This window comes from Scyliorhinus torazame, chromosome 7 (genome assembly GCF_047496885.1).
Source record: "Scyliorhinus torazame isolate Kashiwa2021f chromosome 7, sScyTor2.1, whole genome shotgun sequence".
Lineage (NCBI taxonomy): Eukaryota > Metazoa > Chordata > Chondrichthyes > Carcharhiniformes > Scyliorhinidae > Scyliorhinus > Scyliorhinus torazame.
Genome location: NC_092713.1, coordinates 319301342 through 319444935, shown reverse-complemented (window position 1 = coordinate 319444935; position 143594 = coordinate 319301342).

Here is a 143594-nt window from a genome sequence, read left to right as displayed (position 1 = left end):
GGTAAAGGTGATAGTCAGGGAGATTTCCTGTTGGACAGGGTGACACTCAGAGAGATTTCCTGTTGGTCAAGGTCACAGTCAGGGAGATTTTCTGTTGGTCAGGTTGACAGTCAGAGAGATTTCCTGTTGGTCAGGGAGATTTCCTGCTGGTCACGGTGACAGTCAGGGAGACTTCCTGTTGGTCAGGGTGACAGTCAGAGAGATTTCCTGTTGGTCAGGGTGACAGTCAGAGAGATTTCCTGTTGGTCAAGGTGACAGTCAGAGAGATTTCCAGATGATCAGGGTGACAGTCAGAGAGATTTCCTGTTGGTCAAGGTGACAGTCAGAGAGATTTCCAGTTGGTCAGGGTGACAGTCAGGGAGATTTCCTGTTGGTCAAGATGACAGTCAGAGAGATTTCCAGTTGGTCAGGGTGACAGTCAGAGAGATTTCCAGTTGGTCAGGGTGACAGTCAGGGAGATTTCCTGTTGGTCAAGGTGACAGTCAGAGAGATTTCCAGATGATCAGGGTGACAGTCAGAGAGATTTCCTGTTGGTCAAGGTGACAGTCAGAGAGATTTCCTATCGGTCAGGGTGACAGTCAGGGAGATTTCCTGTTGGTCAAGGTGACAGTCAGGGAGATTTCCTGTTGGACAGGGTGGCACTCAGAGAGATTTCCTGTTGGTCAAGGTCACAGTCAGGGAGATTTCCTGTTGGTCAGCATGACAGTCAGAGAGATTTCCTGTTGGACAGGGTGGCACTCAGAGAGATTTCCTGTTGGTCAAGGTCACAGTCAGGGAGATTTCCTGTTGGTCAGCATGACAGTCAGAGAGATTTCCTGTTGGTCAGGGTGACAGTCAGGGAGATTTCCTGTTGGTCAAGGTGACAGTCAGGGAGATTTTCTGTTGGTCAGGTTGACAGTCAGAGAGATTTCCTGTTGGTCAGGGAGATTTCCTGCTGGTCACGGTGACAGTCAGGGAGACTTCCTGTTGGTCAGGGTGACAGTCAGAGAGATTTCCTGTTGGTCAGGGTGACAGTCAGAGAGATTTCCTGTTGGTCAGGTTGAGAGTCAGAGAGATTTCCTGCTGGTCAGGGTGACAGTCAGAGAGATTTCCTGTTGGTCAGGGTGACAGTCAGGGAGATTTCCTGTTGGTCAGCATGACAGTCAGAGAGAGTTCCTGTTGGTCAGGGTGACACTCAGTGAGATTTCCTGCTGGTCAAGGTGACAGTCAGAGAGATTTCCTGCTGGTCAGGGTGACACTCAGGGAGATTTCCTGTTGGTCAGGGTGGCAGTCAGGGAGACTTCCTGTTGGTCAGGGTGACATCAGAGAGATTTCCTGTTGGTCATGGTGACAGTCAGAGAGATTTCCTGATGGTCAAGGTGATAGTCAGGGAGATTGCCTGCTGGTCAGGGTGGCAGTCAGAGAGATTTCCTGTTGGTCAGGGTGGCAGTCAGGGAGACTTCCTGTTGGTCAGGGTGACATCAGAGAGATTTCCTGTTGGTCATGGTGACAGTCAGAGAGATTTCCTGTTGGTCAAGGTGACACTCAGGAAGATTTCCTGTTGGTCAAGGCGGCAGTCAGGGAGACTTCCTGTTGGTCAGGGTGACATCAGAGAGATTTCCTGTTGGTCATGGTGACAGTCAGGGAGATTTCCTGATGGTCAAGGTGACAGTCAGGGAGATTGCCTGCTGGTCAGGGTGACAGTCAGAGAGATTTCCTGTTGGTCAGGGTGGCAGTCAGGGAGACTTCCTGTTGGTCAGGGTGACATCAGAGAGTTTTCCTGATGGTCAAGGTGACAGTCAGGGTGATTTTCTGCTGGGCAGGGTGACATTCAGAGAGAGTTCCTGTTGGTCAGGGTGACAGTAAGGGAGATTTCCTGTTGGTCAAGGTGGCAGTCAGAGAGATTTCCTGTTGGTCAGGGTGACAGTCAGGGAGATTTCCTGTTGGTCAAGGTGACAGTCAGAGAGATTTCCTGTTGGTCAGGGTGACAGTCAGAGAGATTTCCTGTTGGTCAAGGTGACAGTCAGGGTGATTTTCTGCTGGTCAGGGTGACATTCAGCAAGAGTTCCTGTTGGTCAGGGTGACAGTAAGGGAGATTTCCTGTTGGTCAAGGTGATACTCAGAGAGATTTCCTGTTGGTCAGGGTGACATCAGAGAGATTTCCCGTTGTTCAGGGTGACAGAGAGAAAGATTTCCTGTTGGTCAAGATGACAGTCAGGGAGATTTCCTGCTGGTCATGGTGACAGTCAGAGAGATTTCCTGTTGGTCAAGGTGACAGTCAGGGTGATTTTCTTCCGGTTGTCAGTGTGACATTCAGAGAGAGTTCCTGTTGGTCAGGGTGACAGTCAGGGAGATGTCGTATTGGTCAGGGTGGCAGTCAGAGAGATTTCCTGTTGGTCAAAGTGACAGTCAGGGAGATTTTCTGCTGGTCAGTGTGACATCAGAGAGATTTCCTGTTGGTCAGGGTGACCGTCAGAGAGATTTTCTGATGGTCAAGGTGACAGTCAGGGAGATTTCCTGTTGGTCAGGGTGACAGTCAGAGAGATTTCCTGTTGGTCAGGGTGACAGTCAGAGAGATTTCCTGATGGTCAAGGTGACAGTCAGAGAGATTTCCTGTTGGTCAAGGTGACAGGGTGATTTTCTGCTGGTCAGGGTGACATTGAGAGAGAGTTCCTGTTGGTCAGGGTGACAGTCAGAGAGATTTCCTGTTGGTCTGGGTGATAGTCAGGGAGATTTCCTGTTGGTCAAGGTGACAGTCAGAGAGATTTCCTGTTGGTCAGGGTGACAGGTAGGGAGATTTCCAGTTGGTCAAGCGGACAGTCAGAGAGATTTCCTGTTGGCCAGGGTGACAGTCAGGGAGATTTCCTGCTGGTCAGGGTGACAGTCAGGGTGATTTTCTGCTGGTCATGGTGACAGTCAGAGAGATTTCCTGTTGGTCAGGGTGGCAGTCTGGGAGACTTCCTGTTGGTCAGGGTGACATCAGAGAGATTTCCTGTTGGTCATGGTGACAGTCAGAGTGAGTTCCTGTTGGTCAAGGTGACACTCAGGAAGATTTCCTGTTGGTCAGGGTGGCAGTCAGGGAGACTTCCTGTTGGTCAGGGTGACATCAGAGAGATTTCCTGTTGGTCATGGTGACAGTCACGGAGATTTCCTGATGGTCAAGGTGACAGTCAGGGAGATTGCCTGCTGGTCAGGGTGACAGTCAGAGAGATTCCCTGTTGGTCAGGGTGGCAGTCAGGGAGACTTCCTGTTTATCAGGGTGACATCAGAGAGTTTTCCTGATGGTCATGGTGACAGTCAGGGAGATTGCCTGCTGGTCAGGGTGACAGTCAGAGAGATTTCCTGTTGGTCAGGGTGGCAGTCAGGGAGACTCCCTGTTGGTCAGGGTGACATCAGAGAGATTTCCTGTTGGTCATGGTGAAAGTCAGAGAGATTTCCTGATGGTCAAGGTGACAGTCATGGAGATTGCCTGCTGGTCATGGTGACAGTCAGAGAGATTTCCTGTTGGTCAAGGTGACAGTCAGGGTGATTTTCTGCTGGGCAGGGTGACATTCAGAGAGAGTTCCTGTTGGTCAGGGTGACAGCCAGAGAGATTTCCTGTTGGTCAGGGTGACAGTCAGGTAGATTTCCTGTTGGTCAAGGTGACAGTCAGAGAGATTTCCTGTTGGTCAGGGTGACAGTCAGGGAGATTTCCTGCTGGTCAGGGTGACAGTCAGAGAGATTTCCTGTTGGTCAAGGTGACATAAAGGGAGATGTTGTGTTGGTCAGGGTGACAGTCGGGGGACATCCTGTTGGTCAGGGTGACACTCCGAGATTTTTCCTGTTGGTCAGGGTGACACTTAGAGAGATTTCCTGTTGGTCAGGGTGGCAGTCAGGGAGACTTCCTGTTGGTCAGGGTGACATCAGAGAGATTTCCTGTTGGTCATGGTGACAGTCAGAGAGATTTCCTGTTGGTCAAGGTGACACACAGGAAGATTTCCTGTTGGTCAGGGCGGCAGTCAGGGAGACTTCCTGTTGGTCAGGGTGACATCAGAGAGATTTCCTGTTGGTCATGGTGACAGTCAGGGAGATTTCCTGATGGTCAAGGTGACAGTCAGGGAGATTGCCTGCTGGTCAGGGTGACAGTCAGAGAGATTTCCTGTTGGTCAGGGTGGCAGTCAGGGAGACTTCCTGTTGGTCAGGGTGACATCAGAGAGTTTTCCTGATGGTCAAGGTGACAGTCAGGGAGAGTGCCTGCTGGTCAGGGTGACAGTCAGAGAGATTTCCTGTTGGTCAGGGAGGCAGTCAGGGAGACTCCCTGTTGGTCAGGGTGACATCAGAGAGATTTCCTGTTGGTCATGGTGACAGTCAGAGAGATTTCCTGATGGTCAAGGTGACAGTCAGGGAGATTGCCTGCTGGTCATGGTGACAGTCAGAGAGATTTCCTGTTGGTCAAGGTGACAGTCAGGGTGATTTTCTGCTGGGCAGGGTGACATTCAGAGAGAGTTCCTGTTGGTCAGGGTGACAGTAAGGGAGATTTCCTGTTGGTCAAGGTGACAGTCAGAGAGATTTCCTGTTGGTCAGGGTGACAGTCAGGGAGATTTCATGTTGGTCAAGGTGACAGTCAGAGAGATTTCCTGTTGGTCAGGGTGACAGTCAGGGAGATTTCCTGCTGGTCAGGGTGACAGTCAGAGAGATTTCCTGTTGGTCAAGGTGACAGTCAGGGTGATTTTCTGCTGGTCAGGGTGACATTCAGCAAGAGTTCCTGTTGGTCAGGGTGACAGTAAGGGAGATTTCCTGTTGGTCAAGGTGGCAGTCAGAGAGATTTCCTGTTGGTCAGGGTGACAGTCAGGGAGATTTCCTGTTGGTCAAGGTGACAGTCAGAGAGATTTCCTGTTGGACAGGGTGACAGTCAGAGAGATTTCCTGTTGGTCAAGGTCACAGTCAGGGAGATTTTCTGTTGGTCAGGTTGACAGTCAGAGAGATTTCCTGTTGGTCAGGGTGACAGTCAGAGAGATTTCCTGTTGGTCAAGGTGACAGTCAGAGAGATTTCCAGATGATCAGGGTGACAGTCAGAGAGATTTCCTGTTGGTCAAGGTGACAGTCAGGGAGATTTCCTGTTGGTCAAGGTGACAGTCAGAGAGATTTCCTATCGGTCAGGGTGACAGTCAGGGAGATTTCCTGTTGGTCAAGGTGACAGTCAGGGAGATTTCCTGTTGGTCAAGGTGACAGTCAGAGAGATTTCCTATCGGTCAGGGTGACAGTCAGGGAGATTTCCTGTTGGTCAAGGTGACAGCCAGGGAGATTTCCTGTTGGTAAAGGTGATAGTCAGGGAGATTTCCTGTTGGACAGGGTGACACTCAGAGAGATTTCCTGTTGGTCAAGGTCACAGTCAGGGAGATTTTCTGTTGGTCAGGTTGACAGTAAGAGAGATTTCCTGTTGGTCAGGGTGACAGTCAGGGAGATTTCCTGTTGGTCAAGGTGACAGTCAGAGAGATTTCCAAGTTGGTCAGGGTGACAGTCAGGGAGATTTTCTGTTGGTCAGGTTGACAGTCAGAGAGATTTCCTGTTGTTCAGGGAGATTTCCTGCTGGTCACGGTGACAGTCAGGGAGACTTCCTGTTGGTCAGGGTGACAGTCAGAGAGATTTCCTGTTGGTCAGGGTGACAGTCAGAGAGATTTCCTGTTGGTCAAGGTGACAGTCAGAGAGATTTCCAGATGATCAGGGTGACAGTCAGAGAGATTTCCTGTTGGTCCAGGTGACAGTCAGAGAGATTTCCAGTTGGTCAGGGTGACAGTCAGGGAGATTTCCTGTTGGTCAAGATGACAGTCAGAGAGATTTCCAGTTGGTCAGGGTGACAGTCAGAGAGATTTCCAGTTGGTCAGGGTGACAGTCAGGGAGATTTCCTGTTGGTCAAGGTGACAGTCAGAGAGATTTCCAGATGATCAGGGTGACAGTCAGAGAGATTTCCTGTTGGTCAAGGTGACAGTCAGAGAGATTTCCTATCGGTCAGGGTGACAGTCAGGGAGATTTCCTGTTGGTCAAGGTGACAGTCAGGGAGATTTCCTGTTGGTAAAGGTGACAGTCAGGGAGATTTCCTGTTGGTCAGGGTGGCAGTCAGGGAGATTTTCTGTTGGTCAGGTTGACAGTCAGAGAGATTTCGTGTTGGTCAGGGAGATTTCCTGCTGGTCACGGTGACAGTCAGGGAGACTTCCTGTTGGTCAGGGTGACAGTCAGAGAGATTTCCTGTTGGTCAGGGTGACAGTCAGAGAGATTTCCTGTTGGTCAGGTTGAGAGTCAGAGAGATTTCCTGCTGGTCAGGGTGACAGTCAGAGAGATTTCCTGTTGGTCAGGGTGACAGTCCGGGACATTTCCTGTTGGTCAGCATGACAGTCAGAGAGAGTTCCTGTTGGTCAGGGTGACACTCAGTGAGATTTCCTGCTGGTCAAGGTGACAGTCAGAGAGATTTCCTGCTGGTCAGGGTGACACTCAGGGAGATTTCCTGTTGGTCAGGGTGGCAGTCAGGGAGACTTCCTGTTGGTCAGGGTGACATCAGAGAGATTTCCTGTTGGTCATGGTGACAGTCAGAGAGATTTCCTGATGGTCAAGGTGACAGTCAGGGAGATTGCCTGCTGGTCATGGTGACAGTCAGAGAGATTTCCTGTTGGTCAGGGTGGCAGTCAGGGAGACTTCCTGTTGGTCAGGGTGGCAGTCAGGGAGACTTCCTGTTGGTCAGGGTGACATCAGAGAGATTTCCTGTTGGTCATGGTGACAGTCAGAGAGATTTCCTGTTGGTCAAGGTGACACTCAGGAAGATTTCCTGTTGGTCAAGGCGGCAGTCAGGGAGACTTCCTGTTGGTCAGGGTGACATCAGAGAGATTTCCTGTTGGTCATGGTGACAGTCAGGGAGATTTCCTGATGGTCAAGGTGACAGTCAGGGAGATTGCCTGCTGGTCAGGGTGACAGTCAGAGAGATTTCCTGTTGGTCAGGGTGGCAGTCAGGGAGACTTCCTGTTGGTCAGGGTGGCAGTCAGGGAGACTTCCTGTTGGTCAGCGTGACATCAGAGAGTTTTCCTGATGGTCAAGGTGACAGTCAGGGTGATTTTCTGCTGGGCAGGGTGACATTCAGAGAGATTTCCTGTTGGTCAGGGTGACAGTCAGGGAGATTTCCTGTTGGTCAAGGTGACAGTCAGAGAGATTTCCTGTTGGTCTGGGTGACAGTCAGGGAGATTTCCTGCTGGTCAGGGTGACAGTCAGAGACATTTCCTGTTGGTCAAGGTGACACTCAGGGTGATTTTCTGCTGGTCAGGGTGACATTCAGCAAGAGTTCCTGTTGGTCAGGGTGACAGTAAGGGAGATTTCCTGTTGGTCAAGGTGATACTCAGAGAGATTTCCTGTTGGTAAGGGTGACAGTCAGAGAGATTTCCTGTTGGTCAGGGTGACATCAGAGAGATTTCCCGTTGTTCAGGGTGACAGAGAGAAAGATTTCCTGTTGGTCAAGATGACAGTCAGGGAGATTTCCTGCTGGTCATGGTGACATTCAGAGAGAGTTCCTGTTGGTCAGGGTGACAGTCAGGGAGATGTCGTATTGGTCAGGGTGGCAGTCAGAGAGATTTCCTGTTGGTCAAAGTGACAGTCAGGGAGATTTTCTGCTGGTCAGTGTGACATCAGAGAGATTTCCTGTTGGTCAGGGTGACCGTCAGAGAGATTTTCTGATGGTCAAGGTGACAGTCAGGGAGATTTCCTGCTGGTCAGGGTGACAGTCAGAGAGATTTCCTGTTGGTCAGGGTGACAGTCAGAGAGATTTCCTGTTGGTCAGGGTGACAGTCAGAGAGATTTCCTGATGGTCAAGGTGACAGTCAGAGAGATTTCCTGTTGGTCAAGGTGACAGGGAGATTTTCTGCTGGTCAGGGTGACATTGAGAGAGAGTTCCTGTTGGTCAGGGTGACAGTAAGGGAGATTTCCTGTTGGTCAAGGTGACAGTCAGAGAGATTTCCTGTTGGTCAGGGTGACAGGTAGGGAGATTTCCAGTTGGTCAAGCGGACAGTCAGAGAGATTTCCTGTTGGCCAGGGTGACAGTAAGGGAGATTTCCAGTTGGTCAAACGGACAGTCAGGGAGATTTCCTGCTGGTCAGGGTGACAGTCATGGTGATTTTCTGCTGGTCATGGTGACAGTCAGAGAGATTTCCTGTTGGTCAGGGTGGCAGTCTGGGAGACTTCCTGTTGGTCAGGGTGACATCAGAGAGATTTCCTGTTGGTCATGGTGACAGTCAGAGTGAGTTCCTGTTGGTCAAGGTGACACTCAGGAAGATTTCCTGTTGGTCAGGGTGGCAGTCAGGGAGACTTCCTGTTGGTCAGGGTGACATCAGAGAGATTTCCTGTTGGTCATGGTGACAGTCACGGAGATTTCCTGATGGTCAAGGTGACAGTCAGGGAGATTGCCTGCTGGTCAGGGTGACAGTCAGAGAGATTCCCTGTTGGTCAGGGTGGCAGTCAGGGAGACTTCCTGTTGGTCAGGGTGACATCAGAGAGTTTTCCTGATGGTCAAGCTGACAGTCAGGGAGATTGCCTGCTGGTCAGGGTGACAGTCAGAGAGATTTCCTGTTGGTCAGGGTGGCAGTCAGGGAGACTCCCTGTTGGTCAGGGTGACATCAGAGAGATTTCCTGTTGGTCATGGTGACAGTCAGAGAGATTTCCTGATGGTCAAGGTGACAGTCATGGAGATTGCCTGCTGGTCATGGTGACAGTCAGAGAGATTTCCTGTTGGTCAAGGTGACAGTCAGGGTGATTTTCTGCTGGGCAGGGTGACATTCAGAGAGAGTTCCTGTTGGTCAGGGTGACAGTAAGGGAGATTTCCTGTTGATCAAGGTGACAGCCAGAGAGATTTCCTGTTGGTCAGGGTGACAGTCAGGTAGATTTCCTGTTGGTCAAGGTGACAGTCAGAGAGATTTCCTGTTGGTCAGGGTGACAGTCAGGGAGATTTCCTGCTGGTCAGGGTGACAGTCAGAGAGATTTCCTGTTGGTCAAGGTGACATAAAGGGAGATGTCGTGTTGGTCAGGGTGACAGTCGGGGGACATCCTGTTGGTCAGGGTGACACTCCGAGATTTTTCCTGTTGGTCAGGGTGACACTTAGAGAGATTTCCTGGTGGTCAGGGTGGCAGTCAGGGAGACTTCCTGTTGGTCAGGGTGACATCAGAATGATTTCCTGTTGGTCATGGTGACAGTCAGAGAGATTTCCTGTTGGTCAAGGTGACACACAGGAAGATTTCCTGTTGGTCAGGGCGGCAGTCAGGGAGACTTCCGGTTGGTCAGGGTGACATCAGAGAGATTTCCTGTTGGTCAGGGTGACAGTCAGGGAGATTGCCTGCTGGTCAGGGTGACAGTCAGAGAGATTTCCTGTTGGTCAGGGTGGCAGTCAGGGTGACTTCCTGTTGGTCAGGGTGACATCAGAGAGTTTTCCTGATGGTCAAGGTGACAGTCAGGGAGAGTGCCTGCTGGTCAGGGTGACAGTCAGAGAGATTTCCTGTTGGTTAGGGTGGCAGTCAGGGAGACTCCCTGTTGGTCAGGGTGACATCAGAGAGATTTCCTGTTGGTCATGGTGACAGTCAGAGAGATTTCCTGATGGTCAAGGTGACAGTCAGGGAGATTGCCTGCTTGTCATGGTGACAGTCAGAGAGATTTCCTGTTGGTCAAGGTGACAGTCAGGGTGATTTTCTGCTGGGCAGGGTGACATTCAGAGAGAGTTCCTGTTGGTCAGGGTGACAGTAAGGGAGATTTCCTGTTGGTCAAGGTGACAGTCAGAGAGATTTCCTGTTGGTCAGGGTGACAGTCAGGGAGATTTCCTGTTGGTCAAGGTGACAGTCAGAGAGATTTCCTGTTGGTCAGGGTGACAGTCAGGGAGATTTCCTGCTGGTCAGGGTGACATCAGAGAGATTTCCCGTTGTTCAGGGTGACAGAGAGAAAGATTTCCTGTTGGTCAAGATGACAGTCAGGGAGATTTCCTGCTGGTCAGTGTGACAGTCAGAGAGATTTCCCGTTGGTCAAGGTGACAGTCAGGGTGATTTTCTGCTGGTCAGTGTGACATTCAGAGAGAGTTCCTGTTGGTCAGGGTGACAGTCAGGGAGATGTCGTATTGGTCAGGGTGACAGTCAGAGAGATTTCCTGTTGGTCAAAGTGACAGTCAGGGAGATTTTCTGCTGGTCAGTGTGACATCAGAGAGATTTCTTGTTGGTCAGGGTGACCGTCAGAGAGATTTCCTGATGGTCAAGGTGACAGTCAGGGAGATTTCCTGTTGGTCAGGGTGACATTCACCGAGAGTTCTTGTTGGTCAGGGTGACAGTAAGGGAGATTTCCTGTTGATCGAGGTGACACTTAGAGAGAGTTCCTGTTGGTCAGGGTGACACTCAGAGAGATTTCCTGTTGGTCAGGGTGACATCAGAGAGATTTCCTGTTGGTCAGGTTGAGAGTCAGAGAGAGTTCCTGTTGGTCAGGGTGACATTCAGAGAGATTTCCTGTTGGTCAGGGTGACAGGTAGGGAGATTTCCATTAGGTCAAGGTGACACTCATAGAGATTTCCTGTTGGTCAGGGTGACAGTCAGGGGGATTTCCTGTTGGTCAGGGTGACAGTCAGAGAGATGTCGTGTTGGTCAGGGTGGCAGTCAGAGAGATTTCCTGTTGGTCAATGTGACAGTCAGGGTGATATTCTGCTGGTCAGGGTGACAGTCAGGGAGGTTTCCTGTTGATCAGAGTGACATCAGAGAGATTTCCTGTTGGTCAGGGTGAGAGTCAGAGAGATTTCCTGTTGGTCAGTGTGAGAGTCAGAAAGATTTCCTGTTGGTCAGGGTGACATCAGAGAGATTTCCTGTTGGTCAGGGTGACAGTCAGAGAGAGTTCCTGTTGGTCAGGGTAACACTCAGAGAGATTTGCTGTTGGTCAGGGTGACATCAGAGAGATTTCCTGCTGGTCAGGGTGACAGTCAGAGGGATTTCCTGTTGGTCTGGGTGACAGTCAGGGAGATTTCCTGTTGGTCAAGGTGACAGTCAGAGAGATTTCCGGTTGGTCAGGGTGACAGTCAGGGAGATTTCCTGCTGGTCAGGGTGACAGTCAGAGAGATGTCGTGTTGGTCTGGGTGACAGTCAGGGAGATTTCCTGTTGGTCAGGGTGACAGTCAGAGAGATTTCCTGTTGGTCTGGGTGACAGTCAGGGAGATTTCCTGTTGGTCAGGGTGACAGTCAGATAGATTTCCTGTTGGTCTGGGTGACAGTCAGGGAGATTTCCTGTTGGTCAGGGTGACAGTCAGAGAGATTTCCTGTTTGTCTGGGTGACAGTCAGGGAGCTTTCCTGTTGGTCAAGGTGACACTCAGAGAGATTTACTGTTGGTCTGGGTGACAGTCAGGGAGATTTCCTGTTGGTCAGGGTGACAGTCAGAGAGATTTCCTGTTGGTCAGGGTGACATTCAGGGAGATGTCGTGTTGGTCAGGGTGACAGTCAGAGAGATTTCCTGTTGGTCTGGGTGACAGTCAGGGAGCTTTCCTGTTGGTCAAGGTGACAGTCAGAGAGATTTCCTGTTGGTCAGGTGACAGTCAGGGTGATTTCCTGCTGGTCTGGGTGACAGTCAGAGAGATTTCCTGTTGGTCAAGGTGACAGTCAGGGTGATTTTCTGCTGGTCAGGGTGACATTCAGAGAGAGTTCCTGTTGGCCAGAGTGACAGTAAGGGAGATTTCCTGTAGGTCAAGGTGACATTCAGAGAGATTTCCTGTTGGTCAGGTTGACAGTCAGGGAGATATCCTATCAGTCAGGGTGACAGTCAGAGAGATTTCCTGTTGGTCAAGTTGACAGTCAGGGAGATTTACTATCGGTCAGGGAGACAGTCGGAGAGATATCCTGTTGGTGAAGGTGACAGTCAGGGAGATTTTCTGCTTGTCTGGGTGACATTCAGAGAGAGTTCCTGTTGGTCAGTGTGAGAGTCAGAGAAATTTGCTGTTGGTCAGGGTGACATCTGAGAGATTTCCTGTTGGTCAGGGTGAGAGTCAGAGAGAGTTCCTGTTGGTCAGGGTAACACTCAGAGAGATTTGCTGTTGGTCAGGGTGACAGTCAGAGAAATTTTCTGTTGGTCAGGGTGACATTCAGCGAGAGTTCCTGTTGTTCAGTGTGACAGTAAGGGAGATTTCCTGTTGGTCAAGGTGACAATCAGAGAGATTTCCTGTTGGTCAGGTTGACAGTCAGGGAGATTTCCTATCTGTCAGGGTGACAATCAGAGAGATTTCCTGTTGGTCAGGTTGACAGTCAGAGAGATTTCCAATCGGTCAGGTTGACAGTCGGAGAGATATCCTGTTGGTGAAGGTGACAGTCAGGGAGATTTTCTGCTGGTCAGGGTGACAATCAGAGAGAGTTCCTGTTGGTCAGGATGACATTCAGGGAGATTTCCTGTTGGTCAGAGTGACATCAGAGAGATTTCCTGTTGGTCATGGTGAGAGTCAGAGAGATTTCCTGTTGGTCAGTGTGAGAGTCAGAGAGATTTCCTGTTGGTCAGGGTGACATCAGAGAGATTTCCTGTTTGTCAGGGTGAGAGTCAGAGAGAGTTCCTGTTGGTCAGGGTAACACTCAGAGAGAATTGCTGTTGGTCAGGGTGACATCAGAGAGATTTCCTGTTGGTCAGGGTGAGAGTCAGAGAGAGTTCCTGTTGGTCAGGGTAACACTCAGAGAGATTTGCTGTTGGTCAGGGTGACATCAGAGAGATTTCCTGTTGGTCAAGGTGACAGTCAGAGAGATTTCCTGTTGGTCTGGGTGACAGTCAGGGAGATTTCCTGCTGGTCAAGGTGACAGTCAGAGAGATTTCCTGTTGGTCAGGGTGACAGTCAGGGAGACTTCCTGCTGGTCAGGGTGACAGTCAGAGAGATTTCCTGTTGGTCAAGGTGACAGTCAGGGTGATTTTCTGCTGGTCACGGTGACATTCAGAGAGAGTTCCTGTTGGTCAGGGTGACAGTAAGGGAGATTTCCTGTAGGTCAAGGTGACACTCAGAGAGATTTCCTGTTGGTCAGGGTGACAGTCAGGGAGATTTCCTATCGGTCAGGGTGACAGTCAGAGAGATTTCCTGTTGGTCAGGGTGACAGTCAGGGAGATGTCGTGTTGGTCAGGGTGACAGTCGGTGGGACATCCTGTTGGTCAGGGTGACACTCAGAGAGAGTTCCTGTTGGTCAGGGTGACACTCAGAGAGATTTCCTGTTGGTAAGGATGACATCAGAGAGATTTCCTGTTGGTCAGGTTGAGAGTCAGAGAGAGTTCCTGTTGGTCAGGGTGACAGAAAGGGAGATTTCCATTAGGTCAAGGTGACACTCATAGAGATTTCCTGTTGGTCAGGGTGACAGTCAGGGAGATTTGCTGTTGGTCAGGGTGACGTCTGAGAGATTTCCTGTTGGTCAGGGTAACACTCAGAGAGATTTGCTGTTGGTCAGGGTGACAGTCAGAGAGATTTCCTGTTGGTCAAGGTGACATTCAGAGAGAGTTCCTGTTGGTCAGGATGACAGTCAGAGAGATTTCCTGTTGGTCAGGGTGACATTCAGGGAGATGTCGTGTTGGTCAAGGTGACAAACAGGGTGATTTTCTGCTGGTCAGGGTGACATTCAGCGAGAGTTCCTGTTGTTCAGTGTGACAGTAAGGGAGATTTCCTGTTGGTCAAGGTGACAATCAGAGAGATTTCCTGTTGGTCAGGTTGACAGTCAGGGAGATTTCCTATCTGTCAGCGTGACAGTCAGAGAGATTTCCTGTTGGTCAGGTTGACAGTCAGAGAGATTTCCAATCGGTCAGGTTGACAGTCGGAGAGATATCCTGTTGGTGAAGGTGACAGTCAGGGAGATTTTCTGCTGATCAGGGTGACAATCAGAGAGAGTTCCTGTTGGTCAGGATGACATTCAGGGAGATTTCCTGTTGGTCAGGGCTACAGTCAGGGGGACATCCTGTTGGTCAGGGTGACACTCAGAGAGAGTTCCTGTTGGTCAGAGTGACACTCAGAGAGAGTTCCTGTTGGTCATGGTGACACTCAGATAGATTTCCTGTTGGTCAGGGTGACATCAGAGAGATTTCCTGTTGGTCAGGTTGAGAGTCAGAGAGACTTCCAGTTGGTCAGGGTGACATCAGAGAGAGTTCCTGTTGGTCAGGTTGAGAGTCAGAGAGACTTCCTGTTGGTCAGGGTGACATTCAGAGAGATTTCCTGCTGGTCAGGGTGACAGTCAGAGAGATTTCCTGTTGGTCTGGGTGATAGTCAGAGAGAATTCCTGTTGGTCAGGGTGACATCAGAGAGATTTCCTGTTGGTCAGGGTGAGAGTCAGAGAGAGTTCCTGTTGGTCAGGGTGACAGTCAGAGAGATTTGCTGTTGGTCAGGGTGACATCAGAGAGATTTCCTGTTGGTCAGGGTGAGAGTCAGAGAGAATTCCTGTTGGTCAGGGTGAGAGTCAGAGAGTGTTCCTGTTGGTCAGGATAACACTCAGAGAGATTTGCTGTTGGTCAGGGTGACATCAGAGAGATTTCCTGCTGGTCAGGGTGACAGTCAGAGGGATTTCCTGTTGGTCTGGGTGACAGTCAGAGAGATTTCCGGTTGGTCAGGGTGACAGTCAGAGAGATTTCCTGTTGGTCAAGGTGACAGTCAGGGAGATTTCCTGCTGGTCAGGGTGACAGTCAGAGAGATGTCGTGTTGGTCTGGGTGACAGTCAGGGAGATTTCCTGTTGGTCAGGGTGACAGTCAGAGAGATTTCCTGTTGGTCTGGGTGACAGTCAGGGAGATTTCCTGTTGGTCAGGGTGACAGTCAGATAGATTTCCTGTTGGTCTGGGTGACAGTCAGGGAGATTTCCTGTTGGTCAGGGTGACAGTCAGAGAGATTTCCTGTTTGTCTGGGTGACAGTCAGGGAGCTTTCCTGTTGGTCAAGGTGACACTCAGAGAGATTTACTGTTGGTCTGGGTGACAGTCAGGGAGATTTCCTGTTGGTCAGGGTGACAGTCAGAGAGATTTCCTGTTGGTCAGGGTGACATTCAGGGAGATGTCGTGTTGGTCAGGGTGACAGTCAGAGAGATTTCCTGTTGGTCTGGGTGACAGTCAGGGAGCTTTCCTGTTGGTCAAGGTGACAGTCAGAGAGATTTCCTGTTGGTCAGGTGACAGTCAGGGTGATTTCCTGCTGGTCTGGGTGACAGTCAGAGAGATTTCCTGTTGGTCAAGGTGACAGTCAGGGTGATTTTCTGCTGGTCAGGGTGACATTCAGAGAGAGTTCCTGTTGGCCAGAGTGACAGTAAGGGAGATTTCCTGTAGGTCAAGGTGACATTCAGAGAGATTTCCTGTTCGTCAGGTTGACAGTCAGGGAGATTTCCTATCAGTCAGGGTGACAGTCAGAGAGATTTCCTGTTGGTCAAGTTGACAGTCAGGGAGATTTACTATCGGTCAGGGAGACAGTCGGAGAGATATCCTGTTGGTGAAGGTGACAGTCAGGGAGATTTTCTGCTTGTCTGGGTGACATTCAGAGAGAGTTCCTGTTGGTCAGTGTGAGAGTCAGAGAAATTTGCTGTTGGTCAGGGTGACATCTGAGAGATTTCCTGTTGGTCAGGGTGAGAGTCAGAGAGAGTTCCTGTTGGTCAGGGTAACACTCAGAGAGATTTGCTGTTGGTCAGGGTGACAGTCAGAGAGATTTTCTGTTGGTCAAGGTGACAGTCAGGGTGATTTTCTGCTGGTCAGGGTGACATTCAGCGAGAGTTCCTGTTGTTCAGTGTGACAGTAAGGGAGATTTCCTGTTGGTCAAGGTGACAATCAGAGAGATTTCCTGTTGGTCAGGTTGACAGTCAGGGAGATTTCCTATCTGTCAGGGTGACAGTCAGAGAGATTTCCTGTTGGTCAGGTTGACAGTCAGAGAGATTTCCAATCGGTCAGGTTGACAGTCGGAGAGATATCCTGTTGGTGAAGGTGACAGTCAGGGAGATTTTCTGCTGGTCAGGGTGACAATCAGAGAGAGTTCCTGTTGGTCAGGATGACATTCAGGGAGATTTCCTGTTGGTCAGAGTGACATCAGAGAGATTTCCTGTTGGTCATGGTGAGAGTCAGAGAGACTTCCTGTTGGTCAGTGTGAGAGTCAGAGAGATTTCCTGTTGGTCAGGGTGACATCAGAGAGATTTCCTGTTTGTCAGGGTGAGAGTCAGAGAGAGTTCCTGTTGGTCACGGTAACACTCAGAGAGAATTGCTGTTGGTCAGGGTGACATCAGAGAGATTTCCTGTTGGTCAGGGTGAGAGTCAGAGAGAGTTCCTGTTGGTCAGGGTAACACTCAGAGAGATTTGCTGTTGGTCAGGGTGACATCAGAGAGATTTCCTGTTGGTCAAGGTGACAGTCAGAGAGATTTCCTGTTGGTCTGGGTGACAGTCAGGGAGATTTCCTGCTGGTCAAGGTGACAGTCAGAGAGATTTCCTGTTGGTCAGGGTGACAGTCAGGGAGACTTCCTGCTGGTCAGGGTGACAGTCAGAGAGATTTCCTGTTGGTCAAGGTGACAGTCAGGGTGATTTTCTGCTGGTCACGGTGACATTCAGAGAGAGTTCCTGTTGGTCAGGGTGACAGTAAGGGAGATTTCCTGTAGGTCAAGGTGACACTCAGAGAGATTTCCTGTTGGTCAGGGTGACAGTCAGGGAGATTTCCTATCGGTCAGGGTGACAGTCAGAGAGATTTCCTGTTGGTCAGGGTGACAGTCAGGGAGATGTCGTGTTGGTCAGGGTGACAGTCGGTGGGACATCCTGTTGGTCAGGGTGACACTCAGAGAGAGTTCCTGTTGGTCAGGGTGACACTCAGAGAGATTTCCTGTTGGTAAGGATGACATCAGAGAGATTTCCTGTTGGTCAGGTTGAGAGTCAGAGAGAGTTCCTGTTGGCCAGGGTGACATTCAGAGAGAGTTCCTGTTGGTCAGGGTGACAGAAAGGGAGATTTCCATTAGGTCAAGGTGACACTCATAGAGATTTCCTGTTGGTCAGGGTGACAGTCAGGGAGATTTGCTGTTGGTCAGGGTGACGTCTGAGAGATTTCCTGTTGGTCAGGGTAACACTCAGAGAGATTTGCTGTTGGTCAGGGTGACAGTCAGGGTGATTTTCTGCTGGTCACGGTGACATTCAGAGAGAGTTCCTGTTGGTCAGGATGACAGTAAGGGAGATTTCCTGTAGGTCAAGGTGACACTCAGAGAGATTTCCTGTTGGTCAGGGTGACAGTCAGGGAGATTTCCTGTTGGTCAGGGTGACAGTCAGAGAGATTTCCTGTTGGTCAGGGTGACATTCAGGGAGATGTCGTGTTGGTCAAGGTGACAGACAGGGTGATTTTCTGCTGGTCAGGGTGACATTCAGCGAGAGTTCCTGTTGTTCAGTGTGACAGTAAGGGAGATTTCCTGTTGGTCAAGGTGACAACCAGAGAGATTTCCTGTTGGTCAGGTTGACAGTCAGGGAGATTTCCTATCTGTCAGCGTGACAGTCAGAGAGATTTCCTGTTGGTCAGGTTGACAGTCAGAGAGATTTCCAATCGGTCAGGTTGACAGTCGGAGAGATATCCTGTTGGTGAAGGTGACAGTCAGGGAGATTTTCTGCTGGTCAGGGTGACAATCAGAGAGAGTTCCTGTTGGTCAGGATGACATTCAGGGAGATTTCCTGTTGGTCAGGGTGCCACTCAGGGAGATTTCCTGTTGGTCAGGGCTACAGTCAGGGGGACATCCTGTTGGTCAGGGTGACACTCAGAGAGAGTTCCTGTTGGTCAGAGTGACACTCAGAGAGAGTTCCTGTTGGTCATGGTGACACTCAGATAGATTTCCTGTTGGTCAGGGTGACATCAGAGAGATTTCCTGTTGGTCAGGTTGAGAGTCAGAGAGACTTCCTGTTGGTCAGGGTGACATCAGAGAGATTTCCTGTTGGTCAGGTTGAGAGTCAGAGAGACTTCCTGTTGGTCAGGGTGACATTCAGAGAGATTTCCTGTTGGTCATGGTGACAGTCAGGGAGATTTCCTGTTGGTCAGGTTGACAGTCAGGGAGATTTCCTGCTGGTCAGGGTGACAGTCAGAGAGATTTCCTGTTGGTCTGGGTGATAGTCAGAGAGAATTCCTGTTGGTCTGGGTGATAGTCAGGGAGATTTCCTGTTGGTCAGGGTGACAGTCAGAGAGAATTCCTGTTGGTCTGGGTCATAGTCAGGGAGATTTCCTGTTGGTCAAGGTGACAGTCAGAGAGATTTCCTGTTGGTCAGGGTGACAGTCAGGGAGATTTCCTGCTGGTCAGGGTGACAGTCAGGGTGATTTTCTGCTGGCCAGGGTGAAATTCAGAGAGAGTTCCTGTTGGTCAGGGTGACAGTAAGGGAGATTTCCTGTTGGTCAAGGTGACAGTCAGAGAGATTTCCTGTTGGTCAGGGTGACAGTCAGGGAGATTTCCTGCTGGTCAGGGTGACAGTCAGGGTGATTTTCTGCTGGCCAGGGTGAAATTCAGAGAGAGTTCCTGTTGGTCAGGGTGACAGTAAGGGAGATTTCCTGTTGGTCAGGGTGACAGTCAGAGAGATTTCCTGTTGGTCAGGGTGACAGTCAGGGAGATTTCCTGTTGGTCAGGGTGACAGTCAGAGAGATTTCCTATTGGTCAGGGTGACATTCAGGGAGATGTTGTGTTGGTCAGGGTGACAGTCAGAGAGATTTCCTGTTGGTCTGGGTGACAGTCAGGGAGAATTCCTGTTGGTCAAGGTGACAGTCAGAGAGATTTCCTGTTGGTCAGGGTGACAGTCAGGGAGATTTCCTGCTGGTCTGGGTGACAGTCAGAGAGATTTCCTGTTGGTCAAGGTGACAGTCAGGGTGATTTTCTGCTGGTCAGGGTGACAATCAGAGAGAGTTCCTGTTGGTCAGGATGACATTCAGGGAGATTTCCTGTTGGTCAGGGTGCCACTCAGGGAGATTTCCTGTTGGTCAGGGCTACAGTCAGGGGGACATCCTGTTGGTCAGGGTGACACTCAGAGAGAGTTCCTGTTGGTCAGGGTCACACTCAGAGAGAGTTCCTGTTGGTCATGGTGACACTCAGATAGATTTCCTGTTGGTCAGGATGACATCAGAGAGATTTCCTGTTGGTCAGGTTGAGAGTCAGAGAGAGTTCCTGTTGGTCAGGGTGAAATTCAGAGAGATTTCCTGTTGGTCAAGGTGACAGTCAGGGTGATTTCCTGCTGGTCAGGGTGACATTCAGAGAGATTTTCTGTTGGTCAGGTTGACAGTCAGGGAGATTTCCTGCTGGTCAGGGTGACAGTCAGAGAGAATTCCTGTTGGTCTGGGTGATAGTCAGGGAGATTTCCTGTTGGTCAAGGTGACAGTCAGAGAGATTTCCTGTTGGTCAGGGTGACAGTCAGGGAGATTTCCTGCTGGTCAGGGTGACAGTCAGAGAGATTTCCTGTTGGTCATGGTGACAGTCAGGGTGATTTTCTGCTGGTCAGGGTGAAATTCAGAGAGAGTTCCTGTTGGTCAGGTTGACAGTAAGGGAGATTTCCTGTAGGTCAAGGTGACACTCAGAGAGATTTCCTGTTGGTCAGGGTGACAGTCAGGGAGATTTCCTGTTGGTCAGGGTGACAGTCAGAGAGATTTCCTGTTGGTCAGGGTGACATTCAGGGAGATGTCGTGTTGGTCAGGGTGACAGTCAGAGAGATTTCCTGTTGGTCTGGGTGACAGTCAGGGAGATTTCCTGTTGGTCAAGGTGACAGTCAGAGAGATTTCCTGTTGGTCTGGGTGACAGTCAGGGAGATTTCCTGCTGGTCTGGGTGACAGTCAGAGAGATTTCCTGTTGGTCAAGGTGACAGTCAGGGTGATTTTCTGCTGGTCAGGGTGACATTCAGAGAGAGTTCCTGTTCGCCAGGGTGACAGTAAGGGAGATTTCCTGTAGGTCAAGGTGACATTCAGAGAAATTTACTGTTGGTCAGGGTGACAGTCAGGGAGATTTCCGGTTGGTCAGTGTGACAGTCAGAGAGATTTCCTATTGGTCGAGGTGACATTCAGGGAGATGTCGTGTTGGTCAGGGTGACAGTCAGAGAGATTTCCTGTTGGTAAAGGTGACAGTCAGGGGGATTTTCTGCTGGTCAGGGTGACATTCAGCGAGAGTTCCTGTTGGTCAGGGTGACAGTAAGGGAGATTTCCTGTTGGTCAAGGTGACAATCAGAGAGATTTCCTGTTGGCCAGTTTGACAGTCAGGGAGATTTCCTATCGGTCAGGGTGACAGTCAGAGAGATTTCCTGTTGGTCAGGTTGACAGTCAGGGAGATTTCCTATCGCTCAGGGTGACAGTTGGAGAGATATCCTGTTGGTGAAGGTGACAGTCAGGGAGATTTTCTGCTGGTCAGGGTGACATTCAGAGAGAGTTCCTGTTGGTCAGGGTGACATTCAGGGAGATTTCCTGTTGGTCAGGGCTACAGTCAGGGGGTCATCCTGTTGGCCAGGTTGACACTCAGAGAGAGTTCCTGTTGGTCAGGGTGACACTCAGAGAGAGTTCTTGTTGGTCATGGAGACACTCAGATAGATTTCCTGTTGGTCAGGTTGAGAGTCAGAGAGAGTTCCTGTTGGTCAGGGTGACATTCAGTGAGATTTCCTGTTGGTCAAGGTGACAGTCAGGGAGATTTCCTGCTGGTCAGGGTGACAGTCAGAGAGATTTCCTGTTGGTCAGGGTGACAATCAGGGAGATTTCCTGCTGGTCAGGGTGACAGTCAGGGTGATTTTCTGCTGGTCAGGGTGACATTCAGCGAGAGTTCCTGTTGGTCAGAGTGAGAGTAAGGGAGATTTCCTGTTCGTCAAGGTAACAATCAGAGAGATTTCCTGTTGGTCCGGTTGACAGTCAGGGAGATTTCCTATCGGTCAGGTTGACAGTCAGATACATTTCCTGTTGGTCAGGGTGACAGACAGGGAGATATTGTGTTGGTCAGGGTGACAGTCGGAGAGATAACCTGTTGGTGAAGGTGACAGTCAGGGAGATTTTCTGCTGGTCAGGGTGACATTCAGAGAGAGTTCCTGTTGGTCAGGATGACAGTCATGGAGATTTCCTGATGGTCAGGGTGACACTCAGAGAGAGTTCCTGTTGGTCATGGTGACATCAGAGAGATTTCCTGTTTGTCAGGTTAGGAGTCAGAGAGAGTTCCTGTTCGTCAGGGTGACATTCAGAGAGATTACCTGTTGGTCAGGGTGACATCAGAGTGATTTCATGTTGGTCAGGGTGACAGTCAGAGAGAGTTCCTGTTGGTCATGGTGATACTCAGAGAGATTTCCTGTTGGTCAGGATGAGAGTCAGAGAGAGTTCCTGTTGGTCAGGGTGACATTCAGAGAGATTTCCTGTTGGTCAGGGTGACATCAGAGAGATTTCCTGTTGGTCAGGGTGACATCAGAGAGATTTCCTGTTGGTCAGGTTGAGAGTCAGAGAGAGTTCCTGTTGGTCAGGGTGACAGTCAGAGAGATTTTCTGCTGGTCAGGGTGACAGTCAGGGAGATTTTCTGCTGGTCAGAGTGACATTCGGCGAGAGTTCCTGTTGGTCAGGGTGACAGTAAGGGAGAATTCCTGTTGATCAAGGTGACACTCAGAGAGATTTCCTGTTGGTCAGGTTGACAGTCAGGGAGATTTCCTGTTGGTCAGGGTGACAGTCAGGGAGATGTTGTGTTGGTCAGGGTGACAGTCAGTGGGACATCCTGTTTGTCAGGATGACACTCAGAGAGAATTCCTGTTGGTCATGGTGACTCTCAGAGAGATTTCCTGTTGGTCAGGGTGACATCAGAGAGATTTCCATTTGGTCAGGTTGAGAGTCAGAAAGAGTTCCTGTTGGTCAGGATGACATTCAGAGAGAGTTCCTGTTGGTCAGGGTGACAGTCAGGGAGGTTTCCTGTTGGTCAGGGTGACATTCAGAGAGAGTTCCTGTTGGTCAGCGTGTCAGTCAGGGAGATTTCCTGTAGTTCAAGGTGACACTCAGAGAGATTTCCTGTTGGTCAGCGTGTCAGTCAGGGAGATTTCCTGTTGGTCAAGGTGACAGTCAGAGAGATTTCCTGTTTGTCAGGGTGACAGTCAGAGAGATTTTCTGTTGGTCAAGGTGACAGTCAGGGTGATTTTCTGCTGGTCACGGTGACAGTCAGAGAGATTTCCTGTTTGTCAGGGTGACATTCAGAGAGATTTCCTGTTGGTCAGGTTGACAGTCAGGGAGATTTACTGATGGTCAGGGTGACAGTCAGGGAGATGTCGTGTTGGTCAGGGTGACAGTCAGAGAGATTTCCTGTTGGTCAGGATGACATCAGAAAGATTTCCTGTTGGTCAGGGTGAGAGTCAGAGAGAGTTCCTGTTGGTCAGGGTGACATCAGAGTGATTTCATGTTGGTCAGGGTGACAGTCAGAGAGAGTTCCTGTTGGTCATGGTGATACTCAGAGAGATTTCCTGTTGGTCAGGATGAGAGTCAGAGAGTGTTCCTGTTGGTCAGGGTGACATTCAGAGAGATTTCCTGTTGGTCAGGGTGACATCAGAGAGATTTCCTGTTGGTCAGGGTGACATCAGAGAGATTTCCTGTTGGTCAGGTTGAGAGTCAGAAAGAGTTCCTGTTGGTCATGGTGACACTCAGAGTGATTTCCTGTTAGTCAGGGTGACATCAGAGAGATTTCCTGTTGGTCAGGGTGACAGTCAGAGAGATTTTCTGCTGGTCAGAGTGACATTCGGCGAGAGTTCCTGTTGGTCAGGGTGACAGTCAGGGAAATTTCCTGCTGGTCAGGGTGACAGTCAGAGAGATTTTCTGCTGGTCAGAGTGACATTCGGCGAGAGTTCCTGTTGGTCAGGGTGACAGTAAGGGAGAATTCCTGTTGATCAAGGTGACACTCAGAGAGATTTCCTGTTGGTCAGGTTGACAGTCAGGGAGATTTCCTGTTGGTCAGGGTGACAGTCAGGGAGATGTCGTGTTGGTCAGGGTGACAGTCAGGGGGACATCCTGTTGGTCAGGGTGACACTCAGAGAGAGTTCCTGTTTGTCAGGATGACACTCAGAGAGAATTCCTGTTGGTCATGGTGACTCTCAGAGAGATTTCCTGTTGGTCAGGGTGACATCAGAGAGATTTCCATTTGGTCAGGTTGAGAGTCAGAAAGAGTTCCTGTTGGTCAGGATGACATTCACAGAGAGTTCCTGTTGGTCAGGGTGACAGTCAGGGAGGTTTCCTGTTGGTCAGGGTGAGAGTCAGGGAGATTTCCTGCTGGTCAGGGTGACAGTCAGGCTGATTTTCTGCTGGTCAGGGTGACATTCAGAGAGAGTTCCTGTTGGTCAGCGTGTCAGTCAGGGAGATTTCCTGTAGTTCAAGGTGACACTCAGAGAGATTTACTGTTGGTCAGCGTGTCAGTCAGGAAGCTTTCCTGTTGGTCAAGGTGACAGTCAGAGAGATTTCCTGTTTGTCAGGGTGACAGTCAGAGAGATTTTCTGTTGGTCAAGGTGACAGTCAGGGTGATTTTCTGCTGGTCACGGTGACAGTCAGAGAGATTTCCTGTTTGTCAGGGTGACAGTCAGGGAGATTTCCTGCAGGTCAGGGTGACATTCAGAGAGATTTCCTGTTGGTCAGGTTGACAGTCAGGGAGATTTACTGATGGTCAGGGTGACAGTCAGGGAGATGTCGTGTTGGTCAGGGTGACAGTCAGAGAGATTTCCTGTTGGTCAGGATGACATCAGAAAGATTTCCTGTTGGTCAGGGTGAGAGTCAGAGAGAGTTCCTGTTGGTCAGGGTAACACTCAGAGAGATTTCCTGTTGGTCAAGGTGACAGTCAGAGAGATTTCCTGTTGGTCTGGGTGACAGTCAGGGAGATTTCCTGTTGGTCAAGGTCACAGTCAGAGAGATATCCTGTTGGTCAGGGTGACAGTCAGGGTCATTTTCTGCTGGTCAGGGTGACATTCAGAGAGAGTTCCTGTTGGTCAGGGTGACAGTATGGGAGATTTCCTGTAGGTCAAGGGGACACTCAGAGAGATTTCCTGTTGGTCAGGGTGACAGTCAGGGAGATTTCCTGTTGGTCAGAGTGACAGTCAGAGAGATTACCTGTTGGTCAGGGTGACAGTCAGGGAGACGTCGTGTTGGTCAGAGTGACAGTCAGAGAGGTTTCCTGTTGGTAAAGGTGACAGTCAGGGGGATTTTCTGCTGGTCAAGGTGACAGTCAGGGTGATTTTCTGCTGGTCAGGGTGACATTCAGCGAGAGTTCCTGTTGTTCAGGGTGACAGTAAGGGAGATTTCCTGTTGGTCAAGGTGACAATCAGAGAGGTTTCCTGTTAGTCAGGTTGACAGTCAGGGAGATTTCCTATCGGTCAGGGTGACAGTCGTAGAGATATCCTGTTGGTGAAGGTGACAGTCAGGGAGATTTTCTGCAGGTCAGGGTGACATTCAGAGAGAGTTCCAGTTGGTCAGGGTGATGGTAAGGGAGATTTCCTGTTGGTCAGGGTGGCAATCAGGGAGATTTCCTGTTGGTCAGGGCTACAGTCAGGGGGACATCCTGTTGGTCAGTGTGACACTCAGAGAGAGTTCCTGTTGGTCAGGGTGACACTCAGAGAGTGTTTCTGTTGGTCATGGTGACACTCAGATAGATTTCCTGTTGGTCAGGGTGACATAAGACAGATTTCCTGTTGGTCAGGTTGAGAGTCAGAGAGAGTTCCTGTTGGTCAGGGTGACATTCAGAGAGATTTCCTGTTCGTCAAGGTGACAGTCAGGGAGATTTCCTGCTGGTCAGGGTGACAGTCAGGGTGATTTTCCGCTGGTCAGGGTGACATTCAGAGAGAGTTCCTGTTGGTCAGAGTGACTGGAAGGGAGATTTCCTGTAGGTCAAGGTGACAGTCAGAGAGATTTCAAGTTGGTCAGGGTGACAGTCAGGGAGATGTCGTGTTGGTCATGGTGGCAGTCAGAGAGATTTCCTGTTGGTCAGGGTGACATTCAGAGAGAGTTCCTGTTGGTCAGGGTGACAGTTAGGGAGATGTCGTGTTGGTCATGGTGGCAGTCAGAGAGATTTCCTGTTGGTCAGGGCGACATTCAGAGATAGTTCCTGTTGGTCAGGGTGGCAGTCAGAGAGATTTCCTGTTGGTCAGGGTGACAGTCAGAGAGATTTCCTGTTGGTCAGGGTGACACTCAGAGAGATTTCCTGCTGGTCAGGGTGACATTCAGAGAGAGTTCCTGTTGGTCAGGGTGACAGTCACAGAGATTTCCTGTTGGTCAGGGTGACACTCAGAGAGATTTCCTGCTGGTCAGGGTGACATTCAAAGAGAGTTCCTGTTGGTCAGGGTGACACTCAGAGAGATTTCCTGCTGGTCAGGGTGACATTCAGAGAGAGTTCCTGTTGGTCAGGGTGACAGTCACAGAGATTTCCTGCTGGTCAGGGTGACAGTCAGAGAGATTTCCTGCTGGTCAGGGTGACATTCAAAGAGAGTTCCTGTTGGTCAGGGTGACATTCAGGGAGATTTCCTGTTTGTCAGGGTGACAGTCAGAGAGATTTCCTGTTGGTCAGGGTGACACTCAGAGAGATTTCCTGCTGGTCAGGGTGACATTCAAAGAGAGTTCCTGTTGGTCAGGGTGACATTCAGGGAGATTTCCTGTTTGTCAGGGTGACAGTCAGAGAGATTTCCTGTTGGTCAAGGTGACAGTCAGGGTGATTTTCTGCTGGTCAGGGTGACATTCAGCGAGAGTTCCTGTTGGTCAGGGTGACAGTAAGGGAGACTTCCTGTTGGTCAAGGTGACAATCAGAGAGATTTCCTGTTGGTCAGGTTGACAGTCAGGGAGATTTCCTATCGGTCAGGGTGACAGTCAGAGAGATTTCCTGTTGGTCACGTTGACAGTCAGGGAGATTTCCTATCGGTCAGGGTGACAGTCGTAGAGATATCCTGTTGGTGAAGGTGACAGTCAGGGAGATTTTCTGCTGGTCAGGGTGACACTCAGAGAGAGTTCCTGTTGATCAGGGTGACAGTAAGGGAGATTTCCGGTTGGTCAGGGTGACACTCAGGGAGATTTCCTGTTGGTCAGGGTGATATCAGACAGATTTCCTGCTGGTCAAGTTGACATTCAGAGAGAGTTCCTGTTGATCAGGGTGACAGTAAGGGAGATTTCCTGTTGGTCAGGGCTACAGTCAGTGGGACATCCTGTTGGTCAGGGTGACACTCAGAGAGAGTTCCTGTTGGTCAGGGTGACACTCAGAGAGTTCCTGTTGGTCATGTTGACACTCAGATATATTTCCTGTTGGTCAGGGTGACATTCAGAGAGATTTCCTGTTGGTCAAGGGGACAGTCAGGGAGATTTCCTGCTGGTCAAGGTGACAGTCAGGGAGATTTCCTGTTGGTCAGGGTGACAGTCAGAGAGATTTTCTGTTGGTCAGGGTGACAGTAAGGGAGATGTCATGTTGGTCAGGGTGGCAGTCAGAGAGACTTCCTGTTGGTCAGGGTGACATTCAGAGAGAGTTCCTGTTGGTCAGGGTGATAGTCAGGGAGATGTCGTGTTGGTCTGGGTGACAGTCAGAGAGATTTCCTGTTGGTCAGGGTGACATTCAGAGAGAGTTCCTGTTGGTCAGGGTGGCAGTCAGAGAGATTTCCTGTTGGTCAGGTTGACAGTCAGAGAGATTTCCTGTTGGTCAGGTTGACAGTCAGAGAGAGTTCCTGTTGGTCATGGTGGCAGTCAGAGAGATTTCCTGCTGGTCAGGGTGACATTCAGAGAGAGTTCCTGTTGGTCAGGGTGGCAGTCAGAGAGATTTCCTGTTGGTCAGGTTGACAGTCAGAGAGATTTCCTGTTGGTCAGGTTGACAGTCAGAGAGAGTTCCTGTTGGTCATGGTGGCAGTCAGAGAGATTTCCTGCTGGTCAGGGTGACATTCAGAGAGAGTTCCTGTTGGTCAGTGTGGCAGTCAGAGAGATTTCCTGTTGGTCAGGGTGACAGTCAGAGAGATTTCCTGTTGGTCATGGTGACACTCAGAGAGATTTCCTGCTGGTCAGGGTGACATTCAGAGAGATTTCCTGTTGGTCAGGGTGGCAGTCAGAGAGATTTCCTGTTGGTCAAGCTGACAGTCAGGGAGGTTTTCTGCTGGTCAGGGTGACATTCAGAGAGATATCCTGTTGGTCAGGGTGACAGTCAGGGAGATTTCCTGTTGGTCAGGGTGACAGTCAGAGAGATTTCCTGTTGGTCAGGGTGACAGTCAGGGAGATGTCGTGTTGGTCAGGGTGACAGTCAGAGAGATTTCCTGTTGGTAAATGTGACAGTCAGGGGGATTTTCTGCTGGTCAGGGTGACAGTCAGAGTGAGTTCCTGTTGGTCAGGGTGACAGTCAGAGAGAGTTCCTGTTGGTCAGGGTGACACTCAGAGAGAGTTCCTGTTAGTCAGGGTGACAGTCAGAGAGAGTTCCTGTTGGTCAGGGTGACACTCAGAGAGATTTCCTGTTGGTCAGGATGACACTCAGAGAAATTCCTGTTGGTCAGGGTGACAGTCAGAGAGATTTCCTGTTGGTCAGGGTGACACTCCGAGAGATTTCCTGTTGGTCAGGATGACACTCAGAGAGAGTTCCTGTTTGTCGGGGTGACAGTCAGAGAGATTTCCTGTTGGTCACGGTGACAGTCAGAGAGAGTTCCTGTTGGTCAGGGTGACAGTCAGAGAAAGTTCCTGGTGGTCAGGGTGACACTCAGAGGGTGTTCCTGTTGGTCAGGGTGACACTAAGTGAGATTTCCTGTTGGTTAGGGTGACAGTCAGAGAGATTTCCTGTTGGTCAGGGTGTCACTCAGAGAGAGTTCATGTTGGTCAGGGTGACAGTCAGAGAGATTTCCTGTTGGTCAGGGTGACACTCAGAGAGAGTTCCTGTTGTTCAGGATGACAGTCAAAGAGATTTCCTGTTGGTCAGGGAGACACTCAGAGATAGTTCCTGTTGGTCAGGGTGACACTCAGAGAGAGTTCCTGTTGTTCAGGATGACCATCAAAGAGATTTCCTGTTGGTCAGTGTGACAATCAGAGAGAGTTCCTGTTGGTCGGGGTTACAGTCAGGGAGATTTCCTGTTGGTCAGGGTGACACTCAGAGAGAGTTCCTGTTGGTCAGGATGACAGTCAGAGAGAGTTCCTGGTGGTCAGGGTGACAGTCAGAGACATTTCCTGTTGGTCAGGGTGACACTCAGAGAGATTTCCTGTTGGTTAGGGTGACACTCAAAGAGTTTTCCTGTTGGTCAGGGTGACAGTCAGAGTGATTTCCTGTTGGTCAGGGTGACAGTCAGAGAGATTTCCTGTTGGTCAGGGTGACAGTCAGAGAGATTTCCTGTTGGTGATCTGATCTCACCCGAGTGAATGGTTCTTGGCAGATCATGTTGCCATTTTCAATGGCATCCTCGATCTTTCACCATCAAGGCAGATGGGGTATCCAACCAAACTACCCCTGACCCAGGAATGACCCCCGATCTGAGCCCCTCCAGTCCAGCCCAAGCCCGCCCACGTGGCGCTATGGAGGCAAAATAGAGCGGGTAATCATCACCTTGCCCATCCTCGGAGTGCAAGGTATCAAGTTTGCATTGCCAAGGGGCGGGGCGTGAAGGGGTGTGTGGGGAGGGTGAAGGGGGCCTGCGGGGAGAGGGGGGAGCTGAAAGGGGGAACTGAGAGGGGGGTCAGAAAGGGGAGGCTGATGTAGGGCTGTTGCCATCGATTTAGGGAGGCGAGGGTAGGGGTGGGGGGTGTGGGGCGGGGGGAGTGTTGCTGCAACAGTATTTTGAGAATGGGATGCCATTTAAGAATGGTTCCCCGATCTCTGAGGAGTGGGCCCTGCCAGTGAGATTATACCCCACCCCTCTCAGGTTCAATTATTATGGGCCAGGGTTTAGAGAACCCCAAAGTGTATCATGGAGTTCACCTGACCCACAACTTTTAATAGATTGTGGAATGGGGAGCACACGGCCCACTGTACAGGTGTGATGCAACAGAGCTCTTTTACTTTTAAAGTACTTTTAAATTAAATCAATGTTTATTTCTGAAACAAGTTAACACTTTATAAACCCACAGTAAACATCTTAACAACTATCAACACCAATAAATCCCCCCAAAGAATACAGTACTCTACAAGTAACTCTTAATCTTTCCTTGCAACAGCCATAAGAGAGAAGAAAACATTTTACAGAAAGACATCAGGTTTAACTTCTCCAGAAACAAGTATTATTATTAAATCACCAAAGGATCTGGAGACAGTCTTTAGATTGCAGAGAGAGAGAGACGAATACACCTTCTGGCTGTTACTGCAGCTATCCGGCTCTCAAAACGATACTAAAATGCATCCTGTAGCTGCCAGCCCAAAGCGAAAGTAAAAGCAGACAGACAGCCCAGCTCCACCCACTCTCTGACATCACTGATAAACACCCATATCTTAAGGTACTCTCACATGACACAATGAAAATCCGGATGTGCCATTGAAAGCCACGAAAACCCCAGTCCTGGTGAACAAAGTGCCGCTGAATGGCATGTCAGTGTCGCTCCTGGTGTCAGATTTCCCACTGGCCAGGGCATTTCGTCTTCAAATGGAAGAATCGCGGTCTATCTCCCTGAAAGCAGCACAACCCATTGTGGTAACTCGATTTGTACATCGAAAATTCCTCCAAGCTTCAAATGAATAATCAGTGAGTTTGTGTTTGGCTGAGGAAGCCATGTTCTCCAGGACATTCTCTCATCTCTCTCACATTATGGGGGTTATTTTGATAAATATTCAGTTTCGAAGTCGGTGCAGTGTGAAGAAAACCCACTTGTTTTGGAAGTCTGGATTTACCTCCCAGTTTTCAGACTAATTATAATAAAATGAACTTGCCTATCGTCCTAAAACAAAAACCTTCAGGTTCGACAGATAGCTGCTGATTAGACACAAACGTTGTGAGATGGTTTGTGGAATTTCTCTCACCTACTTCCACTGGAGATGTGGGGTACTCTGGCACTGGAGATGTGGGGTACTCTGGCACTGGGGATGTGGGGTTTTCTGGCACTGGAGATGTGGGGTTCTCTGGCACTGGAGTTGTGGGGTACTCTGGCACTGGAGATGTGGGGTACTCTGGCACTGGAGATGTGGGGTACTCTGGCACTGGAGATGTGGGGTTCTCTGGCACTGGAGATGTGGGGTACTCTGGCACTGGAGTTGTGGGGTACTCTGGCACTGGAGATGTGGGGTTCTCTGGCACTGGAGATGTGGGGTACTCTGGCACTGGAGATGTGGGGTACTCTGGCACTGGAGATGTGGGGTACTCTGGCACTGGAGTTGTGGGGTACTCTGGCACTGGAGATGTGGGGTACTCTGGCATTGGAGATGTGGGGTACTCTGGCACTGGAGATGTGGGGCACTCTGGCACTGGAGATGTGGGGTGCTCGGCTGGCATACAGTGGTATGTTGCAGGACGGCTCAGGGTCTTGAGGTCCTCGTGGAGGAGGTCCAGAGGGCAAGGAGTCTGCCTCACCACCCCTGTCCTCCCTCCTATAGCAGGCGCCGTTGCTTTGCTCAACTTTACATTCTTCTCCTGTTGCTCTAGCAAACCAAGGAAAGCTTCTGAGAACAAAGATCAAAGAACAATACAGCACAGGCCCTTCGGCCCTCCAAGACTGTACCGGTCATGATACCAACCTTTGTCAATATCCTCAGCACTTCCTAGTGCCGTATCCCTCTATACCCGTCCTATCCATATGTTTGTCAAGATGCCTTTTGATCGCCGTTAATGTACCTGCTTCCACAACCTCCCCTGGCAACGCGTTCCAGGCACTTACCACCCTCTGTGTAAAAAACCTGCCTCGCACATCTCCTCTAAACTTTGCCCATGCACCTTAAATCTATGCCCCCTGGTGACTGACCCCTCCACCCTGGGAAAGAGTGCCTGCCCATCCACTCTATCCATGCCCCTCATAATCTTGTGGACCTCTATCAGGTCATCCCTCAACCTCTGTCGTTCTAATGAAAATAGTCCGAGTTTATTCAGCCTCTCTGCATAGCTAACACCCTCCAGACCAGGCAACATCCTGGTAAACCTCCTCTGCACCCTCTCCAAAGCCTCCACGTCCTTCTGGTAGTGTGGCGACCAGAATTTTGCGCAATATTCCAAGTGCGGTTTTACCAAGGATCTATACAACTGCGGCATGACTTGCCAGTTTTTATACTCTGGCAAGATGCTGATAATTAAACATTCCCTTAACCCCCGGTGACATCAATTGATATTCCAGTAAGGTGGACTCTTAATAGGTAAAATTGCTGGTATAAATGATGATGGATTATTAAGATATGAGCCTTATTAACACTGGGCCTGTTATTTTCACACACCAGCTGGGCACTCCTGTATCTTATTGGTGAAATATTCTGATACTCCAACCTGAGATAGCAGCCCAAAGGCAGGTTTGATTGGGCGAGGCAATAGTGTCTGGATGGAGTAAGACACAAAGTAGGAAATGGTATGATTGGGCAGTCTGAAGAAGGTCGATCAGGCAACAAAGAGTGGCTAAGAAAAGGTGTCCATCGAGCCAGTTCGATATGGGTCAATTGGGATGAGGTTGTTCACATGAGGTGGGGAAATGATCAGTGAAGTTGACAGGGATGCAGGATTGGGAAATGGGTGGGTGATCGTTACAGGGAAGAGTGACGGCGAACAGTCATCCAGGGTTCGAATCTGGAGATGCGATGAGCAATTATGCACAGCCCAGCTCCACACTGGAAGTATTTTTAACAAATATAGGGGGGGATTCTCGGCGAACCGGCGGGGTGGGCCACTCCAGCGCCGAGGAGCGGCGGGAACCACACCGGCATCGGGCCGCCCCGAAAGGGCGGAATCCTCCACACCTTCAGGGGCTAGGCTGGCGCCGGAGTGTTTGGCGCCCTGCCAGCCGGCGTGGTAGGGCTTGGCGCCGGCCAACATGAGTTGGCGAATGCACGGGCGTGCCAGCGTGTGCTGGTGTCATCCCAGCGCATGCGAAGGGGGGTTCTTCTCTGCACCAGCCATGGCGGAAGTTGACAGCAGCCGGTGCGGAGGGAAAGTGCCCCCACGGCACAGGCCCGCCAGCAGATCGGTGGGCCCTGATCACGGGCCAGGCCACCGGGGGGGGGCAACCCCCGGGGCCAGGTCCTCCTGCACCCTGTTGCTCTCTTTGGTGTTGTCTCTTAATTTGGTTCTGTTTAAATACATTTGCTCAAGAGTCGCCAGGTATCTTTTCACACCGCCACAAGGTTCAGAACCGAATACTGATCAATGACTCGATGTACCAGTTAGTAAGTTCAAAAGCAATGCTCATTTAGTTACACACAGTCAAATCTACTCATGCAGAAACTCTACAAACTAAACTACCACTATTACTAAAGCCTATACTTAGTTTCGGGTGCCCACTCCGTCCTATCCTATGCAACACAATTTTACCTAAACCATTTTAAATACATTCATTATCATGGAAACTCTACGGGGCGCTTTGCCATTAATACATGCATTACAGAAAAATAAAAAACTGGAACCTCTAACTATTCTCAATAAGCTATCCTCATTCAAACAATCCAAAAATACAAACAATCCAAAAATAATCTATACATCTTAAACTGTACAAAAAGCAGCACACAAAGTTATCTGGCCTGGCAGTCAGACACAGAGGTTTACATCTCTTTATTCCATAGAACACATAAAGAAAATGGATGCTCTTTAATCCGTTCCAGTGGGTTCGGGGGTCTGGTGAAATCCGAAAATGGGGGACCTAAACCTGTATACCGTGGTGCGAGAGCGATATGCTCCCTTTCGCCATTTCCTAACTCTAAACGTTTTCACGACACTGCAAAGTATCGAAAGCACTGAGAGTGCTTCGACTACATATGAGAGTGAGTACCAGGTGATAAACGTATCACACCAGGTCGGGGTATTGCTAGCTGTCGCTGGGCGAGTTATCTCGGTGTTCCGAGTATTGCAGGGGTGAGAATCATTTACGGTTTGTGTGGTAGGGGTCAGGGGGGTAGCGTCCGCGCGCAACTGAAGGGATCCCGCTAAGATCCATGTGAACACGAAGGCTGTCTTCATCTTTGTCGGACTTCTTCTTTCTCTTCCTCTGGGGTTCCTGGGTTTCTGGAGTTCTGTGAACACAAGCATAATTTCTGTTATTATCTTGCTTAAGATCTCGTATGTCTGTCTGTCTGTCCTTTACTGCCAATTTCCCTTTATAATTGGTCACCATCTGTGACTCCCTCATTTTAAAAAAAAAAACCGAATATTTGGACTAGACATCTAAGAAAAATACTGCCGTACTGCGAGCCGTCTCGCAGCCTGTGTGATTTACCATCCCAGCGTAAATAGCACAGGGAAGCAACCTAAGGGTTGCCAAAACCAAACAAAAGAATTTTGAACATAACGAGCCAAAATGGGGTGTGTATGGGCCGCGGCGGGTAAGAAATGGGTGGAATCCCCGGGTAGGACGGTGATCAATGTCGTATGTGCTCTACCTGAGCGTAGCTGACCAGAGGGGAGCCCTCAGGTAGGGCGGGGACCAATGCCATTTCTCCACTGCCTGAGCAACCGGCAAGAACGGGTAAGAATGTGGTCGTCGTGGGGGCTGCCTCTCGAATTAAGAGAGTAACTATGGGTCGGGTTCTGTCGACAAACTAGTTCCTCTGAACTATTGTCTGTGGAAAAACATGCTCCATTAACAGCCGAGGGGCGTTAAGGGAGTGGTGACGTGGGGCCGTGAAAACTTTTGAGTTTACAAACAACACTTAAGTTAACACTAACGAACAAACATACAACGAAAATTGTGCAGATTCCATCAGAAAGGACACCGTATCTCTCCAGCGGTTACTTTTTTTTTTCATCACCTGGACACCTCACTGCTCAATAGCGAACAGAGTCGCAAAGGGATTCGTTTGGTGGGAGTCAGACTCTAAATCATCTTCTCCCGGTTGCCAAACTCTTGTCTGTAGTAACCGTGCTAAAGCTGCTTGGGGAGAATTGGGGTCCATCTCATCATTCCGGGTGAGCCTGAACGAATTGTCTCGGTGCCAGAATCGTGTGTCGGGGTTAGAGCTACAATGCTTCAATCCGTAATCGCCGGCCGGTGGGTCTGGGTCAGGGGCTTTGATATATGTAATCTTGAAGGGGTCAGTGGAATCATGCTCGGATTCGCTGGGAGTGGGGCCTCGTACAGGGGTATAGTCGTAACGTGGTCTGCTGTGGCTATCGTCATCTTGATCGCTATCACTGTCGCTGTCTCTGCTGGTTGAGGGAAGGGAGAGGCGGAGTCGTGCCTCTGGGGGCGGAGCTGAAGTCGTGTCATAGGGCAGGCTGGAGTGGTTGGGGGAGGGTAGGACTACATCATCTGTGGGCGGGGCGTGATCGTCTGCTGCTGCGAGCAGGATGTGGTGTGTGTGGTTATTCTGAGCCGTAAGCCTTGAGCTGGTTTATATGAAACCACACAGACTTACCATTTGGAGAGGTTATTTTGTATACTGAGGGGCTGACTTTGTCCGAAATGGAGTACGGTCTGGAAAATTTTGGGGAAAGGAATGAACTGGGGTTGTAAAGGGAAAACATAACTTGTTGCCCGACTGTAAACTCAATGTCATGATATTCAAATAAACATCATAACACATACATAATGATAGACAGAGCAACGGACCAATTAGCACACATAACACGACAGCCAATCACAGACAAGAGCAGACACAGTATAAAACAAGAAACACGACACTTCCTGGGCAGTCCATCAGGAGACGGCACAGGGCCAGGACCTCAAAGCAAGACACTCACACAGTCACAACATGCTGAGTACCAAGTTTGTTGTATAAATAGTTTAATAGAATAAAACTGCGTTGTACCAATCGCAACCATGTTGGTTCGTCTGTACCTCAGAGCACCCAACACTTTATAGTACCAGAAGTGAATCGAAACCTACCGACAAATCTGCCATCCTGAGCCATGGAAACCCTCAACAAATCACAGCCATTGCAAGTCATGGGAACCTGGGCATAAATTGGACGCTCTTCAAGCAGCGCTTCGAACTCTTCATGCAAGCCAATGAAAAACAGGGCGCCTCGGACGAAACGAAGATTGCCATCCTCCTCACTACCGCAGGTCAGCACGCCATCGATGTATTCAACTCCTTGGTGTTCGCGGAAGGCGAGAACAAAGCTAAGTATGACACGGTCCTCCTCAAGCTCGACCAACACTTCAACGTTGAGGTCAACGAGAGCTTTTAGAGGTATGCCTTCCAGCAGCGCCTGCAAGGTAAGGATGAACTCTTTCAGTCCTTCCTAACGCACCACCGCATACTCGCGCAGTCCTGCGGTTACGACACCACCTCAGAGTCCATGATCCGGGACCAGATCGTTTTTGACGTTGCCTCCAGTGGCCTACGCCAGCAGCTTCTAAAAATAAAAGGCCTGACCTTAGCATCTGCAGTTGAAGCCTGTGTCCTGCATGAGAACGCGACCAGCCGCTATGCCCAATTTCAGGCGACCGAATCGGCACGGAGGGGGTCCCACGCGATCGAATCGGCAAGCCAGGCCGCCCACGAGGCCGAACACATCCAGGCAATCGAGTTTCTCCCGGCCCGTAGCCCGGACAAGGGTGGCCATTTCACGCGCTTTTCGAGGCATGTGCACGCCAAAACCTACGCCAACACTGAGGGACGTGCTGCGCAGGCGCGCCCGACGCAAGGCCGAACTGCGCATGCGCAGTGTCGTAACGAACGCCATGACGTCACGACGTGCGGCAACTGTGGGGCTGCACATTTAAAAGGGCAATGTCCTGCAAAAACCCGACAATGCCTACGCTGTGGCAAGATGGGCCACTACGCTGCCTACTGTCGAGCGGCTCAACCTGTTGATCTTCCACATCTCCGACAACCTCGCAGGAACGTGCGGACCATTCAGCCTCCACATCGGGACATCCAAACCGATGACACAGATGACCAAGACGCCTTCCGGGTTGCGGTCATTGATGGGAACCGGGACAACACCATCAATCCGGGCGATGAATGGTGTGCCACCCTGACGGTCAACCGATCGCCGATCACTTTCCGCCTGGACACAGACCACCAATCCGGCCATCCCAGTGCAAGATGGTCGACTACAAAGGGAACGTTATCCCGGCCATGGGATCCTGCCAGCTCCAGGTGACACACAACACACACATGGCCACACTCTCGTTCGAGATAGTCGGCTCATCGAACGACTCCCTGCTGGGCGCAGAGGCATGCAAGGCTCTCCACCTCGTGCAACGAGTCCACTCTCTCTCTCCTGACGGCACGTCTGACTTCCCGGATGCAGAGTTCAACGCACAGCTCCAATCGCTCCTCGCCCACAACCAGGAGGCATTCGAAGGCATGGGAACACTGCCATACACCTACCGAATTTGCCTCAAACCGGACGCCATCCCGGTCGTTCACGCACCTCGCAGGGTTCCTGCGCCACTTAAAGACCGCCTCAAGCAGCAGCTGCAGGATCTCCAGGACCAAGAGGCCCTATCCAGGGTCACGGGGCCCACGCCGTGGGTCAGCTCCATGGTGTGTGTCAAGAAGCCCTCCGGCGAGCTCCGGATCTGTATTGACCCCAAAGACCTCAATAATAATATCATGAGGGAACATTATCCCACACCCAGACGGGAGGAGATCACCAGTGAAATGGCCCAGGCAAAGATATTCACGAAACTGGATGCTTCTAAGGGGTTTTGGCAGATCCAACTGGATCAGTCCAGCCGAAAGCTATGCACCTTCAACACCCCTTTTGGCAGGTTCTGCTACAACCGGATGCCATTTGGCATCATCTCGGCATCCGAGGTCTTTCATAGAATCAGGGAGCAGATGATGGAAGGCATCGAAGGGGTGCGAGTATATGTGGACGACGTCATAATCTGGTCTACCACACTGCAGGAGCACATATATCGTCTCCAACGCGTTTTTGCCCGCATACGGGAAAACGGCCTGCGCCTCGACCGAGCCAAGTGTTCCTTTGGCCAGACCGAGTTGAAGTTCCTGGGGGACCATATCTCCCGGTCAGGGTTCCGTCCAGATGCAGACAAGGTGGGCGCCATCACAGCCATGCCGCAGCCGGCCGACAAGAAAGCTGTCCTACGCTTCCTAGGCATGGTCAACTTCCTGGGGAAGTTCATTCCCAACCTTGCCTCCCACACGACGACTCTGCGCCACCTCGTCAGAAAATCCACAGAGTTCCAGTGACAACACACGCACCAGCTGGAATGGGAGGAGCTCAAACTCAAACTCACCACGGCACCGGTGTTGGCGTTTTTTGACACGTCTCGTGCCACCAAAATCTCGATTGATGCCAGCCAGTCCGGCATTGGAGCAGTGCTCCTGCAGCGGGGTGACACGGCATCATGGGCCCCGGTTGCCTATGCATCGCGAGCCATGACCCCCACAGAGTAGCGCTACGCGCAGATCGAAAAAGAATGCCTGGGCTTGCTAACCGGTTTAGACAAGTTCCATGATTACGTATATGGTCTTCCCTGGTTCACTGTCGAAACTGACCACCGCCCCATGGTCAGCATAATAAGCAAGGACCTGAACGAGATGACCCCTCGCCTCCAGCGCATCCTACTTAAACTCAGGAGGTACGACTTCCAACTGGTCTACACTCCAGGGAAGGACCTCACCGTTGCGGATGCCCTATCCAGAGCAGTGAGCACGCCGCCAGATGCGGAGGGGTTCGTATGTCAGGTCGAGGCACAGGTGGCTTTCACATCGGCATATCTGCCGGCTGACGACTCCAGTCTGGCCCGTATTCGCCGAGAGACTGCGGCCGACCCCCTTCTGCAGCGAGTGATGCGCCACATGACGGGAGGGTGGCTCAAAGGGCAGTGCCCGCAGTTCTACAATGTCCGAGACGACCTAGCCGTCATTGATGGTGTCCTTCTGAAGCTGGACTGGATTGTGATTCCGCACAGCATGCGCCAGCTGGTTCTCGACCAACTACGCGAAGGCCACTTGGGGGTCGAGAAGTGCAGGCGGAAGGCCCGAGAGGCGGTATACTGGCCGGGCATCAGTGACGATATTGCCAACATGGTGCTCAACTGCACAACCTGCCAAAGGTTTCAGCCGGCGCAACCTCCTGAGACGCTTCTGCCCCATGAGCTGGTGACGTCCCCCTGGGCGAAGGTGGGTGTCGACCTATTTCACGCGCTCGGCATGGACTATGTCATCATAGTTGACTACTTCTCAAACTACCCTGAAGTCATACGCCTGCACGATTTGACGTCGTCTGCTGTCATCAGGGCCTGCAAAGACACCTTCGCTCGCCACGGCATTCCGATGACTGTCATGTCGGACAATGGGCCCTGTTTCGCCAGCCAGGAATGGTCGTCCTTTGCTGCTTCGTATGGCTTCACACACGTGACGTCCAGCCCTCTGCACCCCCAGTCCAATGGAAAGGCGGAGAAGGGCATTCACATTGCCAAGCGGCTCCTCTGCAAGGCTGCTGCTACCGGGTCGGACTTCTGCCTCGCCCTGCTGGCCTATCGCTCGGCCCCACTAGCCACTGGTCTCTCACCAGCACAGCTGCTGATGGGTCGCGCCCTCAGAACCACTGTGCCTTCCACCCTGGCACCAACAATAGACCATGCTCCGGTACTGCATAGGATGCAACTGCAGCGCGGTCGCCAGAAGACATTGTATGACAGATGGGCAACTGATCTTGCCTCCCTGGCCCCTGGAGACAGCGTCCGCATCCACCTACCAGAAGGTGGCTGGTCAGCACCTGCCGAAGTTCTCCGACGCGTGGCTCCCCGTTCGTTCCTGGTACGCATGCCTGATGGATCCGTGCGTAGGCGCAATCGCCGGGCTCTTCGCTTACTTCCACGCTCGCAACGGGACCTTACACAGACGTCGTGTCCTCCACTGGTTCCTGATAGCGACTTCGTGGAGCTGCCGTCTACCATGCCCCTTCTGTCGCCGCCCGTGGTCAGGCCTGCACCTCAGCCGGTGGTTCTCGACCCACCCTTGAGGCGGTCAACCCGAATTCGTCGCCCACCTACTAGACTGGACTTATGAGACTGTTCACACGTTGAACTGTTGCAACCACTGTTTTATAACCTGTCTATGTTTTTCTCGTTACAGGCATTCGTTTGATCGTTCCAAATTTCCACGTTGTTTTTCTTTTTGTTGTGGTACAACCTCGTTAGCATGTCACACCTTACATCGCCCCTTGTATATAGTTAAGCCCCATGTACATGATGTAAATATTACGCACACACACACATTTAGCTGCACGCAGGACACATTTATATTTATAACCACGTAGGCACATAATCTTGTAAAAAAGGGAGGATGTCATGATATTCAAATAAACATCAGAACACATACATAATGATAGACAGAGCAACGGACCAATTAGCACACATAACACGACAGCCAATCACAGACAAGAGCAGACACAGTATAAAACAAGAAACACGACACTTCCTGGGCAGTCCATCAGGAGACGGCACAGGGCCAGGACCTCAAAGCAAGGCACTCACACAGTCACAACGTGCTGAGTACCAAGTTTGTTGTATAAATAGTTTAATAGAATAAAACTGCGTTGTACCAATCGCAACCGTGTTGGTTCGTCTGTACCTCAGAGCACCCAACATTTCACTCAGTGGCGTGTACTGTTTTGTCGAAACAAGCCTTGCTCTGTTTCTTCCTGTTTCCAAGTCTCACTGCTGCGGCGAGTTGGGCTGCCTTTATGTTCTGTATCAGTTGTTTAACCGCATTTTCATGCGTGAGGGCTGTAACTGCGGGGCTGGCCAAATCCAATCCGAATAAATACTCAGTGCCTTTCATGGGGCGTCCGGTCATGAGGGTGTGGGGGGTGTGTCCTGTGGACGTGGATACCGTGTTTCTTAAAAACATTCAAGCAAATGGGAGTACTGAATCCCAGGTGCTGTTATTTTGCTGCACCATTTTCCTGAGGGTGGCCTTTAATGTCCTATTAATTCGTTCTACAATCCCACTTGACTGGGGGTGGTATGCGATATGGAACTTTTGTAGAATGCCGAAAATCGTGAGGACATTTTTCATTCCACGTCCTGTGAAATGGGAGCCTTGATCGGACTCTATACTGCGGGGGGAGGCCCCATCTTGTAAAGATGTTGTGTGTTAATATTTTAGCCGTTGTCTTGGCCGTATTAGTTTGTGATGGAAATGCTTCCACCCATTTTGTGAAGGTGTCTATGATCACCGACACATACTTGTAACCATTTCTGCACGGGGGTAGGGGTGCTATATAATCTATCTGGAGATTTATACAGGGTCCATTAACGGGGCGGGTATGGCTAAGTTGAGCCTTTTTAGCATATCTGTCCAGATTGTTCTGCGCACAGATTAAGCAATTCTCAATGCAGTGTGTTACGGCGGTTTTTAAATCAGGCCACCAACAAAGTAGTCTGAGGTGGGCTAGGGTGGGTTCAATACCTTGGTGTCATGGAAGTGACAAATGATCTGGTTCCTGTCCTGGCTGGGAACTATATAAATGCCATCCTTTAAAATCACACCGTCATGTGTGGTTATTGAGTTTCTGTATTGATCATACGGGGCTGGGAAGGTTCCCTTTAAAACTTCCTTGAGTTTCTCGTCCTCTTTCTAAACAAATCCTCTTGTTTCCCAGAGTGGTAGGAATTCTGTCAAACTATTACAGACATATAAGCTATCTGAATAGATGTCTGCTGGGGTCGGGAACGAGTCGGGGTGGTCTACAATATACGCAATTGCTGCCAGCTCTGTTGCCTGCGAGCCTAAGTGTCCTGGCAACTTTAAGGAAATTTCATCTATAGCGCGTCCCTGCGCGTCCTCTACATATATACCGCAACCGGTAATTCTCTCTCCGTTTAACACTGTGGAGGAGCTATCCACATAAATCTTCAGGGGTGCACATGTGTCTGTGGGCTGGGGTCTCTGGGGTGTTTTCTACCTGTTTTCCTGGGGGGGGGTTTGGGAATAAATGGGCCTGTGTTGTGTTTTGTGGTGATGATCTCAACTTCGTGAGGGGTGCCTGCATATTGCAAATTATCGGCAAGGAATGTGTGGGTTGTGGTTCTCTTTACCGTGATGTCCCATCCCTGTAAAAGAAGGGTCCAACGGGCTGCGCGGATTTGGCTGACTGTGCCATCTTTAAGTCAGCTGTCTAACAATAGCTGTGTCGGTGTGTGTTCTGTGAGGATGGTGATGGGGTTGAGTCCTGTAATGTAGGCAAAGTATTGCACTGCCCAGAAAACTGCGAGCAGGTGCCTTTCACAGGCAGAAAACCCTTTCTCCACAGGGTCTAACACGTGTGAGGCGTATGCTACAGGGCGTAATTGGTCGTGGCGTTCCTGAAGGAGCACGGCCGAAAGGGTTCGGTCGGTGCTTGCAACTTTGATAGCGTACGGGGAAAGTGGATCTGGGACCTGTAGTGCGGGGGCTGTGCTGAGTGCTCTTTTTAAAGCGTCCACGGCATCTGTATGCTGTGGAAGCCATTCCCAAGGTGCCTGCTTCTTGAGAAGGTCGGAAAGGGGCGCTGCTTTAGTGGCGAAACCTTCAGTATGGTTTCGGCAGTAGCCAACCAGTCCTAAAAATGACCGGTGGGCTGAGACATTGTGGGGAAGGGGCAATTTGACGATCAAGTCAATTCTCTTGTGCTCGATCTCGCATATACCATGAGTGATCACGGTACCTAAGTAAATCACTTTTTCTTTCAAAATCTGGGCCTTCTTGGTGTTGACTTTACAACCAATTTCGGCGAGAAGCGAAATGTGCTCTCCCTTTGTGTCTGTCTGTAGTAACAATTCGTCTATGTGCTGGACCAGACAATCGCTTCACTTGCTCCTTTTTGTCCAGGCTGTACATGGTAGCCTGTTGTTTGACTTTTGCGAAAAATTGGTGGGTGTCTGATGTGGGAAGGAACGGTGTAATTTTTCCACACGCGTCCCGTAATTGGGTCACGGTTAACGGGGTTGTATAAAGGAAGTCTGCTTCTCCTTCGGCCCTGCGGTGTGTGGTTACAGGATTCATGGGGGGGTGTTCTGCCTGTTCGGTTGGGGGTTGGGACGCTTTCCTTTCCTGGGGTTTTTCCTGCGTATATGTCCCATGTACATATCTATGGGCAGTCTCGTTCAATTCCTGCCAATCGGGGCCATTTTATTGATCTAATTGTGGTCCAAATGTACTTTGAAATCCACTTTGAACGGAAAGCAGAGATTGCAATTCTACAATTTGCTTCCGGCACTTTGCGTGGTCTACGGAGCTCTGCCTTTGTTCCGTCGTGGAAGTATGGAGTGCTCGTAGGGCTGCTTTTAAATCATTGCACTGTTTCTGCAATTTCTCAACTTGCTGTTCTGTCTCTTGTCTTACCAAGACCGCACGTTGCTTGTCCTGGTAGGTCTTATCGTATTGCGTCTGAAAACTGTTCAAATGCGTCAGACAAGACTGATGTGCCTTCTTGGCATCATCCACCTCGCTGTCCCTTGCTACTAACTGCTCTTTTAAATCTCGATTCTCTTTCTCTACCTCACTCACGTCTACCTCATTGATTCTGTCTCCCTCCTCTATCTCTCTGCGGAGCGTCCTAACGACCTCCTCTGTGCCTTGCAATTGTGCCAAACAGGACACAATTGCCATCGGCTTGCGAGCTTTTCCTAAGCTCTTCTTGTGGATCTCTGACATTCTCCCACCAAGTATGTCCTCTACTCCCGGGTCCTGTTTCCTCATTATCACAGAATTCACTGCAAAGGGGCCATCCTTTCCCTTTGAGATATTTCCTGATCTCGGGCGAAATTCTCCCCAAACGGCGCGATGTCCGCCGACTGGCGCCCAAAACGGCAGTTTCCCGCGCATGCGCAGTGGAGGGAGTCTCTTCCGCCTCCGCCATGGTGGAGACCGTGGCGGAGGCAGAAGGGAAAGAGTGCCCCCACGGCACAGGCCCGCCCGCGGATCGGTGGGCCCTGATCGCGGGCCAGGCCACCGTGGGGGCACCCCCCGGGGCCAGATCGCCCCGCGCCCCCCCCCCCAGGACCCCAGAGCCCGCCCACGCTGCCTTGTCCCGCCGTTCAAAAGGTGGTTTAATCCATGCCGGCGGGATAGGCAATTTATCAGCGGGACTTCGGCCCATCCGTGCCGGAGAATCCAGCAGGGGGGCCCGCCAACAGGCGCGACCCGATTCCCGCCTCCGCCGAATATCCGGTACCGGAGACTTCGGCAACCGGCGGGGGCGGGATTCACGGCAGCCCCCGCCGATTCTCCAACCCGGCGGGGGGTCGGAGAATGACGCCCCTGATCTTCCCAAACGGGACACTGTCCTACTCTACTGGTCGCTGCGACCTCGAATTCCTGGGGGTTCACAAGGCGTTCCATTGCCTTCATTGCCATTTTCTCTATCTAGGTTCTCTACTGAATTTGGAACAGGGGGTGATAAAGCGGTGATGTAAACACGGGTACGGCTTACGCTAATTTCCGGCCTACAAAACTCCCGACAGTTTTTCGCAACAAGATCTCTCAGGTTTACCTTATATCCCTGTTAGTACGCATGCATTAACACACTTCCGAATCTCGGAGGTTTGATCAGTACTGTTTTGACGCTTGTGGTTTTCCTGTTTCCAATTGGATTCTCAAGTCAAATTTTAGGTTCTCTCGGAGTGGTTAGGCCACTTCTAAGTCGAGTCCCGGCGGAGTCGCCAGTAAATGTTGCTCTCTTTGGTTGGCTCTTAATTTGGCTCTGTTTAATTATGTTTGCTCAAGAGTCGCCAGGTATCTTTCGAAACCACCACAAGGTTCAGAACCAAATACTGATCAATGACTCGATACACCAGTTAGTAAGTTCAAAAGCAATGCTCATTTATTTATACACAGTCAAATCTACTCATGCATACACTCTACAAACGAAACTACTACTATTACTAAAGCCTATACTTAGCTTCGGGTGCCCACTCAATCAGAGGAACAATGGCCTTTGCTCGGTTCTGAGGCTGCTGGGTTAAGCTGTTTACAGGGTAGCAACTAGGAGCATCTATCTCGTAGCGTGCGTTGACTTGGAACTTCCTTGGTCTGCTGTAGCTACTAGGCTGGTCTCTCTCTTCAGTGAGAGCCAAAGCCAAAGGAGGGCGTTCTCCCTTGGGGAATATCTTTTATACTAAAAAGGGTTTTGCGCGCTTTTGGGCGGGCCTTGAACTTGGCCTCAAGTAATTGGGTCTTTCCCAATCATCGGTATCGATTTTCCTCCAATAGAGGGGTGGTTCCCTGATCGCTGGGCGTGTCCTGGTGACTGTCAGTCTGCTTTGTCTTAGCCTCTTCCGGCGCCGGGGAGTCTGTCCTAACATTGTGTATCTAAATGTTTCCCTTTTGTCCCCGGAGATGGCTCATTAGTATGTAAATCGTTTGGTATTTTCTGTCCTGTCTGAGAATTTAAGGTTCGAATCAACAGACAGAGCTTGAACCTGTTTCTTAGCATTATCCAATTTTCCCTGCATCCTTTGCAAGTGTCCATTTTGTAATCGGGACGTGGCCATCCCAGATGGCTACAGCCCCCCCGAAGGCTCTGCAGGCCGCTCGTGGAGCCAGGTCCCGCCGGTAAGGACCTGTTATGGTTTACGCCGGTGGGCCCCCCCCGAAAACGGGCGGCCACTCGGCCCATCACGGGCCGGAGAATTGCCGGGGGGGGGGGGGGGCGCCACTAGCGGCCACTGACTGGCACGGCGCGATTCCCGCCCCTGCCAAATCCCCGGTGCCGGAGAAATCGGCAGCTGGTGGGGGCAGGATTCACACCGCCCCCCACCAATTCTCCGTCCCGGCGGGGGGTTGGAGAATCCTTCCCATAGTCTCCTGAATGAGGCCTCCAGCAGCCCCTTCCTGTACCTGCCGGTTTGGCAGTATGTTGACAACGTTTACATCAATCTCTGACACCAGCTGAATTCAGGACATACACATTTTCTAAAAGGGGACTCAACTTATTGTGGCATCAAAAAAGGAGTGTTTAATTTTTCATTTACTTTGATAACTTTCACATTAAAATTGTAAACTTATTGGAAAAACGGCAGTTTGACATTACCCAGTATCGCCCAATCACTGGTTTAGCACAGCGGGCTGAACAGCTGGCTTGTAATGCAGAACAATGCCAGCAGCGCGGGTTCAATTCCCGTACCAGCCTCCCTGAACAGGCGCCGGAATATGGAGACTAGGGGCTTTTCACAGTAACTTACTTGAAGTCTATTTGTGACAAAAAGTGATTATTATTATCAGGAGCAGGGGGCTGGATTTTCCGATTCTGAGGCTATGTCCCCATGCCGGCGTGGGAACGGTGATAGAAAACTGGTGCAAAACGGCCACCAATTCCCCGTCTTGCTGGGGGCTAGCAGGACGGCAGCGTAGAGCACCCTGCTCTAGCTGCCGATACGGTCCGGAGAATTTCCGGGACCATGGCCACGCAGCGCACAGCGGCGGCCTGTAGCGACTGCACTGTGCAACATGGAATAGTCCCCCCCTTTAGCCAGCTTGCACGCCTCGGACCATGCCCCACCGTGACCCTGGGCCCGAATAATGTCCCCCCCCCTTCCACCGGATCAGCCCTCCCCCGACTGTGGCGGCGCTGAACTGAGTCCGCAGCCGCCACACCAAGTTCCCGACGGGTAAGACCATGAGGGACCCACGACGTCAGGAACTCGGCCGGTCGGAGGCAGAGAATCGGGGGGCGGGGCCTCAGGCAATGTCCTGAGGGCGTCGATATTTGACGCCGCCCCTGACTTTGTCGGAAATTTGGATTCTCCGGCTAAACACTGAATGCGACCGGGGAATCCAGTCTCAGATGTTTGTTTGTGTTCCAATGGAATTCTATAGCAGAAGATGGAAAAAGATGGGACGCTCCAAGAATGGACTTTTGAGGTGACCAAAGTGAGGGTCAGGACGCTGAAGGCAGGAGGTCACATGAGGTGAATCCTCTAGGAAAATGTCTAAACAACATGGGCCGCATTCCCCTGATGTTGGTTCTTTGAAATAACTATCCAATTAGTCCCAATCACCTGGGCTTGAGAATTATGGCCTCGGTCCTCCATTACAAATAATACAGAGCAGGTTAGGACGGAGTTCAAAATCTAAAATCAGTTTACAATTGGATGAGCAATTCTTACAGGACCTGAGATGAACGTTTTTCAGAACGTGGGAATTTATGCTATTCTATAGCAGAATCAGGACACAATTTCTATGAACTGGATAAGCATAAACGTATCAAATTTTATTCACTCCCTCACGGGTCACAGGAAGAGAAGAAAAACTAATTTGTAGTGAGCAAACTTTCTGTCCAGAATTTTACTTTGATCAGAAAGCAATTTCCTTTCGCGTCATTCAAAGCCGCCTGTAATTTTGAGATTGGAGCAGCAATTCACTATTTACAAAGCAGTCCAAAATGTTTACACCTGACAGAGCTGAACACAAAATTTTCATTCATGACACAAAGGAGAATGGCACAGACACCAACAGTTTGAAGAGGTGGACAAAATCATGTCAGGGAGATTAACTGCTGGGGAGGTGGGGGGAAGGTGGCGAGGTCACCAGACAAGACACAGCTGGGGATAGTGGAGTACAGTTTACACATAATGCCTTATCATAATTATATAATGAACACCAATCGCTCTTAAAGGATTGGCTGAACACATTGTGGGGTCAGTTATTAAGATTCGGTACATGAGAGCAGTTGTGCACAGTTTTAAAGCTTGAAGACATCAGAGCTGTGTGTGCTGTGCTCTGTTCAAAGCAAAAGCAAAACTAAAACTGGACCACATGACATATTTGCCTTTTAGTGATGTCATGCGGATATCCCTTCAAGGCACATTGAAACATATGGAGCCAGTGTCACGCCAGAAGATGGCCCAGTTCACGACTAAGTGGCTGCTGAAGGTTACAGGGGTGCAAGACTCTGGTGAAATTTGTAAACATGGAGAAGGTCTTGGGTAATTTGGAGCAAATTGTGAGGAGGACAGGAGCAGGCCTCTGGGTGACATGGACAGTACGGTGACCTGGGTAGACACACGGCCGATAGAGTTTAAAACAAAGCAGTGTGAAATTATATATTTTGGAGGAATGAATGAAGACAGGCAATCAAGCTAAATGGTACAAATTTAAAGAAATTGCAGAAACAGAGTAATTTGAGTACGTGCATACAAAAATCTTAGAAGCTGATAAGACACATTGAAAAAGCCCCCAGGAGTTAATTGTGAGGTTCGAAACTTCATTAAAATACTTAAAAGTAAGTTACTCACCCACCCTCCAAACCATCTCTGCTAAAACCTAAAGTGAAGGATTTGGGGGTCAGGTTTCATTTTTAATCCCGTCCACCTCCACTCATCCTTGGGGGTTTTAAATGCCCCTCTATGATTCCAGGCCAGTCACGATTATACCCTCAAGGTGCAGGGTGAGGCTTAGCCAATCAGTTTCCAGCTTAAAACTCTGCGTGTAGTCAACTGAACCAAGTTAATGTCAGAAATGAAGGTTGAGCTGAATTTAGAGCAGCAAGCTTGCAACTCTAGCTCTGACTGGTCACCAAATCTCTGAAGGATCAACTTGGCTGTCTCGAAGTGAATTCCAGTATTTTACCAATCACCTAAGGACTACTTTACCCCGAGGCAGCAAAATCTGATTTCTGGAGCTCTGACTGATGAAATAATTGGAGCGCAAGAGGAGGAACAGACGGGGACAAAATTAACTACCATGAAATACAGGCTTTTTATTTGAACATATTCTTCTTTGGTATTGTTATTTTCCATTTTCATTATTTACAGCCTCCCCAATATTTCTAGGCATTTTAAACGATAGGTTTGACGTGTCCAGTGAGAGGCGGCAGTCACATTAGTGCACGATAAAGACAGTAGTTGAAAACTTACACGTTAGCATAGCATTCCTCATCCATTACCTCAACGGAGACATGGAGACATTCAAGAAAACAGGTTAATGCTTGCATTTAAATTGTGGATAAAAGATTGTCAGAAAATATATTGAGTGTTTGGTCACTAATATCAGCAACAGTCTTAGATTTATTATTTGTCTGATTATTTGATTTAATTTTTCGTAGAAGCTTTGAGATAATTTATGCTTCAGAAGGGAGAGAGAGCCCAGGGTGAGATTTGTCAGAAACCTGGATTTCATTTTTGTTCTATTCCTAGATTTACATTTTGTCAGAGGGAGGAGGAGGTGAAGGTAAGGTTAGAAATGTTACGCTGGTGGATGCATCAATGTCATGCTAGTGTGTTATACATTCATTAGCAAGAGGCATTTCTCAGGCTTAGTGTCCAATCCTTAACGAGGGCAAACATCCCTCTGGTTTCTTGGTTTGACAACACGTATTGCAATCTGATTACCACCCACACAAACCTGAGGCACCATCAGCAACCAATAACCAAATAGGTAAAGTAGGACAAATCTATTTTTTTGAAGTCCAGCATTTTAAGGCAATTGTTTAAAATGTCTCAATATCCATCACTTTCTCATGGATTGTGATAGAACATAGAATGATACAGAGCAGTACAGGTCCTTCGGCCCACGATGTTGCACCGAAACAAAAGCCATCTAACCTACACTATGCCATTATCATCCATATGCTTATCCAATAAACTTTTAAATGCCCCCAATGTTGGCGAGTTCACTACTGTAGCAGGTAGGGCATTCCACGGCCTCACTACTCTTTGCGTAAAGAACCTACCTCTGACCTCTGTCCTATATCTATTACCCCTCAGTTTAAGGCTATGTCCCCTCGTGCTAGCCATTTCCATCCGCGGGAGAAGGCTCTCACTGTCCACCCTATCTAACTCGCTGATCATTTTGTATGCCTCTATTAAGTCTCCCCTTAACCTTCTTCTCTCCAACGAAAACAACCTCAAGTCCATCAGCCTTTCCTCATAAGATTTTCCCTCCATACCAGGCAACATCCTGGTAAATCTCCTCTGCACCCGCTCCAAAGTCTCCACGTCCTTCCTATAATGCGGTGACCAGAACTGTACGCAATACTCCAAATGCGGCCGTACCAGAGTTCTGTACAGCTGCAACATGACCTCCCGACTCCGGAACTCAATCCCTCTACCAATAAAGGCCAACACTCCATAGGCCTTCTTCACAACCCTATCAACCTGGGTGACCCAAGCCGGGAATTGGGGGTGAAATTCTCCGTTATCGGCGCAAAGTCCGCCGATCGGCGCAAAGTCCGCCAATCGGTGCAAAAAACGGCGCAAATCCGACCTGAGTCACGCCGCAAAAATCTTCGCGAAGTCTCCAGCCCGAAATGGGCTAGCAGCGACGTGACGGGATCCGCGCTTGCTTACGTGGTTCACGCCGTGCAGCGTCAGACACGCCGCACGGCGTGACGGCTCATAAGGCCGCGCTTCTCCCCCCACCCGACCGGAACACCCGACCGGATGGCCGGCCGCCGCTCAGCCCCGAGGTTCCAGTCACGGGATGTGGAGGCGCACCTGGACGCAGTGGAGCAGAGGAGGGAGGCCCTGTATCCCGGGCACAGCCGCAGAGTTGCCCCACGCCACAGCCGGCGTCTGTGGAGGGAAGTGGCAGAGGCCGTCACCGCTGTTGCCCTGACACCACGGACAGGCACCCAGTGCCACAAGAAGGTGAACAACCTCGTCAGAGCAGGCAGGGTGAGCCTCCCCCCCCTGCCCAATATACATATCCCCCATCCCACATAGCCCCCCTCCCCATATCCCCCTCCCCCATATTCCCCATATCCCCCCCCATATCCCCCATATCCGCCCACCCCATATCCCCCTCCCCCATATCCCCCCTCCCCCATATCCCCCATATCCCCTCTCCCCATATCCCCCTCCCCCATATCCCCCTCCCCATAACCCCCCTCCCCCATATCCCCCTCCCCCATATCCCCCATATCCCCCTCCCACATATCCCCCCTCCCCCATATCCCCCCCTCCCCATATCCCCAATATCCCCCCTCCCCCATATCCCCCCTCCCCCACATCCCCCATATCCCCCATATCCCCCTCCCCCATATCCCCCCTCCCCCATATCCCCCCTCCCCCATATCCCCCCTCCCGCATATCCCCCATGTCCCCCTCCCCCATATCCCCCATGTCCCCCTCCCCCATATCCCCCCTCCCCCATATCCCCCTCCCCATATCCCCCATATCCACCTCCCCATATCCCCCTCACCCATATCCCCCTCCCCCATATCCCCCCTCCCCCATATCCCCCATGTCCCCTCCCCATATCCCCCATATCCCCCCACCCCATATCCCCCTCCCCCATATCCCCCATATCCCCTCCCCATATACCCCATATCCCCTCTCCCCATATCCCCCTCCCCCATATCCTCCTCCCCCATATCTCCCCTCCCCCATATCCCCCCTCCCCCATATCCCCCCTCCCCACATCCCCCATATCCCCCCTCCCCATATCCCCAAATCCCCCCTCCCCCATATCCCCCATATCCCCCCTCCCCCATATCCCCCTCCCCCATAATCCCCCATGTCCCCCCTCCCCCATATCCCCCCTCCCCCATATCCCCCCTCCACCATATCCCCCATATCCCCCTCCCCATATCCCCCATATCCCACATATCCCCCCTCCCCCATATCCCCCCTCCCCCATATCCCCCCTCCCCCTTATCCCCCCTCCCCCATATCCCCCCTCCCCCATATCCCCCCTCCCCCAATCCCCCCTCCCCATATCCCCCATATCCCCCTCCCCCATATCCCCCTCCCCCATAATCCCCCATGTCCCCCCTCCCCCATATCCCCCCTCCCCCATATCCCCCCTCCACCATATCCCCCATATCCCCCTCCCCATATCCCCCATATCCCACATATCCCCCCTCCCCCATATCCCCCCTCCCCCATATCCCCCCTCCCCCATATCCCCCCTCCCCCATATCCCCCCTCCCCCATATCCCCCCTCCACCATATCCCCCATATCCCCCTCCCCATATCCCCCATATCCCACATATCCCCCCTCCCCCATATCCCCCCTCCCCCATATCCCCCCTCCCCCTTATCCCCCCTCCCCCATATCCCCCCTCCCCCATATCCCCCCTCCCCCAATCCCCCCTCCCCATATCCCCCATATCCCCCTCCCCCATATCCCCCCTCCCCCATATCCCCCTCCCCATATCCCCCATATACCCCCCTCCCCCATATCCCCCATAACCCCAAGTGAATCCAGCCCTAACCTTAACCTCTGCAATACACGCGCAACCGATGGCGTGCATTCATATCCCTGTCTAACACTGTTGCCACCTGGGGGTGTACTAGCAAGAGAGCCACCGACAGCCCGTCCCCATATCCCCCCTCACCTATATCTCCCTCCCCCATATCACCTGATCACTGCCTGCGTGTCTCCCCATGCATGCTTCATTGTGTATCGCAGGAGCAAACGTCGAGGCACCCATCCCCGCAGATGCAGACCGCCCGCAGGATGCCCCTCGGAGGCCACGGGAGGCGGAGAGACCCGGACCCTCCGGCATGCGACGCCCACAGGATGCCCCTCGCACACCACGGGAGACGGAGAGACCCGGCCCCTCCGGCATGCGACGCCTGCAGGATGTCCCTTGGAGACCACGGGAGACGGAGAGACCTGGAGCAACAGGGAGACGACTCCCCCGTCATGTGCGGGTGCGACGACGCAGGCGTGTGCCACCCAGCGATGAGAGGGGCAGCCACAGGCCACCGTCACAGCCGAGCCAGGACACCACTACCCAGGACACCACTACCCAGGACACCCCTACCCGGGACACCCCTACCCGGGACAGCACTACCCAGGAAGGCGAAATACCGGACAGTGACTCAGAGTGGATGGGTGGAGACGAACCCCCACCCCAAAGTGCCATGGACTCAGAGTGGGACGAAGAGCACGACACAACGCCACTGCTGTCACCAACACCCTCCACCATCGCAGAAACACTCACCTCGGTTGGGCACTTTAGTGATGAGGCGTCTGGTACACTCACTGGTGCGCACAACACAGCCGTCCCGGTACAGCAGGTGAAGGTAGGAGCAGCAGGGGGGGCCGGGCGGTCGGAGGGCAGCCCAGCCCAAGTGAACATCTGCCGCCCAGATGGAACCCGGGTTCCTGGAGTTACCACACCAACCCATAGATCCGATGCAACCACTGACACGGAGACGAGCGAATAGGGTGACGGGTGGCTTGCGGCGGCTGCAGTCGCAGGTGGAGGAGTCCACCCGCGTCCAGGAGCTGGGAGTGGTGCCGGTCATGCGTGCCACCCAGGCTGACACCCCACGGGTGGCGTCCGCGGTGGAGGCAATGGGTGCGACGGTGTCAGACATGGGGAACGGTTTGCGAGGCCTGGCGCTTTCCGTGCAGGCGGCGCCTGTGGCCCAGGACATGGCTGCCCTCTCACAGGAGGCCATGAGCCAGTGCCAGCGCCAGATGGCAGAGGCGCTCAACGCCATGGCCCAGTCTCAGCAGGCCATAGCCCAGTCTCAGCAGGCCATGGCCCAGTCTCAGCAGGCCATAGCCCAGTCTCTACAGACCATGGCCCAGTCTCTGCAGGCCATAGCCCAGTCTCAGCAGGCTATGGCCCAGTCTCTGCAGGCCATGGCCCAGTCTCTGCAGGCCATGGCCCAGTCTCTGCAGGCCATGGCCCAGTCTCAGCAGGCCATAGCCCAGTCTCAGCAGGCCATGGCCCAGTCTCTGCAGGCCATCGCTGAGGGCATCGGCGCCAGTGGCCATGTGCGAGCCGGCGTCGCACTGTCACAGACAGGGTTTGCCAACCCCCTGGGCTCCATGGCTGCAAACCTGCAGACCCCTGTCGATACCAGCACGGGCCTCCAGGACTGGCAGCGCCAGATGTCGGGGGAGGGTCGGATGGCCAGTCCGTTCGCATCCCCCACCCATGTAGAGGCCTGGGGGCCATCGGGCACCCCGAGGGAGGAGGAGGTGCTGTGGTCCGTCCCGGGTCCCCCTGTAGGGGAGGTCCCGGAACACCTCAGACTCCCCCCCCTTCCGGCCCAGGTGCATCGGGTGGGCAACGGGCAGGACAGGCTGACAGCTCGCCATCCCAGTCGCCCGGGCCGCAGCCTGGCCCATCTAGGCCAGGACGCCCCAGGAAACGGCCGCCAAAGGGATCCCGTGTCAGAGGGCAGGAATCACAGGAGTCCACCTCCAGTTCTGCTGTACCGTCTGGGGAACCACGGAGACGTAGTCAAAGGGCCGTAAGGCCAAACAATTAGACACTGAGTAAGTTGGCATGGGTGCAGGGCACTGATGAGCTTTAGGGGCTAGGGCACGTGCATGAACTCCTTTGGTTATTAAAGTCAATGTTACACCGACAGAAGCTGCCTTTGTGCTCTGTCCAAAGCGTGCGGGGGTGTCATGTACATTGAGCGCAAGTGTGTGTGTGTGAGGGGTGGTCTTACCTCAGCCCCAGGTGAGTCTGCCCCTTCCCCCTGGGCCGCCATCAACATCCCCCCGGGCAGAGGCCGGGACCGTGCGCTGCAGTGTCACAGCCGCATGCAGGGATGGTCCGGGTGGATGGTGGTACTGTGGCCATGGGTCAGACATAGTCCAACGATGTGGAGCCAGGAGCTCATCGCAGGGCGGGTTGTCATCATCCTCCATGGCCTGCAATAGACACGCGTCCACCGGCAACTGTGTGAGCCCGGCCCGTTGTGCCGCAGGTGGATCGGCAATGGGGGGGTGGTGTGCATGCGGGTGGGGTGGGTGGGGTTGGGGATGGGTGAGGGTGCTGGGTGGGTGGATGGGTGGGAGGTGTGGGTGGTCGGCTGTTGCCATGGTGTGCGGTCTGTGGCCATACTACCCGATTCCCACGCCCATCCAGTCAGTGAAGCGGGCGGCTATCAGCCTGTCCCGTGCCCGCTGGGCCAGCCGGTAACGGTGGACAGCCACCCGCCTGTGTCTAGCCCGTCTGCCCTGACCATTGCCCCCATCTCCCTCATCTGGGGAGGACTGCGCCTCTTCCTGCTGCTCCTCCACTCCGCCCTCCTCTGCCTGCGGCACATCGCCCCTCTGCTGGGCTATGTTGTGCAGGACGCAACACACCACAATGATGCGGCCGACCCTATCTGACCAATACTGGAGGGCGCCCCAGAGAGGTCCAGGCACCTGAAACGCATCTTCAGCACGCCAAAGCATCTCTCTATCACTCCCCTTGTCGCTACATGGGCATCATTGTAGTGGTTCGCCGCCTCATTGCGTGGCCTCCGTATAGGCGTCATCAGCCACGATCGCAATGGGTAGCCCCTGTCGCCCAGCAACCAGCCCCTCGGCCGGGGATGGCGTCCCTCGTACATGCCGGTGATGGATGACCGCAAAAACACGTATGAGTCGTGTACACTGCACGGGTAACGGACGCAGACGTGCAGGATCATCATGCGGTGGTCGCAGACCACCTGTATGTTCATCGAATAGTTCCCCTTCCTATTGGTGAACACGGCCCTGTTATCTGCAGGTGGCCGCACGGCGACGTGCATCCCATCAACCGCGCCCTGGACCATGGGGAACCCAGCCACGGCAGAGAAGCCCACGGCCCGGGCATCTTAGCTGGCCCGGTCCACAGGGAAGCGGATGTAGCTGTGCGCCATGGCATATAGGGCGTCTGTCACTGCCCGGATGCACCGATGCACTGATGTCTGCGATATGCCGGACAGGTCCACACTCGGTGCCTGGAATGACCCCGTTGCATAAAAGTTCAGGGCCACCGTAACCTTGACGGACACGGGGAGAGGGTGTCCCCCGCCAGTGCCACGCGGTGACAGGTGTGCCAGCAGGTGGCAGATGTGTGCCACGGTTTCCCGCCTCATCCGGAGTCTCCTCCTGCATTCCCGGTCTGTGAGGTCCTGGTATGACTGCCGGGGCCGGTACACACGGGGCACCCTCGGGTGCCTCCGTTGCCGTGGGGCCGCGACGTCCTCCTCCCCCTCCTCTCCCTGTCGGTCAGGTGTCTCTCCAGCCTGGGCAGCTGCCGCCTGCCCCTCTGCGGCAGCCTGCGCCGCCTCTCTGGCACGCTCCTCCTCCTCCTCCTCATCCAGGGCAACATAAACATTAGCGGCTGCCGCCACGGCGGCCAACATCGCTGGATGATCGGAAAACATGATGGCCTGGTTGGGGGGGGGGGGGGGGGGGGGGGGGCGGGGGGGAGGGGGGGAACGACGACATGTCATCATTGCCCATACCCCCTCCTCCCCCCAGCCAGGTGGCATGGACCGCATGGGTCCAACTGTTGGAGGCTGGCACCTGGCCAGGTGGACCAACTCACTTGCCCTCGCACCCCCCCTCCCCGGCACGGCCCCCCCCATCTTCCTCCCCGGCACGGACCCCCCATCCTCCTCCCCGGCACGGACCCCATCCTCCTCCCCGGCACGGACCCCCACCCCCCCGGCACGGACCCCATCCTCCTCCCCGGCACGGACCCCCCCCATTCTCCTCCCCGGCACGGACCCCCCCATCCTCGTCCCCAGCATGGACCCCCATCCTCCTCCCCGGCACGGACCCCCCCCCATCCCCATCCCCGGCACAGACCCCATCCTCCTCCCCGGCATGGCCCCCCCCCCCCATCCCCATCCCCGGCACTGACCCCCCCTCCCGGCACTCCCCCGGAGCCCAGCCCACTCTAACCACCCCCCCCGCCGCACACACACACACACAACCCTAGACACACAGCTCTCCCCACACAGTCAGACTGCGGCCACGCCATCGCCTGCCCAGCGGCCAACCCCCCAGGCCGTCACTCACCTCCACGCTGGTCGGCGTGAACCTGGAGCACAGGTTGACGCCGATGAAAAGGAGGTTTGATTTACGTCGACGTGACCCGTCATCACGTCGACGGGACTTCGGCCCATCCGGACGGGAGAATATCGGCAGGCCCAAAATCGGCTGCCTTGCGCCCACCCGTGCCATTCTCCGATGTCTGCCGCGCCATTAACTCCCTGCCGACTTTTCTCCCTTCGGAGACTTCGGCAACCGGCGGGGGCGGGATTCACGGCGGCCAACGGCCGTTCTCCGACCCGCTGAGGGGTCGGAGAATGACGCCCCGGATCTGCGACTCTGGAGCTGTGAAGCAACTGTGCTAACCACTGTGCTACCATGCTGCCCTAATTCTAATCTGACTTTCCAGCACTAGCCCCATAACCTTGTCTGCTCTGGGATCGCAAGTGCGCATCTTTTATTAAATAATATTTATTGTCACAAGTAGGCTTACATTTACACTGCAATTAAGTTTCTGTTAAAAGCCCCTACTCGCCACATTCCGGCGCCTGTTCGGGTACACAGAGGGAGAATTCAGAATGTCTAATTCACCTAATAGCACGTCTTTAGGGGCTTGTGGGAGGAAACTGGAGCACCCGGAGGAAACCCACACAGACACGGGGAGAACGTGCAGACTCCGCATAGACAGTGACCCAAGCTGGGAATTGAACCTGGGATCTGGCACTGTGAAGAAACAGTGCTAACCACTGTGCTCCACAGTCCAAAGATGTGCAGGTTAGGTGGATTGTCCATAATAAATTGCCCTTAGTGTCCACAACATGTAGGTTGGGTTACTGGGTTACAGGAATAGGGTGGAGGCATGGGCTGAAGTAAGGTACTCTTTCCAAGAGCTGGTGCAGACTCGATGGGCCGAATCGCCTCCTTCTGCTCCGTAAATTCTACAATTTTCTGATTCTATGAATTTCCCATTAAACAGCAAGTAAATATACACACATAGCTCTCAACCCAGCTCAAACAGGCAAGAGTGATACATGCATTACAAATCAGATTCTGGCTCTTATGAAAACCCTTTCTTACTCTATCTGAATGTCTTCAAATGGCAGCTTCACCTGATATGTTTCAGCTTTTCCCGTGTCTCCAGACAAGGCCGCTCTGCCTTTAAAATGGTGTCACTTTGGAAACTATCTTAGTTGGAATAGAACTTGGCGTTAGGCAGATGGGAACTCAGCTTCTCTCAAAGCTTCTCCAAACTCACTGCCGCTCTGCCTTTATCTGTGATCTCAAGACAAACGCGGATTGCCGGATCAGACATCAGGGGTGAAATTCTCCCGAAATGGCGCCAATCAGACGGGCATCGCGCCGCCCCACAGGTGCGGAAGGCTCCGCATCTTTGGGGGCCGAGCCCCAACATTGAGGGGCTAGGCCGACGCCGGAGGAATTTCCGCCCCGCCAGCTGGTGGAAACGGCCTTTGTTGCCCCGCCAGCTGGCGCGGAAATGACATCTCCGGGCGGCGCATGCGCGGGAGCGTTAGCGACCGCTGACAGTTTCCCGCGCATGCGCAGTGGAGAGCGTCTCTTCCGCCTCCGCCATGATGGAGCCCGTGGCGGAGGAGGAAGGGAAAGAGTGCCCCTACGGCACAGGCCCGCCCGTGGATCGGTGGGCCCCGATCGCGGGCCAGGCCACCGTGGGGGCACCCCCCGGGGTCAGATCGCCCCGCGCCCCCGCCAGGATCCCGGAGCCCGCCCACGCCGCCTTGTCCCGCCGGTAAGGTAGGTGATTTAATTTACGCCGGCAGGACAGGCAATTTATCGGCGGGACTTCGGCCCATCCGGGCCGGAGAATCGAGCGGGGGGGCCCGCCAACCGGCGCGGCACGATTCCCGCCCCCGCCGAATATCTGGTGCCGGAGACTTCGGCAACCGGCGGGGGCGGGATTCACGCCAGCCCCCGGCGATTCTCCGACCCAGCGGGGGGGTCGGAGAATGTCGCCCCAGACTTCACTTCTGAAAGCCTTTCTCCAAAACCCTGGGCGAAATTCTCCCCCAACGGCATGATGTCTGGCGACTGGCGCCAAAAACGGCGCCAATCAGACGGGCATCGCGTCGGCCCAAAGGTGCGGAATGCTCCGCATCTTTGGGGGCCGAGCCCCAACATTGAGGGGCTAGGCCGGCGCCGGAGGGACTTCCGCCCCGCCAGCTGGCGCGGAAATGCGGCGCATGCGCAGGAGCGGGCCAGGCCACCGTGGGGGCACCCCCCGGGGTCAGATCGCCCCGCGCCCCCCCCCAGGACCCCGGAGCCTGCCCACGCCGCCTGGCCCCGCCGGTAAATACCAGCTTTGATTTACGCCGGCGGGACAGGCACTTTCTGGGCGGGACTTCGGGAGAATTGAGCGGGGGGTCCCGCCAACCGGCGCGGCCCGATTCTCGCCCCCGCCCAATCTCCGGTACCGGAGACTTCGGCGGGGGCGGGATTCACGGCGGCCAACGGCCATTCTCCGACCCGGCGGGGGGTCGGAGAGTGGCGCCCCCTGTCTCTCTCTCTCTGGGAATTTTCTCCCAATTGTCTCTCTCCACAGCTTCTCACCAAATGGCCCTCTGTCTCTCTGAGCTCCGCCCAGCACTGACCGTACCTCTTCAGGGTAATAAAAAGCATATCCCTGCAGAGAGGTCGCAAAATCATTCATCACTGATCGCAGGGACTTCCCCCAGTCAAACTACACTAACCCCAGGCTTTTAACCCTTAAATTACCCACTACATTTATAATCTAAGTTCCTAAAATCTTCCAATCGTCACAGCAGACAGGATGGGCTGAATGGCCTCTTGCTCTGCCGTAACATTTCTGTGTTTCTGAGAACAAAGCAGAGCCAACAGGCCCCCGGAGGAAACAACAGCGCAGGATGGCACAATGATTAGCACTTCTGCCTCACAGTGCCACAGACCCAGGTTCTGTGCTGAGTCTGCACATCCTCCCCGTGTGTGCGTGGGTTTCCTCCGGGTGCTCCGGTTTCCTCCCACAGTCCAAAGATGTGCATCTTAGGTGGATTGGCCATGATAAATTGCCCCTAATTGGGGTTAGGGGGATACAGTGGTGGATTGGGCCTAGGTAGGGTGCTCTTTCAGAGGGTCGGTGCAGACTCAATGGGCCAAATAGCCTCCTTCTGCACTGATTCTGTGATTTACAGCATGTATTCATGGGTTGGATAACTGTATTCAAAAGTTAATTTTGATCTGAGGTGGGTTCTGCCTGAGTGGAGAAGAAAGCTGGCAGTTATGAGTTAGTGTTTCATTGTCTTTATTAAGCATTGTTTAACGGGTAATTGTAAGCTATTCTCTTGTATGACATTAAAATTAGTAATGCTGTGTTACGAATAAAGTTTGTTTCAATATACCATATCCCTATTTCTTTGTGGAATCACTCCTGGAGTGAAGTATCCTTTCGTTACAGTCTTGTAAATCAAATAAAATATTGGGGTTTCTGTCCAGAATCTTCGCCACAGTTGGGAGTTGGTCAGGGCTGGTAATACATTAACAAGGGTGTTGAGATATGGGGAGAGATCCCCCGGCCATGCTGTGCTGGAAAAGCAGCTCGCAGCAATGCGGCGTGGCCGGCTGCTCCCAGGATCCACCCAGCTCGCAACGCCTCGTGCAATTCAACACAATCTCGCGAGACCTTGCAAGGAGAATCCCGCTCATTTTAGGCAAATCTGCATATTAGAGCGAGGCAGTAAACCTGACTCTAATGGGCAGATTTCCAAAGAACCTGAGGCTTTGAGATTCAATGCCTTCGCCTCGGGAACCTCAGACGAGCGCCGTTTGGTACTGCTCTCCTGAAATGGGAACCAGATGGAACGGCACTCGTGGAAGTCTCCAAGGAGATCGGAGACCCCCAGCTGCATGCCCTTTGGGCAGGGGGGTGACCTGACACTGCTGGGTCCCCTGGCTGGGGCACAGACATGGTGCCAAGCTGGCATTTTTTGCGTGTGCGCGATCGGCCCGGGGTGTCATAATATACACCAGTATATCATGGTGCAGACACACACTGATGGACACACAGTGGGACCAATCAACACACACAACACAGCAGCCAATCACCAGTGAGAGCACACGCACTATAAAGACAGGGGGCATCAGAGTTCCCACTCATTCGAGCTGCAGCTTCCTAGTAGGACAGAGCTCACAGCCTGCAGCACAGACATTCACCATGTGCTGAGTGCATCGACTGGTTAGGACAAGGCAAAGGTCTTTAGTTAAAGCTAATATCGTGTTAACCCACAGTGAGAGTATGTTAAACAGCTAATGACTCAATAAAATAGTATTGCACTATTTCAAGTGCTGGTGACCTGTATGTGTTCCACGGATCCAGAGTGCCCAACACAACATGGGGTTCCCACCGTGGGGGTTGGGGGGTGCAAGGAGGGTCTGGGGGACCCTCCCATGTTGCTTCGGGCTGGGGGGAGGTCTGGGTTTTTTTTTTCTGGGCCTCGGAAATCGGGATACCATTTATAAATGGCATCTCGGTCTCTCGCTACAACAGGCAGTTCCAGCGAGTAAAGCTCCCTGTTGTAAAAAACGGGGCTATGTGCGGACTCGGCCGCATGTTTCCCGTTCAGGCCACTTATTCAGCAGGAGTAGCATTGAATAGCCCCGTGTTTCTCGACACTGCGAGTGTCAGGAAACATGCGGCCAAACGCGGTCGCTAGGGAACTTTGTTCCCTTTTGGGAAGATTGCGCCCTTGGTGTACAAGTTCTTCCAAAAGTGCCACATAATTGACTTACCTCCAGAAACCCACGGAATAAAAGGGACAGGGGCAGCATTGATGCAAAGTTGGATGAGTGACAGAAAACAAAGAAAATATTGAAGGTTGTTTGTCAGACTGCAGGAAGGAAGAAGGCATCCCAGATACAAAAGTACTTGTGAATTTACAGCTCCTGTGGTCTGGAAATGTATAGAAATTCAAATATAATGCTCCCCAGACTGAGTTTGTGAACCCAAAACTTAAAAGAAAGGTATGGAAAAACAGGTTTCCCACCAACAGGTATGCACAGTCACCATTCGTTCCCCAAAGGCTTCTAACTTCAAACAATTTGTATGGAAAATAGAAATATTTAGCACAAACGAAACTGACTTCAAATAACAGAATTTGTTATCCCTAAGACTAGCCAGGGGCAAATCAGTCTGGAGCAAGACACAAGAGAAGCTACCTTCCAGCGAGAAGGCAGAGCCGTGACAATCAGTCACCTGAGGCAGAGAGAGAGGGGCTCATTTGTTCCAATCGGCAACAAAGGTACATCTCCCGTTCCACAGAGGTATGGCTGCAACTTCATCTGAAATCCCAGAGACTTTCAATTTCTATTCAACGCCAAAGAAGCAGGGGCGAAATTCTCCCCCAACGGCGGGATGCCCGCCGACTGGCGCCAAAGCTGGCACCAATCAGACGGGCATCGCGCCGGCCCAAAGGTGCGGAATGCTCCGCATCTTTGGCGGCCTAGCCCCAACATTGAGGGGCTAGGCCGACGCCGGAGGGATTTCCGCCCCGCCAGCTGGCGGAAATGGCGTTTGTTTCCTCGCCAGCTGGCGCGGAAATGCGGCGCATGCGCAGGAGCGTCAGCGGCCGCTGACAGTTTCCCGGCGCATGCGCGGGAGCGACAGCGGGCGCCGACAGTTTCCCGCGCATGCGCAATGGGGAGAGTCTCTTCCGCCTCCGCCATGGTGGAGGCCGTAGCGGAGGCGGAAGGGAACGAGTGCCCCCACGGCACAGGCCCGCCCGCGGATCGGTGGGCCCCGATCGCGGGCCAGGCCACCGTGGGGGCAACCCCCGGGGTCAGATCGCCCCGCGCCCCCCCCCCCCCCCCCCAGGACCCCGGAGCCCGCCCACGCCGCCTGGTCCCGACGGTAAATACCAGGTTTAATTTACGCTGGCGGGACAGGCAATTCTTGGGCGGGACTTCGGCCCATCCGGGCCGGAGAATCCAGCGGGGGGTCCCGCCAACCGGCGCGGCCGGATTCCCGCCCCCGCCCAATCTCCGGGAGCGGAGACTTCGGCGGGGGCGGGGGCGGGATTCACGGCAGCCAACGGCCATTCTCCGACCCGGCGGGGGGTCGGAGAATGACGCCCCAGAAGAGCGGACACCATCCAGGCCAACAACGAGCGGAAAGATGTGCAGGTTAGGTGGATTGGCCATGCTAAATTGCCCCTTTAGTGTCAAAAGGTTAGGTGGCGTTACGGGGATAAGGCAGGGGAGTGGGTCTGGGTAGAGTGTCCTTTCAGAGGGTCAGCGCAGACTCGATGAGTCGATTAGCCTCCTTCTGCACTGGAGGGATTCCACGATCTTAAAGGACCAATTTAAACATGACTTGTTTCCTTGTCATTCTGTTAATTACCTAAGTGCATGCGCCACCTTGAAATGGTATCCTTTCTTGTGTGTATTTGCCTGTGTGTCTGAGGGAGTGTGTGTTTCACTGTGATCACGTTTTGGGTGATATGTGGATAAACATTTATCTTTTCTTCTGATTTAAACTTACCCCACTGGGGGTAAAATCCCAGCGAGCAAGGACGGACATTATGCTGTTGTGATGGCACCAGTTTTATACCCTTTTACCACCCCCCCCCATCAGTCACTCTGCCCCTCGGGGAGCTTACAATTCCAGCTTATGATTCATCAACAGATTGACGTAGTTTACCAACTCCTCTGAAGTGAAGGCCAAGGTCAGTATCGGGAGCTCTTCCGGCATCACTAATCAGGCACAGTCACTCTGCCAACAAGCTGGCATGTCCAAATTTCTGAGCTCCCACTTCAAAAAAATCCCTTTTTATTGAAAATATCCATGATTCCACAATCCAGATGCTCGCAGTTGTCTGCCACAAACAAATGCTTGTTTCTGTGGACTTCGACCTGCACACATTCCTTTTGAAATATCCCTATCCCTCTTCATGTGTACTTCTCTTGTGTTGTCACGCTGCCCAGATTCCACTTATACCAATTACTGTCAACCTGTGACCAGAGCCAAGCCCATTAGCTCGCGGTGAGCTGGAATCGAATGAACACAGTGACTTGGAGCTGAACATGATGCTAGATTGTCATATGTTTGGGAAATCTGTCTGGGAGACTGCCACACGCTGGACTTGCCATCTGATGTGAGGTCTCCGTGTTGGAGCGTACGGGGAGAAGATTATACAGGCACCAACATGTAAGATGAGCCAAGCAAATGTGTGGACTAAAGTGAGTCAGGAGGAAACACATTCTAGAAATGCCTTCCAAAACTCTGCAAGGGATACGAGATTACATTGAGGCCTTTAAATGATGCCATTTAATATTAGCAGGTGAATGCTTAACCTATTCTGCTGAGATTCATCTTTCAGCCATTTTAGAAGAATGTTAACACAATTATTTAAAATGGATTAATGCATTCACTAAAACAGAACTGAGGGGAATTTCAGATTATCCTAAATGATGCAGTGCCCCATAGCATCATTTCAAAAGCTTTATTATTTTAAGGAGTGTTACCTGTCACAGCCCATAAACCTGATCACTTACAAATGTTGAACACTGATCTTGACACTGCTACAAACTTGTACTAAATCATCAGGGAATAGAAAAATGCATTACCCATTATTAGATTGTCGAGGAACTGATATAATTCCTCAGCTTCCGTGCATTAAGTGCACAAGTCCACTAATTGGAATTGATGCAGCATCCAGAATAAGGATCCTGAAAACCTCCTCTCCTCACATGGAAACACACTTTATTGACAATACATGGTAAAAATCTGAGTCATTCAGAGTAGGAAGGTTTGAGATGTCCTGATTTTTTATCTGGATGGGGGTGATTTCATTGTTGCTGGTACCCCGGAGGTGGAGGGTGAGTGAGCTTAGCTGCTGCTCTTGATCATTAAAGCAGTGATTAGTACCAAGAGGTGGTTATAAGTGAAAAGCAGATGAGGTCTACTGGGTCCTTCTTGAAGGAAAGTGCACCTACCGAGTGCAGTCGTACTTTCTGAGTGGCGGAATTTAGCGCAGTGAGGGGAAAACTGCTGTTCTGGAGTAGTAAAAAAAAGGAGCTCTCTGAGAGAGCGAGAATCACGAGACCAAAGAACTGAGGTTAAAGGGCATTGATTAGGTGAGCGGTTGGGTGATTGGTCGGTGGGTTCTATGTTTTTTATTCATTCTAAACTAGGGCAGTATTTAAACTAAGGCCAGGAGAGATAAGTACCTGTTGCATTGATAATTTAATCAGTTAACCTACTTAATATAGCCAGAAATAATCATTGAGTAATATTTCAAAACTTCAAGAACGGATTGAGTTAAATAAAATACAGTAAAAATGGCAAGGCAGGGGCTGTGTTGCAGCTGTCGTATGTGGGAGTGGGTGAACACCTGTGTAATCTACAACTGCAGTGAGTGTCTGCAGTTCAAGAAACATCGGCTCAAAGTTGACGAGCTGGAGCCTGAATTTCAGACACTGTGATGCATCAGGGAGGGAGAAAGTTATTTGGACAATTAATTCCAGGAGGCAGTCACACCTAAGTCCAGGTATTTCAGATTTGGTTCATGGTGAGGGACAGGAATGAAAAAATGAAAAATGAAAATTGCTTATTGTCACAAGTAGGCTTCAAATGAAGTTACTGTGAAAAGCCCCTAGTCGCCACATTCCGGCGTCTGTTCGGGGAGGCTGTTACAGGAATCGAAACGTGCTGCTGGCCTGCTTGGTCTGCTTTCAAAGCCAGCAATTTAGCCCTGTGCTAAACAGCCCCTGGGTGGGAGTGTGAGTGAAGCAGGTATGGGAGTCCAGGAGCTCCCACTCGAGCAGCTTCAGCTCTTGTGATTGTCCAACAGATCTGAAGTTTTAGTCATGTGTGTGGATGAGAGCAGGGACTTCAGGGAGGATGAGCAAAATGACCATAAGACATCGGAGCAGAATTAGGCCACTCGGCCCATCGAGTCTGCTCCACCATTCAATCATGGCTGATATTTTTCTCATCGCAGTCTCCTGTCTTCTCCCCATAACCCCTGATCCCCTTATTAATCAAGAAGCTATCTGTCTCTGCATTAAAGACACTCAGTGATTTGGCCTCCACAGCCTTCTGCAGCAAAGATTTCCACAGATTCACCACCCACTAGCTGAAGAAATTCCTCCTCATCTCAGTTTTAAAGGATCATCCCTTTAGTCTGAGATGGTGTCCTCTGGTTCTAGATTTTCCTACAAGTGGACACATCCTCTCCACGTCCACTCTATCCAGGCATCACAGTATCCTGTAAGTTTCAATAAGATCCTCCCCTCATCCTTCTAAACTCCAACGAGTACAGACCCAGAGTCCTCAACCGTTCCTCATACAACAAGCTCTTCATTCCAGGGATCAATCTTGTGAACCTCCTCTGGACCCTTTCCAAGGCCAGCACATCCTTCCTTAGATACGGGGCCCAAAACTGCTCACAATACTCCAAATCGGTTTGACCAGTCTCTTATACAGCCTCAGAAGTACATCCCTGGTCTTGTATTCTAGCCCTCTTGACATGAATGTTAACATTGCATTTGACTTCTGTTGCTCTATTAATAACATTGGTGAACCACAAGCCTTCCCTTATATCGATCAAATGACCACACAACCAGTTAGTTAGTTCAAAAGATGGTTTATTTACATACACAAGAGTTACCTCGATATGCAAACACAATATCTACTACGAGTTAAACTACACCTATCAGCTACAATAACCTATACTTAACTTCAGGGCGACTGGCACAGTGCAAATGGATAAGGCCTTTATCTGGATTCCACTTTGCTGGTTCGAAGAAAGTATCTCTGTCTCTGCTGGGCTCATCCGTCAGGTAGGCATCGTTGGTCTTGAAGTTGGCTGGCTGTTCCTGCTACGATTGGGTTGGCACAGGCCGGATCCAAAAGAGGCAGAACACATGGCTGTGTCCTCTTTTATCCCTCCGGGATTTTGCGCTCTTTGGGGCGGTCCTTAACCTTGGACCCAATAGTTCGATTTCGGACAATAAAGGGGCGGGTGCCTTGGTGGCTGGGCGGGTCCTTAGCGGTCATTGACCTTGGCAGTTGGGCTTTCTGAGTAAAGGGAGTGGCGCTGATCAGTCTGTGGCTGTACCGGTTGCTCTATTGTCCCGGGACAATGGGCCATTGAAATGCAAACTAGCGGGGGTTTCGATCAGGCCTGGTTACCTGTGTTTCAGATACACATACGCTCTGTATCTGTCTGAGTCCTGGGTTAGCCATAATTCCCATGGTCCTTTGCAGGTGGCCATCTTAGATGGCTACACTTCTTAACTGCCGACTGAACCTGCACATTAACCTTAAGAGAATCGTGAACAAGGACTCTCAAGTCCCTTTGTGCTTCAGGTTTCATAAGCATGTCCCCATTTAGAAAATAGTCTATGCCTAAATTCCTCCTTCCATAGTCCATAACTTCACACTTTTCCACATTGTATTTCATTTGCCACTTCATTGCCCACTCTCCGAGCTTGTCCAAATCCTTCTGCAGCCCCCTTGCTTCCTCAATACTACCTGTCCCTCTACAGATTTTTGTATCATCTGCAAACGTAGCAACAGTGCCTTCAGTTCCTTCTTCCAGATCATTAATGTATGTTGTGAAAAGTTGTGGTCCCAGCACAGACCCCTGAGGCACACCAATAGTCACCAGCTGTCATCCTGAAAAAGACCCCTTTATCCCCACTCTCTGCCTCCTGCCAATCAGCCAAACCTCTATCCTTGCCAGGATCTTACCCTTAACACTCTGGGCTTTTAACTTTTTTAACAGTCTCCTGTGCGGCACCTTGTCAAAGGCCTTCTGGAAACCTAACTCAATCATTTCCACTGGTTCTCCTTTGTCTAACTTCCTTGTTACCTTCTCAAAGAACTAGAACAGATTCTTCAGACACAACCTCCCTTTGACAAAGCCGTGCTGACTTAGTTCTATTTTATCGTGCACTTCCTAGTACTCCATGATCTCATCTTTAATAACAGACTCTAAAATCTTACCAATAGAACATAGAACATAGAACATTACAGCGCAGTACAGGCCCTTCGGCCCTCGATGTTGCGCCGACCTGTGAAACCACTCTAAAGCCCATCTACACTATTCCCTTATCGTCCATATGTCTATCCAATGACCATTTGAATACCCTTAGTGTTGGCGAGTCCACTACTGTTGCAGGCAGGGCATTCCACACCCTTACTACTCTCTGAGTAAAGAACCTACCTCTGACATCTGTCCTATATCTATCACCCCTCAATTTAAAGCTATGTCCCCTCGTGCTAGACATCACCATCCGAGGAAAAAGGCTCTTACTGTCCACCCTATCCAATCCTCTGATCATCTTGTATGCCTCAATTAAGTCACCTCTTAACCTTCTTCTCCCTAACGAAAACAGCCTCAACATCCTTCCGCACTGTCCACAACTCCACCGACTTTAGTGTCATCTGCAAATTTACTCACCCATCCTTCTATGCCCTCCTCCAGGTCATTTATAAAAATGACAAACAGCAGTGGCCCCAAAACAGATCCTTGTGGTACACCACTAGTAACTGGACTCCAGTCTGAACACTTCCCATCAACCACCACCCTTTTTCTTCTTCCAGCTAGCCAATTTCTGATCCAAACTGCTAAATCACCCTGAATCCCATGCCTCCGTATTTTCTGAAGTAGCCTACCGTAGGGAACCTTATCAAACGCTTTACTGAAATCCATATACACCACATCAACTGCTTTACTCTCATCCACCTGTTTGGTCACCTTCTCAAAGAACTCAATAAGGTTTGTGAGGCATGACCGACCCTTCACAAAACCGTGTTGACTTTCTCTAATCAAATTATTCCTTTCCAGATGACTATACATCCTGGGCGGGATTCTCCGTAATCGGCGCAATGTCTGCTGACCGGCGCCAAAAACGGCGTGAATCAGTCTGGCATCGTGCCGCCCCAAAGGTGCGGAATTCTCCCCATCTTGAGGTGCCGAGCCCTCACCATGAGGGGCTAGGCCCGCGCCGGACTGATTTCCGCCCCGCCAGCTGGCGGGAAAAGCCTTTGGTGCCCCGCCAGCTGGCACGGAAATGACATTGCCGTGCGCCGCATGCGCGGGAGCGTCAGCGACCGCTCACGGCATTCCCACGCATGCGCAGTGGAGGGGGTCTCTTCTGCCTCGCCATAGTGGAGACCATGGCGAAGGCGGAAGGAAAGAAGTGCCCCCACGGCACAGGCCCGCCCGCGGATCAGTGGGCCCCGATCGCGGGCCAGGACTCCGTGGGGGCGCCCCCCCCCCCCAGGACACCGGAGCCCGCCCGCGCCGCCTTGTCCCACCGTTCAAAAGGTGGTTGAATCCATGCCGGCTGGACAGGCATTCCAGCAGTGGGATTTCGGACCATCGCGGGCCGGAGAATCGCCGGGGGGGGGGGCCTGCCACCGGCGCGGCGTGATTCCCACCCCCACCGAATATCCGGTGCCGGAGAATTCGGCAAACTGGCAGGGGCGGGACTCACGCCAGCCCCCGGTGATTCTCCGACCCGGCGGGGGGTCGGAGAATCCCGCCCCCTATCTCTTATAAGCCTTTCCAAGATTTTGCCCACAACAGAAGTAAGGCTCACTGGTCTAGAGTTACCGGGGTTGTCTCTACTCCCCTTCTTGAACAAGGGGACAACATTTGCTATCCTCCAGTCTTCTGGCACTATTCCTGCAGACAAAGATGACTTAAAGGTCAAAGCCAAAGGCTCAGCAATCTCCTCCCTAGCTTCCCAGAGAATCCTAGGATAAATCCCATCCATCCCAGGGGACTTATCTATTTTCACACTTTCCAGAATTGCTAACACCTCCTCCTTATGAACCTCAAGCCCTTCTAGTCTAGTAGCCTGTATCTCAGTATTCTCCTCAGCAACATTGTCCTTTTCCTGTGTGAATACTGACAAAAAATATTCGTTTAGCACCTCTCCTATCTCCTTGGACTCCAAGCACAACTTCCCACTACTGTCCTTGACTGGCCCTACTCTTACCCTAGTGATTCGTTTATTCCTGACATATCTACAGAAAGCTTTCGGGTTATCCTTGATCCTACCTGCCAAAGATTTCTCATGTCCCCTCCTGGCTCTTCTTAGCTCTCTCTTTAGGTCCTTCCTAGTTAACTTGTAACTCTCGAGCGCCCTAACTGAACCTTCACGTCTCATCTTTACATAAGCCTCCTTCTTCCTCTTGACAAGTGTTTCGACTGCTTTAGTAAACCACGGTTCCCTTGCTCGACCACTTCCTCCCTGCCTGACAGGTATATACTTATTAAGGACACGCAGTAGCTGTTCCTTGAACAACCTCCACATTTCCATTGTGCCCATCCCCTGCAGTTTTCCTCTCCATCCGATGCATCCTAAGTCTTGCCTCATCGCATCATAATTGCCTTTCCCCCAGAGATAACTCTTGCCCTGCAGTATATACCTATCCCTTTCCATCACTTAAGTAAACTTAATCGAATTGTGGTCACGATCACCAAAGTGCTCACCTACCTCCAAATCTAACACCTGTCCTGGTTCATTACCCAGTACCAAATCCAACATGGCCTCGTCTCTCGTTGGCCTATCTACATACTGTGTCAGGAAACCCTCCTGCACACATTGGACAAAAACAGACCCATCTAAAATACTCAAACTATAGCATTTCCAGTCAATATTTGGAAAGTTAAAGTCCCCCATAACAACTACCCTGTTGCTTTCGCTCCTATCCAGAATCATCTTTGCAATCTCTCTAACTTCAACAATGGCCGAAGTCAGGCTAACCAGCCTATAATTTCCCATCTTCTGCCTCCCTCCCTTCTTAACATTCGCCACTTTTCAGACCTCTGGGACCCTTCCTGCCTCCAGTGATTCCTGAAAGATCACCAATGCCTCCCCAATTTCCTTAGCTATCTCTTTTAGGATCCTGGGTATGGTCCATCCGGTCTAGGTGACGTATTCACCTTCAGACCTTCCAGTTTCCCTCGAACCTTATCCTTAGTAATGATCACTGCACTCACCTCTACCCCCTGATTCTCCTGGAGCTCTGGCATCCCACTGGTGTCTTCCACCGTGACCACAGGACTGTGATACAATGGGCCATTCAAGTTGGTGGGGGGGGGGGGGTGGGGTAAAAGGAGAACACCAGTTCTTGGTAGTGCGATCCAGGCATTTTCATTCCTGAGCAACACGCGCTTTAGTGATTGGAATGCACTTACCTCTCTTTGATATGGTCAATGCTTGTAAACATTGGGGTTTCACCACTTAAAGTCACTGACCCATGAAGGGAGATAAAAGAATCAAGGCTGCAGTTGGTTTGTGGAAGCTGTCAATCACAGACCACTACTAGAAAGATGTGAATGGTTTGCAGCTAATAGATTTAAACACAGGTCACAGTTGTTCTCCTTCAAGGAATGGACACGAGGAGCTTCCAGGTAAGTGTTACAGCTGCAATTGTTTTCACTACCCCTATCTAGACTGCTCTAGCTTCCAGGCAGGGGTCTCTTTTCTGGGGGGGAGGGGGGTGTCTGTAGCAGGGATCTGTGGGGGTGTCCCTTTAGTTAGGGGTCTGACATGGGAGCGTACCTTTGAGAAAGCTTTTTGTCTTATCACGTGGCTTGAGTGATGTCATTGTGTGGGTGGAGATGGTCTGTGGCTGCGATTTGTTTTGGGTTTTTCTTTCACTTTTGGCTGCTGTGGACTCAGACATGGAACAGAGATTTTTTTGACCTGCCTCTCTATCTATATTTTCAAAGATGTTTCCAGACTGCTTGGCAACTTAAAAGAGATAATTGCTTTCTGGAAGGAATCCAAACCTGCTGTTTGAAAAGGGGACAGAGTATCAATAACAAGTCTTATACCAGTGAGAATGCCGTGTGCTGGGGCACACCTTTGAAAAGGGGTTTCTGTTTTTACTTGAATTTTGTTATTGAATTGGAACAGTTAAGGGGGAATTCATTAAGGGTTATACATAGATTACTGAAGCTGTGTGGGGATTTTATGTTTGTAATTGATAAAAATTCTTGCTGTGTCCGTTTCTACAAATGTTAACTAAAATCTTAGAATAAAAGCGCCTAAGATGTCCATTTAATGGCACCTGAAAGGCAGGCTCTTGTGCCCATCCTAGCCATATTCAACAAAAAGTTATGGGTCAGGTGAACTCTATAATATACTATGGAGTTTTTAAAACCCTGACTCATAACAGGTCTCTGTGGGGTTCCCCTTAATCAGGCGGTCTCTGTGGGGGTGGGGGGGCGGGGGGGGGGTCTTTTTAGCTAGCAGTCCTGGGTGGGGGTGGGGGGGTCCCTATTAAGGGGTCTTGGGCCACCTGATCAAAATGGTGGCCCAATAGTGGGATTCCCTTGGGAATCCCTCGTATTCGCATAAATTTGAATTGTAAGGGATGCAGAATTACTTCCTGATTTGCACTCCCAGGGGAAATGCAAATTGGTTCCAATTCTCCTCCGGCGGGAGAACACAGGGCAGGATTCTCTTGCCATGTTGCGCTCAAGCGAGAAAACAACGTGGCTGGAGCATCTCGGAGAGGTCTCCAGCGAGCCTCCCGACAGCTTCCGCGCCTCGCGAGATTCAGCAAAGTCCCGCAAGACGGCGGAGTCGGAGCTCTGCCCAAAATGGGCGGCACCAAATGACACTCGAGGAAGTAGGTTGTAAACCTACTTACGACCTACCCATCCCAGATCCACCGGCTTCTGTCGATTTTCTGGCCTCCCCAGGGAGGCTGAAACCGGGCGCCAATCAATGCTGGTCCACACCAAACATGGACCAGGCGGAATGGCACCCAGGAGGGGGGTGGGGGTGTCCTGGGCCATTGGAGACCCCTGGGTGGTCAGGATAAGTGTAGGGTGGCTCCCTGGCGCCTCCCCCTGGAAGGGGGCACCTTGACACTGCCCATCTGGCACCTTGGCACTGCCAAACCGATTGGAGCATTGCCTGGGTGCCAGGGTGGCAGTGCATTGGTGCCCAGGTGCCAGGGTGGCACTGCCAGGGACCATTTGGTGAGGGGGGCAATGCCGATGAAAGGAGAGTGGATCGCTGAATCCAGCTGCCCCGTGCTGAAAAAAATTCGAAGTGTGGGCTAAACTGGTGAAAAACTCCACAGGACCTAACAAAGTGATTCAGGGTGTGATTCTCCAGCCTCGTTACGCTCTTGCGCAAGCGGAATGGGGACGGTGAATAGCAGCAGAGGCCAAAAATGAGATCCACGCCAGGTGCAAACACTTAATGATGCAACCGGCCCTCTCCCATCGGCAAAATCGGGATCTCTCCCTGGCGAGCATTGAGGTGGCAAGGCCAGCACCCGTCGCCTTGTTGCCTGTGAACAAAGATGGCTGCTTTCTCGGCTCCCCACCGAAGCCCTTGCACCAGATTCACGTTTGTCAACAGGAGTACTAATCGGCGCCAGCGTGACCACTTGCTGGGGAGGCCGCTGAATGACGGGAGGCGGTTGGCTGACGGGGGGCGCCCGTTAATTGCACGGAAATGGGGCTTAAGTGGTGATAATTGGTTTCTCGCCACGTTACGGCAAGATTCCGAATTCGCTTACGGGAGCGGGACGGTTGCATCAGAAATTGTTTGCCGCTTGGCGAGGTTCCCGTCTTTGGCCTCTCCCGCTATTCACCGACCTTGTTATGCTTGAGCGCGAGTATAGCGAGGCCGGAAGATTGCGGCCATATTCTCCCTGAGACGAATCTCTGCCAGCGTTGGGATTTATTGCAAGTGGAATTAAATGTAAAAGAAGGAATGTTTTACTGCAGCTTTACAGGGCCTTAGCAATCTGGAACACTGTGTATAACACTGGAACATCTGGAACACTGTGTATAGCTTTCAAAACTTTATTCAGGAGGGAGATACTTGGATTTGAAGCAGTTCAGATAAGGTTCAGGAGGCTGATTCCTGGGATGTGGGGGTTGTTTTATGAGGAAAGGTTCAGCAGGTGAGGTGTAACTCAGAGACCCAGGGTAATGTGCTGGGGTCCCGGATTCCAATCCCACCATGGGAGAGGGTGAAATTTGAAATCTGGAATTAAAAGTCAAATGATGACCATGAAACCATTACCGATTGTTGTAAAAATTCAACTGGTTCGCTAATGCTCTTCAGGGAAGGAAATCTGCCGTCCTTACCTGGTCTGGCCTACATGTGACTCCACACAAAGATGCCCCCAACTGAAATGGTCGAGCAAGCCACACAGTTTTCGGGCAATGAGGGATGGGTAACAAATGCTGGCCCAGCCAACAATGTCCACATCCCAAGAACGGATGAAAAAGGTGGACCAATACATTTTGGAGTTGAAAAGAATGAGAACTTATTGAAACATTAGATTCTGAGGGAGCTCGATAGCGTAGATGATGTGAGGAAGTTTCTCTACCCCAGAGAGCAATGGAAGCGGGGTAATTGAATATGCTCAACCTGAGGTGGACAGATGTTTGAGCTAAAAAGGTTCCGGAGGGCTGACAGGCAATTGGAGATGAAGCCATGGCCAGACCAGCCATGATCCAATTGGATGTCCGATCAGGTCACAGGGCTAAATAACCTAGTCTTGTTCCGAATTCCAATCTTACCAAGCTTGGTTTTGATACCGTATATTAAAATTGCTTTCATGAACAGGAAAATTGTGTAACATCAGTCGCAACCTTCACCCATCTCATTAAGGACAACCATCAACCACCAGTCACCATTGTGGAAAGTGTATCCGTGGAAACAAAATTCCATCCCACGCACTGAGTGAATAGCCCCATCGTGGAATATGATAGGCGGGTTCATGCATACTTGATTGTTATTATTACAGGGTCGGGTTGTTACATAAGAAAAAACAACATGGTCTGGGTGATGCAGTGGGACTCTGGAATTCGCCGCCCGAGGTGGTGGTGGAGGCAGAGACCCTGAACACTTTTAAAAGGTACCTGGGTCTGCACCTTCAGTGTTGTAAGCTACAGGGTGATGCAGCGGGTGCAGGAAATGGGTGCCCTCAGGCTGGCACGGACAAGGCGGGCTGAATGCCCCCTCTGTGCTGTAACTTTTCTTTCTACGATTCTGTGATGATTTGCTGCCTCACATTTGTTCCTGATTAAAACTGAGCCCTCAAGACATTTCATTGATAATTTTGTTGACAATTTGTTTCCTGGACAACGTGACAAATTGACGGTGATTTTTTCATTCGAACAAGCGCTCCCAATTTTAATTCAGCCGAATCGACACATTTACAAATCCCATATGAATATATTTCTACCAGTCCAAACTTAACTTCAGCCCAGATCTCTCTAACTTCAACAAAGATAAACAGCCAATTTATCATAAAGCAGATGACTAAACAAGAATAAATTCTTGGCCAAACCCACAAAAGATACTTCATTGGCTGGTTTATTCCAACCATTTATTTACCTCAGTGGTTGGTCAGTGTCACAAGACCCAGAGACAGCTAGGCATTTTCTCAGAGGACTCTTTGATATAATGGACAATAATAGGTGCCTCCTGGTAAATTATAAAACATGAAACATATGCGCAGAAGGAGGCCATTCGGCCCATCGAGTCTGCACCGACCCACATTAAGCCCTCACCTCAACCCTATACCCGTAACACAATAACCCCTCCTAACCTTTTTGGTCACTAAGGGCAATTTATCATGGCCAATCCACCCAACCTGCACGTCTTTGGACTGTGGGAGGAAACCGGAGCACCCGGAGGAAACCCACGCAGACACGGGGAGAACGTGCAGACTCCACACAGACAGTGACCCAGCGGGGAATCGAACCTGGGACCCTGGCACTGTTAGGCCACAGTGTCAGCGTCATCATAAAACCTTGGCTGATGATATCAAACTCTAATGGTGAAGCTTGGGTGTTAGGGAATGGAACTTGAATCCAAAATGTGAAACAGATAATTTAAGTTAATTTGAAGGATTTTATCATCATGACAAATAGAAACATAGGAAGATCATAGGTTAGTGGATTTCCATTTGAAATTACTGCCGTTCATGAAATGAAAATGAATGAAAATCGCTTATTGTCACAAGTAGGCTTCAAATAAAGTTACTGTGAAAAGCCCCTAGTCGCCACATTCCGGCGCTTGTTCGGGGAGGCTGGTGCGGGAATTGAACCCACGCTGCTGGCCTGCTTTAAAAGCCCTGTGCTAAACCAGCCCCTGCTTTAATTGTTAAATCGGGTAACTTTCCAATGCCCTTTGGAGATCAGAATGTTTCTACACTGCATAGAACAAAGAATATTAATAATCTTGCAGTACAGGATTTTACGGTATATTGAATTTCTGAGGCTATGACTCGGAGGTTTATTAAATTACTCAGCAGAGCCCCTATTATTGCCAAACCATTTCCAGCCCCCCTGATGTCTCTGATTAACTCGATCCAGAGTGGGAATTTCCATGGAGTCTTTCCTATCCTGCAAAAGAGCCAAGTCAATTCGAGGATCGCAGAATGAGCAGCCCAGACCATCGGCTTCTCACGGCTCGTCTACTGAAGGTGAGGTCAAGGAGGACAGCGGAGTTATCTAAATTTGACAGGTCTCTGATCACCAATGAGGGGATAATCTGAAAATTAGAACCTGACCATTGAGGAGGGAAACGTTTGTTCACACAACGGGCAGGAGAAACCTTGAACTCTCTCCCAATAGGTTAGCAGGATCAATGAAACTTTGACAGCGGAGATCGAGGGATTTATTTGAGGCCTGGTTATTGGAGGTTGCAAAACTGTCTATTTCACCACTTAGCCAGTCTAACTAAGAAGGGGGCATTGCTCCATCTGCTGCTGGGGAATGAGGTGGGTCAAGTGGATCAAGTGGCATTTGGAGGACATTTAGGGGACATAAGGGGCGAAATTCTCTTACCCGCCCCGCCACGTTTCTGCCCCGACCGGCCGGCGGGAGTCTCCGTAACACCGGCCGGTCAATGGGGTTTCCCATTGTGGGGCAGCCCCACGCCGTCGGGAAACCCCCGGGCGCCGGCAAAACAGAGACTCCCGCCGGCGGAGAATGACGCCCAAGGTTAGTAATGGAAATGGATAAAATCAATAATATAAACCATTAATAGCGTAAGGGTCAACTGTGTCTGATCCAAGTAAACTGGCAATTGCTGTCTGTTGTTCTGGTTGTCTAAGTAAGAAGTCTTACAACACCAGGTTAAAGTCCAACAGGTTTGTTTCAAATCACTAGCTTTCGGAGCACTGCTCCTTCCTCAGGTGAATGAAGAGGTAGGTTCCAGAAAGATGTATATAGACAAAGTCAAATGCAAGACAATAATTTGAATACGAGTCTTTGCAGGTAATTAAACCTTTACAGGTCCAGGTGGAGCAGCTGGAGAGAGGGTTAATCCCAGGTTAAAGAGGTGTGAATTGTCTCAAGCCAGGACAGTTGGTAGGATTTCGCAAGCCCAGGCCAGATGGTGTGGGGGTGAATGTAATGCAACATGAATCCAAGGTCCCGGTTGAGGCCGCACTCATGTGTGCGAAACTTGGCTATAAGTTTCTGCTCGGCGATTCTGTGTTGTCTCGCGTCCTGAAGGCCGCCTTGGAGAACGCTTACCCGAAGATCAGAGGCTTATTGTAGAACATAACTGTTCACAGATATACAAGGCTTATTTAGTCCAAGCCATGATTGCGGCCCATTCCACCCACTACCAGACTATTATGGGTCACATTGCTCCATTCACATCATCATGTGGATTGTTCCCCACATTAACCCATTCATTCCTGAACACCAAAATGCTAAAGTAAAGGAATGGGATAATGGGTTGTCTTTAAACAGGAGGTAATTTGGTGTGAATCGCTGGCTTTGAAAGCAGACCAAGGCAGGCCAGCAGCACGGTTCAATTCCCGTACCAGCCTCCCTAAATAGGCGACGGAATGTGGCGACTAGGGGCTTTTCACAGTAACTTCATTTGAAGCCTACTTGTGTCAAAAAGTGATTTTCATTTCATTTTCATTTCAAGAAGTGAATCTGAGAAGAGACTGGCAATTAACATAAAAGGGAACCCAAACATTTTGTATTGGCATATAAAATATAAAAGTAAATAAAAGAGGATTTATACATGGAGACATGTGGCAAGTCTCACATGTCTTTTCCCCACGCTCCTTTATTCGCCCCGCTCTCAGTCTTCCTCCACCCGCCTCGATGTCCTTTATCTTCACAGTTCACCGCTCATTCTACCCCTTTCCCGTTTTCATTGGCCCTCCCGGCTCCGCTCTCAGTCTCGCTCTTTCTCACTCTCTGTTATCCTCCCGGCTCCGCTCTCAGTCTCACTCTTTCTCACTCTCTGTTATCACCCCGACTCCGCTCTCAGTGTCAATCTTTCTCACTCTCTGTTATCCTTCCGGCTCCGCTCTCAGTCTCACTCTTTCTCACTCTCTGTTATCACCCCGACTCCGCTCTCAGTGTCAATCTTTCTCACTCTCTGTTATCCTTCCGGCTCCGCTCTCAGTCTCACTCTTTCTCACTCTCTGTTATCCTCCCGGCTCCGCTCTCAGTCTCACTCTCTCTCACTCTCTGTTATCCCCCCGGCTCCGCTCTCAGTCTCACTCTTTCTCACTCTCTGTTATCCCCCCGGCTCCGCTCTCAGTCTCACTCTCTCTCACTCTCTGTTATCACCCCGGCTCTGCTCTCAGTCTCACTCTCTCTCACTCTCTGTTATCACCCCGGCTCCGCTCTCAGTCTCACTCTTTCTCACTCTCTGTTATCGCCCCGGCTCTGCTCACTGCCTCTCTCTTTGTCACTCTCTGTTATCCTCCCGGCTCCGCTCTCAGTCTCACTTTTTCTCACTCTCTGTTATCGCTCCGGCTCCGCGCTCTGTCTCTCTCTTTCTCACTCTCTGTTATCGCCCCGGCTCCGCTCTCAGTCTCGCGCTTTCTAACTCTCTGTTATCCTCCCGGCTCCGCTCTCAGTCTCACTCTTTCTCACTCTCTGTTATCCTCCCGGCTCCGCTCTCAGTCTCACTTTTTCTCACTCTCTGTTATCGCCCCGGCTCCGCGCTCTGTCTCTCTCTTTCTCACTCTCTGTTATCCCCCCGGCTCCGCTCTCAGTCTCACTCTTTCTCACTCTCTGTTATCCTCCCGGCTCTGCTCTCAATCTCAGCATGGGCAGCACGGTAGCATCGCGGTTAGCGCAATTGCTTCACAGCTCCAGGGTCCCAGGTTTGATTCACTGCTGGGTCACTGTCTGTGCGGAGTCTGCACGTTCTCCCCCTGTGTGCGTGGGTTTCCTCCGGGTGTTCCGGTTTCCTCCCACAGTCCAAAGATGTGCAGGTTAGGTGGATTGGCCATGCTAAATTGCCCTTAGTGTCGAAAATTGCCCTTAGTGTTGGTTGAGTGGGGTTACTGGGTTATGGGGATAGGGTGCTGTGGGGTTGGGGAGGATGCTCTTTCCAAGAGCCGGTGCAGACTCGATGGGCAGAATGGCCTCCTTCTGCACTGTAAATTCTATGAAATTCACTCTTTCTCACTCTCTGTTATCCTCCCGGCTCCGCTCTCAGTCTCACTCTTTCTCACTCTCTGTTATCCTCCCGGCTCCGCTCTCAGTCTCACTCTCTCTCACTCTCTGTTATCACCCCGGCTCCGCTCTCAGTCTCACTCTCTCTCACTCTCTGTTATCACCCCGGCCCCCCACTCAGGCTCACTCTTTCTCACTCTCTGTTATCCCCCCGGCTCCGCTCTCAGTCTCACTCTCTCTCACTCTCTGTTATCACCCCGGCCCCGCACTCAGATTCACTCTTTCTCACTCTCTGTTATCACCCCGGCCCCGCACTCAGTCTCACTCTCTCTCACTCTCTGTTATCACCCCGGCTCCGCTCTCAGTCTCACTCTCTCTCACTCTCTGTTATCCCCCCGGCTCCGCTCTCAGTCTCACTCTCTCTCACTCTCTGTTATCCCCCCGGCTCTGCTCTCAGTCTCACTCTTTCTCACTCTCTGTTATCACCCCGGCTCCGCTCTCAGTCTCACTCTTTCTCACTCACTGTTATCGCCCCGGCTCTGCTCTCTGCCTCTCTCTTTCTCACTCTCTGTTATCCTCCCGGCTCCGCTCTCAGTCTCACTCTCTCTCACTCTCTGTTATCCTCCCGGCTCCGCTCTCAGTCTCACTCTCTCTCACTCTCTGTTATCACCCCGGCTCTGCTCTCAGTCTCACTCTCTCTCACTCTCTGTTATCACCCCGGCTCCGCTCTCAGTCTCACTCTCTCTCACTCTCTGTTATCACCCCGTCCCTGCTCTCTGCCTCTCTCTTTCTCACTCTCTGTTATCCTCCCGGTTCCGCTCTCAGTCTCACTCTTTCTCACTCTCTGTTATCGCTCCGGCTCCGCGCTCTGTCTCTCTCTTTCTCACTCTCTGTTATCGCCCCGGCTCCGCTCTCAGTCTCGCGCTTTCTCACTCTCTGTTATCCTCCCGGCTCCGCTCTCAGTCTCACTCTTTCTCACTCTCTGTTATCCTCCCGGCTCCGCTCTCAGTCTCACTTTTTCTCACTCTCTGTTACCTCCCGGCTCCGCTCTCAGTCTCACTCTCTCTCACTCTCTGTTAACCCCCGGCTCTGCTCTCTGCCTCTCTCTTTCTCACTCTCTGTTATCCTCCCGGCTCCGCTCTCAGTCTCACTATTTCTCACTTTCTGTTATCGCCCCGGCTCCGCGCTCTGTCTCTCTCTTTCTCACTCTCTGTTATCCTCCCGGCTCCGCTCTCAGTCTCACTCTTTCTCACTCTCTGTTATCCTCCCGGCTCTGCTCTCAATCTCAGCATGGGCAGCACGGTAGCATAGCGGTTAGCGCAATTGCTTCACAGCTCCAGGGTCCCAGGTTTGATTCACTGCTGGGTCACTGTCTGTGCGGAGTCTGCACGTTCTCCCCCTGTGTGCGTGGCTTTCCTCCGGGTGTTCCGGTTTCCTCCCACAGTCCAAAGATGTGCAGGTTAGGTGGATTGGCCATGCTAAATTGCCCTTAGTGTCGAAAATTGCCCTTAGTGTTGGTTGAGTGGGGTTACTGGGTTATGGGGATAGGGTGGTGTGGGGTTGGGGAGGGTGCTCTTTCCAAGAGCCGGTGCAGACTCGATGGGCCGAATGGCCTCCTTCTGCACTGTAAATTCTATGAAATTCACTCTTTCTCACTCTCTGTTATCCTCCCGGCTCCGCTCTCAGTCTCACTCTTTCTCACTCTCTGTTATCCTCCCGGCTCCGCTCTCAGTCTCACTTTTTCTCACTCTCTGTTACCTCCCGGCTCCGCTCTCAGTCTCACTCTCTCTCACTCTCTGTTAACCCCCGGCTCTGCTCTCTGCCTCTCTCTTTCTCACTCTCTGTTATCCTCCCGGCTCCGCTCTCAGTCTCACTATTTCTCACTTTCTGTTATCGCCCCGGCTCCGCGCTCTGTCTCTCTCTTTCTCACTCTCTGTTATCCTCCCGGTTCCGCTCTCAGTCTCACTCTTTCTCACTCTCTGTTATCCTCCCGGCTCCGCTCTCAGTCTCACTCTCTCTCACTCTCTGTTATCACCCCGGCTCCGCTCTCAGTCTCACTCTCTCTCACTCTCTGTTATCACCCCGGCCCCGCACTCAGTCTCACTCTTTCTCACTCTCTGTTATCACCCCGGCCCCGCACTCAGATTCACTCTCTCTCACTCTCTGTTATCCCCCCGGCTCCGCTCTCAGTCTCGCGCTTTCTCACTCTCTGTTATCCCCCCGGCTCTGCTCTCAGTCTCACTCTCTCTCACTCTCTGTTATCCCCCCGGCTCTGCTCTCAGTCTCACTCTCTCTCACTCTCTGTTATCACCCCGGCTCTGCTCTCAGTCTCACTCTCTCTCACTCTCTGTTATCACCCCGGCTCCGCTCTCAGTCTCACTCTCTCTCACTCTCTGTTATCCCCCCGGCTCTGCTCTCAGTCTCACTCTCTGTTATCACCCCGGCTCCGCTCTCAGTCTCACTCTTTCTCACTCACTGTTATCGCCCCGACTCTGCTCTCTGCTTCTCTCTTTCTCACTCTCTGTTATCCTCCAGGCTCCGCTCTCAGTCTCACTCTCTCTCACTCTCTGTTATCCTCCCGGCTCCGCTCTCAGTCTCACTCTCTCTCACTCTCTGTTATCACCCCGGCTCTGCTCTCAGTCTCACTCTCTCTCACTCTCTGTTATCACCCCGTCCCTGCTCTCTGCCTCTCTCTTTCTCACTCTCTGTTATCCTCCCGGTTCCGCTCTCAGTCTCACTTTTTCTCACTCTCTGTTATCGCCCCGGCTCCGCGCTCTGTCTCTCTCTTTCTCACTCTCTGTTATCCTCCCGGCTCCGCTCTCAGTCTCACTCTCTCTCACTCTCTGTTACCTCCCGGCTCCGCTCTCAGTCTCTCTCTCTCTCACTCTCTGTTACCCACCCGGCTCCGCTCTCAGTCTCACTCTTTCTCACTCTCTGTTAACCCCCTGGCTCTGCTCTCAGTCTCACTCTCTCTCACTCTCTGTTATCCCCCCCGGCTCCGCTCTCAGTCTCACTCTTTCTCACTCTCTGTTACCACCCCCCGGCTCCACTCTCAGTCTCACTCTTTCTCACTCTCTGTTATCCCCCCGGCTCCGCTCTCTGTCTCTCTCTTTCTCACTCTCTGTTATCCCCCCGGCTCCGCTCTCAGTGTCACTTTTTCTCACTCTCTGTTATCGCCCCGGCTCTGCTCTCTGCCTCTCTCTTTCTCACTCTCTGTTCTCCTCCCGGCTCCGCTCTCAGTCTCACTCTTGCTCACTCTCTGTTATAACCCGGCTCCGCTCTCAGTCTCACTCTTTCTCACTCTCTGTTATCCCCCCCGGCTCCGCTCTCTGTCTCTCTCTTTCTCACTCTCTGTTATCCCCCCCGGCTCCGCTCTCAGTCTCACTCTTTCTCACTCTCTGTTATCGCCCCGGCTCCGCTCTCAGTCTCACTCTCTCTCACTCTCTGTTACCTCCCGGCTCCGCTCTCAGTCTCTCTCTCTCTCACTCTCTGTTACCCCCCCGGCTCCGCTCTCAGTCTCTCTCTCTCTCACTCTCTGTTACCCCCCCGGCTCCGCTCTCAGTCTCACTCTTTCTCACTCTCTGTTATAACCCGGCTCCGCTCTCAGTCTCACTCTTTCTCACTCTCTGTTATCCCCCCCGGCTCCGCTCTCTGTCTCTCTCTTTCTCACTCTCTGTTACCGCCCCGGCTCCGCTCTCAGTCTCACTCTTTCTCACTCTCTGTTATCCCCCCGGCTCCGCTCTCAGTCTCACTCTTTCTCACTCTCTGTTATCACCCCGGCTCCGCTCTCAGTCTCACTCTCTCTCACTCTCTGTTATCCTCCCGGCTCCGCTCTCAGTCTCACTCTTTCTCACTCTCTGTTATCACCCCGGCCCCGCACTCAGATTCACTCTCTCTCACTCTCTGTTATCCCCCCGGCCCCGCTCTCAGTCTCACTCTCTCTCACTCTCTGTTATCACCCCGGCTCTGCTCTCAGTCTCACTCTCTCTCACTCTCTGTTATCACCCCGGCTCCGCTCTCAGTCTCACTCTCTCTCACTCTCTGTTATCCCCCCGGCTCTGCTCTCAGTCTCACTCTCTGTTATCACCCCGGCTCCGCTCTCAGTCTCACTCTTTCTCACACACTGTTATCGCCCCGGCTCTGCTCTCTGCCTCTCTCTTTCTCACTCTCTGTTATCCTCCCGGCTCCGCTCTCAGTCTCACTCTCTCTCACTCTCTGTTATCCTCCCGGCTCCGCTCTCAGTCTCATTCTCTCTCACTCTCTGTTATCACCCCGGCTCTGCTCTCAGTCTCACTCTCTCTCACTCTCTGTTATCACCCCGGCTCCGCTCTCAGTCTCACTCTCTCTCACTCTCTGTTATCACCCCGTCTCTGCTCTCTGCCTCTCTCTTTCTCACTCTCTGTTATCCTCCCGGTTCCGCTCTCAGTCTCACTTTTTCTCACTCTCTGTTATCGCCCCGGCTCCGCGCTCTGTCTCTCTCTTTCTCACTCTCTGTTACCTCCCGGCTCCGCTCTCAGTCTCTCTCTCTCTCACTCTCTGTTACCCACCCGGCTCCGCTCTCAGTCTCACTCTTTCTCACTCTCTGTTAACCCCCCGGCTCTGCTCTCAGTCTCACTCTCTCTCACTCTCTGTTATCCCCCCGGCTCCGCTCTCAGTCTCACTCTCTCTCACTCTCTGTTATCCTCCCGGCTCCGCTCTCAATCTCACTCTTTCTCACTCTCTGTTATCCTCCCGGCTCTGCTCTCAGTCTCACTCTCTCTCACTCTCTGTTACCCCCCCCGGCTCCGCTCTCAGTCTCACTCTTTCTCACTCTCTGTTAACCCCCCGGCTCTGCTCTCAGTCTCACTCTCTCTCACTCTCTGTTATCCCCCCGGCTCCGCTCTCAGTCTCACTCTCTCTCACTCTCTGTTATCCTCCCGGCTCCGCTCTCAATCTCACTCTTTCTCACTCTCTGTTATCACCCCGGCTCTGCTCTCAGTCTCGCTCTTTCTCACTCTCTGTTATCCTCCCGGCTCCGCTCTCAGTCTCACTCTTTCTCACTCTCTGTTACCCCCCCCGGCTCCACTCTCAGTCTCACTCTTTCTCACTCTCTGTTATCCCCCCCCGGCTCCGCTCTCAGTCTCGCTCTTTCTCACTCTCTGTTACCCTCCCGACTCCACTCTCAGTCTCACTCTTTCTCACTCTCTGTTATCCCCCCGGCTCCGCTCTCAGTCTCACTCTCTGTTATCCCCCCCGGCTCCGCTCTCAGTCTCGCTCTTTCTCACTCTCTGTTATCCTCCCGGCTCCGCTCTCTGTCTCTCTCTTTCTCACTCTCTGTTATCCTCACGGCTCCGCTCTCAGTGTCACTTTTTCTCACTCTCTGTTATCGCCCCGGCTCTGCTCTCTGCCTCTCTCTTTCTCACTCTCTGTTATCCTCCCGGCTCCGCTCTCAGTCTCACTCTTTCTCACTCTCTGTTATAACCCGGCTCCGCTCTCAGTCTCACTCTTTCTCACTCTCTGTTATCCCCCCCGGCTCCGCTCTCTGTCTCTCTCATTCTCACTCTCTGTTATCCTCCCGGCTCCGCTCTCAGTCTCACTCTCTCTCACTCTCTGTTACCTCCCGGCTCCGCTCTCAGTCTCTCTCTCTCTCACTCTCTGTTACCCCCCCGGCTCCGCTCTCAGTCTCTCTCTCTCTCACTCTCTGTTACCCCCCCGGCTCCGCTCTCGGTCTCACTCTTTCTCACTCTCTGTTATAACCCGGCTCCGCTCTCAGTCTCACTCTTTCTCACTCTCTGTTATCCCCCCCGGCTCCGCTCTCTGTCTCTCTCTTTCTCACTCTCTGTTATCCCCCCGGCTCCGCTCTCAGTCTCACTCTTTCTCACTCTCTGTTATCACCCCGGCTCCGCTCTCAGTCTCACTCTTTCTCACTCTCTGTTATCACCCTGGCCCCGCACTCAGATTCACTCTCTCTCACTCTCTGTTATCCTCCCGGCTCCGATCTCAGTCTCACTCTCTCTCACTCTCTGTTATCACCCCGGCTGCGCTCTCAGTCTCACTCTCTCTCACTCTCTGTTATCACCCCGGCTCCGCTCTCAGTCTCACTCTCTCTCACTCTCTGTTATCCCCCCGGCTGCTCTCAGTCTCACTCTCTGTTATCCCCCCGGCTCCGCTCTCAGTCTCACTCTTTCTCACACACTGTTGTCGCCCCGGCTCTGCTCTCTGCCTCTCTCTCTCTCACTCTCTGTTATCCTCCCGGCTCCGCTCTCAGTCTCATTCTCTCTCACTCTCTGTTATCCCCCCGGCTCCGCTCTCAGTCTCACTCTCTCTCACTCTCTGTTATCCTCCCGGCTCCGCTCTCAGTCTCACTCTCTCTCACTCTCTGTTATCACCCCGTCTCTGCTCTCTGCCTCTCTCTTTCTCACTCTCTGTTATCCTCCCGGTTCCGCTCGCAGTCTCACGTTTTCTCACTCTCTGTTATCGCCCCGGCTCCGCGCTCTGTCTCTCTCTTCCTCACTCTCTGTTATCCTCCCGGCTCCGCTCTCAGTCTCACTCTCTCTCACTCTCTGTTACCCCCCCGGCTCTGCTCTCAGTCTCACTCTCTCTCACTCTCTGTTACCCCCCCGGCTCCGCTCTCAGTCTCACTCTTTCTCACTCTCTGTTAACCCCCCGGCTCTGCTCTCAGTCTCACTCTCTCTCACTCTCTGTTATCCCCCCGGCTCCGCTCTCAGTCTCACTCTCTCTCACTCTCTGTTATCCTCCCGGCTCCGCTCTCAGTCTCATTCTCTCTCACTCTCTGTTATCACCCCGGCTCTGCTCTCAGTCTCACTCTCTCTCACTCTCTGTTATCACCCCGGCTCCGCTCTCAGTCTCACTCTCTCTCACTCTCTGTTATCACCCCGTCTCTGCTCTCTGCCTCTCTCTTTCTCACTCTCTGTTATCCTCCCGGTTCCGCTCTCAGTCTCACTTTTTCTCACTCTCTGTTATCGCCCCGGCTCCGCGCTCTGTCTCTCTCTTTCTCACTCTCTGTTATCCTCCCGGCTCCGCTCTCAGTCTCACTCTTTCTCACTCTCTGTTAACCCCCCGGCTCTGCTCTCAGTCTCACTCTCTCTCACTCTCTGTTATCCTCCCGGCTCTGCTCTCAATCTCACTCTTTCTCACTCTCTGTTATCCTCCCGGCTCCGCTCTCAGTCTCACTCTTTCTCACTCTCTGTTACCCCCCCCCGGCTCCAATCTCAGTCTCACTCTATCTCACTCTCTGTTATCCTCCCGGCTCCGCTCTCAGTGTCCCTTTTTACACACTCTGTTATCGCCCCGGCTCTGCTCTCTGCCTCTCTCTTTCTCACTCTCTGTTATCCTCCCGGCTCCGCTCTCAGTCTCACTCTTTCTCACTCTCTGTTATAACCCGGCTCCGCTCTCAGTCTCACTCTTTCTCACTCTCTGTTATCCCCCCCGGCTCCGCTCTCTGTCTCTCTCTTTCTCACTCTCTGTTATCCTCCCGGCTCCGCTCTCAGTCTCACTCTCTCTCACTCTCTGTTACCTCCCGGCTCCGCTCTCAGTCTCTCTCTCTCTCACTCTCTGTTACCCCCCCGGCTCCGCTCTCAGTCTCACTCTTTCTCACTCTCTGTTATCACCCCGGCTCCGCTCTCAGTCTCACTCTCTCTCACTCTCTGTTATCCCCCCGGCTCCGCTCTCAGTCTCACTCTTTCTCACTCTCTGTTATCACCCCGGCTCCGCTCTCAGTCTCTCTCTCTCTCACTCTCTGTTACCCCCCCGGCTCCGCTCTCAGTCTCACTCTTTCTCACTCTCTGTTATCACCCCGGCTCCGCTCTCAGTCTCTCTCTCTCTCACTCTCTGTTACCCCCCCGGCTCCGCTCTCAGTCTCACTCTTTCTCACTCTCTGTTACCCCCCCGGCTCCGCTCTCAGTCTCACTCTTTCTCACTCTCTGTTATCCTCCCGGCTCCGCTCTCAGTCTCACTCTTTCTCACTCTCTGTTATCCTCCCGGCTCTACTCTCAGTCTCGCTCTCTCTCACTCTCTGTTATCCCCCCGGCTCTGCTCTCAGTCTCACTCTCTCTCACTCTCTGTTATCCCCCCGGCTCCGCTCTCAGTCTCTCTCTCTCTCACTCTCTGTTATCCCCCCGGCTCCGCTCTCAGTCTCTCTCTTTCTCACTCTCTGTTATCCTCCCGGCTCTGCTCTCAGTCTCACTTTTTCTCACTCTCTGTTATCCCCCCGGCTCCGCTCTCAGTCTCACTCTCTCTCACTCTCTGTTATCCTCCCGGCTCCGCTCTCAGTCTCACTCTCTCTCACTCTCTGTTATCCCCCCGGCTCCGCTCTCAGTCTCTCTCTTTCTCACTCTCTGTTATCCTCCCGGCTCCGCTCTCAGTCTCACTCTTTCTCACTCTCTGTTATCCTCCCGGCTCCGCTCTCAGTCTCACTCTTTCTCACTCTCTGTTATCCCCCCGGCTCCGCTCTCAGTCTCTCTCTTTCTCACTCTCTGTTATCACCCCGGCACCGCTCTCAGTCTCACTCTTTCTCACTCTCTGTTATCCCCCCGGCTCCGCTCTCAGTCTCACTCTTTCTCACTCTCTGTTATCCCACCCCTGCTCCGCTCTCTGTCTCTCTCTTTCTCACTCTCTGTTATCCCCCCGGCTCTGCTCTCAGTGTCACTCTCTCTCACTCTCTGTTATCCCCCCGGCTCTGCTCTCAGTCTCACTCTCTCTCACTCTCTGTTATCCCCCCGGCTCTGCTCTCAGTCTCACTCTTTCTCACTCTCTGTTACCCACCCGGCTCCGCTCTCAGTCTCGCTCTTTCTCACTCTCTGTTACCCTCCCGGCTCCGCTCTCAGTCTCACTCTTTCTCACTCTCTGTTATCCTCCCGGCTCCGCTCTCAGTCTCACTCTTTCTCACTCTCTGTTATCCCCCCGGCTCCGCTCTCAGTCTCTCTCTTTCTCACTCTCTGTTATCACCCCGGCTCCGCTCTCAGTCTCACTCTTTCTCACTCTCTGTTATCCCCCCGGCTCCGCTCTCAGTCTCACTCTTTCTCACTCTCTGTTATCCCACCCCTGTTCCGCTCTCTGTCTCTCTCTTTCTCACTCTCTGTTATCCCCCCGGCTCTGCTCTCAGTGTCACTCTCTCTCACTCTCTGTTATCCCCCCGGCTCTGCTCTCAGTCTCACTCTCTCTCACTCTCTGTTATCCCCCCGGCTCTGCTCTCAGTCTCACTCTTTCTCACTCTCTGTTATCCCCCCGGCTCTGCTCTCAGTCTCACTCTTTCTCACTCTCTGTTATCCTCCCGGCTCCGCTCTCAGTCTCACTCTTTCTCACTCTCTGTTATCCCCCCGGCTCTGCTCTCAGTCTCACTCTCTCTCACTCTCTGTTACCTCCCGGCTCCGCTCTCAGTCTCTCTCTCTCTCACTCTCTGTTACCCCCCCCAGCTCCGCTCTCAGTCTCACTCTTTCTCACTCTTTGTTATCCCCCCGGCTCTGCTCTCAGTCTCACTCTTTCTCACCCTCTGTTACCCTCCCGGCTCCGCTCTCAGTCTCACTCTTTCTCACTCTCTGTTATCCTCCCGGCTCTGCTCTCAGTCTCACTTTTTCTCACTCTCTGTTATCCCCCCGGCTCCGCTCTCAGTCTCACTCTCTCTCACTCTCTGTTATCCTCCCGGCTCCGCTCTCAGTCTCACTCTCTCTCACTCTCTGTTATCCCCCCGGCTCCGCTCTCAGTCTCTCTCTTTCTCACTCTCTGTTATCCTCCCGGCTCCGCTCTCAGTCTCACTCTTTCTCACTCTCTGTTATCCTCCCGGCTCCGCTCTCAGTCTCACTCTTTCTCACTCTCTGTTATCCCCCCGGCTCCGCTCTCAGTCTCTCTCTTTCTCACTCTCTGTTATCACCCCGGCTCCGCTCTCAGTCTCACTCTTTCTCACTCTCTGTTATCCCCCCGGCTCCGCTCTCAGTCTCACTCTTTCTCACTCTCTGTTATCCCACCCCTGCTCCGCTCTCTGTCTCTCTCTTTCTCACTCTCTGTTATCCCCCCGGCTCTGCTCTCAGTGTCACTCTCTCTCACTCTCTGTTATCCCCCCGGCTCTGCTCTCAGTCTCACTCTCTCTCACTCTCTGTTATCCCCCCGGCTCTGCTCTCAGTCTCACTCTTTCTCACTCTCTGTTATCCCCCCGGCTCTGCTCTCAGTCTCACTCTTTCTCACTCTCTGTTACCCACCCGGCTCCGCTCTCAGTCTCGCTCTTTCTCACTCTCTGTTATCCTCCCGGCTCCGCTCTCAGTCTCACTCTTTCTCACTCTCTGTTATCCTCCCGGCTCCGCTCTCAGTCTCACTCTTTCTCACTCTCTGTTATCCCCCCGGCTCCGCTCTCAGTCTCTCTCTTTCTCACTCTCTGTTATCACCCCGGCTCCGCTCTCAGTCTCACTCTTTCTCACTCTCTGTTATCCCCCCGGCTCCGCTCTCAGTCTCACTCTTTCTCACTCTCTGTTATCCCACCCCTGCTCCGCTCTCTGTCTCTCTCTTTCTCACTCTCTGTTATCCCCCCGGCTCTGCTCTCAGTGTCACTCTCTCTCACTCTCTGTTATCCCCCCGGCTCTGCTCTCAGTCTCACTCTCTCTCACTCTCTGTTATCCCCCCGGCTCTGCTCTCAGTCTCACTCTTTCTCACTCTCTGTTATCCCCCCGGCTCTGCTCTCAGTCTCACTCTTTCTCACTCTCTGTTATCCTCCCGGCTCCGCTCTCAGTCTCACTCTTTCTCACTCTCTGTTATCCCCCCGGCTCTGCTCTCAGTCTCACTCTCTCTCACTCTCTGTTACCTCCCGGCTCCGCTCTCAGTCTCTCTCTCTCTAACTCTCTGTTAACCCCCCCAGCTCCGCTCTCAGTCTCACTCTTTCTCACTCTCTGTTATCCCCCCGGCTCTGCTCTCAGTCTCACTCTTTCTCACTCTCTGTTATCCTCCCGGCTCCGCTCTCAGTCTCACTCTTTCTCACTCTCTGTTACCCCCCCGGCTCCGCTCTCAGTCTCTCTCTCTCTCACTCTCTGTTACCCCCCCGGCTCCGCTCTCAGTCTCACTCTTTCTCACTCTCTGTTATAACCCGGCTCCGCTCTCAGTCTCACTCTTTCTCACTCTCTGTTATCCCCCCCGGCTCCGCTCTCTGTCTCTCTCTTTCTCACTCTCTGTTACCGCCCCGGCTCCGCTCTCAGTCTCACTCTTTCTCACTCTCTGTTATCCCCCCGGCTCCGCTCTCAGTCTCACTCTTTCTCACTCTCTGTTATCACCCCGGCTCCGCTCTCAGTCTCACTCTCTCTCACTCTCTGTTATCCTCCCGGCTCCGCTCTCAGTCTCACTCTTTCTCACTCTCTGTTATCACCCCGGCCCCGCACTCAGATTCACTCTCTCTCACTCTCTGTTATCCCCCCGGCCCCGCTCTCAGTCTCACTCTCTCTCACTCTCTGTTATCACCCCGGCTCTGCTCTCAGTCTCACTCTCTCTCACTCTCTGTTATCACCCCGGCTCCGCTCTCAGTCTCACTCTCTCTCACTCTCTGTTATCCCCCCGGCTCTGCTCTCAGTCTCACTCTCTGTTATCACCCCGGCTCCGCTCTCAGTCTCACTCTTTCTCACACACTGTTATCGCCCCGGCTCTGCTCTCTGCCTCTCTCTTTCTCACTCTCTGTTATCCTCCCGGCTCCGCTCTCAGTCTCACTCTCTCTCACTCTCTGTTATCCTCCCGGCTCCGCTCTCAGTCTCATTCTCTCTCACTCTCTGTTATCACCCCGGCTCTGCTCTCAGTCTCACTCTCTCTCACTCTCTGTTATCACCCCGGCTCCGCTCTCAGTCTCACTCTCTCTCACTCTCTGTTATCACCCCGTCTCTGCTCTCTGCCTCTCTCTTTCTCACTCTCTGTTATCCTCCCGGTTCCGCTCTCAGTCTCACTTTTTCTCACTCTCTGTTATCGCCCCGGCTCCGCGCTCTGTCTCTCTCTTTCTCACTCTCTGTTACCTCCCGGCTCCGCTCTCAGTCTCTCTCTCTCTCACTCTCTGTTACCCACCCGGCTCCGCTCTCAGTCTCACTCTTTCTCACTCTCTGTTAACCCCCCGGCTCTGCTCTCAGTCTCACTCTCTCTCACTCTCTGTTATCCCCCCGGCTCCGCTCTCAGTCTCACTCTCTCTCACTCTCTGTTATCCTCCCGGCTCCGCTCTCAATCTCACTCTTTCTCACTCTCTGTTATCCTCCCGGCTCTGCTCTCAGTCTCACTCTCTCTCACTCTCTGTTACCCCCCCCGGCTCCGCTCTCAGTCTCACTCTTTCTCACTCTCTGTTAACCCCCCGGCTCTGCTCTCAGTCTCACTCTCTCTCACTCTCTGTTATCCCCCCGGCTCCGCTCTCAGTCTCACTCTCTCTCACTCTCTGTTATCCTCCCGGCTCCGCTCTCAATCTCACTCTTTCTCACTCTCTGTTATCACCCCGGCTCTGCTCTCAGTCTCGCTCTTTCTCACTCTCTGTTATCCTCCCGGCTCCGCTCTCAGTCTCACTCTTTCTCACTCTCTGTTACCCCCCCCGGCTCCACTCTCAGTCTCACTCTTTCTCACTCTCTGTTATCCCCCCCCGGCTCCGCTCTCAGTCTCGCTCTTTCTCACTCTCTGTTACCCTCCCGACTCCACTCTCAGTCTCACTCTTTCTCACTCTCTGTTATCCCCCCGGCTCCGCTCTCAGTCTCACTCTCTGTTATCCCCCCCGGCTCCGCTCTCAGTCTCGCTCTTTCTCACTCTCTGTTATCCTCCCGGCTCCGCTCTCTGTCTCTCTCTTTCTCACTCTCTGTTATCCTCACGGCTCCGCTCTCAGTGTCACTTTTTCTCACTCTCTGTTATCGCCCCGGCTCTGCTCTCTGCCTCTCTCTTTCTCACTCTCTGTTATCCTCCCGGCTCCGCTCTCAGTCTCACTCTTTCTCACTCTCTGTTATAACCCGGCTCCGCTCTCAGTCTCACTCTTTCTCACTCTCTGTTATCCCCCCCGGCTCCGCTCTCTGTCTCTCTCATTCTCACTCTCTGTTATCCTCCCGGCTCCGCTCTCAGTCTCACTCTCTCTCACTCTCTGTTACCTCCCGGCTCCGCTCTCAGTCTCTCTCTCTCTCACTCTCTGTTACCCCCCCGGCTCCGCTCTCAGTCTCTCTCTCTCTCACTCTCTGTTACCCCCCCGGCTCCGCTCTCAGTCTCACTCTTTCTCACTCTCTGTTATAACCCGGCTCCGCTCTCAGTCTCACTCTTTCTCACTCTCTGTTATCCCCCCCGGCTCCGCTCTCTGTCTCTCTCTTTCTCACTCTCTGTTATCCCCCCGGCTCCGCTCTCAGTCTCACTCTTTCTCACTCTCTGTTATCACCCCGGCTCCGCTCTCAGTCTCACTCTTTCTCACTCTCTGTTATCACCCTGGCCCCGCACTCAGATTCACTCTCTCTCACTCTCTGTTATCCTCCCGGCTCCGATCTCAGTCTCACTCTCTCTCACTCTCTGTTATCACCCCGGCTGCGCTCTCAGTCTCACTCTCTCTCACTCTCTGTTATCACCCCGGCTCCGCTCTCAGTCTCACTCTCTCTCACTCTCTGTTATCCCCCCGGCTGCTCTCAGTCTCACTCTCTGTTATCCCCCCGGCTCCGCTCTCAGTCTCACTCTTTCTCACACACTGTTGTCGCCCCGGCTCTGCTCTCTGCCTCTCTCTCTCTCACTCTCTGTTATCCTCCCGGCTCCGCTCTCAGTCTCATTCTCTCTCACTCTCTGTTATCCCCCCGGCTCCGCTCTCAGTCTCACTCTCTCTCACTCTCTGTTATCCTCCCGGCTCCGCTCTCAGTCTCACTCTCTCTCACTCTCTGTTATCACCCCGTCTCTGCTCTCTGCCTCTCTCTTTCTCACTCTCTGTTATCCTCCCGGTTCCGCTCGCAGTCTCACGTTTTCTCACTCTCTGTTATCGCCCCGGCTCCGCGCTCTGTCTCTCTCTTCCTCACTCTCTGTTATCCTCCCGGCTCCGCTCTCAGTCTCACTCTCTCTCACTCTCTGTTACCCCCCCGGCTCTGCTCTCAGTCTCACTCTCTCTCACTCTCTGTTACCCCCCCGGCTCCGCTCTCAGTCTCACTCTTTCTCACTCTCTGTTAACCCCCCGGCTCTGCTCTCAGTCTCACTCTCTCTCACTCTCTGTTATCCCCCCGGCTCCGCTCTCAGTCTCACTCTCTCTCACTCTCTGTTATCCTCCCGGCTCCGCTCTCAGTCTCATTCTCTCTCACTCTCTGTTATCACCCCGGCTCTGCTCTCAGTCTCACTCTCTCTCACTCTCTGTTATCACCCCGGCTCCGCTCTCAGTCTCACTCTCTCTCACTCTCTGTTATCACCCCGTCTCTGCTCTCTGCCTCTCTCTTTCTCACTCTCTGTTATCCTCCCGGTTCCGCTCTCAGTCTCACTTTTTCTCACTCTCTGTTATCGCCCCGGCTCCGCGCTCTGTCTCTCTCTTTCTCACTCTCTGTTATCCTCCCGGCTCCGCTCTCAGTCTCACTCTTTCTCACTCTCTGTTAACCCCCCGGCTCTGCTCTCAGTCTCACTCTCTCTCACTCTCTGTTATCCTCCCGGCTCTGCTCTCAATCTCACTCTTTCTCACTCTCTGTTATCCTCCCGGCTCCGCTCTCAGTCTCACTCTTTCTCACTCTCTGTTACCCACCCCGGCTCCAATCTCAGTCTCACTCTATCTCACTCTCTGTTATCCTCCCGGCTCCGCTCTCAGTGTCCCTTTTTACACACTCTGTTATCGCCCCGGCTCTGCTCTCTGCCTCTCTCTTTCTCACTCTCTGTTATCCTCCCGGCTCCGCTCTCAGTCTCACTCTTTCTCACTCTCTGTTATAACCCGGCTCCGCTCTCAGTCTCACTCTTTCTCACTCTCTGTTATCCCCCCCGGCTCCGCTCTCTGTCTCTCTCTTTCTCACTCTCTGTTATCCTCCCGGCTCCGCTCTCAGTCTCACTCTCTCTCACTCTCTGTTACCTCCCGGCTCCGCTCTCAGTCTCTCTCTCTCTCACTCTCTGTTACCCCCCCCGGCTCCGCTCTCAGTCTCACTCTTTCTCACTCTCTGTTATCACCCCGGCTCCGCTCTCAGTCTCACTCTCTCTCACTCTCTGTTATCCCCCCGGCTCCGCTCTCAGTCTCACTCTTTCTCACTCTCTGTTATCACCCCGGCTCCGCTCTCAGTCTCTCTCTCTCTCACTCTCTGTTACCCCCCCGGCTCCGCTCTCAGTCTCACTCTTTCTCACTCTCTGTTATCACCCCGGCTCCGCTCTCAGTCTCTCTCTCTCTCACTCTCTGTTACCCCCCCGGCTCCGCTCTCAGTCTCACTCTTTCTCACTCTCTGTTACCCCCCCGGCTCCGCTCTCAGTCTCACTCTTTCTCACTCTCTGTTATCCTCCCGGCTCCGCTCTCAGTCTCACTCTTTCTCACTCTCTGTTATCCTCCCGGCTCTACTCTCAGTCTCGCTCTCTCTCACTCTCTGTTATCCCCCCGGCTCTGCTCTCAGTCTCACTCTCTCTCACTCTCTGTTATCCCCCCGGCTCCGCTCTCAGTCTCTCTCTCTCTCACTCTCTGTTATCCCCCCGGCTCCGCTCTCAGTCTCTCTCTTTCTCACTCTCTGTTATCCTCCCGGCTCTGCTCTCAGTCTCACTTTTTCTCACTCTCTGTTATCCCCCCGGCTCCGCTCTCAGTCTCACTCTCTCTCACTCTCTGTTATCCTCCCGGCTCCGCTCTCAGTCTCACTCTCTCTCACTCTCTGTTATCCCCCCGGCTCCGCTCTCAGTCTCTCTCTTTCTCACTCTCTGTTATCCTCCCGGCTCCGCTCTCAGTCTCACTCTTTCTCACTCTCTGTTATCCTCCCGGCTCCGCTCTCAGTCTCACTCTTTCTCACTCTCTGTTATCCCCCCGGCTCCGCTCTCAGTCTCTCTCTTTCTCACTCTCTGTTATCACCCCGGCACCGCTCTCAGTCTCACTCTTTCTCACTCTCTGTTATCCCCCCGGCTCCGCTCTCAGTCTCACTCTTTCTCACTCTCTGTTATCCCACCCCTGCTCCGCTCTCTGTCTCTCTCTTTCTCACTCTCTGTTATCCCCCCGGCTCTGCTCTCAGTGTCACTCTCTCTCACTCTCTGTTATCCCCCCGGCTCTGCTCTCAGTCTCACTCTCTCTCACTCTCTGTTATCCCCCCGGCTCTGCTCTCAGTCTCACTCTTTCTCACTCTCTGTTACCCACCCGGCTCCGCTCTCAGTCTCGCTCTTTCTCACTCTCTGTTACCCTCCCGGCTCCGCTCTCAGTCTCACTCTTTCTCACTCTCTGTTATCCTCCCGGCTCCGCTCTCAGTCTCACTCTTTCTCACTCTCTGTTATCCCCCCGGCTCCGCTCTCAGTCTCTCTCTTTCTCACTCTCTGTTATCACCCCGGCTCCGCTCTCAGTCTCACTCTTTCTCACTCTCTGTTATCCCCCCGGCTCCGCTCTCAGTCTCACTCTTTCTCACTCTCTGTTATCCCACCCCTGTTCCGCTCTCTGTCTCTCTCTTTCTCACTCTCTGTTATCCCCCCGGCTCTGCTCTCAGTGTCACTCTCTCTCACTCTCTGTTATCCCCCCGGCTCTGCTCTCAGTCTCACTCTCTCTCACTCTCTGTTATCCCCCCGGCTCTGCTCTCAGTCTCACTCTTTCTCACTCTCTGTTATCCCCCCGGCTCTGCTCTCAGTCTCACTCTTTCTCACTCTCTGTTATCCTCCCGGCTCCGCTCTCAGTCTCACTCTTTCTCACTCTCTGTTATCCCCCCGGCTCTGCTCTCAGTCTCACTCTCTCTCACTCTCTGTTACCTCCCGGCTCCGCTCTCAGTCTCTCTCTCTCTCACTCTCTGTTACCCCCCCCAGCTCCGCTCTCAGTCTCACTCTTTCTCACTCTCTGTTATCCCCCCGGCTCTGCTCTCAGTCTCACTCTTTCTCACCCTCTGTTACCCTCCCGGCTCCGCTCTCAGTCTCACTCTTTCTCACTCTCTGTTATCCTCCCGGCTCTGCTCTCAGTCTCACTTTTTCTCACTCTCTGTTATCCCCCCGGCTCCGCTCTCAGTCTCACTCTCTCTCACTCTCTGTTATCCTCCCGGCTCCGCTCTCAGTCTCACTCTCTCTCACTCTCTGTTATCCCCCCGGCTCCGCTCTCAGTCTCTCTCTTTCTCACTCTCTGTTATCCTCCCGGCTCCGCTCTCAGTCTCACTCTTTCTCACTCTCTGTTATCCTCCCGGCTCCGCTCTCAGTCTCACTCTTTCTCACTCTCTGTTATCCCCCCGGCTCCGCTCTCAGTCTCTCTCTTTCTCACTCTCTGTTATCACCCCGGCTCCGCTCTCAGTCTCACTCTTTCTCACTCTCTGTTATCCCCCCGGCTCCGCTCTCAGTCTCACTCTTTCTCACTCTCTGTTATCCCACCCCTGCTCCGCTCTCTGTCTCTCTCTTTCTCACTCTCTGTTATCCCCCCGGCTCTGCTCTCAGTGTCACTCTCTCTCACTCTCTGTTATCCCCCCGGCTCTGCTCTCAGTCTCACTCTCTCTCACTCTCTGTTATCCCCCCGGCTCTGCTCTCAGTCTCACTCTTTCTCACTCTCTGTTATCCCCCCGGCTCTGCTCTCAGTCTCACTCTTTCTCACTCTCTGTTACCCACCCGGCTCCGCTCTCAGTCTCGCTCTTTCTCACTCTCTGTTATCCTCCCGGCTCCGCTCTCAGTCTCACTCTTTCTCACTCTCTGTTATCCTCCCGGCTCCGCTCTCAGTCTCACTCTTTCTCACTCTCTGTTATCCCCCCGGCTCCGCTCTCAGTCTCTCTCTTTCTCACTCTCTGTTATCACCCCGGCTCCGCTCTCAGTCTCACTCTTTCTCACTCTCTGTTATCCCCCCGGCTCCGCTCTCAGTCTCACTCTTTCTCACTCTCTGTTATCCCACCCCTGCTCCGCTCTCTGTCTCTCTCTTTCTCACTCTCTGTTATCCCCCCGGCTCTGCTCTCAGTGTCACTCTCTCTCACTCTCTGTTATCCCCCCGGCTCTGCTCTCAGTCTCACTCTCTCTCACTCTCTGTTATCCCCCCGGCTCTGCTCTCAGTCTCACTCTTTCTCACTCTCTGTTATCCCCCCGGCTCTGCTCTCAGTCTCACTCTTTCTCACTCTCTGTTATCCTCCCGGCTCCGCTCTCAGTCTCACTCTTTCTCACTCTCTGTTATCCCCCCGGCTCTGCTCTCAGTCTCACTCTCTCTCACTCTCTGTTACCTCCCGGCTCCGCTCTCAGTCTCTCTCTCTCTAACTCTCTGTTACCCCCCCCAGCTCCGCTCTCAGTCTCACTCTTTCTCACTCTCTGTTATCCCCCCGGCTCTGCTCTCAGTCTCACTCTTTCTCACCCTCTGTTACCCTCCCGGCTCCGCTCTCAGTCTCACTCTTTCTCACTCTCTGTTATCCTCCCGGCTCCACTCTCAGTCTCACTCTCTCTCACTCTCTGTTATCCTCCCGACTCTGCTCTCAGTCTCACTCTCTCTCACTCTCTGTTATCGCCCCGGCTCCGCGCTCTGTCTCTCTCTTTCTCACTCTCTGTTATCCTCCCGGCTCCGCTCTCAGTCTCGCTCTTTCTCACTCTCTGTTATCCCCCCGGCTCCGCTCTCAGTCTCACTCTTTCTCACTCTCTGTTATCCCCCCGGCTCTGCTCTCTGTCTCTCTCTTTCTCACTCTCTGTTATCGCCCCGGCTCCGCGCTCTGTCTCTCTCTTTCTCACTCTCTGTTATCCTGCCGGCTCCGCTCTCAGTCTCGCTCTTTCTCACTCTCTGTTATCCCCCCGGCTCCGCTCTCAGTCTCGCTCTTTCTCACTCTCTGTTATCCCCCCGGCTCCGCTCTCAGTCTCTCTCTTTCTCACTCTCTGTTACCCTCTCGGCTCCGCCCTCAGTCTCACTCTTTCTCACTCTCTGTTACCCTCCCGGCTCCGCGCTCTGTCTCACTCTTTCTCACTCACTGTTATCCCCCCGGCTCCGCTCTCAGTCTCGCTCTTTCTCACTCTCTGTTATCCCCGCGGCTCCACTCTCAGTCTCACTCTTTCTCACTCTCTGTTATCCCCGCGGCTCCACTCTCAGTCTCACTCTTTCTCACTCTCTGTTATCCTCCCGGCTCCGCTCTCAGTCTCTCTCTTTCTCACTCTCTGTTATCCTCCCGGCTCCGCTCTCAGTCTCACTCTTTCTCACTCTCTGTTATCCTCCCGGCTCCGCTCTCAGTCTCACTCTTTCTCACTCTCTGTTATCCCCCCGGCTCCGCTCTCAGTCTCTCTCTTTCTCACTCTCTGTTATCACCCCGGCTCCGCTCTCAGTCTCACTCTTTCTCACTCTCTGTTATCCCCCCGGCTCCGCTCTCAGTCTCACTCTTTCTCACTCTCTGTTATCCCACCCCTGCTCCGCTCTCTGTCTCTCTCTTTCTCACTCTCTGTTATCCCCCCGGCTCTGCGCTCAGTGTCACTCTCTCTCACTCTCTGTTATCCCCCCGGCTCTGCTCTCAGTCTCACTCTTTCTCACTCTCTGTTATCCCCCCGGCTCTGCTCTCAGTCTCACTCTTTCTCACTCTCTGTTATCCCCCCGGCTCTGCTCTCAGTCTCACTCTTTCTCACTCTCTGTTACCCACCCGGCTCCGCTCTCAGTCTCGCTCTTTCTCACTCTCTGTTATCCTCCCGGCTCCGCTCTCAGTCTCACTCTTTCTCACTCTCTGTTATCCTCCCGGCTCCGCTCTCAGTCTCACTCTTTCTCACTCTCTGTTATCCCCCCGGCTCCGCTCTCAGTCTCTCTCTTTCTCACTCTCTGTTATCACCCCGGCTCCGCGCTCAGTCTCACTCTTTCGCACTCTCTGTTATCCCCCCGGCTCCGCTCTCAGTCTCACTCTTTCTCACTCTCTGTTATCCCACCCCTGCTCCGCTCTCTGTCTCTCTCTTTCTCACTCTCTGTTATCCCCCCGGCTCTGCTCTCAGTGTCACTCTCTCTCACTCTCTGTTATCCCCCCGGCTCTGCTCTCAGTCTCACTCTCTCTCACTCTCTGTTATCCCCCCGGCTCTGCTCTCAGTCTCACTCTTTCTCACTCTCTGTTATCCCCCCGGCTCTGCTCTCAGTCTCACTCTTTCTCACTCTCTGTTATCCTCCCGGCTCCGCTCTCAGTCTCACTCTTTCTCACTCTCTGTTATCCCCCCGGCTCCGCTCTCAGTCTCTCTCTTTCTCACTCTCTGTTATCACCCCGGCTCCGCTCTCAGTCTCACTCTTTCTCACTCTCTGTTATCCCCCCGGCTCCGCTCTCAGTCTCACTCTTTCTCACTCTCTGTTATCCCACCCCTGCTCCGCTCTCTGTCTCTCTCTTTCTCACTCTCTGTTATCCCCCCGGCTCTGCTCTCAGTGTCACTCTCTCTCACTCTCTGTTATCCCCCCGGCTCTGCTCTCAGTCTCACTCTTTCTCACTCTCTGTTATCCCCCCGGCTCTGCTCTCAGTCTCACTCTTTCTCACTCTCTGTTATCCCCCCGGCTCTGCTCTCAGTCTCACTCTTTCTCACTCTCTGTTACCCACCCGGCTCCGCTCTCAGTCTCGCTCTTTCTCACTCTCTGTTATCCTCCCGGCTCCGCTCTCAGTCTCACTCTTTCTCACTCTCTGTTATCCTCCCGGCTCCGCTCTCAGTCTCACTCTTTCTCACTCTCTGTTATCCCCCCGGCTCCGCTCTCAGTCTCTCTCTTTCTCACTCTCTGTTATCACCCCGGCTCCGCGCTCAGTCTCACTCTTTCTCACTCTCTGTTATCCCCCCGGCTCCGCTCTCAGTCTCACTCTTTCTCACTCTCTGTTATCCCACCCCTGCTCCGCTCTCTGTCTCTCTCTTTCTCACTCTCTGTTATCCCCCCGGCTCTGCTCTCAGTGTCACTCTCTCTCACTCTCTGTTATCCCCCCGGCTCTGCTCTCAGTCTCACTCTCTCTCACTCTCTGTTATCCCCCCGGCTCTGCTCTCAGTCTCACTCTTTCTCACTCTCTGTTATCCCCCCGGCTCTGCTCTCAGTCTCACTCTTTCTCACTCTCTGTTATCCTCCCGGCTCCGCTCTCAGTCTCACTCTTTCTCACTCTCTGTTATCCCCCCGGCTCTGCTCTCAGTCTCACTCTCTCTCACTCTCTGTTACCTCCCGGCTCCGCTCTCAGTCTCTCTCTCTCTCACTCTCTGTTACCCCCCCCCAGCTCCGCTCTCAGTCTCACTCTTTCTCACTCTCTGTTATCCCCCCGGCTCTGCTCTCAGTCTCACTCTTTCTCACCCTCTGTTACCCTCCCGGCTCCGCTCTCAGTCTCACTCTTTCTCACTCTCTGTTATCCTCCCGGCTCCACTCTCAGTCTCACTCTCTCTCACTCTCTGTTATCCTCCCGACTCTGCTCTCAGTCTCACTCTCTCTCACTCTCTGTTATCGCCCCGGCTCCGCGCTCTGTCTCTCTCTTTCTCACTCACTGTTATCCTCCCGGCTCCGCTCTCAGTCTCACTCTTTCTCACTCTCTGTTACCCCCCCGGCTCTGCTCTCTGCCTCTCTCTCTCTCACTCTCTGTTATCCTCCCGGCTCCGCTCTCAGTCTCGCTCTTTCTCACTCTCTGTTATCCCCCCGGCTCCGCTCTCAGTCTCACTCTTTCTCACTCTCTGTTATCCCCCCGGCTCCGCTCTCTGTCTCTCTCTTTCTCACTCTCTGTTATCGCCCCGGCTCCGCGCTCTGTCTCTCTCTTTCTCACTCTCTGTTATCCTCCCGGCTCCGCTCTCAGTCTCGCTCTTTCTCACTCTCTGTTACCCCCCCGGCTCCGCTCTCAGTCTCGCTCTTTCTCACTCTCTGTTATCCCCCCGGCTCCGCTCTCAGTCTCTCTCTTTCTCACTCTCTGTTACCCCCCCGGCTCCGCTCTCAGTCTCACTCTCTCTCACTCTCTGTTATCCCCCCGGCTCCTCTCTCAGTCTCGCTCTTTCTCACTCTCTGTTATCCCCCCGGCTCCGCTCTCAGTCTCTCTCTTTCTCACTCTCTGTTACCCTCCTGGCTCCGGTCTCAGTCTCACTCTTTCTCACTCTCTGTTATCCTCCCGGCTCCGCGCTCTGTCTCACTCTTTCTCACTCACTGTTATCCCCCCGGCTCCGCTCTCAGTCTCTCTCTTTCTCACTCTCTGTTACCCTCCCGGCTCCGCTCTCAGTCTCACTCTTTCTCACTCTCTGTTATCCCCGCGGCTCCACTCTCAGTCTCACTCTTTCTCACTCTCTGTTATCCTCCCGGCTCCGCTCTCAGTCTCACTCTTTCTCACTCTCTGTTATCCCACCCCTGCTCCGCTCTCTGTCTCTCTCTTTCTCACTCTCTGTTATCCCCCCGGCTCTGCTCTCAGTGTCACTCTCTCTCACTCTCTGTTATCCCCCCGGCTCTGCTCTCAGTCTCACTCTCTCTCACTCTCTGTTATCCCCCCGGCTCTGCTCTCAGTCTCACTCTTTCTCACTCTCTGTTATCCCCCCGGCTCTGCTCTCAGTCTCACTCTTTCTCACTCTCTGTTACCCACCCGGCTCCGCTCTCAGTCTCGCTCTTTCTCACTCTCTGTTATCCTCCCGGCTCCTCTCTCAGTCTCACTCTTTCTCACTCTCTGTTATCCTCCCGGCTCCGCTCTCAGTCTCACTCTTTCTCACTCTCTGTTATCCCCCCGGCTCCGCTCTCAGTCTCTCTCTTTCTCACTCTCTGTTATCACCCCGGCTCCGCTCTCAGTCTCACTCTTTCTCACTCTCTGTTATCCCCCCGGCTCCGCTCTCAGTCTCACTCTTTCTCACTCTCTGTTATCCCACCCCTGCTCCGCTCTCTGTCTCTCTCTTTCTCACTCTCTGTTATCCCCCCGGCTCTGCTCTCAGTGTCACTCTCTCTCACTCTCTGTTATCCCCCCGGCTCTGCTCTCAGTCTCACTCTCTCTCACTCTCTGTTATCCCCCCGGCTCTGCTCTCAGTCTCACTCTTTCTCACTCTCTGTTATCCCCCCGGCTCTGCTCTCAGTCTCACTCTTTCTCACTCTCTGTTATCCCCCCAGCTCTGCTCTCAGTCTCACTCTCTCTCACTCTCTGTTACCTCCCGGCTCCGCTCTCAGTCTCTCTCTCTCTCACTCTCTGTTACCCCCCCCAGCTCCGCTCTCAGTCTCACTCTTTCTCACTCTCTGTTATCCCCCCGGCTCCGCTCTCAGTCTCTCTCTCTCTCACTCTCTGTTACCCCCCCCAGCTCCGCTCTCAGTCTCACTCTTTCTCACTCTCTGTTACCCCCCCCAGCTCCGCTCTCAGTCTCACTCTTTCTCACTCTCTGTTACCCTCCCGGCTCCGCTCTCAGTCTCACTCTTTCTCACTCTCTGTTATCCTCCCGGCTCCACTCTCAGTCTCACTCTCTCTCACTCTCTGTTATCCTCCCGGCTCTGCTCTCAGTCTCACTCTCTCTCACTCTCTGTTATCGCCCCGGCTCCGCGCTCTGTCTCTCTCTTTCTCACTCTCTGTTATCCTCCCGGCTCCGCTCTCAGTCTCGCTCTTTCTCACTCTCTGTTATCCCCCCGGCTCCGCTCTCAGTCTCGCTCTTTCTCACTCTCTGTTATCCCCCCGGCTCCGCTCTCAGTCTCTCTCTTTCTCACTCTCTGTTATCCTCCCGGCTCCGCGCTCTGTCTCACTCTTTCTCACTCACTGTTATCCCCCTTCTCCGCTCTCAGTCTCTCTCTTTCTCACTCTCTGTTACCCTCCCGGCTCCGCTCTCAGTCTCACTCTTTCTCACTCTCTGTTATCCCCGCGGCTCCACTCTCAGTCTCACTCTTTCTCACTCTCTGTTATCCTCCCGGCTCCGCTCTCAGTCTCACTCTTTCTCACTATCTGTTATCCCCCCGGCTCCGCTCTCTGTCTCTCTCTCTCTCACTCTCTGTTATCCCCCCGGCTCCGCTCTCAATCTCACTCTCTCTCACTCTCTGTTATCCCCCCGGCTCTGCTCTCAGTCTCACTCTTTCTCACTCTCTGTTATCCCCCCGGCTCCGCTCTCTGTCTCTCTCTCTCTCACTCTCTGTTATCCTCCCGGCTCCGCTCTCAGTCTCACTCTTTCTCACTCTCTGTTATCCCCCCGGCTCCGCTCTCTGTCTCTCTCTCTCTCACTCTCTGTTATCCTCCCGGCTCCGCTCTCAGTCTCACTCTTTCTCACTCTCTGTTATCCCCCCCGGCTCCGCTCTCAGTCTCACTCTTTCTCACTCTCTGTTATCCCACCCCTGCTCCGCTCTCTGTCTCTCTCTTTCTCACTCTCTGTTATCCCCCCGGCTCCGCTCTCAGTCTCACTCTTTCTCACTCTCTGTTATCACCCCGGCTCCGCTCTCAGTCTCACTCTTTCTCACTCTCTGTTATCCTCCCGGCTGCGCTCTCAGTCTCACTCTTTCTCACTCTCTGTTATCACCCGGCTCCGCTCGCTGTCTCTCTCTTTCTCACTCTCTGTTATCACCCGGCTCCGCTCTCTGTCTCTCTCTTTCTCACTCTCTGTTATCCCCCCGGCTCCGCACTCAGAGTCACTCTTTCTCACTCTCTGTTATCGCCCTGTCTCCGCTCTCTGTCTCTCTCTTTCTCCCATTCCGTTTTCTCCCCTGACTCTGCTCACTAACTTTATCTTACTTTGTTTACTAGACTACCTTATTTCACTTTGACCGGATTTAACTTTACTTCCTTATTGCTGGTATTCCAGAACCAAATTCAAAGAGCGGCATCTTTATACATTATCCATTTTTCTAATTACGGTTATTTAAATACAATTCTTAACACAACTTCTCACTGACCAATGAATTTATGTTTTGCTGTGATGTCACCCCTGGATTTCATTTTCCAAACTCAGCCCATTGCCCCAGTAGGGGTTTTCCTCCGAGTTCCGGCTCTGTCCGCTCCTGGAAGGTGAATGAAGGCCCCGGACACAGTATCACAGTGGTTAGCACTGTTGCTTCACAGCACTCGGGTCCCAGGTTCGACTCCCTGCTTGGGTCACTGTCTGTGTGGAGTCTGCACGTTCTCCCTGTGTCTGTGTGGGTTTCCTGCGGGTGCTCTGGTTTCCTCCCACAAGTCCTGAAAGATTAGGTGAATTGGACATTCTGAATTCTCCCTCTGTGTACCCGTACAGGCCCCGGAATAAGGTGAATCGGGGCTTTTGACAGTAACTTGCAGTGTTAACGGAAGCCTACTTGTAACAATAAAGATTTTTAAAAATGAATTATGTATTTATCCGCTGCCCCAGTAGAAGTGCCCCTCACGGGTCCAGCTGTCTCTGCTCCTGGAAGGTGCTATCATGTTGGGTGATTTTTTTAATAGCCCCTGGCTTATGCATGGCATTCTCTGTGAGAACCTTTTGTCAGTCAAATCATAGATGGAAAATCTGCAATAGTCTGGAATCCCTGCTTGAAGACTTGAATCATGAGCAACAAACCATACGCTGGAAAGGCAGGTCCCCCCCTTCTCTCAATGTCACTGAGCCACTCAATCAAAATTAATGTGGAGCAGGCCATTGAATAAAAACATAAAAGTGCTGGAAAAAAACAGCAGGTCTGGCAGCACCTGTGCAGAGAGAAACAGAGTTAATGTTCCGAGTCTGTGTGACTCTCTTCAAAATGAAAGGGATGGAGAAATGTGATGGGTGTAGAAGAGCGGGTGGAGCAAAGTAGAAGATGAGATTGCAACAACGGCGTTGTAGGTCGGAAGACAGAGCGAGTGTTAATGGCCATGTGAAGGACTCTAGGAGGTGCTCATGGAGACATAGGGATACAATATCAGAATTTGTTCATCGGGGAAAAAGTTCAGAGCTTAATAAAAGCAAAACTAAAGAACAATTGGCAGATAACCTAGTGGGGGAGGGTGGGGTTTGCATTGGGACAAAAAGACATTTGGATAAAAAATACATGTCAAGATGGAGGAGAAAGATGCCAGTCTGAAGTTGTTGAACTCAGTGTTGAGTCCTGAGGGCTGTAACGTTCCTGATGGGGAGAGCAGGTGCTACCCCTCCAGCTTCCGAGGTGATGCATTTTGGAAGATCCAATTCAAGAGCGAACTATACGGTAAATGAAAAAGCCCTGGGGAATATTGATGTACAGAGAGATCTGGGTGTTCAGGTCCATTGTACCCTGAAGGTGGCAACGCAGGTCGATAGAGTGGTCAAGAAGGCATACGGCATGCTTTCCTTCATCGGACGGGGTATTGAGTACAAGAGTTGGCAGGTCATGTTACAGTTGTATAAGACTTGGGTTTGGCCACATTTGGAATACTGCGTGCAGTTCTGGTCGCCACATTGCCAAAAGGATGTGGATGCTTTGGAGAGGTGCAGAGGAGGTTCACCAGATGTTGCCTGGTATGGAGAGTGCTAGCTATGAAGAAAGGTTGAGTAGATTAGGATTATTTTCATTAGAAAGACGGAGGTTGAGGGGGGACCTCATTGAGGTCTACAAAGTCATGAGAGGTATAGACAGGGTGGATAGCAACAAGGTTTTTCCCAGAGTGGGGGGACTCAATTACTAGGGGTCACGAGTTCAAGGTGAGAGGGGAAAAGTTTAAGGGAGATGTGCGTGGAAAGTTCTTTACGCAGAGGGTGGTGGGTGCCTGGAATGCATTGCCGGCGGAGGTGGTAGAGGTGGGCACGATAGTGTCAGTTAAGATGCATCTAGACAGATACATGAATGGGCAGGGAGCAGAGTGACAGAGATCCTTAGAAAATAGGCGACAGTTTTAGATAGTGGGTCTGGATCAGCGCAGGCTGGGAGGGCCGAAGGGCCTGTTCCTGTGCTGTAATTTTTCTTTTTCTTTGTTCTTTGTTCTTGCATTGGGCTCCTTCAGCTTGATTTGGGCCACTCAGTTGAATCATGGCTGATCTGTATCTCAGCTCCTTTTACCCATCTTTGGTTTATAAACCTTGATAACTTTACCTCATAAAAATATATCAACCTTCATGTTGAAAGCTCCAGTGCTCCCCAATCATCCGTGTCCTTCTGGGGAAGAGAATTCTGTATTGATGCAATCCTTTGTGAGAAACAGTGCTTCCTGAACAAAGAACAAAGAACTAAGAAAAGTACAGCACAGGAACAGGCCCTTCGGCCCTCCAAGCCCACGCAGACCATGCTGCCCGACTGAACTAAAATCTTCTCCACTTCCGGGGTCCGTATCCCTCTATTCCCATCCTATTCATTTATTTGTCAAGATGCCCCTTAAATGTCCCTATCGTCCCTGCTTCCACCACCTCCTCCAGCAGCGAGTTCCAGGCACCCACTACCCTCTGTGTAAAAAACTTGCCTCGTACATCTACTCTAAACCTTGCCCCTCGCACCTTAAATCTATGCCCCCTAGGGGTTCTATTGACCCCTCTACCATGGGAAAAAGTCTCTGACTATCCACCCTGTCTCTGCCCCTCATAATTTTGTAGACCTCTATCAGGTCGCCCCTCAACTTTCTCAAGAACAAACCAAGTTTATTCAACCTCTCCTCATAGCTAATGCCCTCCATACTAGGCAACATCCTGGTAAATCTCTCCTGCACCCTCTCTAAAGCCTCCACATTCTTCTGGTAGTGTGGCGACCAGAATTGAACACTATACTCCAAGTGTGGCCTAACTAAGGTTCTATACAGCTGCAACATGACTTGCCAATTTTTATACTCAATGCCCTGGCCAATGAAGGCAAGCATACCGTATGCCTTCTTGATTACCTTCTCCACCTGTGTTGCCCCTTTCAGTGACCTGTGGACCTGTACACCTAGATCTCTCTGACTGTCAATACTCTTGAGGGTTCTACCATTCATTGTATATTCGCTACCTGTATTAGACCTTCCAAAATGCATTACCTCACATTTGTGCAGATTAAACTCCATCTGCCATCTCTCCGCCCAAGTCTCCAGACAATCTAAATCCTCTTTATTCTCTGACAGTCCTCATCGCTATCCGCAATTCCACCAACCTTTATGTCGTCCGCAAACTTACTAATCAGATCAGTTACATTTTCCTCCAAATCATTTATATATACTACGAACAGCAAAAGTCCCAGCACTGATCCCTGCGGAACACTACTAGTCACAGCCCTCCAATCAGAAAAGCACCCTTCCATTGCTACTCTCTGCCTTTTATGACTTCGCCAGTTCTGTATCCATCTTGCCAGCTCACCTCTGATCCCGTGTGACTTCACCTTTTGTACCAGTCTGCCATGAGGGACCTTGTCAAAGGCCTTACTGAAGTCCATATAGACAACATCCGCTGCCTTACCTGCATCAACCATCTTTGTGACCTCCTCGAAAAACTCTATCAAGTTAGTGAGACACGACCTCCCCTTCACAAAACCATGCTGCGTGTCACTGATACGTCCATTTGCTTCCAAATGGGGGTAGATCCTGTCTCGAAGAATTCTCTCCAGTAATTTCCCTACCACTGATGTAAGGCTCACCGGCCTGTAGTTCCCTGGATTATCCTTGCTACCCTTCTTAAACAAAGGACAACATTGGCTATTCTCCAGTCCTCTGGGACATCACCTGAAGACAGCGAGGATTCAAATATTTCTGTCAAGGCCTCAGCAATTTCCTCTCCAGCCACCTTCAGTATTCTGGGGTAGATCCCATCCGGCCCTGGGGACTTATCCACCTTAATATATATATATATATTTTGGTTTCACTCCTGATGGCCTGGCCCCAAGATCATTCTTTCATTTATACAACTCCTTTATGAAAGAAAACATCACAAAGTGCTCCACAGAGACTGGGAATGAGCAACTGCTGAACCACGGAAAGGCTGGTTCTGAGGAGGAAATTAAAGGCTCAGCCAAAGTGGTGAGCTTTGATAAGGGTTTTGGATTGGAATGGATTTGTTTATTGTCACGTGTACCGAGGTACAGTGAAAAGTATTGTTCTGCGAGCAGCTCAACAGATCATTAAGTACATGAGAAGAAAAGGGAATAAAAGAAAATACATAATAGGGCAACATAACATATACAATGTAACTACATAAGCACTGGCATCAGGTGAAGAATACAGGGGTGTAGTGTTAATGAGGTCAGTCCATAAGAGGGTCATTTAGTAGTCTGGTGACAGTGGGGAAGAAGCTGTTTTTGAGTCTGTTCGTGCGTGTTCTCAGACTTCTGTATCTCCTGCCCGATGGAAGAAGTTGGAAGAGTGAGTAAGCCGGGTGGGAGGGGTCTTTGATTATGCTGCCCGATTTCCCCAGGCAGCGGGAGGTGTAGATGGAGTCAATGGATGGGAGGCAGGTTCGTGTGATGGACTGGGCGGTGTTCACGACTCTCTGAAGTTTCTTGCGGTCCTGGGCCGAGCAGTTGCCATACCAGGCTGTGATGCAGCCAGATAGGATGCTTTCTATGGTGCATCTGTGAAAGTTGGTAAGAGTCAATGTGGACATGCCGAATTTCCTTAGTTTCCTGAGGAAGTATAGGCGCTGTTGTGCTTTCTTGGTGGTAGCGTCGACGTGGGTGGACAAGGATGGATTTTTGGAGATGTGCACCCCTAGGAATTTGAAACTGCTAACCATCTCCACCTCGGCCCTGTTGATGTTGACAGGGGTGTGTACAGTACTTTGCTTCCTGAAGTCAATTACCAGCTCTTTAGTTTTGCAAGTCATTGAGGGAGAGATTGTTGTCGCTACACCACTCCACTAGGTTCTCTATCTCCCTCCTGTATTCGGACTCATCGTTATTCGAGATCCGGCCCACTATGGTCGTATCGTCAGCAAACTTGTAGATGGAGTTGGAACCAAGTTTTGCCACGCAGTCGTGTGTGTACAGGGAGTAGAGTAGGGGGATAAGTACGCAGCCTTGCGGGGCGCCGATGTTGAGGACTATTGTGGAGGAGGTGTTGTTGTTCATTCTTACTGATTGTGGTCTGTTGGTCAGAAAATCGAGGATCCAGCTGCAGAGTGGGGAGCCAAGTCCTAGGTTTTGGATCTTTGATATGAGCTTGGCTGGGATTATGGTGTTGAAGGCAGAGCTGTAGTCAATAAATAGGAGTCTAATGTCGGAGTCCTTGTTTTCGAGATGCTCTAAGGATGAGTGTAGGGCCAGGGAAATGGTGTCTGATGTGGACCGGTTGCAGCGGTATGCGAATTGCAGTGGATCAAGGCGTTCTGGGAGTATGGAGGTGATGCACTTCATGCCAGGGGCTGTTTAGCACAGGGCTAAATCACTGGCTTTGAAAGCAGACCAAGGCAGGCCAGCAACACTGTTCGATTCCCGTAACAGCCTCCCCGAACAGGCGCCGGAATGTGGCGACTAGGGGCTTTTCGCAATAACTTCATTTGAAGCCGACTTGTGACAATAAGCGATTTTCATTTCATTTCATTTCATGATCAACCTCTCTAAGCACTTCATTGCGACTGGCCTCATCAACTCTGGCCTCTTATCATAGAATCATAGAATTTACAGTGCAGTAGGAGGCCATTCGGCCCATCGAGTCTGCACCAGCTCTTGGAAAGAGCACCCCACTTAATCCATGCCTCCACCCTATTCCCGTGACACATTAACCCCACCCAACCTTTTTTGGTCACGAAGGGCAATTTAGTATGGCCAATCCGCCTAACCGGCACATATTTGGACTGAGGGAGGAAACTGGAGCACCCGGAGGAAACCCACGCACACACGGGGAGTAAGTGCAAACTCTGCACAGACAGTGACCCAAGCCGGGAATTGTACCTGGGACCCTGGAGCTGTGAAGCAACAGTGCTAACCACTGTGCTACCGTGTCCCCCCCTTTATGTGTTGTATTTGACCTTTAAAGGATATCAGGATGCGATCACAAAGAGGGAAATGTCTCCCGTGACCCAGCCTTAATCGCACTTTTCTTCACAGCAGGAGAGCTGAAGGACCCAAAAAGTTATGGACTGCATTGAGAACACCAGGTCAGGCCCATGGCAGAGGCAGTGCATTGGCACACAGGCTGATGTAGCTGTGAAGAGCTGTGCACTGATCCAAACCGACCGTACACAATGGGTGTCTTCAAGAAATAAGAATGACCTCCTGGAATCCCTTCAGAAACGCACACATGAGGAGATGGACAAACCAGAATATGATGCGGATGGGCACGATGATATGCAGAATGATGAACAAAAGTTTAACACCGTCAACCTCATGGATAAAATGGACACCATCTAACCATGTGAAATGATTGCCAAGATTAAAATTATCTGCCCCAAGAAAGTTGGTAACTATGGGTTACTGGCCAAGATTGACACAGGGAAAGTGCCCACATACTACCCCTGCGAATTCCTAAAGACATGTGTCCAAAAACATGGAAGGCCATGGTGAAACCAACTGCAGTGAAACTTTCAACATTCAACAGCCCCCAAATTCAATTTTCCGGATCAATAGTCCTGGGTTTCAAGCAAAATCAATCCTCCTGGCGTTTTCGATATTGTGAATCTGAAGGCCCAGCGATTGCAGGTCTACCCCAGATTGGTAACAATCCATGGAATCAGACAGGCATCACCTGGCAGCTCGGCCTCAGAAAATACCCCAATTCAATCCCTCAATTCAAAACATCTCAATTCGCAGATCAAGGGAACTTTAACATTACACTTCAAAAGAACGCTCGTCCGTGCATTCTTCCACTCTGTACATGCAACATCCACAGACAGCAAAGAATTGAAGGTTAAACTAGACAAAATGGAGAAAAAGGGAGTCATTAGATGAGTAAAAGACCCCAAGTGTGTGCCACTCAATCACATGTGCAACAAAATAGGTGGGATCACTGAGAGTATGCCTCAATCCAGGATATTTAAATAAAACTTTGAAACATTGGACTGGATTCTCCACCGGCGACACCAGCGATGTGGACCATGATTAACTGGAGATTCGGGAGCCTGTCTGAAATCAAAGTTCACTCCAGACTGCGAAATGACCGCCATGCTCCAGCCCCCCTCCCCGCAGGCGGCAATAACGGAGCTCTCGCCCACGCGGCAGGGGGGGATGTTAATGAATGAAAATAGATTTTAATGACCTATTTGCATGCAATTAGTGGGTGCAGCACCAGAGTCAGCGGCCCTTGTGACACTCCGATCCTCTGGGCTGAGAATCACATGGGCAGAATTCACTGCAGGTATCAGAAAACGTGAACCAGAGGTGGTGGACCACGTGGAGAGCCAAGCAGGGAACTCTTTGAGGGAGTTACCCCCAAAATCTATCAATGGGACACCCTTTCCCCCACAACGAACAACCTTCCCCCTCCCCTACCAGACCCCCCACCCACTGCCTCCCCCTCGAGACCCCCTAAAGTGAGAGACTCACCAGGGACCCAGTATCAAAAGGGACCTCCTTCAGAGATGCCTGTTACTATACCCTGGGCTAGTCCACGGTCAATTACAGTTCCACAGGCCCAGCGTACGTGAATTCACCAATAATTTGTATTTTTCCTGATATCTTTAACTCTCGGCCGTTTCAGTGAGTTTCAGGCACCGGGGCAAAATTCTCCGGTATCGGCGCGATGTCCGCCGACCAGCTCCCAAAACGGCGCAAATCAGTCGGGCATCACGCCGCCCCAAAGGTGCGGAATCCTCCGCATCTTGGGGGGCCGAGCCCCAACCTTAAGGGGCTAGGCCCGCGCCGGACTAATTTCCGCCCCAAAAGGGCACCAAAAGGCCTTTGGTGCCCCGCCAGCTGGCGCGGAAATGACATCTCCGGGCGGCGCATGCGCGGGAGAGTTAGCGGTCGCTCATGGCATCCCCGCGCATGTGCTGTGGAGGGAGTCTCTTCCGCCTCCGCCATGGTAGAGACCGTGGCGAAGGCGGAAGGAAAAGAGTGCCCCCACGGCACAGGCCCGCCCGCGGATCGGTGGGCCCCGATCGCGGGCCAGGCCACCGTGGGGGCAACCCCCCAGGCCAGATCGCCCCGCGCCTCCCCCAGGACCCTGGAGCCCGCCCGTGCCGCCTTGTCCCGCCGGTAAGGTAGGTAGTTTAATCTACGCCGGCGGGACAGGCATTCTAGCAGCGGGACTTCGACCCACCCGGGCCGGAGAATTGTGAGGGGAGGGCGCCAACCGGCACGGTGCGATTCCCGCCCCCACCGAATATCCGGTGCCGGAGAATTCGGCAACCGGCGGGGGCGGGATTCACGCCAGCCCCCGGCGATCGGGTCGGAGAATCTCACCCATGATTTGTAAGTAAAACACGAAAAAGCTGTACATTTACAACAAGAGAAGAGTCAAACATGTAATGGTGATAAGAGAGCAATAGTCGACTGAACTAATTATTCCCCAAACCCTGTCCCACCCTCCACCCAGACACACACAAGATAGGCACACGGTGGGGGTTAGTAAAGTTTGAAAATAACAGGGATTAAGTTGGGGGTGCAAGATGAGTAACATTGCTGCTGAGGTTGTGGTCTTTGTCGATGATGATCTTCCCCGAACCCGAGGTGTTGTAAGCCATCAGTTTATTTGGATAGTTTCGGAGCTACCTTAAATTAGAACCCTCAGGCTGTGAGGCTTCCTCTGGAGTCGCCTCCGCTTCCCCTGACCTGGGCTTTCACACTGACGATTCCCCTCAGGACTGTGCAATGCTAGTTTCTGTCCACCAGATGGACTATCATCCTCACTGAGCAAATCTACAGTTCTAAACATGTGTGTTTTAAATGGTTTTTACACACCTCTCTCTTCTTGTAGGTGATGCTGGACTGAATCTCCCCCACAGGTTGAACTGACGACACAGAGAAAGGTCTTTAAACACAGGCGGTCAGTTGAGATAAATCAACTTCAGCTCCCCAGCCTTTTATTCAGAAGTGAAACTTTCAAGGCTGGGTTGAAAAGTGTTTTAAGTGCCAGCCTTTGCTGATAGAGCCTGCTGCTTTCTGGGTTTTTACAGAACTGGCTGCAGACTGCTTGCAACTTTTTAATAAGAGGTTAACATCTGAGTGATCTGGCTGGATAGAGAGAGTGTTTTAAACCTGCTTCTGGCTGCTCGCGATGTCGAAGCAGAACAAATAGCCCAAATGGAATCTGCCTTATGTTCCAGACTCTTCTGAAGGGCTCCACCAATCACAGTCGAAAGCAAGATATGTCCCATAATTTCAGGGGAGACGATTGGCTGCTAACCAAGTCCACCAAAACAATATTATGGGACCGTGCCACCCTTCACACTGCACGGAGGAGAATCCCATTGGGCCAGTTCACTTGGGCCAATCCAAATAGCAGCTTGCAATGGCGGGATGGGGGGGGGGGGGGGTTAAAAAGTCTGCAATTTAAACCCCAAATCTGCAATGTTGCAGAAATCATCAAGACAAGAATTAAAAAGGACACAAGGATCAGACAAGGATTTAAAAGAGGCTCCTTACATCCTGTAAATAGGTATATCCCCCCATATGGACCCAAACTAAATGGACTCCCACAAGGACCCCTGAACTAAAAGGACCCTCAGAGGTGGAGTCCTTTTAGTCATGTGGTCCCTGTGGGGGGCTCCTTTTCCAGGTGTTCCTGTGGGGGGCCCCTTGGGTCAAGGAGTCCCTGGCGGCTTCCCTTATTACTAGGGTGGGTCTTCCTATTATAGGGGTTCCTCAGGGTGGGGGGCAGGTTGGGTCATCCCCATACTTGGGGGTGGGGGGGGGGGTACACACAAGCAATCCGGGGGTGGGGGGCTGCTGTATGGTGCGGGGAGGAGGTTCAGGGATGATTTGCAGTGTGGGGGTAGGGCCGGCCGCAGGACCTTGTTATTGGGCCACCCGCTCAAAATGATTGCCCGAAAGCAGGATTCCCTTGTATTCCACACCATAAATGTGCACGGCGGGAAACACTGAATTGCTGCCGGTTTGTGCTCCCAGGGGGATTATAAACTGCTTCCAATTCACCTCTAATGGGAGAACATAGGGCTGGATTCTCCGGTTCAGCGGCTAAATGCCGGTGCCAGCGGAGCAAGTGAGATCTTTTACAACCGAAAAATCAGCGTGAACCCCTCACCGATTCCGGCACTGGTGAGGGGCTAGCACCAGTTTGATGACACCAGTTTGAAGGGGGAGAGCATGGCTGACCTATGTCAAAACCGGCGCCGGGCCCAATTGTGGTGCGAAAATCTATTCTACACCCGATCGCTGAACACGATTTTGGCGTGGGGCTGTGGAGAATCCCACCCATCGTCTCCCGAATGGAGAATCTTCCCCAATGTCATCGCCAGCCGGAGCCAAGGAATGCAGAGAATCAGGTTTGGAGAAGGCTATGGAAAAAGAGGTGAAGTCTGATCTGTCTGACACTGAGTCCACGATTCTCTCACAGTGAAATAGTTATCAAAAAATAACAATATTTTAAAACAGAGCAGTCTTGTCTGGGGACAAGGAAGAGGCTGAAGCATGCCAGGTGAACCAGCTATTTAAAGACATTCAGCCAGCGTCTGAAGGAGTTCCAAACGGAGCCTGTTCTGTTTTATATAGCAAGTATTATTCTATGCTGTGCTGATTTTAAGATGGATTGAGAGTTGTATGTTTCTTTTCTTATTGTTTAATGGAGAATTGAGTAGTACTGTTAAGGAGTAATTATAAGTTGTTTTTTTTGCTGTGAAGTCAAAAAGTTCAATATTGTATTCATAGTAAAGTTTTGTTTTCAGAAAACCAAATCCCTATTTGTCCATGCAGTCGCTCCTGGGGCAAATCATTCTTTCTGCACAGTCTCACAAATCAACTAGAATATTGGAGTTTCGGAGTCACTGCTGGGATCTGGTCTGTGCTGATGTACAGACTGCAAGTAACAGAATCTGAGACAAGAGGAATGTCATCCACATGCTTTCCGATGCCAGTTACATAATCATTTAAAAAGGAGAAAATGAAAGGCAATGAAAGGAAAAAGTGCAGAGGATAAAAAATAAAATTGATATTTCCCACTTCTTACCAGAGCGATCTTCAGACATTGAAAAAGACTCAAAGGAACTGGGAACTGGAAGGAAATACAAAGGTGCTGACACAGTCACAGGGATTCAGAATTATAAGGTGATGAAAACACTTGCGACATCGAAAAGGCAAAAACGAATCTGCATTTATTTTCCATTTACAGCCTCGGGATGTTATAAAGCTTTGTCTGCCAATGAGATACTGAAATATCAATCTTAAATGTAGGAAATGCAGCAATCAATTCGAACACAGCGACTTTTCACACAAAACACCGCGCTAATGACCATACAACAGCTTTGAGTGGTTTTAGTTGAGGGATACATGTTGACCTGGAGACCATGGGGGACTCCTCCACTCTTCTTCGAAATAGTGTCACGGGATTTTTTTTCTTTCTACCTTCGAGGGCAGACAACACCTTGGTTTAATATCTCATCTGAAAGTTAGCACTTGACAGTCCACACGTCCTCACTACTGGATTGGAGCGCCAACCTAGATTGTGTGCTCAACTCTCTGGTGTGAGACCTGAACCCTCAAGCTTCTGTTAATTCTAAAATAATAAGAATCTTTACAGAACATAGAACATAGAACATTACAGCGCAGTACAGGCCCTTCGGCCCTCGATGTTGCGCCGACCTGTGAAACCACTCTAAAGCCCATCTACACTATTCCCTTATTGTCCATATGTCTATCCAATGACCATTTGAATGTCCTTAGTGTTGGCGAGTCCACTACTGTTGCAGGCAGGGCATTCCACGCCCTTACTACTCTCTGAGTAAAGAACCTACCTCTGACACCTGTCTTATATCTATCTCCCCTCAATTTAAAGCTATGTCCCCTCGTGCTAGACATCACCATCCGAGGAAAAAGGCTCTCACTGTCCACCCTATCCAATCCTCTGATCATCTTGTATGCCTCAATTAAGTCACCTCTTAACCTTCTTCTCTCTAACGAAAACAGCCTCAAGTCCCTCAGCCTTTCCTCATAAGATCTTCCCTCCATACCAAGCAACATTCTGGTAAATCTCCTCTGCACCCTTTCCAATGCTTCCACATCCATCCTATAATGCGGCGACCAGAATTGCACGCAATATTCCAAATGCGGCCGCACCAGAGTGTTGTATAGCTGCAACATGACCTCATGGCTCCTAAACTCAATCCCTCTACCAAAAAAAGCTAACACACCGTACGCCTTCTTAACAACCCTCTCAACCTGGGTGGCAACTTTCAGGGATCTATGTACATGGACACCGAGATCTCTCTGCTCATCCACACTGCCAAGAATCTTACGATTAGCCCAGTACTCAGTCTTCCTGTTATTCCTTCCAAAATGAATCACCTCACACTTTTCTGCATTAAACTCCATTTGCCACCTCTCAGCCCAGCGCTGCAGCTTATCTATGTCCCTCTGTAACTTGTAACATCCTTCCGCACTGTCCACAACTCCACCGACTTTAGTGTCATCTGCAAATTTACTCACCCATCCTTCCACGCCCTCCTCCAGGTCATTTATAAAAATGACAAACAGCAGTGGCCCCAAAACAGATCCTTGTGGTACACCACTAGAAACTGGACTCCAGCCTGAACATTTCCCATCAACCACCTCCCTTTGTCTTCTTCCAGCTAGCCAATTCCTGATCCAAACTGCTAAATCACCCTGAATCCCATGCCTCCGTATTTTCTGCAGTAGCCTACCATGGGGAACCTTATCAAACGCTTTACTGAAATCCATATGCACCACATCAACTGCTTTACCCTCATCCACCTGTTTGGTCACCTTCTCAAAGAACTCAATAAGGTTTGTGAGGCACAACCTACCCTTCACAAAACCATGTTGACTGTCTGTAACCAAATTGTTCCTTTCCAGATGATTATACATCCTATCTCTTATAAACCTTTCCAAGATTTTTCCCACAACAGAAGTAAAGCTCACTGGTCTATAGTTACCGGGGTTATCTCTACTCCCCTTCTTGAACAAGGGGACAACATTTGCTATCCTTCAGTCTTCTGGCACTATTCATGTAGACAAAGATGACTTAAAGATCAAGGCCAAAGGCTCAGCAATCTCCTCCCTAGCTTCCCAGAGAATCCTAGGATAAATCCCATCCGACCCAGGTGACTTATCTATTTTCACACTTTCCAGAATTGCTAACACCTCCTCCTTATGAACCTCAAGCCCTTCTAGTCTAGTAGCCTGAATCTCAGTATTCTCCTCGACAACATTGTCTTTTTCCTGTGTGAATACTGACAAAAAATATTCATTTAGCACCTCTCCTATCTCCTCGGACTCCAAGCACAACTTCCCACTATTGTGCTTGACTGGCCCTACTCTTACCCTAGTCATTCTTTGATTCCTGACATATCTATAGAAAGCTTTAGGGTTATCCTTGATCCTACCTGCCAAAGACTTCTCATGTCCCCTCCTGGCTCTTCTTAGCTCTCTCTTTAGGTCCTTCCTAGTTAACTTGTAACTCTCGAGTGCCCTAATTGAACCTTCATGTCTCATCTTTACATAAGTCTCCTTCTTCCGCTTGACAAGTGTTTTGACTGCTTCAGTAAACCACTGTTCCCTTGCTCGACCACTTCCTCCCTGCCTGACTGGTACATACTTATCAAAGACACACAGTAGCTGTTCCTTGAACAAGCTCCACATTTCCATTGTGCCCATCCCCTGCAGTTTTCCTCTCCATCCGATGTATCCTAAGTCTTGCCACATCGCATCATAATTGCCTTTCCCCCAGATATAACTCTTGCCCTGAGGTATATACCTATCCCTTACCATCACTAAAGTAAACGTAATCGAATTGTGGTCACTATCACCAAAGTGCTCACCTACCTCCAAATCTAACACCTGTCCTGGTTCATTACCCAGTACCAAATCCAATATGGCCTCGCTTCTCATTGGCCGATCTACATACTGTGTCAGGAAACCCTCCTGCACACATTGGACAAAAACGGACCCATCTAATGCACTCGAACTATCGCGTTTCCAGTCAATATTTGGAAAGTTAAAGTCCCCCATAACAACTACCCTGTTGCTTTCGCTCCTATCCAGAATCATCTTTGCAATCCTCTCCTCTCCATCTCTGCCACCGTAATACTGTCCTTGACTAACAATGCCACCCCTCCCCCTCTTTTACCACCTTCCCTGAGCTTACTGAAATATCTAAATCCCGGCACCTGCAACAACCATTCCTGTCCCTGCTCTATCCATGTCTCCAAAATGGCCACAACATCGAAGTCCCAGGTACCAACCCATGCCGCAGGTTCACCCTCCTTATTCCGGATCCTCCTGGCATTGAAGAAGACACACTTTAAACCACCTTCCTGCCTACCGGTACACTCCTGCAACTTTGAAACCCTACTCATGACCTCACTACTCTCAACCTCCTGTACACTGGAGCTACAATTCAGGTTCCCAAGTCCCTGCTGAACTAGTTTAAACCCTCCCGAAGAGCATTCGCAAATTTCCCCCCCAGAATATTGGTACCCCTCTGGTCCAGGTGGAGACCATCCCGTTTGTAGAGGTCCCACCGACCCCAGAATGAGCCCCAATTATGCAGAAATCTGAAACCCTCCCTCCTGCACCATCCCTGTAGCCACGTGTTCAACTCCTCTCTCTCCCTATTCCTCGTCTCGCTATCACGTGGCACGGGTAACAACCCAGAGATAATAACTCTGTTTGTCCTAGATCTAAGTTTCCACCCTAGCTCCCTGAATTCCTGCCTTACATCCCCATCCCTTTTCCTACCTATGTCGTTGGTACCTATGTGGACCACGTCTTGGGGCTGCTCCCCCTCCCCCTTAAGGATCCCGAAAACACGATCCGAGACATCACGCACCCTGGCACCTGGGAGGCAACACACCAACCGTGAGTCTCTCTCGTTCCCACAGAATCTCCTATCTATCTCCCTAACTATGGAGTCTCCAATGACTAATGCTCTACTCCTCTCCCCCCTTCCCTTCTGAGCAACAGGGACAGACTCTGTGCCAGAGACCTGTACCCCATGGCTTAACCCTGGTAAGTCGTCCCCCCAACAGTATCCAAAGCAGTATACTTGTTACTAAGGGGAACGACCACAGGGGATCCCTGTACTGACTGCTTCCTCCCAGTCCCTCTCACCGTCACCCATCAATCTTTATTCTTCGGAGTAACTGCATCCCTGAAGCTTCTATCTATGACCACCTCTGCCTCCGAATGATCCGAAGTTCATCCAACTCCAGCTCCAGTTCCGTAACGCGGTTTCTGAGGAGCTGGGTGCACTTCCCACAGATGAAATCAGCAGGGACACTGACGGCGTCCCTCACCTCAAACCTTATTGTCACAAGTAGGCTTTCATTAACACTGCAATGAAGTTCCTGTGAAAAGCCCCTTGTCACCACATTCCGGCACCTGTTCGTGAACCTACGTGAATTCTCACCCAAGGTCAGCCTGGCCATTCCCGGAGGTGCAAGGGAGCTGCAGGTGGCAACATGTGATGTAGCTGGCATTGGTCACATTGCTTCACACCCCTTCCTCTAGCCACATCGATGCCAGGCCACTAAACGTCGCTTCTCGCTCGCATTTCCATCTTCGACCATGTCCAAATGGTCGCTATCCAATTCTGCAAACAGTGATTCTCTTTCTGTAATGGGGACAACCACTATCGTTCCCCAAAGGATTACACCATCTTCAAAACTAAGCTCATCGTTCCTGAGCTGATCAGGCTTAATTTCCTCGAACGTTTTCTCATTCCTCCATCTTTGCAGTATCATATGTTTAATCTTCGAGAACTATGGGCCGCTGTCATAAGCTTTTACTGTCACACGTAGGCTTACATGAACACTGCAATGAAGTTACTGTGAAAGCCCCTATTAGTCCAGTATTAACTTTGCTGATCTGTCACAGGTAAGCAGTTCAGAAGGTTTAAGGTCATTACAATCTTGCTTTCTGGTAACGGAATTCTACTTAAGGCTATGACTATGTGAGCCACTGACCGATGTTCGCAGGTATATTCGTAGACAGCTAAGAACAATGGCCAATGATGTATCCTAACAGAAGCAATTGGTGGAATCGCATTGTCTTTTTTGGAGAGTCCGAAAAGTGGCTTGTGGACTGTGGAAATAGTGAAATGCCTCCTGTATATGGACTGATGAAGCTTCTTGATGCCGTAGATAATAGCCAGTCCTTCTTTTTCTGGGCGTATTTTCTTACGACATCTGTTTGGGTTCTTGAAAAGTATCCAATGGGTCTCTTGGACACATCCTCCATTGTATGAGGTAACACAGCCCCTCTGCGATATAATAATCTTTATTATTGTCACAAGTAGGCTTACATTAACACTGCAATGAGGTTACTGTGAAAATCCCTAGTCGCCACATTCCAGCGCCTGTTCGGGTACACAGAGGGAGAATGCAGAATGTCCAATTCACCTAACAGCACATCTTTCGGGACTTGTGGAGGAAACCGGAGCACCCGGAGGAAACCCACGCAGACACGGGGAGAACGCGCTGACTCCGCACAGACAGTGACCCGAGCCGGGAATTTAACCCGGGACCCTGGCGCTGTGAAGCAACAGTGTAAAGTAACTTCTATTACAATCTGCCCTATATTAACAGTGGTAAGTCCACCAATAGATTTAAAATGTTATTTGTGCCTTCGGGGCGGCGGGGGGGGGGGGGGGGGGGGGGGGGGGGGGGGTGGGGGGGGTGGAGCCCCCAGCGAACTCACTTTCGGAAGTGCCATCATTCCGGGCCACCAGTGCAGCAGGCTGTTCACAGTTGTGGATTCCAATGAGCCTGAAACCAAAACATTCATTCTCATATCTGAGAAGAACATTTGTGAAGGGACAAACTAAATTGAAAAGGTTACGAAATGTTGAAGTTCAAAAAATACATTTTTAAAAGTAATTTCACAAGAAGAGTTTAAAGCTTACATCCAAATAATCAGTTTGACCTCCCGAAGTCGCCGAGGTTAAATTGATGTGTGGAAATGTATTTCCCTGTTCAAGCATTATCAGCTCTTCTGCAAACTCTGGGCTATCAGATACTTATTTCCTTTCCTACGCACATAATAAATCTTGTTGTATCTGCAAAGTTTTCCCACTATTTGTCACATAATTTCAGAAGCTGGAATCCACGGCCTGAGTGATTGTGGTCCAGTTTATTTACCGACCCTGTCAGCAATTATTTCTTCCTCTTTCACTCTCGCCTTTCTCTCTGAAAAAAAAGCTGCTCCGTCGGAAGTTCTCTCTCTCTCTCTCTCTCTCTCTGGCTGAAGCTTGTGCAGTTTTCTTTTTCACACAAACCAGGGTTTAACCTCAGCAACGTTGCTGGAGCAATAAACCACACACGGTGCTAATTATTCCAACAAGAGAACGGTGCCATGCTACATATCGGGAAAATAAATGACTATTAATTTGGACACAGTTCAGATGAAGCAGCTGGTGAGTTAGGGCTGCGATGAAATGAACCAATGCAACAATTTAAAAATAAATATTATATTGAAACACTTTCCTCCTTCAGTGAATCTGGCAGTAAATTAAACTTTTCAAGAGTGAAACAGATGTATTCAATTCAGTAATTACTGAAATTAAACTTTTGGAGACAAAAATCCAGGACCCAATGAATTGGCAATTTGATGAGTGTCATCTCAAAAATGAGAGGCAGCACAGAATTATTAAAGGTGGATTTTGTTTGATAAGTTGATTGAGTTCTTTGAGGAAGTACTGGGGAGTGTTGACAAGGATTGTGCAGTTGATGTAATTTGCACGGAGTTTCAAAAGGCATTCAGCAGATTACCAAGTAATGATTTTTATACCAGAATTATAGGGTCAGAGGCAATACGGAGCTGAAATTGTAGCAACCGAAGAAAGAGAGTAACAATTTCTTCAACTCATGGTGTTCCCACTGGGAATGGGACTACTGTTCACTTCGATGAATGTTAATGACTTGAACTTGCATGTATAATTTTCAAATTTTCAGATGACAAAAGTGAGTGGTAAGAGGAAGGAGGATAAGAACAGACTTCCAAAGACAAGCTGGTGAAATGAGCAAACACGTGCCAGGTGAAATTTTGTGCTGAGGATAACCAAGTGATCCACTTTGATAGGACGAATGAGGAGAGGCAATATAAACCAAATGGTGCATCTTTAAAGGGAAGGCAGCACACACAAGATTGTGGGAGGTAAGTACACAAATCATTGATGGGGGCAGGACATGCTTGGGACAACAAGGGCATATATTTATACATAAACATACTACATATCTGGGAAATCTGAAAGAAAACCCCCCAGAAAACTGCTGGAACTACTCAAAATGTCACACAGAATCTGCGGAGAGAGAAGCAGCTTTAGGTTGATGTCCTAAAGCATCTGCTTGTCGTTCTGGATGGTGGAGATCAAAGGTTTAGAAGATACTGTCAAAGAAGTCTTGATGAGATCCTGCAGTGCATCTTCTCGATGATGCGTACTGCTATCACAGTGCTTCGGTGGTGGAGGATGTGAATGTTTAAGGTGGTGCTTGGTTCCCATCTTGCAGCCTGCTGTATCTTAGATCGTGCCAAGTTTCCTTAGTGTTGTGGGAGCTGCACTCATCCAGGCATAACGTGGAGATGCCGGCGCTGGACTGGGGTGAGCACAGTAAGAAGTCTTACAACACCAGGTTAAAGCTGAAGACTTCTTAATGTGCTCATCCAGGCAAGTGGAGAATATTCCATCAGACTCCTGACTTGTGCCTTGAAGATGGTGGACAAGCTTTGGGGAGGCAAAGCTGATGTACTCACCACAGATTTACCAGTTTCTGACCTGCACTTGTCGCTGCATTATTTATATAGATGATGCAGTTCAGTTTCTGGACAATGATATCCCCCCTCAGGTTGGTGATAGTGGGGGAATTCAGCGACGGTCATGCCATTAAATGTCAAGGGCCAATGGTTAAATTTTCCTTGTTGGAGATGGTGATAGCCTGGCACTGTAACTTGTCACTTGTCAGTCCATGCCTGGATATTGTTCAGGCCTTGCTGGATATGGGCATGGATGGTTTTGACATCTGAGGACTCACGAATGGTGCTGACCATTGTTGACTGATAATTGCACATTTCTTCTTCTGACTTTATGATAGAAGGAAGGTCATTGATGAAGCAGCTGAAGATGGTTGGGCCTCTGACACTTCCCTGAGGGACTACTGCAGTGATGTCCTGGAGCCGAGATAATTGACCTCCAACCACAACAACCGTTTTCCTTTGTGCCGGGTATGACTCCAACTAGCAGAGAGTTTTCCCCCTGATTCCCATTGACTCCAGTTTAGCTCGGGCTCCTTGATGCCACACTCGGTCAAATGCTGCCTTGATGTGAAGGGCAGTCACTGAACTCGCCTCAGCATCGTATTAAGCTCTCTTTTCCATTTTTGGACTGAGGTTATAGTGAGGTCAGTAGCTGAGTGAGGCTGGTGGAGCCCAAACTGAGTGTCTCTGAGCAGGTTATAGTTCAGCTAGTGGTGTTTGATAGCCCTGTCAACGACCCCTTCCATCATATTGCTAGTGATGGGAAGTCAACTGAAGGTGGGAAATTGGCAGAGTTGGATTTGTCCTGCTTTTTGTGGACTGCACTCCAAGATAATTTTCCACATTGCCGGATAGACGCCAGTGCCGTTCCTGCACTAGAACAGCTCGTGGCCACGGGCACAGCTAGTTCTGGAGCACAAGTCTTCAGGATTATTGTGGGAACGTTGTCAGTTTGCTGTATCCAGTGCCTTTGTCTGTTTCTTCATATCAAGTGGAGTGAATCTAATTGGATGAAGACTGGCATCTGCGATGCTGGGGAGCTCCGGAGGAGAACGAGATGGATCATCCACTCTACACTTCTGACTGGAGATTGTCACAGTTGTTTTAGTCTTATATTTTGCACTGATGTACTGGGCTCCTCCATTATTTAGACTCGGGATATATGTGCAGCTCCTCCTGTGATCACTTGTTTAATTCTCTATCATCATTCATGACAAGATGTGGCAGGACTGCGGAGCTTAGATCTGATCTGTTGATGTGGGATCGCTTAGCTTTGTCTATCACTTGCTGTTTCCATTGTTTCGTCTGCATGTAGTTCTGTATTGTAGCTTCACCAGGTTGACATTTTAGATACATGTGGGTCCGCTCCTGCATTCTTCATTGAACCAGTATTGATTCCCTGCCTTGATGATATAATGAGGCATATGCCAGGCCATGAGGTAACAGATTCTAATTGAATACGATTCTGTTGTTGCTGATGGCCACAGCTCCTCATAGGTGCTGTTCTAAATGTTTCAGGTGAGTTGTGAAGGACGAGAATGGTATGTTTACCTTTGTCACATCTGTGACCGTGATAAGAACTGGTACTGTGGCAGGGGTGGAAACCTGATTGGAGGGATTTATAGAATCATGGAATTAAAGAATTGTTAGAGTACAGAAGGAGGTCATTCAGCCCATCAGCTCTGTGCCAGCTATCTGCAAGAGTCCTCTCCTCATCCCACTCCTCCACCATTCCGCTGATTCAAACATGGAGTACCAGGAAATGGGCACAAGCTTGGGAGACGACAACACGTCAGATGAAGAAAGAAAGTTTGGAGATAAGACAGTAGTTTGGAAAGACAGTTGGGTTAAGGGTTTTTTTTTTAAGGAGAGGACTTACAGCTTTAAAGAGAGAGGAGCAATCCCTGAAGAGAGTTACAATAATAACGAATATATGGACAGGAGGGGAGTTGGGTGATCAGCTCTTCAGTGGGGTCACAATCAAGGGAGCAGGAGGCGAACCTCCTGACAAGTGTCAGTTCAGAGTTCAAAGAGGGCAGGAGAGGAGATGGAAGAGAAACCAGAGAATGATGTAAGTTCAGGATTATTTTTACGGGAGGGTGGGGTGGGGGGGGGGGGGGGGGGGGAGAGGTGGAGATTGGCCCAGTGGGCTAGTGGAAGGGAAGAAACTGTCAGAAACAATTGATCAGATTGCCTTAATATTCGTGAGAGAGAAGTCTTCAAGCTCTTTGCACTTGTTGTTGGAAATGAACAAAGAACAAAGAAAATTACAGCACAGGAACAGGCCCTTCGGCCCTCCCAGCCTGCGCCGATCCAAATCCTTTATCTAAACCTGTCACCTATTTTCCAAGGATCTACTTCCCTCTGTTACCCGCCCGTTCATATATCTGTCTAGATGCATCTTAAATGATGCTATCGTGCCCGCCTCTACCACCTCCGCTGGCAAAGCGTTCCAGGCACCCACCACCCTCTGCGTAAAAAACTTTCCACGCACATCTCCCTTAAACTTTCCCCCACTCACCTTGAAATCGTGACCCCTTGTAATTGACACCCCCACTCTTTGAAAAAGCTTGTTGCTATCCACCCTGTCCATACCTCTCATAATTTTGTAGACCTCAATGAGGTCCCCCCTCAACCTCCGTCTTTCCAACGAAAACAATCCTAATCTACTCAACCTTTCTTCATAGCTAGCACCCTCCATACCAGGCAACATCCTGGTGAACCTCTTCTGCACCCTCTCTAAAGCATCCACATCCTTCTGGTAATGTGGCGACCAGAACTGCACGCAGTATTCCAAATGTGGCCTAACCAAAGTCCTAGACAACTGTAACATGGCCTGCCAACTCTTGCATTCAATACCCTGTCCGATGAAGGCAAGCAGGCTGTATGTCTTCTTGACCACTCTATTGACCTGTGTTGCCACCTTCAGGGTACAATGGACCTGAACTCCCAGATCTCTCTGTACATCAATTTTCCCCAGGAATCTTCCATTGACCGTACAGTCCTCTCTTGAATTCGATCTTCCAAAATGCATCACCTCGCATTTGCCTGGATTGAACTCCATCTGCCATTTCTCTGCCCAACTCTCCAATCTATTTATAGATTGAGGGTGGCGGAGACGGGGAGACAGTTTAAGAATATGTTTTGCAGTGGAGGAAGGAAATTGGGGTGAGAGGGATTATCTTGGCATTCCAGGATGACCCTGGAATTGGGAACACTTTTAGCAGATGAGACCGGGACCTGAACAAGTGGTTCAACCAGATCTAACAGTTATTAAGGGCCAGGCTTTAGAGAGCACCAAAGTGTATCATGGAGTTCACCTGACCCACAACTTTTAATAGATTTTGGTTATGGGGAGCACAAGGGCCCACTTTACAGGTGTGATGCAACAGAGATCTAAAGTATTTTTAAACAAAAACAATTTTTATTCTAAGAATCCAGTTAACATTTTATACACACACAGTAAACATCTTATCAACTACCAACACTGATATCCCCCAAAAAGATACAGTACTCTATAGGTAACCCTGAGCATCTTTCCATAAGCCAAAACACTTTTAGCAAAGACAGTTCTCCACAGAGAACAGTTAGCACTCTTAAATTATCAAGTGATCTAAACACCTTGTTTAACATAGAGAGAGACCAGTATACATCTGCTCGGTTTGAATGCAGCTGAAAGTGAAACTAAAACACAGAGCCAGAAAGAGCTTCCAGCTCAAAACAAAAGTAAAAATCAGCATCACATGCCAGCTCTACCCCACAATGACACCACTGCAGCCATTTGATAAAACACACTTTTCTTAAAGGGACTCTCACATGACACAGTAGATGGCTGAACCTGTGTCTACCATATCCTTTCTAGTCTGCGTCCCTTGGGCCTAATGGTACAGAGATGGGGCCATACTGAGAGATCACCTTGGGTGTGAGAGAGTAATAATATTATTGAAGGCTGAAGCGTCAAAGGTGAAGGCAAGGATGTGGTTCAACAAACCAGTAACTACAGAAAGTAGCAAATACAGAGCCAAGCAGTGTTGTAAAGGCTGTGGTCTCTTCCAGGAAGCAGGTTTTGCCTCCATTCAGATATTGGGTTTGTTCATTGCTCTTAACTGTCCAGGGTCCTGAGAGTCAAGTTAAATATGAGGCCTGTCGCCTCATTGCAATATCCAAACACCCCTCCAGGTGGCAGATTGTTTGTCTGACCTCCATCCCATCTCCCATAAAGCCGCAAATGGGCAGTCAGAGGTCAGGTTGAGGTTTTCAAAAAAACCTTAACATCGCTTATCAACCCCAACCCAACTGTTCAGCTGAATCATAGAATCATAGAATCATAGAATTTACAGTGCAGAAGGAGGCCATTCGGCCCATCAAGTCTACACCGGCTCTTGGAAAGAGCACCCTACCCAAGCCCACACCTCCATCCTATTCCCATAACCCAGTAACCCCACCCAACACCAAGGGAAATTTTGAACACTAAGGGCAATTTATCATGGCCAATCCACCTAACCTGCACATTTTTGGACTGTGGGAGGAAACCGGAGCACCCGGAGGAAACCCACGCACACACGGGGAGGATGTGCAGACTCCGCACAGACAGTGACCCAAGCTGGAATCGAACCTGGGACCCTGGAGCTGTGAAGCAATTGTGCTATCCACAATGCTACCGTGCTGCCCCGTTGAACATTGAGCAATCATCAGCGAAAATCCCCACTTTTGAACCAATGATGGAGGGAAGACATCGATGGAGCAGCTGAAGATCGTTGGGCCTATGTACTACCCTGAGGAATACCTGAAACGATACCCTGGGATAGAAGACACAATCGACAATGCAAACTTCACTAGCTTGACTTCAGATTACGTGGCTGATTTCACTTATGGCCCTGAAGCCACCCGTGACAAAAGGTTTTCACCTCAGCGATCAAGTTGGACCGTGTTAATCATTTTCGATCACTGTAAAGCTGGGGAAACGCCCCCTGAGATAGAGGTCCATTTGCAAAGTGTTACTGATTCCAACTTTGTTCTGAAAAGGGCTGAAATGAATCTGCTGATTTTGGGGTTATCAGAGATGCCGAACAATTTCTTGCTGGTTGAGAAGACAGATGTTGTAGGCTCATCTCTGATTGGGGGATATTTTTCCAGCACCGCCAAATTTCACCCTCTCAGGGCAGCATGGAGGCACAATGGTTAGCACAGTTGCTTCACAGCACCAAAAACCCAGGTTCGAGTCCCGGCTTGGGTCACTGTCTGTGCGGAGTCTGCACGTTCTCCCTGTGCCGGCGAGGGTTTCCTCCGGGTGCCTCGGTTTCCTCCCACAAGTCCAAAGATGTGCAGGTTAGGTGAATTGGCCATGCTAAATTGCCCCTGAGCCTTCAAAATGGTTAGGTGAGGTTACAGGGATGGGGCAGGGGAGTGGGCCTGGGTAGGGTGCCCTTTCAGAGAGTCGGTGCAGACTTGATGGGCCAAACGGCCTCCTCCTGCACTGTAGGGATTCTATGATTCTATAAACACCATTAGCCATTTATTAGTAACGTTCTCACATTTCCTATAATGAATGATGCTCGTGCTGGTGAATAGAATACTTTCCATTTCAAGCACTCAGATCAGCATCAAGTTCTCCCAGATCGACTGGAGCACAGATAGAAAGTATTTAAGGGGGCACAGCAGCACAGTGGCTAGCACAGTAGTTTCACAGCTCCAGGGTCCCAGGTTTGATTCCGGCTTGGGTCACTGTCTGTGCGGAGTCTGCACGTTCCCCCCGTGTGTGCGTGGGTTTCCTCCGGGTGCTCCGGTTTCCTCCCACAGTCCAAAGATGTGCAGGTTAGGTGGATTGGCCATGCTAAATTGCCCTGAGTGTCCCCAAAAAAAGGTTGTGTTGGGTTACTGGGATAGGGTGAGGGTGCGGGCTTCGGTAGAGTGCCCTTTCCAAGGGCTGGTGCAGACTCGATGGGCGAATAGCCTCCTTCTGGTACATAGATCCCTGAAAGTTGCCACCCAGGTTGATAGGGTTGTGAAGAAGGCCTATGGAGTGTTGGCCTTTATTGGTAGAGGGATTGAGTTCCGGAGTCGGGAGGTCATGTTGCAGCTGTACAGAACTCTGGTCCGGCCGCATTTGGAGTATTGCGTACAGTTCTGGTCACCGCATTATAGGAAGGACGTGGAGGCTTTGGAGCGGGTGCAGAGGAGATTTACCAGGATGTTGCCTGGTATGGAGGGAAAATCTTATGAGGAAAGGCTGACGGACTTGAGGTTGTTTTCGTTGGAGAGAAGAAGGTTAAGAGGAGACTTAATAGAGGCATACAAAATGATCAGGGGGTTGGATAGGGTGGACAGTGAGAGCCTTCTCCCGCGGATGGATATGGCTGGCACGAGGGGACATAACTTTAAACTGAGGGGTAATAGATATAGGACAGAGGTCAGAGGTAGGTTCTTTACATAAAGAGTAGTGAGGCCGTGGAATGCCCTACCTGCTACAGTAGTGAACTCGCCAACATTGAGGGCATTTAAAAGTTTATTGGATAAACATATGGATGATAATGGCATAGTGTAGGTTAGATGGCTTTTGTTTCGGTGCAACATCGTGGGCCGAAGGGCCTGTACTGCGCTGTATTGTTCTATGTTCTATGTTCTGAAAAAAAAAGTGGACAGCATGGTAGCACAGTGGTTAGCATATTTGCTTCACAGCTCCAGGGTCCCAGGTTCGATTCCGGCTTGGGTCACTGTCTGTGCGGAGTCTGCACGTTCTCCCCATGTTGCGTGGGTTTCCTCCGGGTGCTCCGGTTTCCTCCCACAATCCAAAGATGTGCAGGTTAGGTGGATTGGCCGTGTTAAACTGCCCTTAGTGTTCAAAAAGGTTAAGTGGGGTTACTGAGTTATAGGTGTGGGCTTAAGTGAGGTGCTAATTCCAAGGGCCGGTGCAGACTCGATGGGCCAAATGGCCTCCTTCTGCACTGTAAATCCTATGATAATTGCCTCTTGGGAACGTGATGGTGAGCTGCCTTCTTGAGCCGTTGCAGTCCATGTGGTGTAGGTGCACCCACAGTGCTTTTAGGGAGGGAGTTTGACCCAGCGACAGTGAAGGTATGGTGATATATTTCCAAGTCAGGATAGTGTGTGACTTGAAGGACTATCAGTGTAAAAATCCATCTCTACCATTCCAGCAACGTATCTCAGTGTTTTCAGCAGTGTGATATTTTTCCATTTTTACTTGGTATTCCACAAAGTGAATTGTAGATGATGCTATTCAATAGCAAGCATGTGCTGTGCTTGTTCTCAGTCCTTACTGGGACTAGATTTGGATAATCCAAAATAACCCCATTCTCAGCCTGTGCAGTAATCGAGAAATCATCCCATCTGTCTGCTCTGGATTCAAAGTCCTTGCTTTGAAGGCAAATTATTAGGACTCTGAAAAGGATTAACTTATCAGGAGTCCATCCTCGGACCTGGTGATCTGAATCGGTGGAGGGATCTGATGATCTGTATCGGAGGAGGGATCTGATGATCTGTATCGGTGGAGGGATCTGATGATCTGTATCGGTGGAGGGATCTGATGATCTGAATCGGTGGAGGGATCTGATGATCTGTATCGGTGGAGGGATCTGATGATCTGAATCGGTGGAGGGATCTGATGATCTGTATCGGTGGAGGGATCTGATGATCTGAATCGGTGGAGGGATCTGATGATCTGTATCGGTGGAGGGATCTGATGATCTGTATCGGTGGGGGTTCTCTACACCCTGTGGTTCCAGAGGTGATATCTCCAGAAAAAGTGTACACGCTGTCTGATTTTTACAGAATTCATTGAATTTGGGATGGTCTCATCAGATTGAAAGCTGGCAAATATCATTCTGCTTTTCCAGAAAGGAGGGAGAAAGAAAACAGTGAACTACAGGCCAGTTAGCCTAACAACAATTATTGGGATAATGCTAGAATCTATTATAAAGCAAGTGTTAACATTACATTTCAAAAAGCATAGGAATATATCAACATGGTTCTGTTTAGCAAAGCTATTGACGTTTTTTGAGGATGCAACTGGTGAGGTAAATAACAGGGACGCAGTAGATGCAGTTTACCTAGATTTCCTAAAGTGCTGCAAACAAGGTTAATGGGCAAGAAAAGTTCTGATGAATTTCAAGGTAATAAATTTACATTGATAGAGGATTGGTTAACAGACAGGAAGCAGGTAATGGGCATAATTTTTAAGTTGGCACAAGGATCAGTGCTGGGACCTCAGCTATTTACTATCTATATCAATGCTTAGATGAAGAGAGTTATGCATGTAAATTTGTTGATGATACAAAGCTAGGAGGAAAGATAAGCTGTGTGGAGGACACAGAGAGGCTGCAAAGTAATGTAGGTACGTTTAGTGTGTGGCCAAAAATATGGCAGATGGAGATTAATGTGGAGAAGTGTGAAGTTGTTCACTTTCAGTTGCCCTGGTGACAGTGCCAAGGTGTCAGGCTGGCCATGCCAAGGTACCCGGGTGCCGCAGGAGTATCAGGGTACCACCCTGCCCACATCCTGACCACCCCGGTGCCATGCCATGAGAGCCCCTTCAGGTGCCATTATGTCCGGTCCATGTTTGTGCGGACTAGTGCTAAACAGCACCACGGGAAGGTCCCCCAGGCACGGGGCTCCATCCTGGGCCTTGGACCATCCCGGTGCAGAGATATTTAAATGGGCCTAGCTGCTCACTTCAATATGCAAATCCGGATCCCGCCCAGTGAGGACAAGATCACGAGGTCTCACGAGATCTCGTTAGACCTCGTGAGGGATCCCGAACATTGCAAATCTCGCAAGAGGCCTCTTGCGAGATTTAATGGCCTCATCACATCCCGAGTCGGGCTTTACGAGGCCGTAGGATCGCACCCAGGTGTGAAGATTTAGCCTTGATAATTAAAAAATACATCCTTGCTTTGCACGCAGTACAGTGAAGTCCAATCATTTCATTGATCTGTGGGATGACGGGGTTTCCCTCTGATGAGAGGCTGTGTAAATTATATTCTGTGGAGTACAGAAAAAATCGCAATGAAACTCATCAGACTCTGAAGTAGCTTGATAGCATAGATTCTCTTTAAAATATTTTTGTTGAAGAAATTTCATGTGCTACAATATAACCACAGAAAAACAGATATTACAAATTACCCTATAAAAGAAACACAACCAACAGGACGGATCTCATCCAACAAACCCAACCCCCCAACCGTAAACTAAACCAACCCCCTAACAACTGACAATGATTAACGCTGTAAAAAAGGAAATGAATGGCTGCCTTCTTTGGTTGAATCCCTCACCCGACCCTCTTACGGTGTATTTGACCTTCTCCAAATACAAAATTCCAGAGGTCACTCAACCAGGCCGAGGCACTGGGTGGAGGAGGAGACTCACAGAACTCTCACCTTTGGGCTATTACCAAGGCAAAGTCGCACTTTGCCTTCACTTCACCCACCGGGACTGACTCCACTGATAAGATCTTGCCGTAGATACCTCAAGTGCTCCCCCCACCAGACCTGGATAAAGACACAATCATCCGCAACAGGGAGGATGATGGTGACAAGGGGAATGCAGGAAAAGTCTTTCGCACAAAGTTACGAATCTGGAAATATCGGAACAGGTTTGCCCCAGGAAGGTGAAACTTTATCAAAGCTTACAAACTGTCCCTCCACAAACACAGATACTGAAAGGTAGTTTTCACTGGACCAGATAAGGGGCTGATCATTTAGGACTGGGATAAAGAACCTGTTTTGAACTCAGAGGGTGGTGAATCTTTGGAATTCCCTACCCCAGAGGACTGTGGTGCTCTGTCGATGAATGTATTTAAGGCTGAGACGGACAGATATTTTGGTCTCTCAGGGAATTCAGAGATATGTAGAACAGGCAGGATAGGGGAGATGATGCCCAAGAGCTGGGCGGCACGGTAGCACAGTGGTTGGCACTGTTGCTTCACAGCTCTAGAGTCCCAGGTTCGATTCCCCGCTGGGTCACTGTCTGTGTGGAGTCTGCACGTTCTCCCCGTGTCTGCGTGCATTTCTTCCGGGTGCTCCGGTTTCCTCCCACAGTCCAAAATGTGCATGTTAGGTGGATTGGTCATGATAAATTGCCCTCAGTGTCCAAAAAGGTTGGGTGGGGTCATTGCATTATGGGGATAAGGTCAAGGTGCAGGCTTAAGCAGGGTGCTCTTTCCAAGGGCCGGTGCAGACTCAATGGGCCAAATGGCCTCCTTCTGTACTGTATATTCTATGACTCTATGATCAGCCATGATTGTATGGACTGGACATATGCTCCTGCTCTTGTCATAGAATCATAGAATTTCTTCTGTTCTTTTGTAGCTCACTACTACCAGGGCAATGCCGTCATTCATTCATCTATCAGTGTGGGTTTGAGTTGTCTGAATGTAGATGCCAGTAATTATCAACACAAATGCAACACAAGCCTGACATTGAGTGACATTGACTCCAAGCTACCCTGTGGAATTTCACAATCCAATGGAAAACGGCACACGGCTGCAACACTGAGATTCATTGGTGTATTTACGAGGATGGACTTTTATTCCGTGATAGCCCCCCAGACACACACCATCCTGACTTTTAACTATGCTACCCTCTCTTGACTGTTGCTGGGTCCCCAACAGCTTTGTATCTTTGTTAGTATCTTTGGGATGAATGACAATGAATTCTTCAGTGCTGTACCTTCCCGCTGCAACAACAATTTGTATTTATATAGCATCTTTAACACAACTAAACCTCCATGGGATTTCGCCCGAGCATTATCAAACCGAATTTGACACAGAGCCACCAGATAATAAGACAGGTGTCCAAAAGCTTGATTAAAGCGATGCGCTTTACAAAATATTTTAAAGAGAGAGAGAGATGCAGGGAGGCCAAGAAATTCATGGAGGAATTCCAGAACTTCGGCAGCTGATGGCACAGCCGCCAGCAGTGGAGCAATTAAAATCTGGGAATGCTAAACAAGCCAGGACTGGAGGAATGCAGAGATCGCTGAAGAAAAATATTGCTGAAAAAGAACTCTTCCTTTCTTCAGGATCCCTAAAACGTGCCACTGTGTTTTTTGAAACCAAAGGCAAGTCAAATAGATAATAATTGCGCTGGAATATAATCCTCCGCTGGTCTCTGAATCTATCAAAGTAACTCTTTTCTTCTCCTGTGAGCTATATGTTTTAGATATTACCTTTCATCTGCCACTATTAATAATGGGAAAAACGCATCAGATGGAAAATATTTTAAGGTTTAATATATAAAAAATGTTTTGTATTGCAATCTTGTCGAACAAGATTCACAAGTTAATGTGAAGGCACATGATACGATGTTCATCTCCTAAATGGAAATGTGCAGCCTAACCTCATAATTTTCATGATTCTCTACAACCCTGATATGTTTTATGTGAGATAATGGTGCCACAGGAAGCTTTGAGCCAGTTATTATCTGGAAGTTACTATGGTTACAGCTGGCATTCAGCGATTCTCCTGGGGTAGTAGTTGCAGTTGACTTGTTGTAACATTTCACTGAGATAACGCCCATTTATCATGTTGTGTTAATGGTCACATATGTTGCATGATTTTTGTTCCCCCCCCCCCCCCCCCCCCCATTCAATAATAATACTGCATGATAAGAATCACAGGAAGGTTGCGCTTAATTCTTCCCAGGGATAAATACTCCAGTGTGTCTGCTTCAATCTGCATGGTAGCACAGTGGTTATCACCGTTGCTTCACAGCGCCAGGGTCCCGGGTTCGATTCCCGGCTTGGATCACTGTCTGTGCGGAGTCTGCACGTTCTCCCCGTGTCTGCGTGGGTTTCCTCAGGGTGCTCCGGTTTCTTTCCACGAGTCCCGCAAGACGTGCTTGTTAGGTGAATTGGACATTCTGAATTCTCCCTCTGTGTACCCGAACAGGCGCCGGAATGTGGCGACCAGGGAATTGTCACAGTAACTTCATTGCAGTGTTAATGTAAGGCTACTTGTGACACCAATAAAGATTATTATAGATTATTACATGCAGCCCTCTTTATGCAAAAATTATTTCATTCAATTAATTTATAATGAGACTTCACATTCTCTCGCTTTTCCATCTCCTATCCTTTGCCATCTTGTTTTCAGATCAATGTTTATTTGTTCTGTAAGTTTTATTTTAATAAATGTTGTTGAAGTTTTCATTCATAACAAACAAAGTGGACGATAACAACATGGGAAAATGGATATTACAAAGTACAGTATTAGAAAAAACAGAAGCAAAAATATAAAACCCACCCAGGGAAGAATCACCCCCCTCCCACAATGAGAACTGAGACCTAACTCCCTCCCCATCCACCCCCCTCCCACAATGAGAACTGAGACCTAACCCCCTCCCCATCCACCCCCCTCCCACAATGAGAACTGAGACCTAACCCCCTCCCCATCCACCCCCCTCCCACAATGAGAACTGAGACCTAACCCCCTCCCCATCCACCCCCACCCCACAATGAGAACTGAGACCTAACCCCCTCCCCATCCACCCCCCCCTCCCACAATGAGAACTGAGACCTAACCCCCTCCCCATCCACCACCACCCCACAATGAGAACTGAGACCTAACCCCCTCCCCATCCACCCCCACCCCACAATGAGAACTGAGGACTAACCCCCTCCTCATCCACCCCCTGCACAATGAGAACTGAGGACTAACCCCCTCCCCATCACCGCCCCCCGCCCCCCCCCCCCACAACGGCTGATGGTGATTAATTCTTTAAAGTAGGAAATGAGTGTCTGCCACGTCAGGTAGAATCATTCGACCGACCCGTTTACGGGACACTTGACCTTCTCTCGATATAGAAATTCCATAAAGTCACCCAACCAGATTGAGGCACTGGGCGGAGCAACAGATCTCCTCCCCAGCAGAACCCGTTTCTGGGTTATCAACGAGGCAAAGGCGAGAGCATCCGCCTTCACTCCTGTTCGCAACCCCGTGAGTCCGATACACCCGGAATGGCCACCGGAGGACAAGGCTCCAGGTCAGGGTGAAGAATCGCTGATATGGTGCTGAAGGAGGAGATCCAAACGTTTACAATTTGTTCTGTCAGTTGAATGCCCGCTTTGAGAAATATATTTTTAAAAATCGCTCTCTTCATTTCGAATTATGAAATAGTTCTGAGGTAAAACTCTGGGCCTGAGATGAATGCAATCAATTACCTTGAACTGTGAATTAAATAATTGGATCAATAGTCTCAATGGGACCATAATCCTGAGCAGTAAATTGCTGCAATTCCCAAACCAAACCAGCTTGAAACAACTCTGCTCACTTTAACATCTTGTTTTGTTTCAGACACACAGACCTGTGTTACATGGGCTGTAGAGTGGTTTCGCAGATCGGCGCAACGTCGAGGGCCGAAGGGCCTGGACTGCGCTGTAATGTTCTATGTTCTACATTACTCATTTGTTTTGCTGAGTTGTATTTAACTTGATGATAAACAGTCAAAGTCTTCCAGTTGCTGACAAATTATTTATTGAGTAACAAAATAATATACCTGTGAGTTCTTTTCTTTTAATACTTAGACTAGTTGTAGAATTAACTAAGATTAGATTAAATTAACAATTAATATAATACACTACACTCTAGCTGCAACACACACACACTCTAACACTAAGAAAGAGCGGGAAACACCTTATATAGTTCTTGTTAGTGTTGCCATCTCGTGATCATCTGACTGTACAGTAACTAATTATGTATTAACATAGACAGAGATCACAACATCCCCTTTTTTTGTGTTACATTTTTCTACATACATGATAAAGAAAATTGTACATAAGAAATCATGTATTCTGTCATGCAAAGTACATTAGTTATGAATCAATCAATCAAATGTTCATAAGTTCAAACGATTTGGTTTTCTTCTTCGTCTAGTTGAACTTCTTAATTTGTTTGGAGAAATCAACACTTTAATTTTCTTCTGTTCACTTTCAACAGGTTGTTTGCTATTCACATGCTGACTTAAAGATTGATTTAAATTCAAAGTTGGAAAGACAGGTTGATACACTTTCAAAATGTCACGCCTATTCCTTCTGATCAATCCACCTTCTGCAGTTTTGATTTTGTAGGAGCGTGGTGATATTTGCCCAATCACCAGAGCAGTATCAGACCATCCTCCATCAGGATGTCTGATTCTAACAATGACTTCTGCTGTTCGAGGTTTCAGTGGTTTTGCGTGCATGTCATAATAACTTTGTTGTTTTTCACGTTGCTGATGACTTCTTTTCAGCATACCCAGTTGATCAGGCTCACCAACATGAATTTTCCGTAGAGTTGTTCTTATTTCAGGATTGTACAACATTTGAGCTGGAGATAAACCTGAATTTAACGGAGAGGCTCTGATAGTAAAGCCAAGTAAAAATCTGATTGTGAATCACTTGCTTTGCTTAACAATTGCTTCACAATGTGTCCACCGTTCTCCAATTTTCTGTTTGATTGAGGAAAATGGGGACTTGAAGTAATGTGGTTGAAGTTATCTGTTCTTGAAGATTCCTGGCCAGCACGGTGGCGCAGTGATAGCACGGCTGCCTCACGGCGCCGAGGTCCCAGGTCCAATCCCGGCTCTGGGTCACTGCCCGTGTGGAGTTTGCACATTCTCCCCGTGTTTGCGTGGGTTTCGCTCCCACAACCCAAAGATGTGCAGAGTAGGTGAATTGGCCACGTTAAATTGCCCCTTTCCTCTTCCGGTGGCCTTTGCTGCCCCCGGCGGGTGTCCTCTGACGGCTCTGGGCAGGAGGCCCCGGGTCACTTGATGGCGTCACATGCACAGCCGTGCCGCCCTGTCCCATGTGCTGTCTGCGATATGCAGTTTCATCCCCTGCTGCTCCTGCATCATCTGGTTCTGCCAGCCCAGGCGGTTCCCCATGGTCCACACCATCGTGTTGACACCGTCAGCAATGCCCATCTGCGACTGGGGCAAGGTGTGCAGTGCCTCAGCCATTCCCATCTTGGAGCGGGACATGTCCCGCAGAACACCATCAAGGTCAGCCTGGTATTGGGTCACATCCCCCAGCGAGTCGGACATTCTGCCGAAACCCTCGGTCATGGCCGTCACCGACTGCGCGACGCCTTGGACACCTTCACTCATGCTGCCGACGCCGTGCACCAGGCTCTCCACTGCGGTCGCCACCCTGGCAGTGTTGGCCTCAATCCCACGCATTGCCGGCGACATCTCCTGCTCCCGTAGCCTCTAGGACTCCTCCAAGTGGCAATGGATCTGCCGCTCCCTATTGCCTCCATCAACTCTGGATAACCCTGTTCCAGAGGCTCAGCATCAGGCTGGGACCCAGCTGGGTCCTGGCATTCAGCAGCCCTCCGACTGCTGTCTCGCCTGGAGGTTCCTGCCTCCACCTGATGTGTGTCAGCAGCAATGTGGAGATCACCAGGTTGTGCCCTGAAGCCTGTCCACTAACATGTCCCACCAAGGTGTGTGTACCTGCGCTGGTGGAGGGTGGGGATGACAGCTGTGACCTGACTATAAATCTGCATCCTCGGAGCTCTCCTCCGAGGTGTTCTCCTCAGACTCAGGAGAGGGGGCTGCCTGGGATGAGCCGGCGCCGTCGGTTGGAGGACCTGCGGGAGAATGGACATTTGGTCAGTGGGAGGGATGGGTCAGTCAATAAGGCAATAACAATTCATGCATGACAGGTCCTCCGGGTGGAGCCCGGTGGTTTGTCACCTCTGCGGTGTTATATCACTTGATTTCAGTAATATATGTCGTTACTAACTGTAACTGATGTTGAAGAACACTCGAGTCTTCGAAGGAAACTGAAAGAATTTATTAAGTAATGATAAAACTAATAAATGAATTTGACACTCCACTGAACTAACTCGACCAATAAAGTAAGGATAAATAACTGTACAAACTGTATCTAAGCTACACGTGGTGTCTAGGCTGTGATCTACTACACTGCTTCTATCTGATTACTCCTGCTTGGAAATGGAGCTAGATCTTCTGGGAGCTCAGTTATGTAGTGGCTCTACTGGCCGTGCCACAGCTAGGTGTTGTGATTAATCCTTTAGTTACATGTCTGTCTACATAGCATTCCATGCGGCGTCCTCCAGCCTCCGCATGGGTGACCGGCATGTCCTCGGCCACACCGGTCAGCTCCAAGGCACGCTCCTTGAAGGAAGTGAGGATTCTTAAGTTTGGCATCCCTCCTCCAGCCTGGGCTTTCTCACAATGATTCTGGGAGAGTGTTTCCTGAGGAGACACAGAGAGGGCACCACTAGCCACACCCGTGATTCACAGAGGTGTGAAGGGGGGAGAGGTGAAGGAAGGGTTGGGGTGGGGGTGGGTTGAAGTGGGAGGGTTGGGGGTAGCCTGGGGAGTTAGGGGGTGGATACGCCCTTGGCCGGGGTGGCGGGGGGGGGGTGTCCACTCACTCATTATGCCCGGTGCAGGTCGTTGACCTGTTTCCCGGCAGTGGGGATGCCAATCCTCACTCTCCTCGAGCTCACAGATGCTGCCACCTGGTCCCAGCACCGGCTACCCTGGACCCTCAGGGTAACAGGACATCCCTCCTGGCCTCCCCAGGTCAGCATCCCCGAATCTTGGGGCTGATCTCCTCAGCGCCATTGCTGTGAGCTGGCTGGGATTGGCTGAGCAAGTGCAGTTTAAGTGCTGCTCGACATTGTTAGCGGTTACACAGATTTAAAACAAATAATAAAACTTATGTTCACTTATAAATGATCACCTTTCATCATAAAAAAATTAAAAATTACTTTAAAATAACCAATAACAGCAATGCCAATGTAAAAGAAAGAGCAAAAAAAAAACTGTTAAAAAACTTCAACACACCTTCAAAACTTGTTGCCTCTTCTCTTCAATATAAACGTGCAGTTTAAATGCCTGCCCTCAATGGCAGTTCCCATTGCTGCTCATCACAAGGGGGCCTAGTTACATCGATAACGTGCCGCCCTGGAGCCTTCGCAGGATGTCGCGCCGGAGGCCCGAGGCTGCCGCTGGGACCGGAACGTTTGTTGCACTTTCTGCGCGCAGCTAATGTTCTCTCCCAGTGCTCGCCGACACTCGGGGGGGTGTGGGCCATTATTTCTCGAGCTCTCACAGAGCTTCAGTGGAACAGTGCCGGGGGCCCTGAATAAAGAGATCAGTGTGGGAGAACAGCAGATAATTAAAGCGACCTAAAGTTTGAAGTGATGCTCACAAGCTCTTACTGCTTTGCATTGGCAATCCTGTTCTGGTTTTATCTCAGATTTCTGGGATCTGCAGCATTTTGCTTCTTTATTGGTCGATACGGTCCTGACCAGTGCAAAGCCAACCAAAAATTTAATCTCATCCTGAACTGAAGTACGCAGTCGCAACTTGCAATGGACAACAAATCATAATAAAACTCGAAACATGAAAAGAACAAGATGTGTTCAACGGTGGACGATTGATTCCATCATATTGTTGCAATGATGGAAGAGATGAGACATTCTCCTTGCTTAGTCTGATCAAGGTAATGGGCTTCATTCATCTCAGCGGAAGAGTAGTAAATCAAAGTGAAGCTATCTGCAGCTCTTGTGATGGGTTAATAGTTCAAGGCTCTGCTCGATGTAGATCAAAGATGTAGAAGCCAGAAAGCCCGAGGTGAAATTCAGAATGATGTACTGAACTCGGCTGAAGTGAAGGATAAAGATTGACAATTGGTTTCGGAGACCCCAGGGTGAAGAAGGGAATAATCACCCAGTCAATGAACAAACCCTTTGGTTCCTGTTGAATGTCAGACAAGAACAGTAATTAGGCTTAACGTAGGGGCGCTCACTGGGGGCTGAAGGCAGCTGACCCTGGTATTTTGGGCTCATATATAAAGACTAGTCATACAGGTGAAACAGTTACGTGCCCATGCATAGCTAGACCCTCTCAACAATCAACATTGCGAGGGGCACAAGAGAGGGAATCAATTTAGAACATCAGGCAGTATTACGTGAGATCAACTTAGCAAGTAGTAAATATACTAAATGTACCGAGTGGACCCTGTCTCAATGATGTTAAATAACAACATTAACTTGCATTCAAATAGCATCTGTAGCACAATAAAATGTACATTTCTGAAAAATTACAGGTGTTGTCAATCTTTGCACATTGCACTCATCAGAGAATTCACAAGAATACCGAATGTAAAGGGAACAACAACTTATGCTGCATGAGAGGAGAGTGCTGATTGGTTGGCAGTGGACTCTGATTGGTAGAGGTATTACCATGGAGATTGCACCAATTAACTGACGACTGACAATTAACTGTAGAGCTGTGTTTAAATTCAAATCAGGCAGACTGATTCTGATTGGTCAAGACATTGCCCTGGGGTATGAACCAGAGAATCGATTTTGTTTAGTTAAAAAGGGTGCAATGTGTATACATGTCCTTTCTGTAAAGAACAAAGATCTGCGCATTAAAAAACAAAAATAGCTTCTAGCACTTGTAAGTACCCCACCCTGTGAGCCCAACTAAGAAACATAAATGTCGTCAGTGTCATTCTTTTCACACGGAGGATTATTTAGCAAATGTTGTCTAATCATGGTATCACATCTAACGTTAGGGTTTTGTCAGCACGGGTTGGTTGGTTACGGTCTGCTGTCTGCTGTGACCAGCTAAATAGGCATGGGGCGGGATTCTCCGTGAACCGGCAGGGCGGGCAACTCCGGCGCGAAGGAATGGCGTGAACCACTCCAGCGTCGGGCCGCCCCGAAGATGCCGAATCCTCCGCACCTTCAGGGGCTTGGCCGGCACCGGAGTGGTTTGCGTCGTGCCGGCTGACGTGGAAGGGGCTTGGTGACACGCCAACCGGCACCGAAGGGCCTCCGCCGGCCGGCGTGAGCTGGTGCATGCGCGGGAGCGCCAGCGTGTGCTGGCGTCATCCCAGCAAATGCGCAGGGGGGAATCATCTCCGCGCCGGCCATTGCGGAGGACCACAGCAGCCGACGTGGAGGAATAGAGTGCCCCACGGCACAGGCCTGCCTGCGGATTGGTGGGTCACGATCGCGGGCCAGGCCACCGTGAGGGCACCTTCCGGGGCCAGATCCCCCCGCGTCCCCCCGAGGACCCCGGAGGCCACCCGCACAGCTAGGTCCCGCCGGTAAGTACCTACTCTAATTTACGCCGGTGGGGAAGGCCGAAAACAGGCGGCCACTCGGCCCATCGCGGGCCGAAGAATCGCCGGGGGAAGCCATTGCAAGCAGCCGCCGACCGGCGCGGCACAATTCCCGCCCCGGTCAAATGCCCGGCGCCAGAGAATTTGGCAGCCGCCGGGGACGGGATTCACGCCGCCCCCTGGCGATTCTCCGACCCGGCGGGGGGGGGGGGGGTCGGAGAATCCTGCCCATGCTGTTTGATACAATCCTACAGTGTTTGAGATACACAGCCCGCACACTGGCACTGAAATTCATGGATCATATTATTAATTTGTGTGATTGGGAGAATAGCTTTCTGGAGCATTATGGAATGAAATTTGACACCAAGCCACGTAAGGAGATGTTAGGAACAAGTGACCATGAACTTGGTCAAAGGGAATTCTTTTAAAGAGTGACTGAGAGGAAAGTGGTCAGAAGAGGTAGAGATGATTAAGGGAGAAGCCCCAGAACATATTGCTTTGATAGCTGGGCAGCATGGTGTGTTATGGGCGAGGCATTTTCAGAACCCCAAACTGTATCATGGAGTTCAACCTACCTCTCCCTTTAATGGATTTGTTGCTTTTCCGAGCACACGGCTTGTTCCCGAGGTGTGGGATTACAATTATGGACATGTGGGTTTTTAAACACAAAACACTGTTTATTCCATGAACTCACCTTAACATCTTAAATAATCTTAACATCTTAAATAATTGGATCTCTTAACACCCCTTACTTCAAAGATAACTCAGAAAATATTGCAACAGTAAATAACTCCTCAAAATGTTCCTTCAAACTTCCAAGAGACTTAACACCTTTAAACAGAATCACATCAGGTTAAAAAATATATATATATTTTGTAGAAAGGCAGAGATATATTAGCTTGGGTGACTTCAGCTCCAGCACTTTGTTTTTTTCCTGCAAACTCTCTGGAAACACACAGACACACCCCAAGCTGCTTCCTCAAACCTGGCTTTCTCCCTGCAAGCAGGTCACAGCAAACCAGAACTTCTCAAGCTGCTGTCTCAAATTGGCTTCCTACTTTTAAACTGCTCTCAGCATCCAGCCAGGCACTTTTTAAACTGCAAAACCAAACTGCAAAATGGCTGAACTGAGCTGAGCTCCACCCACTCTCTGATATCACTATTTTCTTAAAGGTACATTGCTTAAACATCCATGTCTTAAAGGTACCCCCACATGACAGGTGGCACAGTGGTTAGCACTGCTGCCTCACAGCGCCAGAGACCAGGGTTTAATTCCGGCCTCGGCTGACTGTCTGTGTGGAGGTTGTATGTTCTCCCCGTGTCTGCGTGTGTTTACTCCGGGTGCTCTGGTATCCTCCCACAGTCCAAAGATGTGCCGGTTAGGTGGATTGGCCATGCTAAATTGCCCTTAGTGTCCAAAGATTGAGTGAGATTACTGGGTTACGATGGGGGGGCGGGGGATTGCGCCTGGGTAAGGTGATCTTTCAGAGTGTTGATGCAGATTCGATGGGCTGAATTACCTCATTCTGTGTACTGGAGGGATTCTGTGGAATCTTCCATGGAATCTATAAGCTGCTGCATGTGGCTGCAAATAGCAAAATCAGGGATGCTCAAAAAAACAGAATTTGCAGAGTGCAAAATGTCTTTGGGTCTATGGTGCTGGAGAAGGAGGAGCCATGAAGCCAAGGGGAGATTTGGAAACAAATATGAGCATTTTAAAATTGAGGCACTGGTCCATGACCTTTCGCAATAATAGACAAATGGGAGAGATGTAACAAATACCGAGGCAGGGAAAGGGGGGAGGTGAGGAATGGAAGGTCTGTGTGGTTATATTTATTTCCTTGCCCATGGATTTCCAACTGTCTCAGCATGTTTTTTTCCAAGTCAGTGCTTTGAGGTCTGGGCCTGGACATCACCCCAGGCCCGCGAAGAGGTCACCCGACCACTCGGCCCATTCACCCCCAGCATTGGCTGGGTCCGCCCCCTCCCCAGCCTGTCCGGCCAGTGTCCAGCCGAGAAACCCACAGTCGCACCTCTCTGTGTCGTACCTCCTCTCTCTCACCCTCATCAGCCATGGTGTCGGTGTCACGACTTTTAAAAGCACAAGTGACCCGCGCCATAGGGAACTTGGCCCACCGGAAGCGGAGAATCACGGAGGCCCCGGAGAACCGGAGAAAACCGGGTTGGGCCTGCTAATGATATGCAAACAGTGTTTACTATACGTGCGTTCCGGAACGCATTGACGCCGCTGTCGAGGTGACGGAGAATTGCTATTTGGCTTCAAATTGGCACCCGCCGCGATTTCGGTTTCGGAACCGATTCTCCGCCCCATCCCGTTTCCTGATTTCGATGTCGGCCAACGGAGAATCCCGCCTACTATGTCTGAAGTTTTTTTACTCTATCAAATACAGACCAATCAGTTGCATGTTTGCAGCAATTTCTGGTCAATTTTCAGATTAAAACGTCTTTCTTTGCATATTTAGAGATTGTTGGCTTTATTGCATGATTCTGATTGATGCATTATTTACCATAATACATCAAAATTAAATGAATAAAGAATTGAAGAGAAAAGGTTGGGCCTATTGGAAAGAGCAAGAGTGTGGGCCTGTGGTGAAAGCTTTTTCAAAAAGGGCAATGGACAAAGTGGTCTCTTTCAGCATTGTGTGATTTTATAATTCACACAAACTTAATTCAAAATCCTGAACAGTAAGTTACAAAAGTTATTCAGTTTATAAAAAAATCATGAAACCTGCTTTAAGCAGTGTTTTTGCTGCAGTGTTCTGATTTATTTTGGGTGAAGACTTTGGATCATAAACCACTTGACTGTCGCCTGCCAGAGATATCTTTTGGCAAGGAAGC